The 144,179-nt window shown below is 36.8% G+C and overlaps 1 long non-coding RNA gene across 1 annotated transcript; it reads right to left on the minus strand.

Moving 5' to 3' along the window:
- Positions 1-19,173: 19,173 nt before the first annotated feature.
- Positions 19,174-87,783, minus strand: LOC127493013 (uncharacterized). Its single transcript, XR_007922898.2, has 5 exons — positions 87,620-87,783; positions 86,230-86,305; positions 85,722-85,878; positions 21,384-21,429; positions 19,174-19,940 (listed from the first exon to the last, which is right to left on the minus strand). It is a non-coding gene; the product is annotated as an uncharacterized lncRNA (long non-coding RNA).
- Between the last annotated feature and the right edge of the window lie 56,396 nt (positions 87,784-144,179).

Raw genomic sequence — 144,179 nt, forward strand, 5'->3', positions numbered from 1 at the left:
TGAGCAGTGGTGCTTTAGACATCAGATATTTCATGACCACACTGAGTATCAGGCCAATCCATGGGAATTATCAGTTTTCTGTAAAGAAAAGCTTGAAAAATGAAAAATATCATTGCTAAAATGTATCTTATTTTTTAAAAGAAACTAATAGCATAAAATTTATCATTTCAGGAAAGATACGTTAAGAATAAAAAGCAGGGGGAATTGAAAATCAACTGGAATAACTGGAGTGTCCAGGGATAACTTGGAGTATACCCCCATCGCCCAAATTTTAACCTAAATGCCATGTGTTATTCTATTAGAAATGCCCACATCCTATATTAGATCTTTGGTTTGAGACCTGGCTTCACTTCTGGTTCTAGCTTCCTTTTAATGTTCACCCTGGGAGGCAGCAATTGATGGCTCAAGTTATTGAGGCTCTGCCATCCACTTGGGAGACCCAGATTGAATTTCAGGCTCACAGTTTTGGCCTGGCCCAGTCAGTCCTGGCTGTTGCAGACCTATGGGGAGTGAATCGGTGGATGGACATCTCTTTCTGTCTGCCTCTCTGTATCTGTCTCTTTCTATTTGCCTTTCAAGTAAATAAGTCATGAAACTGTGTACCATCCCATATCTTATACACATATTCTTAATTTATTTCCCTTGCTCCTCTACCTATTGCTGTAAATATTTTCTTTGGCTCATTCAATTTGGACCAACTCTTATTTATTTATTTTTCTTTCTATTTGAGAGGCAGTGTGGTATAAGAATTAAAAGGATAATGCTCGATTCCAACTGCCTGATGTCATAGCTTGTCTCTACCATTAGTAATCATTAACAAAATTATTCATTTTTTCTTTTTAGTTTTTAAAAGTTTCATGTATTTTCATTTTATTTGAGAGGGGAGAGAGAGAGAGAGAGAGAGAGGAGAGAACTTCTGTCTTCTGGTTCACAACCCAAATGCCTTCAATAACTGGAGCTAGCCATGCAGCAATCAGGAGTGATGACCTCTATCTGAATATCCTACTTGGATGGCAGGGCCCCAAGTGTTTGAACACTTACCTGCTACCTACCATTGTGTGCATGGGTGGAAGCTGAAATTGGGAGAGAGCCTGGATTCAAACCCAAGCATTCAGATATGGGATGTGAATGTCCCTAGAGTCACCTTAACCATGGCACCAAATACACTTTTGTTAATCTTGCTGTACCTTAATTTTATAATCAATAGTTGAAAATAAGAGGTTTTTTTCCTGTGGGAAAGGTTTTTATTTTATTTTATTTTATTTTTACCTATAAACCTTTTATTTAATGTATCTAAACTTCATGCATTTCATAAATACAAATTTAGGAATGTACTGATTCTACTCACCCTACCCTCCCTCCCAACTTCATTGTGCTCCCACCCTTCTTCCTCCTCTCTCTCCTATTCCCATTCTTATTTTTTACTAAGATTTATTTTCAATTAACTTTATACACATAAGATTAACCCTACACTAACTGAAGCATTCAACAAATAGCATGAAAAATAAAATATTCCTCAACAGTCAAAACAAGGGTTGTTCAAAGTCATCTCATCTCATAGTGTCAATTTTACTTCTATAGATTACCTTTTAAGTACTCTATTACCACAGATCAGGGAGAACATACAATATTTGTCATTTTGGGACTGACTTATTTCATTAAGTATAATGATTTCTAATTGCATCCATTTTGTTGCAAATGACAGGATTTATTTTTTTCACCACTGTGTAGTATTCCATGGTGTACATATCCCATAATTTCTTTATTCAGTCTTCAGTTGATTGACATTTGGGTTAATTCTCTACCTTTGCTATTGTGAACTGAGTTGCAATAAACATGAGAGTACCAATAACTCTTTCATATGCTGATTTCATTTCCTTTGGGTAAATTCCCAGGAGTGGGCTGGCTAGATCATATGGCAGTTCTATATTCAGATTTCTGAAGTATCTCCATACTGTCTTCAACAGTGGCTGTACCACTTTACATTCCCATCAACAGAGGATTAGGGTACCTTTTTCCCCACATCCTTGCCAGCATTTTTTGTTTGTTGATTTCTGTATGAAAGTCATTCTAACTGGGGTGAGGTGAAACCTCTTTGTGGCTTTGCTTTGCATTTCTCTGATGGCTAGTGATCCTGAGAGGAAAATAAGAGATTTAAAAATTATCTATAGCAACGACTGCTTTGACATAGTGTTGGGCTCATGGTGAAACTCTCAAAATGCTCATTCTCATTGTTATTATTTATCTGCCAAAAAGTTTTCCAAGCAAGTCAATTGACTTGGCTTTGTGGTGTAAAAGAACTTCTTCTATAGATAGGAAAATTAAAATAATACTTGACAATAGGGAGCTTGCTAGCTTCAAAAATCTTCCTTGGTGACTGGCAACAAATGATTCTTAGACTTTGTTAGACTGAAAGAGGAATATGTTAAAGTGCGGTTAATCATGGTATCACTAAATAAACACCAGATCCTATTCCAAATAGGTTTGATGTAATATTTGAAGGTGAAAATATTCTGTGTTGAATAAATTTAGCTATAAAATAGTATTCTCTCTTCTTCAACTAAAGTAACTCTCTCATGGTTTTATCAGTCTCTGAAACATTGGTTAAGAAGATACAGATTTTAAAAACCTCTAAGATCTAAACTAGTTGTCAAAGGAATGAACTTAAAACAAAAGACCATGGCAATGGAAAAATGTCTGCATATTAAAGCCAAAACATACTTCCCAGTCTTTGCAGACTGAGATTCCAGCAGGATTAACCAACTAAAGTTCTAAGCATGTTTCATAGTCTGAAACTAGTTCAGGAATTCACATTTACAACCAGTGCCCTAGAATTAGATATCGCTTAATCTGACAATAAAGTTCAGTGGATAAATCATTTGTCGTTAGGATTACAGCCCTGTTAAGATAACACCTTGGGAAGGTGTATATGTTTCGCATAAAAGAGACTTTGGGTGACTATATAGTAGAAATTTAATAAGTCTGGCCAGAGAATGTCTGCTATGATTCATTTGCTAATTTGGTACATTAGCTCAAATTTGCCATTGAAGTAAGCAAAAATCCAGTTACTCAATTACCAAAGTATCCAGTTTTATGTTTCCAGGAGAAAAAAGGCAAGGGAAAAATGAAGGTGATTCTTAAGATGTGAGTCAAATATCTCCCAATATTTTGGAAAGGTGAGTCATCTCTTGGATGTATTGTTTTTGGTTACATCACTTAGTTTGGAAAAAAACAGTGATGACATAGCACAGAAGCACAATCTTCAAAGAAGAAAATCGAGTGAATGGGTTTCTCTCCTTCCTCTCTCTCTCTCTCTCTCTTCTTCCTCCCTCCCTCCTTACCTCCTTCTTCCTCTCCTCTTCCCCCTCTCCATTATGTATTTGTTGGTTAATTTCAGTTAGCCCAAGGATGAATATATTACATAGTATAAAGGAAATATAGGTTGAGAAATGATACTTGGATTGGAGTTGCATATCTACAAGATAAAGTGAGCTACAAGATGAGCAGTTCTCCAAATCTACACAACATGAAGGAGTAGCAAATTCAGATGCTGACCATCCTTCTGAGATGGGGCGGATCATCCTTCACTCTTTTCTTTACTTAAATAGCATACCATAGACTTTTTATATAGTTTTTAGATTTGATTTTCAAATTTATCATTTTCTCTGAAGTCAAAACTCTTATTTCTCAAATCTTTCATGGGTGGCTCCACTCAGATATTCCTCATAAATACTTGAAATTTTACATGTTAACTCAATTATTATTTCCCATTTGGTTCCCTTTAATCTGCATCTTCTTATTCTCAAGTATAGTTAACCTGTGTCACTATCTGCTCAATAGAGTAAGTCACAGTTTCTTTGCCTTCTTGGTCAAGCATAATGTTTGTTAGCAAAATAAAAACTAGGAATAATTCTAGAGTAAAGAAGATAATTTACTTAATTCTTGGTTTCTAATCATTGATTTTTTTTCATGGACTACCTACTAAGACTCTACCATAATAAAAAATTAAAATCCTTATAGTAGGCTGTAAGGTCAATCTGACCCATTATAACATAGATCTCAAATACCTCTGTTCTCATACTTGGCACCTCTCTAGACATGGACCTCTTAGCTGGGGACTGGTTCTAGTTCACCTTAAGGCTCCTGGATTAGGTTGCCTATAAATGACCCTGGGAATATAATTCCAAAGAAGGACAGATTCTAGATCACTTCAATATTGTTAGGCAAGCAAAACTGGCAGAGTGATAGCTAACCTTAGTAAAATCTTTTTAATCTCTTTGGAAATTCATTTTCCCACAAACATCAACTTGCTGATTTTATAAACCACAATAATTTATTTCTTTTTGTTTTTTAAAAGATTTATTTCAAAATGGAATTTGTAGGGAAGGGATGATATCCAGAGGGTGGAAACCATACAGGATAATAGCAAGGAGGTGAAGCCAGGAAGATAAAGAACAGCTGGAATAGACTAGTGGGAAGTAATTTACGGAGATTTAAAAATCTGAGTAGCATACTAAATTCTTCTGTTAGTTCTCCTTCTTCTTTTTTAGATTCATTTATTTATTTTAAAGGTAGAATGGAGAGAGAGAGAAAGAGAGAGAGAGAGAGAGAGAGAGAGAGAGAGATCTTGCATCCTCTGCTCTGCTTTCCCAGGCACATTAGCAGAGAGCTGGATTGGGAGTGGGGCACCCATGACTAGAACTGGCATGCATATGGGAATGCCTGAATCACAGGTGGCAGCTTTATCTCCTATGTCACAAAGTCAGCCCCAATTAATACTTCTTAAAGGAGGTACCCAAAGTCCCCTCCTTGTCATCCTGTAAATACTATTAGTTTGCAAATTCAATTTTTAGCTGAAGTGAGCCTACATATTTGAAAGTAGCAGTAAAATGCAAATTTGCTTAAAGTTTTCTATAATGAATTTTTAAAATTAATTTCAGGTTAGATTTTCTAGTGAAGTCAGATTACTACAAATAGGCAATAGTGACAGCAAAACCCTAAACAGTCTGACATTGGAAACTTGACATTGAAATTTGCTAGATCCAAGTTTTCAAAAAGTGTTTATTTATTTAATTTATTTATCTGATAAACAGCAAGAGAGCAAGCAGGAGAGATATCTTCCATCTGCTGCTGGTTCACATTCCTCACATCCCTAATGCACTTAATAGTCAGGGCTGGGCAAGACCAAAGCCAGAGCTAAGAACTCCATCCCAGCATCCCACATAAGTGGCAGGGACCAACATACTTGAACTGTCACAGCCTGACTTCCAATGTCCACACTAACAGGAAACTGGATTGGAAGTGGAGGTGATACCCAACCTCAGGCACTCTGATAAGCAATGCGGGTATCCCATATGGTGGCTTAACATGCTGTGCCACAATGCCTGCCCAGACCCAGATGTTTTTATGTCACTTACTCATGTGAATTTGATCAAGCTATTTCTTGGGCTACAGTGTCTTGATAGATAAGCTTGGAATTATAATTGAGTTTCCCTTGATGAAATGTTATATCAGTGAATGTACACTAGGTCACTATTAGCATATGTCAAGAATTACTTGGAGGTGTTTAAAACAGGCATCTGAACCCCATCCCCAGAGTTTCCATCTTGGATAAGGTCCACTAATTTACATTGCTAATCAATTTCCCAATGATACTCCTGCTGGTGATCTGGGACCACACCTTGAGAATACTTGGGTTAGAATATACTGCAGTAACAAACAACCCTAATTAATCACTTATTACAACTAAAGCTGATTTCCAGGGTATGGAGCGTGAACAATGCAGCCTAAGAGGGGACTTTGCTCATCTTGGTCAGCTTGGGACCCTGGTACATGGGAACTCCATGGCTACATATCCTACCATGGTCATCAGAGAGGGCAAAGAGAATATGTGAATCATGGGCTGGCTGTTAAAATTTCTGATTGCATGTGCACACCAAACATTAGCTATTAATAGTAAAGTTTTATGTAATTTCTCTTTCTGTTAATAGCACTGACTTGAGATAAGTAACTTTTCAAGAAGGATAGGCTATGTTCTGACACTCACTTGGATATTCATGGAAAGGGGGAGTCAGAATGACAGGAAGGAAACACTGTTTTCATCTTTGCACTGTTGTTGTAAAGTTAATTTTTTCTCCACTCTCCTTTCCACATATCATAGTGTGCTCACAAACGCTAATTCTGGAAATCTCTCCAGGCCTGAATTTTGTATTCCATGTTTTGAATTCTGCCTGTTCTGTTTCAATATAATGGTTAAAAATTATGGGGCCATGGCTCACTTTGTTAATCCTCTACCTGCAGTGTAGGCATCCCATATGGGCATCAGGTTCTAGTCCTGGTTGCTCCTTTTCCAGTCCAGCTCTCTGCTGTGGCCCAGGAAGGCAGTGGAGGATGGCCCAAGTGCTTGGGCCTCTGCACCCGCATGGGAGACCAGGAAGAAACACCTGGCTCCTGGCTTCGGATGGGTGCTGCGCCATCCGCAGCGGCCACTTGGGGAGTGAACCAATGGAAACAAGAACTAACTTTTTTTTTTTTTTTTTTTTTTTTTTGACAGGCAGAGTGGACAGTGAGAGAGAGAGAGAAAGATCTTCCTTTGCCGTTGGTTCACCCTCCAATGGCCGCCGCTGCGGCCGGCGCACCGCGCTGAGCCGATGGCAGGAGCCAGGAGCCAGGTGCTTTTCCTGGTCTCCCATGGGGTGCAGGGCCCAAGCACCTGGGCCATCCTCCACTGCACTCCGGGCCACAGCGGAGGGCTGGCCTGGAAGAGGGGTAACCGGGACAGAATCCGGCGCCCCGACCGGGACTAGAACCCGGAGTGCCGGTGCCGCTAGGCGGAGGATTAGCCTAGTGAGCCGCGGCGCCGGCCCGGAAACAAGAACTTTCTGTCTCTCTCTCTCTCACTGTCTGTAATTCTACCTGTCAAATAAAAAAAAAAAAACTTAAAAAAAATTTTCTATGGATTGTTTTAAGTATTTCATTTGTAACTTTAACCATAATCACTAACGCTCTCATCATTCCCATTTCATAGGTAAGAAACTGAGGTCCAGAAGCCATTTGCTTTAGTCTGATAATTGTTTTCCATCTGCTTCCTTGAACTTGATGCTTTGGACTTCCCCTTGTTTTGAGTTCATTCTTCACCTGACATGTGGACCTCATTTGCTGCAGTTTCATGCTCACATCAAGCACTTCTCTCCTTAATGGAAAGGAGGTTCAGAACAGAGGATCTAAATACTGGCCTCATATCTATGTTCATCTCAAAGGTATTAGAGAGCTCCAGGACATTACAAATGCTTTCACGTGCATACTTGCAACTCTTCAAAAAACAGTAACAGAGAAATTGTTTTCTCCCATTTTGGCTTTGTGCAGTCATTATTTCTCTGGAGAAGTTTTTGTGCTCAGTAAACTATAACAATAGCTTGGTTGGTTTTGCTTGTCTCCTTGGCCTTTATCTTAAATCTCACTGTAGAAAAACAGAAAATCACAGTATGAAAAAACCCAGGTTTTGGAATCAGATAAACCTGGAATCATGTCTCTGCTCTAGGCTTCAACTATCTGTGGGATTTGGAGGAGGAGACATGATTTTTTCTTGTGTAATTCTTGTTTGTACAGTGAGAACAACCTCAAAGAAACCTATTTCTTTTTTTTCTTTTTTTTAAAGATTATTTATTTCAAAGGCAGAGTTATAGAGAGGCAGAGGCAGACAGAAAGAGAGAGAGGTCTTCCATCCCCTGGTTCACTCCCCAGATGGCCGTAATGGCCGGGGCTATGCCAATCCAAAGCTAGGAGCCAGGAGCTTCTTCCAGGTCTCCCATGTGGGTACAGAGGCCAAAGGATTTGGGCCATCTTCCACTGCTTTCCCAGGACATGGCAGAGAGCTGGATCAGAAGTGGAGCAGCTAGGACTCGAACCAGTGCCCATATGGGATGCTGGGAATACAGGTGTGAATTCACCATCTACACCACAGCGCTGACCCCGATACCTTTTATTTAGAAAGTTGTTGATTTGAGGTGGAGTGAGAGGCCATTTGTCTGTTGTATCATTATTCCAAATACCTATAAGAGTAAGGTCTATGTGAGGCTGAAACCAGGAGCCAGGAATTCCTTCTGGGTCTTGCATATACATGGCAGAGGCCCAAGTATGTGAGCCATCATATACTTCCTCCCATGGTGTGCCTTAGCAGGAAACTGGAATGGAAGCAGAGGCAGAACTCAATCCTGGGTACACAGATATGGGATGCAGAGCTCCGAAGTAGTAACTTAACTTATTGCACCACAAGTTTCACCCCCAAACCTACTTTCAGACAAAGCATCTCACATTACTTTTCTGTGCTGCAAGAATCTACTAGAAAACCAAATAGGAGGAGGCTAGACTAGTAACAGTTTAAGCAACTGTAATTAATTAATGAGATAGTGGGTAATTCTTTACAATTTTTTCAGTAAATCTGTGCTGCCAAAAGATGAATTCTCAGTCTCCAGAGAATAGGATCTTTCTTTTGCAGCATGGCTGTTTTTCATCCATATTCAAACAGCCAAATTGACTAATTTCATAATTCTGGATTAGTCTTCACATTATTTGGTTGTTTATTTTTTAGTTTATAAATATATAAGTCATGAATTAGATGGACCATAACATTCTGTTAAGCATTACTATGAATAAAGTTGGCTAAAAGGCATGGTTCCTGCTGCTATGTAGGTTATATGTTAATTGAAACAAAGTCAATACTAGTAACAAATCTAGAAAAAATTCCAGATTATATTTCATACAGTACCAGGTTGTGTACATACATGTGATGGTGTATGATTGGGAATTTCTTGGCACTAGATTTGGGGAGAAATGTATGGCATAGATACTTTAGAAGGGATCTTGTATCATGTGATAGATGAATTCTGGGACTGTGTTTTACAGGGCATTGAAGGGGCAGATCCCTGTCATGTCACCACTCAGATCTATGTCTGGTAGGTCTTTATCTGAAAACTAGACTAATGTAAGGAGGAGTAGGTGATTTTCTGTTCCAGAAGCTGAATTCTCCAATGTTAAACAAAGTTTCTGAAAATACAGTGCTTTCTCAAGTTCATTCTCTGATATATTATTTGAGTAATCTTTCAAGAATACAAATCTTGTTGGGTCAATCATTGCTTGATATTTTCCTTGGCTTCTATTTTTTTAGAAGAATGACTCATATCGTTAATATTTCTTAAAGCCCCCTGAGATACCTGTTTGCCTCTACTTTGATGTCCTCACCTTTGTGCTACTGGGACAATCTAAACAGGAGCCACACTGGTCTACAGTTACTTCTTCCAGACCATGTTCACCCTAGCCTCACCCTTTGGCACTGTCTATATTTTTCCCTACACACCTGGCTGTCTGGCGCCTTACTTATTTCCATATTTCATCTACATTTCTTGTTTGAGTTATATAGTTTTGAGCAAATCACTTAAATTTTTGACTCTTTAGCTTCTTGTTAATAACATAGGGATTATTATACCACTTGTCTGGTTGTTGGGATTAAGGAAAATGATAAGCTTCAAATTCTCATCACAGTGTTGATATATAGTAATTAAACAAATATTATTATCATTGACAATATCATTGTTATTTATGAGAAAAATTTATAATTCTTAAGACAAAGTCAATCCTTCAGGTTATGGATTTCCATAACACTCTGAATGTTTTCTCTTCTGTGTGTGCTGTGATTTATAATTATACACTCTTGTCTGTCACATTTTCAGTCTCTCCCACTAGACTGTGAACTACAAGAAGAAAGAACTTTCATTCACTGCTTTATCTCAATTACCTATGGTATTTTATGTATACATTTACATGTGAAAAATTCTTTTTAAGTGAATGAATGAAATGTGGTTAATTTATGACTACTTGGTCAGAAAGGATGTATCTATTTTGAATTCATTTTCTACAAGCTATATCTTCATTAGACCCTCCAAAGGAAGCTTAAGATCTCAAAGTTTCTTCTTTACGTTCCATTTTGGTCATATTTAAAGAAAACACTTTTAGTTTTAAATAACTCCCTACAGGGTCACACACACAAAAAATACATGTATGCCTATTTTAGGACTTGGATTAGGGATTCCCCAGTTGCTGCTCTGTCTCATCAGTATTCTCTTTCCTTACTTTGTAAAGAATTCGTGGTTTTCTAATTCATGGATAATTAATTAGAATGCCAAATTTCACGGGTGAAATAAATACGTGTGAGTATCAGCATCAATTTGTAGTGACAGTAAATCAGTATGGATAAATTTCACAGACAAAATAATCATCCAGGACAACAATGAGTCTCATTAAAGATCAAAAAGTCTTATCCAAGTAAATTATGGGGATTCGGTTCAGGATGAGCATGTAAGGAATGAGCAAAAAGAATGATTAAAGAATGTGTCTCCCAAAACTTACTAAATCCAACTTTGGCCGGCGCCGTGGCTCACTAGGCTAATCCTCCACCTAGTGGTGCTGGCACACCGGGTTCTAGTCCTGGTCGGGGCTCCAGATTCTTTCCCAGTTGCCCCGCTTCCAGGCCAGCTCTCTGCTGTGGCCCGGGAAGGCAGTGGAGGATGGCCCAAGTGCTTGGGCCCTGCACCCCATGGGAGACCAGGAGAAGCACCTGGCTCCTGGCTTCAGATCAGCGTGGTGCACCGGCCACACCGCACCAGCCGTGATGGCCATTGGAGGGTGAACCAACGGCAAAAGGAAGACCTTTCTCTCTGTTTCTCTCTCTCACTATCCACTCTGCCTGTCAAAAAAAAAATGAAAAAAAAAATCCAATTTTATGTTTATATTCCTAAGGCAAATTTAAGTAATAATCTGAGCAGTGTACTTTGGTCAGTTTATTTTGAGACGCCTCAACGCCAGTAGTGATCATGCACTATTTATCATTAGAGAAAGACAATGTTTCAAGAGATATTTTTCAACTTGCCTCTAGACCACCTAGTGGTTCTTTCAAGCTGCTTTATTTCTTCATTCATAACCACTGTTTCAATTTCTTTGTTGAAAAAAAGTATATTATCTATATGGCATTAAGCACTTTGTTGAGTGTTAAGGTAAGTTACAAGAAATAGTACTTGCTTGCCCTTTAGGAACTTCACTTCTAACTAACAGACACCTGAGTAGAAAAATATTTAGGATTATTGAGGAAATATCCATAACCCAGACTCAGAGAACCAACAATGGTTTTGCAGAGGGTGTCCAGAGTTAAGTGAGAAGTACCAATGGGAGTTGTTCTAGTGAGGGTTATATGTGAAAAACATTTTAAATTGCTTTAATAAGAGAGGGTATCAAATTGTAAGCATCAGAAATAAAGAGAGTACATTGCACTCTGAACATTTCACATGAATTCTGAGGTAGGTGGAGGAAAGAGCTAAGGCTACATAATAAAGATCTTCTGTGTCTTCATCAGATTTTTGGACTTCATTCAAAAGGTTATTAAGGACCAATTAAGGGTTTTAATTGGGGAATCAATGAGTTATCTGCCACTTTGCTATATGATCTTGACAGCCAGCAATTATTCTCTCTTGTTCTGGAGTCTCTCTGATGTGTTTGTACTATAAGACCTGGTCTCTCTGCCCAAAGCTAAGCTGTGGTGAATGTTTAACCAGAATGAGATAATCAGCTGCATTCTTTTTCATATTTTATCTGAGGAACACCAATATATAGAGATGGAAATGTTAAGTTTGGAATTGTAGAATGATATATCTGTTCAGTAGATTTGGAAGCTGAAAAGGAAAAATGAAAGTTACCAATAAAAAAGCAGAGACCTAAGACACAGTGAGACTGCTTTCCTAAAGTTATTCCTATCCTCATTCATATATCTAGTCTTACTCCCTATCAAGACACAAATGCTTTCCTAGCTTGAGTCCTGTGGACATCAAACATTCTTGTCATAGTTTGTTTCCTAGATGCAGATCTTAAGATATGGACTCATAAGAAAATGATTTATTTTAGAACTGTTTCTAGGAAAATAAAGAGGTAGGAAAGTAACAGAAGTAAAGAAGTAGGTCCAGGATAGGACAGAGGGCACAATATCAAGCTAAGTCCAATGGAGGGTAATTTTGATGCAATGCCTCAAGAGAATTCTAGAGGCAGTATAGTTCACACTTTTGAACTTCTTGATTTCAGAGGCACTAGGAGATAAAATGTTTCTACCCTTGTCTCTGTCAGCCATTGATTAAGAATTGGCCCTGGGAAGACCTATATTCCAAGGGAATTCTATGTCTTTGTGTCAATAGCTGAGAGAAGATTCTAGTACTGTTAGTGTAGGGGTAGTTGTGCATATCTAAAGGATGCGACAGAAAATAGACACCATTGGCTACAGTCCAGTTCTTTAAGTAAATTTTCCTTTAGCATTTTCAGCTATCTGAAGTTCTTTTTATGTAAGTTGAAAATATTTAGAATATTACCATGAAGTGATCAGTTCTATTCTACAAGTATTCTGGATGCAGTATAGAGAATGAGTGGAAGGGGTATCAAGTCTGGAAGCAGACCAGTTAGGAAGCTGTTGAAATAATCTGTCGACTAGGCATTTATTAATTTAACAAAGATTTATTAAACATTTATTGGGAACCAGTTAATAAGGATATAGTAACTAAAACAAAACTGTTATTAGTCGTAGAAGACATTTTGTCTAAGGGAGGCAACAGGAAGCATTGACAAAATTGTAATTGGGAGTTGTCTTAGGTAGTTCATGTGTCTACTACAAACTGCCACAGACTAAGTGGCTTATAAACAGAAATTATTTTTCTTTTTAAACATTTTTTAATTTTTAAAAGTTTTAATTTTTAAACATTTAACTGATGTAAAAGTTGTAAACAATTACGGGGTATTATGTAAATCTTCTTACTTGTATATTTTGTGCAATTTCTGACATGGTAAATATTTTTATATCTTCAAGTGTTTAATGTTTCTTTATGGGGAAAATAGCCAACAATCCTATCTTCAATTTTTTATAAAGAAATACAGGATACATTAACATTATCTATAGATACCCTAATGTGCAACAGAAACCCAGAACTTATTCCAATCTAGTACCTGTCAATTAACTTTATTCTTTTTTTTTTTGAAGGTTTTTATTTAATGAATACAAATTTCATATGTATAGCCTTTAGGGATATAGTGTTTCTTCACCCCATTCCCTCCCTCCCACTCCCACTCCCATCTCACTGCCTACTCCCTCTCCCATACTATTTTTGATTGACTTTATATACAGAGGACCAACTCTATGGTAAGAGATTTCAACTATTTGCACCCACACAACACACAAAGTATAAAGTACAGTTTGAAAATAAGTTTTACTGTTAATTCTCAAAATACACCTCGTTAAGAACAGAGGTCCAACATGGGGAGCAAGTGCACAGTGACTCCTATTGTTGATTTAACGACTGACACTTTTATTTATGGCGTCAGTGATCACCTGAAGCTCTTGACAAGAGCTACCAAGGCTATGGAAACTTTTTGAGTGCACAAACTCTGTTGGTTTTTAGACAGGGCCATAATCAAAGTAGAAGTTCTCTCCTCCCTTCAGAGAAAAGTACATCCTTCTTTGATGGCCCCTTCTTTCAACTGGGGTCTCGCTCACAGAGATCTTTCATGCAGAACCCTTTTTGCCACTATGTCTTGGATTTCCATGCCTGAAATGCTCTCATGGTATTTTCAGTTAGATCCAAATGCCTTAGGGGCTGATTCTAAGGTCAGAGTGCTGTCTAGGGCATTTGTCAATCTATGAGTCTGCTGTGTGGATTGCTTCCCATGTTGGAACTTTCTCTCCTTTGTAATTCTATTGTTATTACCAGGCACTTTGTCTTATTTATGTGATCCCTTTGACTAATGGTCCTATCTATATGATCAATTCCATACTTAATATGATCACTTTATCAAATAATATGGGAGTAGTGCCACCCAACTAAATGGGATTTGGAGTCCCATGGCAAGTTTTTAGCTTCACCCTTAGGGGTAAGTCTGTGGGAATCTGTGCTGATCTGTACAACTCTTCTTCACTCTCTCATTCCCACTCTTATTTTTAATGGGGATCTATTTTCAATGGACTTATATGATTAATTCTATGTTAAGTAATGAGTTCAACCAATGGTATTAAGTAGAGAAAAATGAATAAAAATAAATAAATAAAATGAAATAGTAAACTGTTCCTCAACAGTCAAGACAAAGGCTATTCAAGTAATTGCTCTTCATAGTGTCAGTTTCACTTCTGCAGGTCTCCTTTTAGGTGCTCTGTTAGTTGTCAAAGATCAGGGAGAACGTATGGTATTTATTCCTTTGGGACTGGCTTATTTCACTAAGTATGATATTTTCCAGATTCATCCATTTGGCTGTGAATGACCGGATTTTGCTTTTTTTTTAATCGTTGTGTAGTATTCCATAGAGTACATATCCCATAATTTCTTTATCCAGTCTTCCGTTGATGGGCAGTTAGATTGATTCCATGTCTTGGCTATTGTGAATTGAGCTGCAATAAACATGGAGGTGCAAATTACTCTTTTATTTGCTGATTTCATTTCCTTTGGGTAAATTCCTAGGAGAGGGATGGCTGGGTCATATAGTAAGACTAGATTCAGATTTCTGAGGTATCTCTAAACTGTCTTACATAGTGGCTTTACGAGTTTGCATTCCCACCAACAATGGATTAGGGTATTTTTTTCCACACATCCTTGCCAGCATTTGTTGTTTTTTGATTTCTGTACGAAAGCCATTCTAACTGGGGTGAAGTGAAACAACATTGTAGTTTTGATTTGCATCTCCCTGATGGCTAGTGATCCTGAGAATTCTTTCATGTGTCTGTAGGCATTTGGATTTCCTTTTTTGAGAAATGTGTATTTAAGTCCATTTCTTGACTAGGTTGTTTGCTTTGGATTGTTAAATTTTTTGATCACTTTATATATTCTGGTTACTAATCCTTAATCAGTTGCATGGTTTGCAAGTAATTTCTCCCATTCTGTTGGTTGCATCTTTACTTTCATGAATGTTTCTTTTGCTATACGGAAGCTTCTCAATTTGATGTAATCTCACTTTTTAATCTTGGTTTTATTGCCTTTGCCTCTGGGGTCTTTTCCAAGAACTGTGTGTCTAGGCTGATGCCTTGCAGTGTTTCCCCAATGCTCTCTAGTAATTTAATGGTATTGGATCATAGATTTAGGTCTTTAATCCATTTTGAATGGACTTTTGTGTAAGGTGTAAGGTAGGGGTCTCGCTTCATATTTCTGCAGGTGGAAATCCAGTTTTCCCAGCAACGTTTGTTGAAGAGACTGTCATTGTTCCAGGGAATGTTTTAGCTCCTTGGTCGAATATAAGTTGGTTGTAAATGCTTGGATTGATTTTTTGTGTTTCTATTATGTTCCATTGGTCTATCTATCTGCTTTTGTACCAGTGCCAAGCTGTTTTGATTATAAATGCTTTGTAGTATGTCTTGAAATCTGGTATTGTTATGGATCTGGCTTTATTTTTGTTTTATAAGATTGCTTTAGCTATCTGAGGCCTCTTATGTTTCCAAATGAATTTCAGCATCATCATTTTTTCTAGATCTGAGAAGAATGTCTTGGGCATTTTGATTGGTATTGCATTGAATCTATAAATTATTTTCAAAATAATGGACATTTTGATGATATTGATTCTTCCGATCCATGAACATGGAAGTTTTTCCATTTTTTTATGTCTTCTTCCATTTCTTTCTTTAGAGTTTTATAATTCTCATCATAGAGATCTTTGGCTTCCTTGGTTAAATTTATTCCGAGGTATTTAATTTTTTTCTAGCTATTGTGAATGGGAATGATCTTAGAAGTTCTTTCTCAAGCATGGCAATGTCTGTGTATACAAAGGTTGTTGTTTTTTGGGTGTTGATTTTATATCTTGCTATTTTACTGAACTCTTTTATGAGTTCTGGTAGTCTCCTAGTGGAGTCTTTTGGTTCCCTTATATATATATATAATCATATCATCTGCAAATAAGGATAGTTTAACTTCATCCTTACTGATCTGAATCCCTTTGATTTCTTTTTTTGCCTAATGGCTCTGGCTAAAACTTCCAGGACTGTATTGAATAGCAATGGAGATACTGGGCATCCTTGTCTGGTTCCAGATCTCAGTGGGAATGCTTCCAGTTTTTCCCCATTCAATACGATGATGGCCATGGGTTTGTCATAAATTGCTTTAATTATATTGAGGAATGTTCCTTCTACACCAAATTTGCTTAGAGTTTTCATCATGAAAGGGTGTTGTATTTTATCAAATGCTTTCTCTGCATCAATTGAGATAATCATATGGTTTTTGTTCTTCAATTTGTTAATGTGATGTATCACATTGATTGATTTGTGAATGCTAAACCATCCCTGCATATCAATTATAAATCCCACTTGGTCTGAGTGAATGATATTCCTGATGTGTTGTTGAATTCAATTGGCCAGGATTTTATTGACATTTATAGGATTTTTGCATGTTCAGGGAAATCACTCTATAGTTTTCTTTCTCTGTTGCATCTTTTCCAGATTAGGTATTAAGGTGATGCTGGCTTCATAGAAGGAATTTTAAAGGATTTCTTCCCTTTCAATTGTTTTAAATAGCTTGAGAAGAATTGGAGTAAGTTTTTCTTTAAATGTTTGGTAGAAGTCAACAGTGAATCCATCTGGTCCTGGGCTTTTCTTAGTTGGGAGAGTGTTTATTACTGATTCAATTTCTGTCTCAGTTATGAGTCTGTTTAGGTTTTCTGTGTCTTCATAGCTCAATTTAGGTAGGTTGTGTGTGTCCAGGAATCTATCCATTCCCCAGTTGGTTGGCATACAGCTCTTTGTAGTAATTTCTGAGGATTCTTTTTATTTATGTGGTGTCTGTTGTTACATTTCCTTTTTAATCTCTAATTCTATTGATTTGCATCTTTTCTCTCCTTCTTTTTTTTTTTTTTGGTTAGTTGGACCAATGGTGTGTCAGTTTTGTTTATTTTTTCTTTTTTTTAAAGATTACTTATTTATTTATTTGAGAGGTAGAGTTACAGACAGTGAGAGGTAGAGACAGAGAGAAAGGTCTTCGTTCCACTGGTTCACTCCCAAATGGCCGTTATGGCCAGATCTGCACTGATCTGAAGCCAGGAGCCAGGTGCTTCTTCCTGGTCTCCCATGTGGGTACAGGGGCCCTTATGACTTGGGCCATCTTCTACTGCTTTCCCAGGCCACACACAGCAGAGGGCTGGATTGGAAGAGGAGCAGCTGGGACGCAAACCGGTGCCCAACTGGGATGCCAGCATCGCAGGTGGAGGATTAACCCACTGTACCATGGTGCTGGCCCTTGTTTATTTTTTCAGAAAACCTGCTGTTCACTTTGCTGATCTTTTGTAATTTTTTTGCTTCAATTTTGTTGCTTTATTCTCTAATTTTAAGCATTTCTTTCCTTCTACTGGTTTTGAATTTAATTTGCTGTTTTCTTTTTCTAGGTCCTTGAGATGCATAGATAGTTCATTTATTTGGTGCCTGTCCAGTTTCTTGATTTAGGCACTAATTGTATAAACTTTCTTCTTAACACTGCTTTTGCTGTATCCCGCAAATTTTGGTATATTGTATTGTCATCTTCATTTGTTTCCAGAAATCTTTTAATTTCTTCTATGATCCGCTTTTCATTTAGTAGCATGTTGCATATGATGTAAGGATTCTTTAGTTGCTGATTTCCAGCTTCATTGCATTGTGGTCTGAGAAGATGCGTGGTATTAATTTGATTGTTTTGAATTTGCTCAGACTTGCTTTATGGCTTAGCATGTGATCAATCCTAGATAAAGTTCCATGTACCAGAGAGAAATATATGTGCTCTTTGGCTGTTGAGTGGAAGATTCTGTAGATATCTGTTAGGTCTATTTTGTCTATAATGTCGATTAACTGTGTTGTTTCCTTACTGATTTTCCGTTTCATTGATATGTCCATTGCTGAGAGTGGAGTATTGAAGTCCCTCATTACTATTGTATTTGGATCTATATCTTCCTTTAAATCCTTTAACTTTCTTTTAAATAGCCAGGTGCCCAGTGGTTGGGTGCCTATACATTTATAATGGTCGCATCTTCCTATTGAATTGATTCTTTGATAATTACACAGTGTCCTTCTTTGTCTCTCTTGATGGTTTTTGTGTTAAAGTCCATTTTGTCTGATATTAAGATGGCCTCACCAACTCTTTTTTGGTTTCTGTTGGCATGGGATATCTTTTTCTATCCTTTCACTTTCAGTCTGTGAGCATCTTTGTTGGTAAAACGTATTTCTTATAGGCAGTAAATAGATGGGTTTTCTTTTTTAATCCATTCAGCCAGTCTGTGTCTTTTAATTGGGGAGCTGAGACCATTTACATTCAGTGTTACTATTGTTAAGTACCAACTTTGCCCTGCCATATTTCTGTAAGTAGTTCTGTTTATGTGCTTTAGATTTCATTAGTTCTTTCTCTGGGTAATTATCTGCTTTTCCAGTAATGTTCCTGTTTCTGTGTTTGTGTGTAGCACGTGTTTGAGCATGTTTCCTAGGGCTGGGTATGTGCTTACAAATTCTTTCAATTTCTGTTTGCTGTGGAAGATCCTTATTTCTCTTTTATTCATAAAATGAGAGTTTTGCAGGGTAGAGTAATCTAGGTTGACAGTTTTTTTCTCTTCGGACTTGGAGTTATGTCTTACCATTCTCTCCTTGCCTATGGGGTTTGTGATGAGAAGTCTGGGATGAGTTTAATCGGGTTTCCTCTGAATTTGAGTTGGTGTTTCTCTCGGGCACATTTTAGGATCTTTATGTATTACTGAGGAGAGCTTTGCCACTATGTGTCTAGGTAAGGCTCTTTTCTGGTCCTGTCTATTGGGAGTTCTGTGCACTTCCTGAACTTGGATGCCTCTATCTTTCTCCATCCAGAAGGGAGAAGTGCTCTGCTATTATTTCATTAAGAAGGCCTTTTAAAACTTTCTCTGTTTCGATGTCTTCTGGAATTTCCTAGGATCCATATGAGGGATCCTGTCAATTAAATTTAACCCGTCAATTCTTTCCACTTCCCTCAGCATCCCTTGTAATCACCATCATATTCTTAACTTCTATGAGATCACCCATTAATCTTTATTCCACAAATGACTGAGATTATGTGAAACTTATTTTTCCATGTGTTCTTCACAGTTCTGGAGGCTGGAAGTCCAGCATTAGGGTGTTCGCATGCTTGAATTCTTGTGAAGGCCCACTTGTGAGCTTCATACTGAGGACTTCTTCACATATCTTCAGAGAGAAGCAAGCTTTCTTGGGGCTCTTAGAAGGACACTAATCTCTGGGGCTGACATTGTGGTGCAGCAGATTAAGCCTCCATCTGTGACATTGGCATCCCATATTTGAGTGTTAATTGAAGTCCCAGCTGCTCCAAAGTTTATTATCAAAGTTTATTAGGAAAATTTATTATGTGCCTTTTTTATTTATTGAAATCTGTGTTTCCCAAACTTCATAATTTGATTTACTTCTCTAAGGGTTTGCTTTAGTCATGTATTACCTATATTACTTCCCTTCAATTACTTCCCATTATTCTTTTAATGTCTCCAACTAATAATGTCCATAAAAATCATAGATTTGGTGTGCTAACTATATTTTATAATACAAAACAAAATAAACACCTGTCATGTACCACCATTTTTCAAATACAAAAAATAAAATATACATTATAACTTGGGATATACTGAAACTTAAACCTCTAAGATTATTCTACTGGGGCCTTCTCTAAGTATGTCTATGTAATTACATAATTATTCTTTCAAAAGAAAAGGTAGATTTTACCAATGAAAGAAATGTATATAAGTCATAGGCCACTCTCTTCTTTGTCAAGACCATCAGTGATTCAGAACAAATGTAGCAACTCTGTTTTCTAGGAAATGGCTTACTGCTTTCTCAAGGATGAAAGTGGAGGACGTGAAGAGCTATTAGCATCCATAAATCATTGTTGTTGAGTCTGTGGAGGATAGCAGTTTTGTTATTGAACCATATTCCTTAGATTGTCAATTTCATAAAGGATAAAAGATTAAATAATAAGCTATTATTTTTTGCATTTTTTAACATTTATTTAATGAATATAAATTTCCAAAGTACAACTTATGGATTACAATGGCTTCTCCCCCCATTAACGTCCCTTCCACCTGCAACCCTCCCCTTTCCCAATCCCTCTCCCCTTCCATTCACATCAAGATTCATTTTCGATTCTCTTTATATACAGAAGATCAGTTTAGCATACATTAAGTAAAGATTTCAACAGTTTGCTCCCACACAGAAACATAAAGTGAAAAATATTGTTTGAGTACTAGTTCTAGCATTAAATCTCAATGTACAGCACACTAAGGACAGAGATCCTACATGAGGATTAAGTGCACAGTGACTCCTGTTGTTGACTTAACAAATTGACACTCTTGTTTATGGCATCAGTAATCACCCTAGGCTCTTGTCATGAGTTGCCAAGGCTATGGAAGCCCCCTGAGTTCACTGACTCTGATCATATTTAGACAAGTCCATGGTCAAAGTGGAAGTTCTGTCCTCCCTTCAGAGAAAGGTACCTCCTTCTGTGATGACCCATTCTTTCCACTGGGATCTCACCTGCGGATTTTTTTTTCCCCAGAGTGTCTTGGCTTTCCATGCCTGAAATACTCTCATGGGCATAATAAGCTATTCTTAAAATAAATAAAATTAAATAAAACTAATGGGATTGAAGAAAAAAGCTTATGGAAGTGTGAATATGCTGTAATAGAAAAGAACAAGATCTGGAATTTGGAATGAGAGAAGTAAAGCTCTTCACAAATGCTTGTGTGACTGAAGTAATGAAAGTGACTTTTTTTTAAAAGATTTTTTCTATTTATTTGAGAGGCAGAGTTATAGACAGAGAGAGAGGGAGAGACAGAGAGGAAGGTCTTCCATTCATTTGTTTGTTCCCCAAATGGCTGCAGTGGCCAGAGCTGGGCCAATCTGAAGCCAGGAGCAAGGAGCTTCTTCTGGATCTCCCACGTGGGTACAATGGCCCAAGCACTTGGGCCATCTCCTACTGTTTTCTCAAACCATTAGCAAGGAGCTGGATTGGGGGTGGAGCAGCTGGTACCCAAATGGGAGGCCAGCACCGCAGGTGGGGGCTTAATCTACTACTCCACAGTGCTGGCTCCAGAAAGTGACTTCTTAGGGAAGATATCTCTTGGTCTTAAATTAGGGGAAGGAGACCCTTGACATCTCTGAGATCAGAAAAGGTATGGTTTAAATATCTGCAGGGCTTCAGAAAAGCATTCTTCCAAATGGGATAAACAAAGGGGCACTCAAGGTGTTCCCTAGTACTATCTCCTAAGACTGTTTAGAGGAGCATACCATCAGCAAAACAAGACTCAACATCCAGTGTCAAGACCCTACACAATTTACTTACCATTCTGGGACTGGCATCCTATCCTCATCATCCAGCAAGATTCAATCTATTTTGGAACAAAATTAGAAAGTGTATTTAATAAACAAAAATATATCTGCACAAGTTATCCTGTGGTTCTACTGAAAGTCTCAATGCAATGTCAAACTGGGTGAAATAATCATGGACCTACTTCCAAATTACTTCAAGCTTGCTTTGTATTAATTTTTAGAACTGATTTATGTTATAGAACAATTTATTAGAAGCATAATTCTCACAGCCTCCCTCTACCCTACCCATGATTCCTTCTATATCCTCTTGATAAATATGATTAATTTGTCACAATTGATGAACCAGTACCGATATACTGTTATAACTGAAGTCCACAGTTAACATTAGGTTTCATCTTCTGTTTTACAGTTCTATGAATTTTGAAAATGTTATGTATCAAACATTGTAAATATCATTCAGAATTTTTCACCACCATAAAAATTCCCTGTGTTCTGCCTGTTCATATTGTTCCTCTCTGCCTAGATCCTGACCACCACTGAATTATTATTGTCTCCATAGTTTTACTTTTGCTAGAAGGTCATATAGTTCAAATTAGCAGTTAGCCTTTTCAGCTTGGCTTTTTCACTTAGCAACCTGCACTTGAGTTTCCTCCATGTCTTTTGTGGCTTGGTTATTTATTTATTTTTGTTTCTGAAAAATATTCCATTGAAAAGATATATCACAGTTCATTTGTTGGTTCACTAGGAAAGGACATGTGGTCGATTCAAACTTTTGGCAATTGTGAATACATTTGCTAGAAATATTCATGGACAAGTATTTTTGGACATAAGTTTCCAACTCATTTGCTTACCTAGGAATGTGATTGTTGGATCATATGTTAAAACTACGTTTAGCTTTGTAAGAAATGACAAACTGTCTTTTTTAAAGTGGCTGTACCATTTAAAATTTATCACTGTCTCATCTTGGCCTTTTATTTATTTCGCAGTGACCATGGTTCTCCACACAGCCAGAATCCCACCTTTACTCCCTTTCCAAAAGCACTTGTAGCTCTCACCAGTGAACATTCAGGGAGTATTTATTGTCCACAATTAACATTCACATAAAATTTTCATTCCATTTTGACAATTCTCTGATGAGGGTTTATTTCCCACAGCTTGATGAAACCAAGATATAGCTAAAATTCATACAGCTGGTCATTGGTAGAGATGGACTGGACATTTCTCAACCATTACAAGTCTCATCTGCAATAAGGAAGAATACCTATAACTAGCTGGACAATATTTGCCTTTTAAAACTTTTTTTTACTGTTCTTTAAGTAGAACAAGGAAGAAATGATTATCCTTTATGAATCTAGAGAAAAGTGATAAAAAGAATATGACCCATAAGGATTGTTTGCTCAGCTTCATTATGCACAGAAAAATGTTATAAAATGTTTAAACCATTTTCTATTTCATCTATAATAAAGACAGTTCATTCAACTAAATACAAGTAAATACTGAAATTAGAGTTAATATTTGAAATAGAATAAGATTAAGCCTCCTTCAGTACAAATCATGCATTATGTTTTCTTTAAATGGGTCCATATTCACATTCTATGATCCTTTCTCTTGTTTCCTTGGAATGTCCCCAAACCCACCCAGTGATTTCTGGCCATTGTGTAGATTTTTGAGTGCATTCAACATATTATTCTCAAGTGATGCATTATTTGGAAATGATGAACTGGTTTTCTTGCCTTTTCCTTCTCCTGCCATCCAAATATATTCCCTCGATATCAGTGAAGTACAAATTTATAAATGTCTCCGTCCAGCACCTATATTAGTTTTCGAAGACTTCCTTAACAAAATACAGCCAACCGGGTGCTCAAAATAACAGAAATGTATTATTTCACAATCAAGGAAGCCAGAAATCTGATATCAAGGTGGGAGAATCCTTTCTTGCCTCGTCCTAGCTTCCAGTAGTTTGTCATCAATCTTTGATCCTCCTTGGTTTATAGCTTCAGTACTCCAGTCTCTGCTTTTTTCATGGCTTTCTACTTGTAGCAGTGTTTTTTTAAAAAAAAAAAAAAAAAAACTCTGGGGCCAGCACTGTGATATAGTGTATAGTGGGTGAAGCCACTCCATGCAGTGCTGGCATCCCATATATGTGCCGGTTCAAGTCCCAGCTGTTCGACTTCTGATCCAGTTCTCTGCTGTGGCCTGGGAAAGTATCAGAAGATGGCCCAAGTCTTTGGGCCCCTGCAACTGAGTCCTGGCTTCAGATCAGCTCAGCTTCAGCTGTTGCAGTAATTTGGGGAGTGAACTTGAGGATATAAAACTTCTCTCTCTCTCTCTCTCTCTCTCCATGCCTCTGCATCTCTGTAATCTTTGTAAACCTTTCAAATAAATAAATGAGTCTTAAAAAAAGAAAATCTGTTGTACTCCTATTAAATTATGAACCCACACTACTCCAATATGACCTCATCTTAGCTAATTATGTCTGCAACAACCTTATTTCCAAATAAGGTTACATTCTGAGGTCCTGAAGATTAGAGCGTCACCTTAGCTTTTGGGGAAGGGGAGCACAGATAGTCTCTTTTTCTTTACTCTGAGAACAACACTTTTCTTCATATGGAACATTGTTCTTTACTTATTTACATTATCTAATTCTAGCACATGTGTCTAGCCTCAATATTGGTACCAAGTACTCAATACTCAGTCAAAAGTGGTTGGAACAGAGGTTCAATATCCATCACAATCCTTTCTTGGTATTAAAAATAGATTCAGAGAAAATATTTAGCTCTTTTGGTACTAAAAGGCATGTGAAATATCAGACATACTGCCAACAGTTTCAGACTCATGGGTGAAAGCTGTCTCAGAAAAAATCAACAAGCAGAGCATAGCAGACACAACAGACATGAGAGAATCCCTTTGGCTGCAAGTATTTTAAATTTTTGGCTTCAGTTAATTTTAGTAGTTGGGACCATAGCTGTGTCACAGCAGGTTAAGCCATGGCCTGCAGTGCTGGCATCCCATATAGGTGCCAGTTTGAGGCCTGGCTGGTCCACTTCCGATCCAGCTCCTTGCTAGTGTGCCTGAGAAAGCAGTGGAAGATGGCCCACATGGAAAACCTGGATGAAATTCCTGGCTCTTGGTTTGGCCTGGCCCAGTCCTGGTCATTACAGCCATCTGGGACATGAACCAACAAATGGAAAATCTCTCTCTCTCTCTCTCTCTCTCTCTCTCTCTCTCTGTTTGTCTCTTCTTCTCTCTGCAACTCTACCTTTCAAATAAATAAATAAATCTTTAACAAAAATAAATTTGAGGAGTTATATTTTATTTGCAAAACAAAACAAAGCAAAAGAACAACATAATAAAATTATCAAAGGATGTTTACCCTTCAGAGTTGGCCAGTTGCAATTATGAACATGATCTTCATGATGCAGAGCCAAGGAATTGTTTTAGAAAAAAATAAGTAAAAAAAAATAGTAGAACAAACTGGTCTTTCTATGACCTGATACCATCAAATTACTAGAAGAAAACATTGGAGAAACTCTGCAAGATATTGGCATAGGCAAATACTTCTTGGAAAAGGTCTCAGAAACACAGACAATGAAACAAAAATAGACAAATGGTTTTGCATCAAGCTAAGAAGCTTATGTACTACAAAAGAAACACTCAGCAAAGTGAAGAAGCAACCAACAGAATAGGAGAAAATATCTTCAAATTATGAAATTGAAAAAGGATTAATATACAGAATCTATAAAGAGTTCAAGAAACTCTACAACAAGACAAACAATCCAGTTAAAAAATGGGCAAAGGACTTGAACAGGCATTTTCCAAAAAAAGGAAATCCAAATGGCCAACAGACACATGAGAAAATGCTCAGGATCACTAGTCATCAGGGAAATGCAAAACAAAACCACAATGAGGTTTTATCTCATCCCAGTCAAAATTACTTTCATACAGAAATCAACAAACAATAAATGCTGGTGAGGATGTGGGGCAAAAGTTACCCTAATCCACCGTTGGTGGTGATGTAAACTGATACAGCCATTGTGGAAGACAGTATGGAGATACTTCAGAAATCTGAAAATACATCTACCTTATGAGCCAGCAATCCCACTCCTGGGAATTTACCCAAAGAAAATGGATTAAGTGTATTAAAGAGTTATTTGTATACCCCATGTTCATCGCGGCTCAATTCACAACAGGAGAACATTAGCTCTATTTACTCTGAAAGTAGAACAAAGTACAAAATTGGTATTGATGTCCCTTTTATGATTAAGAAGAACATTCTCAGTGACATGAGAAAAATTTTAGTCTTAATGAAAACTAAGCATGATGATTTAAAGATTAGAGGAAAAAGCCAAACTGAGAGGGGATTTAGATGAAATTAAAAGTACTTAGTTGAGATAAGCAATCCTAGAAAATAAATTTGTAGTTATTGAATTAAAGTCCCCACTAAAAAAAGAAAGGAGTGAGATAGGAGACAGATTTTAAAGGCTTTTTCAGGAAGTAGGCATTTGGCATAGTGGTTAAAATGTTAGTTGGGATACCTGTGTTCCATGTTGAAGTATCTGGGGATACAGTTCCATTCCCAAATCCAGTTTCCTCCTACTATGAACCCTGGGAAGCAGCAAATGCTGGCTCAAATTGTTAGTTCCCTGTCACCACCTTGGGAGACATAGATTGTGTTCTTTATTCTCATGTTCAGTCTGGCTCATCTGTCAAGTTGCAATCATTTGGAGGAATGCCAGAAGACAGGAGTCCTGTCTGTGTCTATCAATCTCTCTTTCACTATCTATCTTTCAAAGAAAAAAAAAGAAGAGAAAGGAAAGAGAAATGAAACAAAAATAATAGAGAGGATAATGAATATAGAAAACAGATACTAATTATCCAATTATTATTTTATTATTTTGAATAACTCATTTCTGAGATTGAAAAAAATAGAAGAGAAGCAAAATCAGTCTTTCTTTTTATTTGTGGGACAAGAAAACTCATGCAGAAAATAGTGCTATAAGAAAACCGGCAATCTTTTCAAAAAGGAAGATTGGAACAATGTGATCTAACTGAACTGAAGCTAAAACTTAAAATATACCATTTGATTAAGATAGCCTACATGCTCTCTGGTTTGTGTCTTCTCTGCAATTGTTATTTGCATGGAATTTAAAGATACTTCAAGAGACTTTAGTATATATAGAGACACTGGAATCCTTTCCATAAGCTATTTCAAGTATCTGTTGGCCAAAAACAGGCACAGCAGAGTTCAATGGGTATCTCACATGAACAACCATATTCTACAGCATTTACTGTGTATACCAGTTTCTTGTGGAGGTCACTACTATGTAATCATCTCAAGCTAGGCAGCCAGGAGTTATTATTTGTTCAGTACAGAAGTATCAGAGATGTATCAGGAGTCTCTGAATTTCATTGAAGCACATCTCTCTCTGTTTTAACATAATCTACTTTGTAAGATTTAGGATGTGGATTTCTGGCAGCAAGGCATAGTTAAGTTCCAGCTTTTATGGGATTAGCAATGTTCCAAATTCATGGCCTTGTGTTATAATAGATCCACAGCACTTTAAGGTAACAATTTTAGCTCAAAAGCATCAAGATCAAAATTTTGTTTTTATTTATTCACTCTTCTCCACATCTAAGTGATGGTTACTGGGATGACTTAAGCACTGTGAATAGAGTTCCAGCTCAGAGAAACATCTCTGTGACACAAATGAGCCATAGAGTTACTGGTTCAGCAAACCCAGAGGTAAACACAAGGGATGAATCATGGATATGCATAAACACACTAAAGAATTCTGGACATACTTGCAAGAAAGTAGTCTTGAAAAACTGTAATAATGATTGTGATAAAGCTTTGAGCTTGGTTCAAATAATATAACTGTGTTAATGCTAACAAGACCACATTTATAAATATTAAGCTAAATTTGCTCTTTTCATGTCATACAAAGTTAACAATAACAATGAAACATATTTGTAAAATCATCTATAAAAGTGTACCAGCCAAGAATTAGCTGTGGGAAACAGAAAATATTGCAACTATGCTAAAAAGAAAAGGGTTGATACAGGAATTACTTTTGGAATGTATCGGGTAGGCTCTAGGCTAGCCTTTTAGTAAAAAATTTCTGAATAACATCACTGACATGATCCACAGAATAAACTAGGACTGATGTCACAATCAGGAAGGGGAAGACTCAGTGAGTCACATCTGGAGTTTTCTAAACTTCAAGAATGCATTGCTGTAGCTGCATCTTGCAGATAAGAGCTTCCACAACTGCAGCTTAACACTCCTATGGCTGGTCACTCCATTCTGGAATTCTGTTTCAAGAAATGTATCTATTAGTAACTGTGTTGGTTCATAGCAACAGTCAAAACAGAAGGAAAATAACCTTCTTCTTAATTCCACCATCTTAATATAAGTGAATCTAATTGGTGAAATGTATCTCCTGTTTAGAAACATAGTTGCACAGTGGTTCAGCAACACAATTTGTAGCTTTCTAGCCTTAGCAGTGCAGTAAGGTACTATAGTACTAGAAGAGTGCTGTGGTAGTGTAGTAGGTTGTCAGTATCAGTCTACTATGTCTGCTACAGTAGGCTAAACTACTTAGCAAGAAAACAATGAAAGATATGTTTTTATTTATTTATTTATTTAAAAAGGCAGAGAGAGAGAGAGAGAGAAAGATCTTCCATCCACTGGTTCACTCTCAAAAAACTGCAACAGATGAGACTAGGTCAGGCCAAAGCCAGGATCTTGGAACTTTATCTGCATTTCCCACATGGCTAGCAGTGGCCCAAGCACTTGGACTGTCTTCCACTGCCATCTCAGGCATATTAGCAGGAAAGTAGAGCAGCCAGACTGGAATTGGCGCTCACGGGGGATACTGATGTTGCAGATGGTGTCTTAACCCCATGAGCCACAAGGCCAGCCCAGACTGAGTTTTGTAAAATAAAAATAAATAAAAAAATTTAAAATATGCTAGTAAACAATGGAAATTTCTTGACATAATTTTGAAAGGAGAATTAGCAATTTAAAATTTGTACTTAGATTTTTTTTTCCTTTTTGAAGACATTCCTGAATATATAAATGTTTGGGAAAGTTGTTTTAGCGTAACTTTCCATAGAAAAAAATAGCTTAAAAATTTAATTTAGCCAATTAAAAGATTAACTGAAGTAAAAACTTCAAGAAAGGAAACCTTGTTGTATTAGAATTTATGAGTTATTTATGGGTTATCTGTTATCTGTTGAGATCTCAGTTTCAAGTATTCATCTGCATCCTGTGTTGTCTGGTAAGCTCAGTAGGCCAGGGTAGAATTTGGTCCTCTATGCTTTTTTCTGCTATTTGTTTCCTGCTTCTAATCCCATGATAGTAGGAAAAGTGTTTCCTACTGTTTATCCCACAGTATAAAGGAAGATCTCTCAAAAACAAAAGGTTGGCATTCTCTGCTTATCCTTGCTATCAATGATTAAACTATTTAAAATTTGGCCTATTGGAGCCAGTGCTGTGGCACAGTAGGTTAATCCTCTGCCTGCAGTGCCAGCATCCCATATGGGCATCGGTTCTAGTCTCGGGTGCTCCTCTTCAGATCCAACTCTCTGCTATGGCCTAGGAAAACAGTAGAAGATGGCCCAAGTGCTTGGGCCCCTGCACCCATGTGGGGAGACCCAGAAGAAACTCTTGGCTTCTGGTTTTGGATCAGCCCTGCTCCGGCCATTGCAGCTATTTGGGGAGTGAACCAGCAGATAGAATACCTTTCTGTCTCTCCTTCTCACTGTATGTAACTCTCTTTCAAATAAATAAAACCTTAAAAAATAAATAAAATAAAATAAATAAAATAAAATAAAGTTGGCCTATTTAGGATACAGAGAGTTAGTTTCTATGGACAAAACCAAACTGCAACTAGAGAAGTCACTTTTAATTCTTAAGAATTTTAGTAATGTTTCTCTGGACCTTTAAAACTCTATTGAAAGAACTGAGTCTAGAGGGTTTTGTGGGCTGTATGTTAAATTAGAGAGAGAGAAATATCTATATCTATATCTATATCTATCACTCTCTCTGCCTTTCAAATAAATGATACTTTTTAAAAAACAGTAACATTTATTAAAAAAGTATGCAAACCATTTGTTTAGACCACATTGTTCCTTATTCTTACTTACATTGAAGTGACCTGGGTATTCAATTTTAAAAATATATACAAGAAATTCTAAAAGAATTTTTCAAACTGAAAGAAAGAAATGATAAAAAGCAACAAGAGGCCGGCGCCAAGGCTCACTAGGCTAATCCTCCTCCTGCGGTGCCGGCACCCGGGTTATAGTCCTGGTTGGGGCGCCGGATTCTGTCCCGGTTGCTCCTCTTCCAGTCCAGCTTTCTGCTGTGGCCCTGGGAAGGCAGTGGAGGATAGCCCAAGTGCTTGGGCCCTGCACCCGCATGGGAGACCAGGAGGAAGCACCTGGCTCCTGGCTTTGGATCAGCACAGTGAACCAACGGAAAAAGGAAGACCTTTCTCTCTGTCTCTCTCTCTCTCACTGTCTAACTCTGCCTGTCCAAAAAAAAAAAAAAAAAAAAAAAAAAAGCAACAAGAAACAAGAGAATATCAGGAGATAGAAAACTCAGTGGAAAGCATACTGTACAGATAAATTTAGAATGCTGTAATAATCATGGTGCATAAACCATTCAAATCTTTAGAATGAATACTAAAAAAACAATTTAAAATAATAACTACATCAATACCTTGTAATATAGGCATTATAGAAATACATAACATGGAACTCAAAATTACAAAATGTTAGAAGAAATGGGAGGAAGTGCAAAGTTTTTATTAGGAATTTTTCCCTTTTTCTTTTTTGTTTCTTTTTTGATATTTATAGTCAATGTTAAGTTGCTCTCATTTCAAAATAGATTGTTATAACCACAAGATGTTTCGTGGTAACCACAGCCAAAACTCTGTAATAAAGTTATCAGAAATAATAAATAATAAACTAAAACATGCTACCAGGAAAAAAATTACTTAACCACAGAAGAAAATTGTAAATAAGGGAAAAATAAAACAAAGTACAATAAGCATCAAAATAGCAGTATTAAGGTTTTACCTATCAATAATTCCCTTGAATGTAAGTGAATCAAATTCTGTAATAAAAGACAATGAGTGTCTAAATGAGTAAAAATCAAGACTTAACTATATTGCACTTACAAGCAATTCATTATACCTCTAAGGACATGCATAGACTGGATATGAAGGCATGGGATAAAATATTCCAGAAATTGGAATCCAAAAGAATATATGAGTAGTCACATGTACATTAGATAAAATAGGTTTTAAGACAAAATCAGAAAAATAAAAAAAGAAAAGTTGTTTTAAAATGATGTCTTGGCAAGAGGAAATAACATTTCCAAATATATGAGTATATGTATAGAGTATCAGAGCATTCAAATATGTAAACATTAGTAGACATAAAGATAGAGACTCTGATACAAAAATAGTGGGTCACTTTACCTATCCCCTTTCAGCAGTGGATAGGTAATCTAAGAAGATCAACAAAGAAGCAGTAGAATCAAAATATACCCTTGACTGATAGAACCTAACAGACACCTACTGATTATTCTACCCAATGTGTTCAGTATATAATCTTCCCAACAGCACATGAAACATTCTCCAGAATAAATCAGATAGCAGTTCACAAAACAAGTGTCAGCAATTTTAAAAATTGGAGCCAACATCGTGGTGTTGCAGGATAAGACACCATTTGCATGATTCTCATGCTACATCAGAGCACTTGTTTGAGTCCCAACTGCGTGGCTCCTGATCCAGATCCCTACTAATGTGCCTGGGAAGGAAGTGGAGGATGGTACAAGTGCCTGGGCCCCTCATATGGGAGACCCAGATGGAGTTTCTTGCTCCTGGCTTGGGTCTGTCCCAGACCTGGCTGTTGTGGACATTTAGTGAGTGAACATGGGAATGAAAGGCTCTCTCTCTCTCTCTCTCTCTCTCTCTGTTTCTCTCCCAAGCCCCGTTTCTCTTACAAAATAAAATAAATAAACGAGTCTTTAAAGATTGAGATAATGTAAAGTATCTTTTTCTAACCAAAATAAAATGAAACTGAAATCAACAACAAAAAAAACTTTGCAAACAATACAAATACATGAAGGTTAAACAATATACCCTTGAACAATTAACAGATTGAGAAAGAAAGTACAATGGAAACTTAAAAATATTTCTTTAAGCAAATGAAAATGGAAATGAAAACACAACACAGAAAAACCTATGGGTACAGGAAAAAGGGAAGATGAGAAAAGGTTGATTAGCAGGAACCAAGTGACAGTTAGATAAAAAATTCTGATGTTCAGTTGCACAATAGAGTGACCATAACTAACAATCATATCTCTTATACATAATTGTTTTGAAGCTAGAAGCAAAGATTTTGGATATTTTCACTTTAAAATGATGATAAATATGAGTATTTGAGGAAGTAGATATATTTACCCTAATTTGAATATTACACAATAAATACATGTATCAAGACATTACATAGTATCCATGAATATGTACACATATATGAATAAAATGTATTCTAGTTTGAATCTGAATGACACAGCCATGGTTCAGGTAGAAAAGTAGTGAATTCTGGTCTTTGAATACTTATTTTTATTATCAAATTTTTAATGTGAAATGAAAACCAAACAGGGATTTTCTGTGAAATCACAACACATAAAACCTGATAGATAACTACCCACACATGCACACATATCTATAATCCTATAGGGAATGAATTATATTAAAAATATTATTACTAAAATGATCAGTAGGACTTTAAGTTGCAGTTATATGTATATTATATGCTATATAATAAAACCATATATAATAAAAACATGTAAAATGGAGTCATAAAATTCCTTCATAAAGGTTAGCATAAAGTTGAACGCAGACTCTTTCACTTCTGTCACATTTTTATTGCAAGTAAACCTATACATAAATGGCAATGAACCTGATTAAAGAGCACCATAAAATATATCACAATCAATCTATGATGGGTACATATCAAGGAATCTAAGTTTATAATTTTGTCATTTTTGTGACTTTTTGACCTTCAGAAAGATATTTATACTCTCCAAGATTTAGTTCCCTCTTTTATCAAATGAAGATAATGAACCTACTTCATAGTGCTATTGTATAAAGAGAGCCCAGCTGAGTTTTCACACAGAGCCTGTCACATAGTAGGCACGTAATAGCATTCCTGCCCTACCCACAGAGTCCCCAGCTCCCTACTATAATGTATAGGGAGAACTTTCCAGGTGTTACTTGTAACCATTGAAGAGGAGTATTTTGTACTTTTAATGTGGTAAGGAGGACTCACTAGAGGCATTGGTGAGTATAGCCCTTGGGAAGCTCTTCCAGGTTTTGTTCTATATATTTCTATGCACTTGAATGATCTGCTGGTCATATCTATTTGAACAATCTTTTACATTCCATGTTTATTTATGTCCTAAAATTATTTGTCAAGGAAGATGTGAGGACAGGGTGATAGCATTACCATATGGTTTACGGTTAGCTATCTGGTTTAGTTGTTCCCAGGCTGTGTAATCTCTACAGCACATCACTGTGACCAGCAGTGATGTTTGGGTGCTGCAGAGCACAGCTGATGAGTATACTTCCTAAGCCTCCCTGTTGCTGAACTCAGCCAAAAAGCCGCACATGAGTCTAAACAGATGTTTCTCTTGTTTAGGCCAATGAAGTTTATAGAGTGCATGTTTATCTTTCCAATGAGAATGTGGAGAGTTCATTCAGTCTTGAGATCCAATCTTTCCGGAGATTGGACTGCCTAGTAAAGTTGGAACAGAAATTGAATAAGCACATAAAGTCTTTTGGGGGCTGTCAGAAAAGAGTCTTTTACTAGTTGGTAGAAAAAAAAAGACACATGAAAACTGATTTGTCTTGAAAGGGTTGATAGTTTAAAAGATAAAGTCTGGATAATGGTTTGCATTTTAATAAATTTATAGCATCTTCAGTGTAACTGGTACTTAGAAAATGCTCTCTGTATAAGTTTAATAGATATTAAATAAGCACAGAGTATCAAAATTTCATACACATATTTCACAATATAATAAAATTATTTATACCAGGAGAAAAATGTCAAGCAAGCAAAATTTTTTTTTAAAAAATACTAACATATGTATTTTAAAAGTTATAGTTACAGAAAAGAAGAGACAGGGAGAGAGACTGAAAGAGGTATCTTCCATCTGCTGGTTCACTCCCAGATGACTGCAACACCCAGCACTGACCCAGGTTGAAGCCATGAGGGTGGCAAAGACCCAAGCACCCAGGGCATCCTCCAATACCCTTCCCAGGTCATTGGCAGGGAGTGCATTAGAAGTGAAGGAGCCAGGATTCAACCAGCATCCCAGGCAGTAGCTCAACATGCCACACCGCAACACTGGCCCCAAAACAAAGATTTTTATATACCACTTATATGAGTCATCTCTCATTTAAAGTCAGACTTTAAATAGGAAAGGAAAACTCTGCTTGCACAGTTCAGGGTATGTTTTCCAACAGTTTAACAAGGAAGATATATATGAAAGTAATCTGCTTTAAGGCATTGCTATAAAACACACATAAGGTCTTCCAAACATTGATAGAAATGTGCATTATGAAAAAATACCCATGCATGAATTTTTTTGAAATTCAAAAACAGCACTTGGGCCATCCTCCACTGCCTTCCCGGGTCACAGCAGAGAGCTGGACTGGAAGAGGAGCAACCGGGACTAGAACCCAGTGCCCATATGGGATGCTGGCACTGCAGGTGGAGGATTAACCAAGTGAGCCATGGCACCGGCCCTGAACTGGTTAATTTAAAAAAAAGCATTCACAAATTTACATATGACCTCTGTCTTGAGCACCAAATATGAGTTAACCAGGAAAAGAATAGGGTAAAGGGATAGCATTCTGCTTGATACACAAAGGCATGGAGGCAGAAAGACAGCAAGGAGTCCTTTTGTTATTCAAGTATTTAGGATTTGGGACACTGGGAGCTAAGATTCAAGATTTTGGAAACAAAGAACATGATCAGCAGCTTGCACAATATTCATTGGTAAGGGAAGCCATTGGTGGTTTTCATATGAAAGTGAATGAGCAGGTCTATATTTTGGGAAATTCTCTCAAGTAGCAGTAGGAAGCCTGATATGAAGGGAAATTGAAAGAGATGAGAATAGCAGACAACAGTGATACAACTGAAGGTGCAATGTGAACTGAAGTCCTGAAGTGGAGATGACTAGGTGTCTAGAATCTCTGGGACTGATGACCACCTACAGGTGGGAAGTGAGAGAGAGGGAGAAAGTAGAGATGATTTCAAGTTGGTGACATTTTCCTTGTTTTCTCAGATATTTATCAATTAACAATTAACTAACCATTAAATAATTACTCAACCAGTTGTGGACTAACCTTTCCACAAATCTGGCCCTGTTGACTTTGAAGGCCAGAAAACTTGGTCTTCTGTGCTAGAGGGAATGTCTTGTTAGCTGTTGGCTGTTTAGTGCCACTCCTGGATATGCTCATTATATGCCAGTAGTGCCCCTTTAGCCCCAGCAGAGACAATCACAAATGTTCAGTGCCCCTTGTGGATAAAATTTCTCCTGTTAAGAACTTTAAGTTAAGATAATAATAAAAAGTTAACCTAGTAGTTAAGAACTATTAGGTCAATACAAATAATACAGATTTGTAATGGAGAGAGATGAATCTACTTTGAGAATCTGTAAATTTGTGGTGCATAAGGGACATCTGCTTGTAAGTGTCTGCTGTGCAGTTAGAAGTAGGACTCTAGAATTCATAAGAAATGAATACTTATAAGTGGGTTATAAATACAGATTTGTGCATACTAAGTGTACATGTGATAACGTAGATGCCGGTAAAGGCAAGACTCTGAAAAGTGTAAGGACAAGAGACTGAGAACAAGCCCCTGGGATTCACACCGTAAAAGACAGTCTAAGTTGAGGATGCTGAGCTCATCAGAGGCCCAGAAAGAAAGCCCGAGAGTCTTTGGCTTTTTCCTCTGTGCCTTTTTACAAGTGTATATTTGCGTAATCTTTCTACTTAACAATAAACTACAGAACTGAGATGGAGGGACAAACAGAGAAATGGTTTAGGGACTCAAGGCCAAGATTTAAGCTATTTGTAAAATTTGATAAATGGCTGTGCAGAAGAAAGGAAATCTCATAAGTAACTTAGTTACATTATCTTTGTAACAAAATATTTGATATCTTCACTCTAGAAAGATTACTAGAGAAAAGTTGCAAAGAATTTATCCTTAAATATTTAATAGTGTATTCTCACATTCTGGAGAGATTCTGTGTAATAGGACAAGTTACTACCTCAAATACATTCGATATTTTTAAACATTTTAAGGTAAATAATTGAAGAATAATGAAAATGTCCCAGAGAAATGAACTACTAGGTGAAGGATCCAAACAAAAATTTGTCTCAGAAACCAAGACCATTAACTGACTTCACAAAAATTAACCTTTAGATAACACTGTGGGTAAAAAGCCCCATTTCTCATTGCCTGAATGCAGCTTTTATTTTATTGTCCTTTTAAAATCACAGAAGTCATACATGAATATGTTATTGTTGTAAAAGATTCAAACCACACAGAAATATTTAGAAAAAAGCATGAATATCCCCCTTCTCCCATTTTTCATTCCCCACACTTTCCCCGCCTTTCCTCACAGGCTACAATTCTCGACTGTTTGGTGTTCAGTCACCGAGTCCCCTGTGCTAGACACCAAATGTGCACCAGTGAATGTGAAACATTGTTCTGCAACTCGGTTTTTCCCCTAGCCACATCTCAGAGGTATGAAAGAATCCTTAGCACCACATAGACAGAATAAGTTTTTATTTCAATTATGAGAGTGTGCGCTAATAAAATTGGTCAATTAATTGAATCAATCCAACATTTATCAGACAGAATGACAATGACTGATCATTCAGCTAGCTGACATAAAGTCTTGGAACCCATCTGCAGGGTGAATTCAATGACAAGCATGTTGAATTTTAAAGTCTCAGTAATAGCAGATTTGATAACAGCAGAGACAAAATACTGTCTCTCAAGTCATCCCAACAAGAGACTGTGAGGATGACAATGCTACCATGGTAAAAATAAACTCTTAACTACATATAAGACACATTTAGAAGTTACAGAGTGGAAATGCCTATGAAGAAAAGCTGAGTAGCAGGGTGAAGTAATCGTTTTTTTAATAGTCAAAAAATATTTAACTGGTTTTTTAATTCTTGTTATTTGTATGCCTTTCCATCACATGGAAAGGCCCAGAAATACTTCCTAATGAGGAATTAATTTGGCTGAGGGGGACTATGACCTTGACCTGAAAATGACTTTATTTCCTTTGTAATTCCAATTCAACCATTATGTGAGAGATGGTGCAAAGAAGAGTATCTACAAAAAGCCAACTCTTAAGTAATCCTATAGGGCTACTTTATCCAAGTATGTAACAATTAAGCCTTTATTTTTAATCATTGATTTTAATCTCCAATCTAAGATTTTCCTAACGACATTGCTCATCATCTTGCTACAAGTAGAGAATATTGTCTTGAAATCAGAGAAAATTGCTGTTGAACACAGAGAAATTCTTTCCGAAATTAGATTATCTCTATTTTATTCCTTACTATCATTTATTGGTAAATCCCATTGATAAATTTACTGTTTCTTTTAAATTTTTTTTAAAAATTCATTTAAGTTAAACAAGTTTCATGTATTTCATATATAAAGACTTAGAAACACAGTGATACTTCCTCCCATCCTCCCTCCAGCCCATGTCCCAACCCCTCTTTCTCTTCCCTTTCACATTGCCACTCTTAATTTTTCCAAAGATCTATTTTCAGTGTACTTAATGATCATATAGCTAACCCTAGTGCTTTTTTCTGAATAAATTCTCTCTCTGCTGTCGTTTTCATTTCATAGCTATAAGCAAACCTTTTATATAGGTCTTATTACTTACTTCCTTGGCCACTGACTTCCTCCTGCTCACTGAAATGAGCTGCAATCAGCAGCTTTCTGCATTTAGTGGTGAATACTGGCATCAACATATTAAGAGGAGGAGGATTGTGTAGGGATTAAAAAATCCTGGATCAAAGTGCCAGTTCCACTCACACTTTACAACATGTGCTTTTTGTCAGCTTGAGTATCTTCATCTGAAAAATGGAAGAGAAAACTGTCTGTATTACTTAAAAATTTGTTCCTTTTTTAAGGATAAGAAAAAGAGAAAGGTCCATGTAAGAAGCTGTTGGTAAACTATACATATCTACAAATGCAAATTAATTGTTAAAGTGCTAGGCAAATTAAGTGTTAAAGTGCTAGCCCAGGTACTCAGGAAATATTTGTAGATATAACTGGAGTAACCTCCACACTGTTTCCATAGTAGCTGTACTAATTTACATTCCCACCAATAGTGCATAAGAGTTCTTTCTACCCATCCTTAGCATTTGCTGCTTGTTGACTTTTTGATACTAGTTAATTTAACTGGGGTGAGGTAATATTTCATTGTGGTTTGATTTAGTGATGTTGATCATTTAGCTATATGCTTGTTAGCAATTTGTATGTCTTCTTTTTATCAAAAATATTTACTTCAGAGGCACATGTACATACACACAAATGGGGTTGGAGGAAAAAGAGAGAGAGAGAGCACATTGCCATTAACTGTTTCACTCTCCAAATGCCCACAGTATTTAGCCAGGATTGGGCCCAGCTAAAGCTGGGAGCTGACAACTTAATCCTGGCTTCCCCTGTGGATGACAGAGCTCTAACTACTTTGGCTATCCCTTCCTGCTTCCCAAGGTGCACATTAGTAGGAAGATGTAATCAAGAATGGAGCTGACTTGAACCCAGGCACCCAGATATGAGAAACAAGAGCATCCTACTGATAGGTTAGAAAGTTGATCAAACACCCAACCTTATGTATGTTTTATTGATAAATCTCTGTTCATATCATTTTCCTACTTCTAAATTGGGTTGATTTTTGCTGTTGAGTTTCTAGATATTAATCTCTTATCAAGTGAATAGTGTATAAATAATTTTGCTCATTTTAAAGGTTTTCTCTTCACTCTATGGGTTGTTTGTTTTGCAGTACATCGCTTCTTAGTTTGATGTATAACCATTTATCTAGTTTTACTTTTGTAGCCTCTGCTTTTGGGGTCTTATGTAAAAAATCTTTGCCTACGGCAGTGTCTTAAAGTGTCTCTTGGTGTTTGTTCCAGAAATCTCATAACTTTGGTTTTATGTTTAGGTCTGTGATTTTTTTTCAAAAGATTTTTTTTTTATTTATTTGAAAATCAGAGTTACAGGAAGAGAGGGACACACACAAACACATACACACACATGAACAGAGAGAGAGAAATCAGTCTTCCATCTACTGGCTCACTCCCCAAATGGACGCAACAGCCGGGGCAGTGTCAGGCTGAAGACAGGAGCCCAGAGCTTCTTCCATGTGAGTGTAGAGGCCCAAGCACTATGGTCATCCTCCACTGCTTTCCCAGGCACATTATCAGGATTGCACCTGCGGTGGCAAATCTCACTAACTCACAACAGTAGGTCCTGATTCTTTTTTTAAATTACTATTTTTAAATTTCCAAAATTTATTTGGGAGTCAGAGAGAAAGAGAGATAGCGCTCCCATCTGCTGGTTCACTCCCCAAATGTCCAAAATAGCTGAAGAAGCTAAAGCCAGTACCCAGGAGATCAATCCAAGTCTCCCCATGGGTGCTGGAAATTCATGAGTTGGGCCCTAACCACTGCCTCGCAGGATCCACCTTAGCATGAAGTTGGAATGAGGTGCTAGAGCTAACTATTAAAACTAGGAACTTCAAAATGGCCTAGCTGGCAATTTAACATTTAATATAAACTTCCTTCCCTTGACCCATTGGACTTGTTTTTTATATATATTAAGAGGTAGGGATCTCCAACAGTCTTATTACTGAGTATGTAATCAGAAGAAATGAAATGATCAAAATAAAGAGATGTTTTTTGCAGCATTATTTACAATAGCCAAGGCAGGGAATCAACCAAGATATCCAACTTCAGATGAGTAGATAAAGAAAATGTGTAATATTTACCCAATGGAATATTATAAAGTCACAAAGTGAGTGAAATCCTATCATTTGCTACAAAATGGATGAAATTGGAGAGTGTTGTGCTAAGAAAGCTAGACACAGAAAGACAAATTCCCTATGTTCTCCATAAAATGCATAAGCTAAAAGCAAAATTGATCTGAATATCAACTAATAGTTGCTAGAGGCTGGAAGGAGTGAGAAAGGAGATTGGTTACCAGGTATCAAAATATGATTAGATAGAAGGAATAAGTTATAGTGATTTATAGCAGTGGGGTGAGTCTAGTTCATGATAATCTATTTTATATTTTTATGAGAAAATAGAATAGAAGTGCTCTTAGACTCCAAATGTAATATAATGACTAAATATTCATTATCCTGATTTGATTAGAATATATTATATTGATTTATTGCAATTCTATACTGTACCCTATTAATATATACAGTTATTGTGTTGATAATTTTCTTAGAAGTTTCAGGAACTGGAACTAACCTCACTTGACCTTAGCACGTTGTATTAAGTTATCACACTGTATCCCATAAATATATATATTGAAGTAATAATAAGGAATTTTGAAATGCAAGTTGAATCAATAGCTGCCATTAATTGTTTGCTGCTACCTTGTGTTTCTCATGGTAAGGGAGATAGGGAAGGCATGAACTTCTTGATTGATAACCTTGTTCTCGCCCCAGATCCCCAATTTCAACCATTTCAGAGGTGAGTTGATACATGCTTATGATTCCTCAGTGGCCCTGTGTATAAATTTATCTGCCAGTCTAGGTAGAGCTGGTTGACTCATGGGGTAGACACCCTGCACTAAGCAGAACATGTCTATTGAGAACTTGATGTTTATCCTGCGGGGAGAGTGTATAAGCTCCAGGTTATTAAAGATCTGCTATAGAGAGAATTCTCTTGAAACAATGCTGCTAACAATCTTGGGTTTACCTTACTTCCATTTCTTCGGAACTTCCATTGTTAAATAGCTGCTAAGAATCTATGAGATAAATGAATACCTATTTCAGGATTGTATGATTTGTTTCTAATATTGCCTGGAACTCATTAAACATTCAAAAGAATTGGCTATTTTTATCATGAAATAATACTGAACAGTCTGTAGAATATGAGTGTTTAGTAATGCTAGTTATGATTATTTAGTCTCAACTTATATAGCATGATAAGAAATAAAATAGATAGTACATGAAGTTCCCTTCATATAGTGTCAAACATATAGTAAGAGCTTTATATGTATATACATATCATATGAATGATATCACAAGTGTTATTCTGTATATATTATTTTGTGGAAAGATTTCTTCAACTCATGTTTCAAATATTTCCACCTTAGTGCATTGAGAGTGACTTCATATTTAAAACCTTGAATTCTACTAATTAGTTTTCTCTTTATTAATAGATATTTAGGTTTTCAAAAACACTGCATCAAACCTCTTTATAACATTACTCCTTGGGCATGTATTTCTGTCTTTTTATTGAATAGAGATTTTTATTGCAGTGGCTGAGCTATAAGAAACATTTAACCACAAAATCGGCTCATCAAAGCAACTTTGTTCATTAACTATTATAAATGTCCTTTTATTCTCTTATCAACATGGCATGTCATGAAATTTTGAAATATGTATCAAAAAGTCGAGCTTTAATTTTCATTTCCCTGATTATTGTATTTTTTTTGTATATTTTAAGTACCATTTGTAGTTCTACATTGGTAAACTTCCTTTTTTTCTATTTGATTATTTAGTATCTGATTCAGAAAGTCTGTTTTCCTCCTGGTCATGATGGAAGATTCCCTTAGAAGGCTGAGGGATGTATGATTCCTTTTCTTGATCGACAGCTTCTGATTATAAGAGCATGACAATACATTCTTTTTGAATAATATTTCAATTTAGAATTATAATGAGTTCTTAATTATAAATTTTAAACAGTGTTATTTAAAATGTAATCAGCAGCATCAAGCTCACTGAGAAAGATTTAAATAAGTACATTGATTTTCATGTTTCTCAGGTGAGGGGTAAGCTCAAAAGTTTCTCCATACCACTTAATCGGACAGGTGAGGGGCAGGCTCAGATGTGTCCAAGTGACTGAGAAGTGCTAAACTGGATCATTCACAGGAGAAAAAAAAAAGTGATTCTAAAGCTATATTAAAATTATGATTACATTTATCTTTCTATATTACTTAGTAGAGTAAAAATGTAAAAAAATTACTTCTACATACAACTTGAATGAGTCTCGAAGGAACTGTAACAAATGGAAAAGAATCTTAAAATATATTCAAGATTCTGTTTATATAACATTCTTGAAATGACAAAATTAAAGATTGTGAAGAATGGAAAGAGGCTGGAAGCTTGGTGTGGTGGTGAAAGAGCACAGTAGAGAATCCTTATGTTGATGGAATTATTCTATATCTTGACTATGGTGTTAGATAAATCTATACATGGGATAAAATTACATAGATGTGAATACATTCACACATGCACACACACACATGCATGCAGGCAAAACATAAATAAGATTGGAGAAATCCAAACAAGATCAGAGGATTTCATTAATGTCAATGTTCTGGTTGTGACATTATTCTACACTTTTGCAAAATGTTTATTGGGAGAAATTTGATTAAAGATTACAACACTTTCTTTAGCACTTCTTATATACCAGAATTGAATTTATAATTATGTCAAAATAAAAAGTTTAATTAAACAGAAACAGCAACAATGAAAGTTTATTAGATTTAGTTGTCATGAATTCTGTCAAATATTGATAGGACACTGGGCAACTAGCTTGTGGTTATTTGCGCTTCAAATTTGGCAAAACGTTCCAGTTCTCTTAGTCATAAATTTAAAAAAGTGAAAATCAAATCATAAATATATTAAATCAAAGATGTTTAATTCCCATAAAATTAAGAACAAAATACTATTTTAAAGCATAGCTTAGCTTAAATTCTTCTTCAAACGGTGTATTTCCACTGTGTTGTATTAACTATACCTAGGTAATAGCAGTAGCAAAGCTGCAAAATGTAGAAGTACTTACTTAGGAAAAAATAGCATATTTTACAATTTTAGGATTGGGTCTAGTTTTATTTGAATGATGATCCCCTTTGGGAAAGTGAAAACAGGACTAGAAACACATTATATTACAATTTCTGCAGAGCAAATGCAAAAAGAAATATAGAAACTCCTTTATACAATATTATAAAATAGGCCTCCTCAATAATCCCAAATGCCTAAACATTTGCACTGTTAAGTAAAAATTTTAAAAGGAGTAGAGTTCATGGATCTTTGATAAGTCACTGCAATTTTCATGGTCTCACACAATTTCCCATTTAAATCCAGGCTATCAATATTGCTTCTGTTTCTCACCAGTGGTTGCATGGAGAAGGCTCTTATGTTATAACTATAGAACACTACTTATTTTGCCCACTTCCTGGAATCTTAATCTTCTGGACCCTATTGATTTTCATTTATTGCATGGCAGTTTAAGACACTGACTAAACATTTATTTCAGGCTTGGGTGGTATATTTTAACACAAACCTTTTGCTTTGTGATTTCTGGAGCAGCTAATAAAATACGAAGGATAAAAGAAGGATAGGATTCTTCGTGTTCTGCCTGCAATCTTTTTTAAAAATTATTTGACCGACTTGTTCATGGATTTACAGGCTTGGTTAAATTAATTTGCTATCTTCCTTCACCTGGGACTTAAAATTTACCAGAACTGTTAGTAGAATTTATCATAGAGAATCCTTTTTTTAAAAGATTTATTTATCTATTTGAAAGTCAGAGTTACACAGAGAGAGGAGAGGCAGAGAGAGAGAGAAAGGTCTTCCATCCGCTGGTTCAATCCCCAGATGGCAGCAATGGCTGGAGCTGTGCCGATCTGAAGCCAGGAGCCAGGAGCTTCTTCCAGGTCTCCCAAGTGGATGCAAGGGCCCAAGGACTTGGGCCATCTTCCACTGCTTTCCCAGTCTATAGCGGAGAGCTGGATCAGAAGAGGAGCAGCCAGGACTTGAACTGGTGCCCTTATAGGATGCTGGTGCTTCAGGCTAGGGTGTTAACTCGCTGCACCACAGCACCGGCCCCATCATATAGACTCCTTAAGCTATAATTATTACTTCTAAAAAAATTTGTGACTAAAAACTTTAAAATAAACTGCCTATACGTGTATCCAACATATGACTTTATAAATAATTTATTTTATGTATTTATAGTCATCTGTTGTTGTCCCCTAGAGTCTTGTGGGGTAGGGGCAGATAATTTCTTTAGAGATGAATATTTGGTGGACATAGCGTAGAATCTGGAAGAATTCATGAGCTGGTGGCTTTGTTTTTTAGATTAACTTCCTGTCTGTAGGATTTCATTCTCCAAAGTTTTTTGGAAGCACATTCATGTGATATGGTTTGAAGGAAGCTGCACTGCAGTAGTTACTCAAGCAATAAGAGAATCTTGTGTCCTAGATATTTGTGACCAATTCATTACTGTAAGTCTTAAAGTGTTTTCATTGTCTTTTGGGAATCTCTTCATTCTTCAGAAGCAGGAGGCTTCCTAACATAGGATTGAACTTCTTTTAGAACCATAGAGAGAGCAGCTTTCTTTTAGGATTTCTGTGTACTGAGTCATGACATACTGTGTTGCTGATGCCAGAAACCCACACTAACTCACTCCTCTTAAACAACCTCTCCAAAAAGGTCAATGAAGGGCTCCTGGAGCTATAATTTATGGTGCCGCATGCAGTGTTAAGAAAATGCTGGATCAAGTTCAGAAACAGGGGTCAAGTCATGACAATGAGAGTAAACAGTTTTAAATTGTTTTAGTTGCAGCTGACTACAAGGCTGCTGGGGAAGAATGCGTATCATGGAGAACTAACCAGTCATAACTAATTCAGGCTTCCTATATTTATTTATTGTTTTAGAAGGACACCAGTTTGATCACGTGGAGGAGACACTGATGTGTTTCCATATTCCTCCTAAAATGTTCAGTTACAAAAATTGAGAACGAGTTCCTTCTTGTTAGACATTTCCAAGGAGTGGTGAAACTCAATTATGTGACCTGATTAAAAGCACTATATGTTTTGGCCAAGATTTAAGTGGTTCTATGTTTAGTTTTAATGTTAGCCTGCTCTACTTGTGCTGTCACATAACAATGCCATAAGGTTCTCATTCTCTTGTCGCAAGATAATGCATTTTTTTGTACATCACTATGCCGAGTTCTTACTCATGGTTATCTGTTACCGTTTAGATTCTTCTCATTTTTACCTAATGTACTCTTTATGTTTCTTTACCAAAAGTAAGTAAGCTAAAAGGAAAAACAATAATTTCTCAAGTTGAATTCACCTAGGAAGAGGTTAAAAGTCCTGGGACGTTTTCTAGGTGATAGAAAATCTCAAGTATTTTGAAAAACTCCTACCTTACTAATCATTAAGTTAAAAAAAATAAACATAGCTATTAAACATTCTGTTTCTCCTCTCCACTTTGTAACAGGGCGAATTTCACTCTTAGTCCCAGAGGCTCTCTGTCCTACTTTCAGCTGAATTTTCACAGGCCTTTCCCTTATCTAAATCTCTCTATGAACCATTCCTCTATTTCTGTTACTTTATCTAATTTGGGAGATAAGTAGAGTCAAAAACAAACAAAAAGAGCTGCCAAAGATATAATAGAGGCTTTTTTCTCTCTCCTGAATGGAAGCATTCCTACTCATTAAAGTAGTCTAAATCAAAATGTGATGAGTCATCTGTCATTGTCATTTGTATGAGTGCCACACCTGTCATCCACCTTTTCAGGGAAGGTCACTCCCTGAGAATGATGACTCACTTTAAGGACTTTCTAGCTATCTGTTCTCATTTGTAGCACAGTAAAATTAATTCCACTTGGCACTTTCTTCAGCTTAGGTACTAGAAAAATCTCGAGACTTGAGCTCCCTCTGAGCAAGGATCTTCTCTTTTGAACTAAGCTGTCCTGAGTAATCCAGAACATGATGCTGATCCTAAGTCCCCTAGAAGGAGCCTTGAAATTCAAGATGTGTAAACCAAACCACTTTTGAATAGTTAGCAATAGTAAAGAAAACATCATCCATCATAATTTTTTCTCTGTCAAAAGAAAAGTTGAATTTATTGGACTGTTGTTGTCTAACAGAATTTCAATATCATGATAAATTTGTAGTTTTGTTTCTTTGAAAACAAAAGAACAAGATAACAATAGGTATATGTATTGCATGACCACTGCTGTTTTAAATGATTTAATTCATGATCATGTTTGACTCTCACCCAAAGAGATAGTGATGCTGTCAAGGAGAAACAGAAGTGTAAAGAGATCAAATAAAATTTTTCACTTATTTGAGACACACACACACACATATACACACACAGATAGAGACAGAAATAAAGAGGGTGGGGACACTCCCATCCCCTGGTTCATTCTGCAAATTCTTACAATGGCCAAGGCTGGGTCAAGGTTGCTGGCAGGGTTCAGAAATTCAATCTGCTTCTCCCATGTGGGTAGCAAGAACCCAGTTACTTGAGCTATCACTACTGCCACCCAGGATTTGCATTAGCAGATAGCTGGAATCAAGAAACAGAGCAAGAACTCCAACCCAGGCACTGAAGTATGGGATGTGGATATCTTAACTGTTAAGCCAAATATCTACTTCTGGGAGACTAAAAATTTATCCTTGTAAAGCTAGTAAGGACTTGGAGACTAACTTTGATCAAAGACTTTCCTTCTCTAAAACTCTATGTTTTTTTTCCACTTTGCTTTACCATCTCAGGAAAGAATAGTATAATTCTGAATCTGTTTAACAACATGTGAGATTATTTAGTTAGTGCAAGCCAATATTCTTCATTCTCTGAGGATGAGTTTATTAATTCAACAAATATTTACTGAGTGAGCATTATATACCAAGCGATTCTCATTTTTCCCCTAAGTTCTTAAAACATTTGTCAGTTTTAGTTAAATGGACATCTGTTTGAAAAGATAAGACTTATTTCCCAAGCAGAAATCAGATAGCGATTTTGTCTATACCACTCGTTGGAACACTGAACCTATCTGACATCTTTAATACATTCTGCATCATTTTTTCAGGCTTCAGTGTGAATCTAAAGTATACATCTCTTTCTAGAAGACTTTCTATAGACTAAATTTATTGACTGTCACAATAACTAAACCATAATTATAAAAATATTTAAAACTTAACAAAATACTTAGATTCCATAGTAGTTATGTTACAGCACATTTTACTGAATGTTTTGCAAACCTAAGTTCCTTTTTTCCATTTGATGTAATTAAACTCCCCTCGAATGTTTCCTGTAGGACCAACCATCTCTCTACAGATGTTTTCAGTCTCTGACATGAAAGTGATATTTTTAAGAATCTGATGAAGGATAGGTAAGGCTAATAAACAGAAAGAAGAGAAAGAAGGAAAATAGAATGCCCAAGGAAACAAAAAGACAGATGAGGATGAATGAAGAAGGGGAGTAAAGGTAGCAGTCCCAGCATATGGAACATGAGGAGCCGCTAACAAAAACCCTTTCCTTTGAAGTAGGCAGGCATATAGGTTAAAATCGATTAAGTTTGTGAGCTGGAAGACCACGCCTGTACCATGCCTCTGTGTAACCTCAGGTGCTCCTCCATGTGGCTGGTTCCTAGTGCTCCGTATGAACCCAAATTTACCTCTCTCTCTTACTAAAGCCCTCACTTTCCTATGCACCTTTCTCACTAAATAAAAGCTTAAAATGTACCATGCTGCCTCGTGTATCTGTGCCAGTATTTAGAATTCTTCTCTAAATATTAGGCAAGAACCCTCTTGGGCTTATTAATATAGGGGATTTAGTGATAAGCCCATGGTGAAATCGTATGGCACCCCAAATTCCGGTAGCATATGTGGCACCCCAGGTAGCACTTCTGGGGGAACTTTAAGGGACCGCATTTTTGTGTAAATTTTAGAGGGTCATGTCCAATTTCACCTTGACTCTGCTACAATGATCTTATGCACAGATGGACAAATGGAGGCTGATTAGTGGAAACCTTACTTTTCCTAAGCCCTTCCACTGTCCAGGTAAACAAGATATAACTCGTGTACTTGACTGGAGCTCTGATAGACCTTGCTCTCCTTGAGGGGCCCATGAGCCAGTCTAGAGGATAGGATAGGAAGAAACTAGAAGCAACTCTTTGCTGTTTGCAGATTTGACTATTTCTGTGCGTGTATTTATTCCCTCATTCACAATTGTTTATTCATTTAGGAAGATATTTACTAAAAATGAAAGGCAATGCCTCAGGCACTACAGGAAAATTAAAAAAAAAATCACACACAGGATCTGCTTAGACACTTCCATGCTAACTGCCTGAGTGTTCTACAAAACCCTCTACCTAAACAAATAGAAAACGAACTTAGCTTGCTCTTCTTGCCACCCTATCACTCCTAACCAAATCTGTTCTTTCTCTAGTATCTTGTACTTATGTTACTGGTAAAAACCATCCATATGTCATCTAAACTAATAATAGGGTGGTAGAAAAGGCTCACCCTACTTCTCTCATCAGTCAGGAAGTCTCTTCAAGTATGCTCCTCATTATATCTCCTATCTCCATCCCTTTCTCTTGGAATTCACTGAACGAGGCTCCGATCCAACTTCTTCTGTCCTTTTGTTCCCTTTCTTTTATGTATACTGCTCTGAATAGGGCTCCTAAAATACCAATTTTATCATGTCATTTTCTTGCTTAAAAATCCCCTAGTTACTCCTCATTGCCAATCAGGGAGTAAAGTCTCATAAAGTTTTGGAGAAATATCTTCCATTTATTTTATTTACGTATCTGTTTACTTGTCTATTCTTTGATCTTACATATTCTATTCTATGATTGTTTGCCTTGTGATTTGCTGTACTTTTCTTGAAACAGCTGTTAGAAGTCAAATTCTTAGGGCTTTATTTTATGAATAGTAGAAAGCCATTGGATTTATTTCAATAAGAGACAGATCAGAATATGATTTACAACGATGAATGCAGTTGCAATTTGAAAAATGAACTGAAGAAGGGGGCTAGAGACCAAAGACACTGGTAACAGTATGTGTATGATGTGACATGATGGGGTCTGAGTTTGGGTAGAATGGTTGGAAATGAAACGCAATGAAACAGCATGTGTAGGCCAGCGCCGTTTCTCACTTGGCTACTCCTCCACTTGCGGTGCAGGCACCCTGGGTTCTAGTCCTGGTTGGGAAGCCAGATTCAGTCCTGGTTGCTCCTCTTCCAGTCCAGCTCTCTGCTGTGGCCCTGGGAAGGCAGTGGAGGATGGCCCAAGTGCTTGGGCCCTGCACCCGCATGGGAGACCAGGAGGAAGCACCTGGCTCCTGGCTTCAGCGCACCGGCCGCAACACACCGGCCATAGTGCCCATTTTGGGGGGTGAACCAATGGAAAAAGGAAGACCTTTCTCTCTGCCCCTCTCTCTCACACTGTCTAAAAAAAAAAAAGAAGAAAAGAAAAAGAAAGAAACAGCATGTGTAAGATAAGATTGTATGTGAATTTTTCTGAGCTGTTCTGATTCATCTCATCAGGTTCATTTTTCACCATAGCACTCATAATGGACAATTGAAGGGACAGAAAGGGAAAAAAATCTTTTACATTTCGCTTAAAATTTAGTATATAGAGAAGTAAAAGTGAATATACAGAAAACTGCTCTATAAAGATAAAAAAAAACTTGTATATTTGTATTTCACATAGACATTGTATAATGAGTATTTTTGACATCATGTGGTCACTAGATATTTAAACCATTTCATTGATTAGATTTTACGGTATTAATTTTTTGGCAAGCTTTTTAGAACAATTTTAGAAATAAATAAAGTCTATGGTAAAATATTTTTCTTTCTACTTTGAAGTCCTGTTTTACTCTGAGCACTGTATGGGGCTTATGGAAATACATAAACAGGAGATAATCCTTATCCTCCAAGGAAATTACAAGCTTGCTGAGGGTTTATAGCAAGCAAAAGAAAAATCCAGAATTCAGTAGAAAAATTAGGCCCCAAACACTTTCCTCTTAAAGGTGGATAACTAAAGCATGAAAAAGGGATATTTAATTTGTTTTGATTAGTTTATTGGTTACCTACTAGAACTGGAGACCCCCAGACACTAAACAAAAAGAAAGTATTCATGGGAAATATTCAACATGCAAAACCTGCCTGCCAAGAAACCAAACAACCCACACGTAGCCAATAAAAGCGAAAACTCTTACTTCATACTCTGAATGCCTCCAGACTTAAACTGTGTCAGGGAAAGAACACTTCACAGCTGTAGAACTTTTTAGAGAAATTTTTCTGCCAGTCTTAAAACTCTGTAGCACAAGTTATTACCTAGAGACTCACACCCAGACTTCTTAAATAATGAAGAGAATGAACAGGAATGTTGTTATGTTAAATTTTTAGAGAGGAGAATGCTCTCTCAAGTAAATAACTACTTTATATTCCTTGCATTTTTAAAAGATCACTTTTAGAGCTATTGTCAAAGTTCATGCAGTCTAATTAGTAGTATTAGAATCCAAGAAATCGTACAACAGAACCCAAACAAATACAGATATTTTGTAACACTGGGTTTTGGAATCTTTAAATATCAGTCATTTAAAATAAGAATAACATAAAGTTCTCTGTTGCTATAAAATTGTGGATATAGAACATATTCCAATTATGCAGTCAAGTGAAAATTTGTCCAGAAATGTACTTTTTTCTTTTTTTCTGTTTCCTCATTCATAGTATAATCAAATTATCACCCATGAGGATAAGTCACTGATGTCATTTAATGTAATTAAACATTCACTTATTTGAGTTGGAGGTAAGATAGCAAGAGAGAGGTGGTGGTGGGGGTGGGGATGAGGTAGGAATCCCATTTCCTGGTTCACTTCCCAGATGTCTGTAATGGCTAGGACACAGTCAGTGCTGCATCTGGGAGCCAGATTCCATCTTCCATGTTCAAGGTAGGAAATCAGTTATTTGAACTATTATTGCTGCCTCCCAGTGTCTGCGATGGCAGAACACTGGAGTTGGTGACAGAGCCAGGAATCAAACCCAGTTACTCCAGTGGGGAACTTGTAGGCTAAATTCCAATTCCACTTAATGTAATTCTGACAGTATGTTTTATTCTGCTTCATTTTTTTTTTCCTCTTTTCACTTAGGAATGATCATTAAATATTTCTTACCTCTTGTAATGTTTAAAATGTTATCCTAGATAGACATAAGGAGAAACAAGAATGGATTAAAGAAGCACTTATTAAGAAATGCATTTCTGTAAAAACTAAATTTAGAAATGAGGCATAGTAATATTGAGATGGTCAAAATTAATTTTGTCCCTGCGTAAAATGATCTCAATGAAATGTTCCTTCAATTCCCTTGAGGATGGGCTGGACATAATTACTTGTATCCTACCAATAGAGTATAAAATAGGGTATGAAAGTTTACAGTGGACAAACCTAGCAGATACCACCTTAACCAAGCAATGAAGGTAGCATCATCATTAATTCATGCTGGTATCATGAGCTTCTTGATCTCTTTCCCTAAATTGATAGCCTTAGTCTAAACATTTGAAAAACATCACCCAAACCCAAGTTGAGGAACATTCTACAAAATACCTCACCATTGTTTCTCAAAACTAACAAAGTCATGAAAAAGAAGAAAAGACTTTAAAAAACCAACACAAATCAGAGGACACTGGGAGACCAGATGACTAAATGCAAGGTGGTGTTCAAAATACACATTAGTGGAAAAGCTAGTGGAATCTCAGTGAAGTCTGTGGTCTAGTTAACAGTAATGTACCATTGTTGTTCTTCATTTTTTTTTTTTTTTTTGACAGGCAGAGTGGACAGTGAGAGAGAGAGACATTGGTTCACCCCTCAATGGCCGCTGCAGCTGGTACACCGCACTGATCTGAAGCCAGGAGCCAGGAGCTTCTCCTGGTCTCCTATGCGGGTGCAGGGCCCAAGGACTTGGGCCATCGTCCTCTGCACTCCCGGGCCACAGCAGAGAGCTGGACTGGAAGAGGAGCAACCAGAACAGGACCGGCGCCCCAACAGGGACTAGAACCCGGGGTGCTGGTGCCACAGGCAGAGGATTAGCCTATTGAGCTGCGGCGCCGGCTGTTCCTAATTTTTGACAAACATATTTTGGTTATGCAAGATGTCAACTTTAGGGAATACTTAGAGTAAATGGAAACTCTCTTTACCTTTCTTTCAGTCTTTCTATAAATCTAAAATGATTCCCAAATAAAAAATGGATGAAACACACACACATCACAATCAGAACTTAACTATAATTTTAAAGGACAAAGATGTCCTGCTATACAATGGGTCCTTTCTCTTTGAAACACAACCTTTTCTCTTTTTTTAAGACTTATTTATTTATTTGAAAGGCTGAGTTACAGAGGGAGAAGGACAGAGACACCAGGAGAGACATCACAGAGGAGAGAGAGAGAGAGAGAGAGAGAGAGAGAGATGTCTTCCAACTGCAGGTTCATTCCCCAAATGTGCACAATAGTCTGGATTGGGCCAAACCCAACCCAGGAGCCTAGAACTCCATCTGGGCATCCAAATCTCCCATGTAGGTACAGAGGCCCAATCACTCAGGCTATTCTGTGTTGCTTTCATAGGCACATTAATTAGGAGCTGGATAGAAGTGAAGCAGTTGGGACTTGAACCAGTGCTCATATGGGTTGCCAGTATTAAGCAGCTTAACCCTCCATGCCACAACAAGGGTCCCAAAACACAGTCTTTTCTAAACTCTTGATATTTAAATCTTGGCTTGATATCTGAATACCTACAGGATTTTAGTTGAATTAGAAATTTAAGCTATTCAAATACGGCTTTAGCTTTACCTCTACATTGGCAGAAAAACAATGGTGTGTGATTCATGACAATAATGTTACTCAGCTTTTCTTTCAGTTGCTATTTATTGAATGCTAGTAGGGCATAAGGAACATTTTAAAACATTAAATTTATATGTAAAGAAATTGATGTCCAGAATAGGTATAATTAGATTTGTAAACAAAGTACAATCCTTGTGACTCCTGGGTTATAATTTTTTCAATCATACATTGGAGTCTACCAGACAACTCCCATAATTCCAGGGGCGTAGGAATTAATGAGTGAAGGAGTCATCATCATTCTCAGTGGAATTTGGAGAAGGCAGAAAAGGGACAATATTTGTTTCTATACTAGAAACTGACTAAATGGCCAGAGATTGTGAAAATTTTCCCATTGTGATTTGTGGTATTTTTCTGCTATAAACTTGAAAGAGATTTTGATTATCCTCTTTACAACTTCATGTGCTTTAATTGTTGGCATCATCAGAGCTGTAATTTGAGATCATAACAAAATTACTTATTTCTTTGCTAAGGTTGAGATGGTGGACAGATTCTGAAATGATTCCTGAATAATTTCCTTATGTGATTCTCAGGTAATTATTGTAGATTTGATTTAGTGACTCCATTCTAGAGAAAGAAGTACAGAAATGATCAATTGCCACTTCTTAGACCTTTTTAAAGTTTTAATTTTATGTGTTTATTTGAAAATCAGAAACACACACACAGAGACACATACACACACACACACACATACACACTGAGAGAGAGAGAGAGAGAGAGAGAAACACTTTAATTCATAGGTCGACTTAACTTACCAAATGTCTGTACCAGCTAGGGCAGGTCTAGATCAAAGCCAGAAGCAGGGAATTCAATCCAGTTCTCCCCAAAATATGAATAGGCCCCAATTACTTGAGCTGTTATCTCCCACAGTAAGTATTAACAGGAAGCTGAAATTGGGAATGGAACTTGGACTCAAATCCAGGAACTTCCAATACAGAATGTGGACACCCATGAAGTATCTTGACCACTGTGCCAAATGTCCACCACCCTAGATTGGATTTCAGAAGATTGTGATTTCCAACTTGGGAGTTCTTAGATTCTCTCATCCATTTGTGAATTGCTTATAGCTCAGAGGAAGCCAGCTCCAAGTCACAAAGCAGCCCTCTGGAAAGACCCACATCATATGGCAAGAGACCAAAGTTTACAAGAGTCATGTGAATGAGCTTGACAGTGGGTCCATCCCAGGTCCCTTCCACTCATTTCAGCTGTGATTGTACCTCTCGAGAAGCTTTGAGGTGCAGTCTTCTAGTCAAGCTCTACCTAAACGTGTATGACATGGTGAAACTGTGAGATAATAGATGTCTGATATTTTAAGGTACTAATTTTTGAGCAATTTGTTATGCAATGATAGATAACTAATAAAATTGATTGAAAAGGAATGGAATTTTAACTACTCATCTATGTTTATTTAATGCTAAAGATATTACTATAGCTGTCTATTATCTTTTTCTCTGAAGACTGATAAGAAGTGAGAACAAATCACTTATTCTCTTATTCAAAATCATCTTTCTGAGAGGTATGGCTTAATATTTTATTGATAATTAAAATATATTGGGGAACTCGTCCTCTCATTTGTTTTTGTTGTATTTAAGGCCATCTTTGGGACTACAGAATAAAGCCAAAAACAGAATTGAGCTTGGGTTTCATTCTGTGACTGTTAAAACATTTTAATGATATAAAAAATCTTTATACCAGGAAAAGTGTGGGGATTTTTTTTCAAGGAAAAATGTGGCAATTTACCTAACATATTAATTTCAGAATAGTGCAGGTCAACATATAGCAGTGTTTTAAGAGCACCACACTAATACCTTAATTGTCACATCAGTTCATGGAATGCTTTGAAAAGGGTCTACTCTTTTTTTGAATCTTGTATTATAATCTAATCATCTTTGTTTGTGGTTCAAATGTTTCAATATTGTTTTATTACCCATTATTTTACATTTATAATTGTGGTTTTAAGGCCTAATAAAACTTCTCACTACTACTATGTGCCATATTTCTCTCCATCTATGTATACACATAGCATATATAACACATACATACATTTGCGTGTGGTATGTATACAGGCACATACATACAATATGCATATTTAACTCTTTTATCACCCTTGTGATTGCAGCAAAATAAATTTACAAAGAAAGCAAGCTCAATTTTTTTATTTCTATAATTTTAATTCAGAGAATATATTGAAATCTTCTAGAAACTTTCTCAAAGAGTACATAGGCAGTGTAAAGAAGATGGATATGTTAGTTTAAACAAATTTTCCCAAGTGATTCTGCCATTCAATCTTTTTATTAATATAAGTAGAAGAGATTTCATGCATTTCCTAGATACAATTCTAAGAAGATAACCATACTTCCCTCCCATCCTCAATCCTCCCCTTTCTTCCTTCCTTTCTTTTTCCTTTAATTTTCACAATAGCATCATTTCAACTTGCTTTGTAATCACAGGCTTAATGCACCACTAACCATAATGTTCAGTAAATAAAACGTAGAAAAACCACTGTTCCACAGGAATATAGACAAGGGCTATAAATAATAAGTAAATATAGCATGTCAGTTTCATTCTTATACATTGTTTTTTTTGCACATAAAGATAACTACCACATATCAGAGAAAACATGATATTTGTCTTTCTGTTTCACCAAACATAATGGCTTTCAGTTGCATCCATTTTGTTGCAAAAGGCAGAATTTCATTCTTTTTTGTGGATGAGTCATATTCGATTGTGTATACATACAAATGCAATTCTCAGGCACTTTTTTGTTTCCCCTTTGAAATCAGAGATACTTGTGAATTTATTTTGTTGAGTTCAAAAACTATACCCCAGTAATTATGTTTGTGAAAATGTCGTGATGAGACATATTGAAGACATTAAACTTGGATCCTGTACTCAGGTGACTCACAAACCAAGGGAAGGGACAGAGAGAACGCAGCTAACTACAGCTTAGTGCTTTCTATACAGCATCACTCATCTTAGGGCCTAGAAGATAACTCCTGATAATTCTTTTGAAAAATGAAGTATGAATATTTTAGTCACTAGAATACCATAATTTTGTCATGTTTGTCTTTCATTTGCGGATGTTGACCATTGTTAATCTCAGTATGATTAACAGATACAAAATCAAAGAGGGTTTTTATAGTGACATCATGATTGTGGTGGAAACAAAAGACCAGAAGAACAAATATCCAGCATGTGATAAATGTTATCTATGCAGCCACTATAAGAAATAATTTTAGCAGAAATAAAAATATTACCTATGGCTGGGATCAGTATCACTGTGGAGTACCTATTGACAATGCAAACACAAGTGCAGAAAAGGCCCTGAAGGGGTAGAGATGAAAAAGCTGCTGATGGAATTGTTTTTTCTAGAAAACCAGAATAATTCACAGGTTCAAAGCCAGTTGTCCTGTCTGTGTAACATCATATGGCGTGTGGTGCATGCGTGCTGCAGAGGATCGCTTGCTGTGATCCTCATCCAGAGCGGCTGTTTTAATCTGGCAGTTTTTTTTTGTTTTCAGCTGTTCAAACAGAATACCAGAGGCTGGATCATTTATAAAGAAAAGAAATTTATTTGGCTTATTGTTCTGGAGGCTAGAGAGTCCAGGATCAAGTCAGCCACATCTGGTGAGGGTCTTGGTGTTCTACTATTCCATGGAAGAAGACAGAATGTTGAGAGAGACCAAGAGCTTGTACAGTTTCAAGCCCTATTGTAATTGATATTAATCCATTCATAAAGGGGAGCTCTCATGAGGTCCCATCTCCCAGCATTGGGGACAAAGTTCCAAAACACATGCTTTACAGGGGACACAATCAAACCATAGCAAAGATATGATCGGTCTCCTTAGATGTTTGTTTGGATGGAACAGGTCTGCTTGGGGCAAGTTGACTAAAGACAATATATCAATGAGAAGAGCATTGCTCATTATAAGGCTTCTAGGGACTCAAATGAATCCTCATTCATTTTATGAAGATACAAATGAGTGTGTGGGCCCAAACACCTCTTAATCATTTAGGCCTAGGCACAAAAAGACATCTGTTCTGTGAATAGAAAATACATACAGGTTTTGGAGAAATGCTTAGCTTAGAGCAAACAAGAGAAATACTTCACTGCTCTCCCAAAGCAGGTATAAAGAGTGCTGCTGAAGTTCCTGTCTTGTAACTTGGACCCCAGCACAACCCAATGGGCTTCTCTCCTTGAATACTTTGTCCCAGTTTCAGCTCTTCTGGCTCTAAGTATCTTTGTGGCCACACTCTGGCATGTACTTGATAAATCCTTTCTGTTATTTGCTGCACTTCACCTTGCCTTCTAGTTGTAATTGGTTTCCCAATTTCATTGGTTGCAAATTTCTCAACCACATATTTAAAAATAATAGGATATGTTTGAGGAGGATGGACATCATGTTCTCTATTCTCATTAGAGGATAAAAGAAATCCACCAGATAAAAATGCATTTTGTATAGTTGAGTTTATGATTTCCATAAGTCACTAAGTTTTTATGAAGAACAGTCATTTCTCATAACATATACAGTGAATATTTTTCCACATATAAACTAGAGAGATATAGGTAACTAAGATAGAGTGTGTTTTATAGAGATGTAATGGTATGGATATAATAATATCAAGCATAATTTAGCTGTAGTCACTTATGCATTATTTATGTGAGTAGGGAACATGAAGATAAAAATGTAAAAGCCATAGAGTAAGCCTTTTAACTCACAAACAGATGTGACAGTGTTTAATCTACAAGTAGCCTGGAAAGAGTGGATGAGTGTTTATCATATTCCTTCTAAAGTTCCAGCCTAAGTAGTAAAGGACTGTATAACCCTTCTACATTTTTGTCAGCAAAAATGATTTAATCTCTTGCTAGAATTCAGTCAGTTTGAGGGTGAAACAGAGCAGCTGTTAAGACCATATAACTTTGTTTACTCTGTGCTTGAGGATAGAAGAGAAAAAGAAGCCTGTACAATGTTGTAGAAAAGGTTTGGTGCTTGAAGCCTAGCTGCCATGAATATTTATGTTGACCAATGCACATTTAGTCATCTATTTACTATCTTATAGATTGATATATACAGAATTACTCATGCAAACTATTTTTAAAAACCCCTTTTGATTTCTACTTAAAGTTCCAGGAAGACTGATCAATAGCCCAAGATTGTTTAATAATCTCATGAAGGAAAAAAAGGAAAACCAAGTCATGCTGTGTTTGATAGCTTTCATAATGTACATTCCTATTTTCTCTGTCCTGTGAACTCTAATTTCCTTGGTTTCCTCAATTCGTGTAGTGTGCATGCTGAGAAGGAATTCCTTCGTTCTGGAACACACCATGGAAGCTCTCTCAAGGCAGTAAGCTGGGCCAAGCACAGGCCTCGCCTGTTTCATTTCGCCTTCTTAGGGATCATTGCTCTTCTCTGCTTAACGACAGCATCTTTGAAGCTACTGTTTCACATATTTTATGGTTTTTTGACTGATTCAGTGAAGAGGGCAAATCTAGTCCCTCTAATTGCATGTTAGTCAGAAGTGAGTCTGTTTTAATTAAACAATTGGATTTTCTTGGTTTGCACTAGTTCTAAGGCAGCTAACAGTATGACCCGTTTTTAATTTTATGTTTGAATGAGATAAATGTTGAGGACACTTTCTTTTTGTATAGGAAGGCAGTTGTTCCAATACCACTGGTTAAAAATACATTTCTTTTCCTATTGAATTTGTGATACTTTGATTGAAAATCAATTCAACATATTTATGTGGGTTTAGCTTTTTAATCATTACTCCATTCCATTGAACTATTTCTATTTATGAATTCAAGTATTCTTTAATTTATATTTTGTAATATGAAGTCTGGTATATATTTTATTAGATTTATTCTTAGAAATTTGAGGGTTTTGCTACTAAATTATTTTTTAATTTTTCAATTATTTGTTGTTAATATATAAAAGTACATTTCACTTATTTTAGTCAATTTCATATGATTTTTCTATACATAAAAATGTCATCAATCAATAATAATATTTAATTTCTTCCTGTGTCATGGTTTTACATTTGAATTATTTTTCTTGCACATAGGCAAGAATGGAAACATTTATTCCTATTTTAATTTTAATGGAAAATGACTTAAAATTTCACAATGATTACAATATGAACTGCAGGTTAGCTATGTTTACATTATATCTTATTAAAGACATTAATATCTTGTAGTCTTTTATGATACAGGAGTGTTAAATTTTGTCAATTACTTTTATGTATAAAAATAGTCATAAATATATTCTCTCTTATTTTTATCGTCTAATTATATTGATGCAATTTTGAATATTAGAACATTATTACACTCATAACATTTACCCTACTTGATCATGATGTGTTATTCCTTTTTTGGTTGCTAGATTTGATGTGCTAATATTCTGTACATATGTTTATGAGGAATATTTTATAATTTTGCCTATTTTTAGTATCAGGGTAATACTAAAATCTTAAAATAAATTGTTAAATATCCCTTTCTCTTTATTTTGTACAGGATTTGTGTAGGATTTATATTATATCTTTTTAAATATGTCATAAGATTCACCCATGACAACTTCTTAGTCAAGAATGTTCACTGTGGATAAGTTTCAAATTACAAATTTTTAAAAGATTTAGTTATTTATTTGAGAGTTGAGTTGCAGAAAAAGAGGGAGAGATGGAGACTTGTCTTTCATCTGCTGCTTCACTCCCCAAATAACTGCAAAGGCCAGGGCTGGGCCAGGATGAAGCCAAGAGCCAGGAGCTTCTTCTGGTTTTCCCATATGGGTGACAGGGCACCAAGCACTTGGGCCATCTTCTGCTGCTTTCCTAAGCCATTTGCAGAAAGCTGGAGTGGAAGTAGAAGGAACAGCTGGGACTTGAAATGGTGCCCATAGGAGATGCTCGTACTGCAGGCAGCAACAACCTGCTATACCACAATGCCAAACCTAAATTACAAATTTCACTTCCTTGTTAGATATAGATTTCTTTAGTTCTTTAAAATTTTCTTTATGTGTTAGGTCTAGTAGTTTGTGTCTTTAAATCAATTTTTAATTTTATATAAGATGTCAAATGACGGGATCTGTAAGTAATGATTTTTTTTTTTTTTTACTTTCTTGAGATAGGCAGTTGTGATGTTTCTTCTTTATAGCCAAGTCTAGAGATTAGTGTTTATTGATTTTTCAGTAGTAATTTCCAGCTCTTTAGCTTTGTGCATTTTCTCTTAATTGTATGTTTTTCAGTATTTATTTGCACAATGACAATTTGTTATTAGTAGAATGAATCCATAATATAGATAATCCACTTAAATTTCCATGACTAACATATATTTAGGTAGTAAATAGGGCTTTGATTAATGTAGTTCCTCAAATATAGTCATTGCATATGATTTTCAGTGAGTTCTTCTCTTCGTATTATTTCCTTTCTTTTACTTTGGGGTATAATTTGCTCTTCATATTTTAAAAGCATCTTTATTTTATTATTTGGAAGGCAGAGTAACAGAAAGAAGGGGAGAGAAAGTCGGGGTGGGGAGAAAGAGAAATCAGTCTTCTACTGGCTCAATTGCCAAATGTCCACAACAGCCAGGAGTGAGCCAGGAACTCCATGTGGGTCTTCCATGTGGAAGACAAGAACGCAAACACTGAGCCATCATCCACTGCCTCCAAAGTACATTAGCAAGAAGCTAGATTGGAAGTGCAGAGTAGCTGGGACTTCAATCAGCACTCTGACAAAGGAAGTGGATATCTCAAATGGAAGCATAACCAACTGCCCCACAATGCCCATCCCGCACATTATTTCTCTTCAGTAATGACTATTTAAAGCCATAAATTACTGTACCTCACACATTTGATATATTTTGTTTTCATTCTTCCAGTTCAAAATATTATTCTTTAATTGTAAACATTTCTCAGTTTTCTTAAGTTACTTTGAGTGTAGGTTATTAAATGTGTGTGGCTTAATTTTCAAATATTTTGAAAAATTTCCACATATAGGTAATTTATAATTTTAATGCTCATTTAATGCTTGTATGCCTAAAGAATTTCACTGTGTGTAATTTCATTTTTGAAACTTATTTTATAACCTAGCACACAATCAATGATCAATATTTACAGACACTTGAAAATGTGTATTTTTTGTAACAATTTACTATCAATTATTTCAAGTACATAGTTAGAATTGCTCAAATCTGCTATTAAATGCATGTGCATTTAGGATTGTTATGTCTTCTTTATGGGTTCTTTAATAACTTTGGAATATCCCTTTTTATGTTTATCTTAGCTTGTATGTGTCTTCATATTTTTTTTGCATGGAGTGAATGAATGAGGGAGGAGGGTAGGATGGAAAGTATCATTATGCTCTTAAGACTATGTATATAAAATCTATGAAATTTGTTCCATTATTATAAATAAAAAATAATATATATTACTAAAATTTAAAGAAAGATTTGTTCTTTACCTATAGTTTTCAGTATTTTGTACATGAAGCATCTAGGTTTGGACTTCCTTTTTATTCTGATTTGGTTTTGTTGGTCATCTGATATGTGTCAGAGATTATTTCTTAAATTTGGAAAGTCTTCATCTAATTTTTTTCTAATATTTCTTCTTCCCTATTCCTTCCTTTCTTATTCCTGGAACTATTATTACATGAATGCTAACTGTTTGTGATTGCCCTACAAATACCAAATGCTCTGAATATTTTATTTTATCATTTTATGTTCTAGTTTGGACATTTTCTGTTGTCGTGGCTTCAAATGAATTGATGTTTTCTGTCTGCCCAGTTGTTAAACCTATATATTGAATTCTTTTTAGTACAGATTTTACATTCCTATCATTCTCTTTTAGTTCTTTTCTAGTTCCGTTTCTCCACTAAAATTCCTCATCTCTTCACACAATGGTTGGTGTTTTCCACTGGATTCTGTATAATTTTAACTTTTTATTTATTTTGATTTAGTTGGGGATGGGAGAGAAGAGGGAAGAGGGGAGATAGAAGATAGATGAGAGAGCGAGAATCTCCTAACTGGGAGTTCACTACTCAAATGCCTGCAATAGCCATTGCTCAGCCAGGTCAAAGTAAGGAGCCAGGAAGTCAACTAGTAGCCCCGGGTGGATTTCAGGAATCCAGCTACTTGAACCATCATCTGCTGCCTCCAAGTTACAGGTTAGCAGGAAGCTAGAATCCGAAGCTGAGGCAAGACCTGAAGCCATGCTCTGGAATGTAGGTTGTGCTGTCCCAAGTGGCTTCTTAACCCCTGTGCCAAATGCTTGTCCTTCTTAGAATTCATTATTTGCATACTGATATGATTCCAGACATATCATTGTGTTTCACAGCAGAGTCCCCAGCTTTCTCAAGATGGGGATTTTGTTTCTGGGTTATAGTTCAGGCAGCAACTATGTCCAATGGCAGAATCATGGTCCTCAGAGACTCAACGTAAATGCCACGATTGCCATAGCAACAATGCAAGGGCAGGTAAAGAACTGAGTGAGGGGGCCAGCGTTGCGGTGTAGCAGCATAGTGGGTAAAGCCCACCACCTGCAGTGCCAGCATCCCATACCAGCCCTGGTTCCATTCCTAGCTACTCCACTTCCCATGCAGCCCCCTGCTAATTCTCCTGGGAAAAGCCATGCAGGAGGGTCCAGGTGCTTGGGTTCCTGTCATCCACATGGGAGATGCAGGTGAAGCTCCTGACTCCTGGCTACAGTCTGGCCCAGCTGACCTTTGTGGCCATTTAGGGAGTGAACAAGTGGATGGAAGATCCTTCTCTCTCTCTGTCTCTCCTCTCTGTGAGTAACTCTGACTTTCAAATAAATAAGTAAATCTTAAAAAAAAAAAAAACTGGTCAACAAGTTTTAAGAGGAAGAAAAATATGACTTACACAATTACAAAGAAACCAGTCAGATTCACAAGGCAATTTACGAGTATATAAGACTCAGATGTTGCCTAGTGTTCTAGGAGAGTATCTTCCTCTGGAAATGGGGAGATTCATGAAGCTAGCATTGCCAGGTTTTTTTTTTTTTTTCCAGTAAATGCCTTTTTTTTAAACATTTATTTATTTTAGTTGAAAGTCAGAATTACACACACAGAGAAGGAAAAGCAGTGAGAGAGAGAGAGAGATCTTCCATCTGCTGGTTCACTCCCCAACTGGCCACAACATCCTGAGCTGCACCGATCCAAAGCCAGGAGCCAAGAGCTTCTTCCATGTCTCCCAGGTGGGTGCAGGGGCCCAATGACTTAGGCCATCTTCTACTGCTTTCCCAAGCCATAGCAGAGAGTGGATAGGAAGTGGAGCAGCTGGGACTCCAACAGATGCCCATATGGGATGTGGGCATTGCAGGTGGTAGCTTTACCCGCTACACCACAGTGCCAGCCCCGAGGGTTTCCATGCTAGCATTGGGGTCCCACGGGTTAAGCTACCACCTGTGATCCCGATTAAGAACTGGTTGTTCCACTTCCAGTCTAGCTCCCTGCTAATGGGTGTAGGAAAACAGCAGAAGATGGATCAAATATTTGGGCCTCTTCTATCCATGTGAGAGACCTGGAGCTCCTGGACCTCTTGCTTTCCTCCTGGCCCAGCCCTGATCATTGAAGACATCCGGGGAGTGAACCAGTTGATGGAAGATCTTTTTCTTTCTGTCTCTCTCAGATGGAAGATCTTTGATCTCTCTCTTTCTGTAACTCTTTCAAATTAAATAAATACATATTCTAAAAAATCCATGCATTTTGGAACTAGGAATTTTTCTACACTTAGATAGAGGAAGTTATTTTGTCTATCTAATATAAATATTTCATTTTAATGCAATTAAAACATTTCCAAGCGTCTAATAATTCCAGTACTCTACTTGGCAATGGTGATACATAACTCAATAAGATAAAGTTTCTACTCTCCAAGGATCCCCCAAATTAATAGAAGAAATCATAAAAGAAGATAAACATTTATGACATGGCATCCAAGTCCCTTAATAATGATAGTCCTATAGTTGAAATAATTGCAACATACTATTTCAATTTAATGCCATCATTAATAGGTTAATGGGCTTATTATTTCAGAAATCATTTATTGAATACATATTATGTCTTTGTAAGATAGTATCTACATGATATTATTTCTTTAATCTGGATCTCCATTCTTGTAACAGCTTTTATACATCTCACTCCCCTTCAGAAAGAAAATATTTCAACCAGTTGATAAGGGCATTGCAATCTATTTGGAAATTTTTTCAGAGTAAATAATTATGTTGGCATGTAGGGAATTTATTCACAATCTTGTGAATTTGATTAATGTGAGCTAACACTCTTAGTTTCATTACTCCAGTTCAAAAAAATAACATTAAGTTGCCAAAGGAGCAAAACTGGAAACTAACTATTAAAGTATTCCCACCTCAGTGTTGTCACTATATGCATCCCAGCCCACATCAATCCACAAAACTCTGACTTAAACATTTCACATGCACTTTCATTTGTAGCGTTAGTCATTTCAAGTTTAATTTAATGTATTCAGTGAAATTGATTACTTGTAAAATAAAATTATTATATTATCTGATCTGATATGTATTGCCTTTTATCATAAAAAGTAAAAATTAATGACCTATGTTGAATTTTTTATTGTTAATTGATCATGGGAATTATATTTTAATTTCACAATGGATTTGCACTGGACAAGACTTAAGGTATGTTTTGAGGCATGTGAAAAGAGGTTTGAAATATAACACAAAAAGAGAAAGAAAAATATGGAAAAATATGAAGAAAAAAACTTATTCTGCTTTGCCCTGTTTCACACGCGTGTGCACACACACACACACACACACCCCTAATGAAATAGGTAGATTTCCCTTGGAAACAAAGGAAAAACACTCACATCCTATTGTGACTCAGGATAGAGGAACAAAATGAAATAGAAAATGTGCTTTATCTTTTGAATTACTAAAAAATATTGAACCTGAATAACCGATAAGAGAAGGAAGCTAGAATGACTGTCTTACGGTGCACTTCTTGTGATTTCAGAGCAATAGGAGAAGGTCAGTGCCCATCATTCTCACTGACTGCAAAGTAATAGAAGACTGCCTGTAGTTGTGAGATTACACGAACATATGGCTAATAACTTTAGAGGAAAAAATTAGATATTCTTTAGTTTTAGCAAGATAACTTTTATCAAAGGCAGTGAAGGAGTCAAGGGCAAATTTGAAAGCTAATTTGGCTTTTTATTTGGACAAATTAAGATTCAACATAATAAATATAAAGTATAAAATTATATATAATAGCAATTAGATTTTAATTGTGCTATAGATGTATTTTTTGAAACATTAGAAGATTTAAAAAAACATTTAAGAAGTATACTTTTTCTTATTGTTGTTGTTAAGAGATAAGTAACAAGGACATTTCTTCATCGTTTTAACATTCATTGCTATATTGAAACCGTGACTCAGGTGTCAGATTCAGCACTGAGCTAGAATTTAATTGACCTTCACATTTTTGAAGGCTGTAACAGCCCCAAAGATAATGTCCATGAGATTGGCTTTTGTAATTTTCTCAAAAATAGTGGAGCCTTTCTAAAAATTAATAATTAGACATATGGAGCTCTCCATGGAATAGTAAATAAGTTAAATAAACATTTTAAAGTAGAGTAGGTTACAAATGTTTACCTTTGAGAAGTCCACAGTCCAAGTGGAAAGCTAAGTCTAAACTCCAAATGAAAATCTAAAGGCACCTAACAAGTGGGTTTTTCCTTTCCCTTCCCAATTCCATTGAAGTGACAGAAAGTTGTTTCAGAAGAGGGGAAAAAAATGCATAATTGCTCTACAAAAAGGAAGTGATGTTATCAAGTACAATTGAAATTGAAATTGTGAATGATTTCTGGAGAATAGGATCTCATTGAAAGATAATTCATACTAGGAGAAACCATAGGGATTCCAGCATAGTTAAAGGAGATGCCTTTGATAAACTGGGAAAAGTCTCAAATTTAGTTAACAGGCCCTGAGGGCAGGGAGATTACGAAACCTGATTCAGGATGGTTATGGAAAACTGTCTGTAGGCTAACAGGATCAGTGTGATCCTCCATGCAACCCCCCAGTGGAGTGAATGAAGGCAATGGCATTCATTCCTGAGGTTAAGCCAGATAACTGCTGTCTAAAGAAACTTCGCAGACTGCATAGGATGGCCTCGCCTGTTTAGTGTGGTATCTGTCACCCTCAGCAGAAGCAGGGCTGACGTCCAAATACCTCAAAGCTCCACAACTGTGCAGAGGGAAATTAAAAAGAAAGATCTCTTAAACAGGGAGAAAATATGCTGACATACTCTATTCCCAGAGTAATATTTTGTTATTTTTCTATTTAGACAGCCTACTAGCTTACCCTCAGATTTCGCTTCCTAAAATGACACTTAAATTGACAAAGATTCTTTGCTTGGGTAAGCTTTAGTCAGTTTTCTGAACCTTCTCTTTCCTAGACCCTTCTTTGTCCTTCCTTGGAAGATCTGGTTTTAGCAAAGGACGCTGCTAAGTCAGTTTAACCAGAGCGCCTGACCCTAGATATCTGATCACCCTCAGTATCTGATCATGTTCCTCATCCTCTGTCATCTCTCAAGTGATGTTGATCACCCTGCTTATCTTCAGAGAGAATCCTGTTAGGTCAGTTTAGTCAGAATCCCCCTTACCCTTGATCTTTCCTCAGTGATTTCACATTTATTAACACCCACTCTGCTCCTTGGCTTAAATTCCCACTTGCCCCTGCAGTATTCAGAGTTGAGCCCAATCTCTCCAACTATAGGATCCTCTTGCAGTGGTTCTTGTACTTATTGTGATGGTCTCCCTTACCATAATTAAAGAAGTGTCATTGGGAGTGTGTATTTGGTGCAGTAGTTAAGACACTGCTTGGGACAGAAAGTGCCTAGGTTTGAAACCTGGCTCCAGTTTTGACTCTAGGTTCTTTTTAGTGCACACTCTAAGAGGCAGAAGAAGATGGCCTTGATTTCCTGCCAACCTCATGGGAGATCCTTATTGAGATACATGCTCCTGGATTCAGCCTCACCCAGACCCGCAGTTGCAAGCATTTAGGAAACGAATGAATAGATGGAAAATTTGACTCCTTCCTCTCCTCTCCCCTCCCCTCCTCTCCCCTCTGTTCCCTTCCCTATCCCCTCTCTTCCCCTCCTCTCCCCTGCCCTTCTCTTCCATTCCCTTTCCTTCCCTTCATCTACTTTTCAAATAATAAAAAAAATTTTTTAAAAAATAATTATCATTGAATAGTTTTATTTTCCTTTAACTCTACACAGAGCGGGAAGTAGTCCACTCATTCCAAGGGAGGACCTTTCGGGCAAACAGATCCAGATATATGCAGACTGCATGACAGTTAACTTAAGTCATCAGTATCTCTTTATTCATTATTGTTAATCAGCATCTGATTAGACATTATCAAAAACTTTAAGAAAACTGACAACCCAAGTTGAAAAGAAGAAGCTAAAGACATAGAACATATGATGCCACAAGAATCAAAAGTAAAAGAACTTAAGAAAACCTGAAAAATATTTTGATCACCTACTTGTAAAACTATGAGTACATAATAGATACATCTAAAAAAGAAATTTAAGAGAAGTAAAAGAAATTAGACTACTAATAAAATCAAAAAAGAATGTTTAGAACTAAAACTTATTTTCTAAAAATGTATGAAGGAATTCAATGGAAATGCCTATGTACCTTACCTATCATCTATTCTGAAAGATAATGTTGATAAACTACAGCACAGAATATAGCACAGAATAAGAAGATGGGAACTATGAAGAGAATAATGAGGAGTCATTAAAAGTCAAATCAGGAATCTTTCTAGGAGTTTTTGAAAAGGAATATGGGCAAACTTAAGGGGAATGTTTTCATGTTAAGGAAAAATATGACTTAACTGAAGAAATACATTGCAAGTCTTCAGACTGAAAGAGCCAACCAATTGGTGATATTCAAGAAGAACTCAAAGAGCGATGAGAATAGCAGGTTACTACAGGGTGCAAAATGCTGATTTAAGAAAAAGCAGTAGTGGGGCCAACATTGTGGCATAGTGGGTAAACCTGCTGCTTGTGACTTCAGCATCCTGTATGAGTACTGCTCTGTGTCCCAGCAGCTCCACTTCTGATCCACCTGCCTGTTAATGGCCTGGGAAAAGGAGCAGAAGATGGCCCAAGTCATTGGGCTCCTGCTCACTGAAAAACCCAATGGTAGCTCCTGGCTCCTGGCTTTGGTCTGGCTCAGCCCTGGCCATTGTGGTCATCTGTGGAGTGAACTAGTGGATGGAAGATTGAAGTAACACTTTGACAGTAGGGACTCCATCTTAGAGCACCTGAGACTCCATCTTGAGAAAGCACCCCCTACCGTGAGACTCTGGTCTGAAACTGTGTTCTGAAACTCAGACAGTAATAGTATTCAAACCATAACAGTACAGTGCATCCCACTTAGCAGAGCACAGAAACTCCCTAGCATTATCGCTCAAGCTTAAAACAGACTACACCTGGATTAATGTTAAGATTGTAATTTGTCTATTGTCAAGATTATAATTGATATTAGTTTCGCATAGGCCTTAGGTCAGCTTGACACTAGTAACCATGTATCCCCTCCACTCTGAGCCTAGCAGTTACGTATTCCCCCTCCTGTCCTTGAGGATTTTGCCAGTATAAACCCTGTTGCTTTGAGGTTTGGGATTGAGAGTTCTTTAGGGGATGAGCCCACTTCCCACCACCAGCAATAATGGACCATCAAATTTTAGCACTGTAAGGTGCTCCTCTGTTTACACTTGCTCAGGCACAACAAGATATCTTTTTTTTTTTTTTTTTTTTTTTTTTTGCCTCTCTGTCTCTCCCTCTCTCTCTGTAACTGACTTTCAAAATAAACAAATTAATTCATCTTAAAAAAAAAGCTATGGTCTCAGATTTTGAGGAATAAGAATTTGACCATAAGTGAGGAAGGATTTATAAGCAAAGTATTGCTACAAATAAGATAGGTATCCATATTATCATCGTATTAAAACCAATAGAGTTCTAGAGGCAAAAGAACTGCTGGCCCTTAGGGATTCAGGAAATACTTTGCTGAGTGGGTGCCATCTGTTCAATGTCTTGAAGGAAAAAATAAGAGTTTACCTTAAATGTCAGAAAATAAAAAATATATATATAGCATTCTGCTCATTTTAGATGACTTGGAATCTTCCCCTCTTGCTTTTTATGTGAATTTTCCTTTTCATTCATTCCCTATTCCTTATTTGTGGTATAATCTTTCTACAATAAGCAACTTCAAATTTCTTATAATATATAGATCTTATAACTTAAATAAGTAGAAAACATTTTCTTAGTTAAAATGTAAAAAGCATGTAAAGTTTTTATGTTTTAGCAAACTAAATAAAAATAACTGTGTGATTCCCAACCTTTTATATGGGAGAAGTTGTTCAGTCCTTTTCCAGGGACTGTTAAGTCCATAATGTTAATGATTTAATTACTTAAATGGTAGGATACTATCAGGGAGCAATGGGATCAACTGAAACTCTTCTACAAGGAATTTAATCTTCTCTAGATTAAGCATTCAATTGTAGGGCTTTCTATTTATGACCCAACAGAAGAGATAAATAACGAAGGGACATGTTGTGTAGGAAGTATTAAAAGAGACTGCCACATAGCTGTGGTAATTCTGGTAGCCTAATTTGTCATTTGAATGTTTTTGAGGAAAGGGAAAGCAAAGCGATGAAATCTCAAAACAATATGGTGTGCTTTTTTCATTTTCAAGGACCATGGATTTCCATAAATTACTTTCAGATAAAGATGTTTTAAATTGATGACACAAAGCAATGGAAAATTTATTATTGAGTCAGTTAACTGATGAGCAAGCTTTACTGAGTGCACTGTGAATGCAGAGCTCCTCATTGACTATTTTAGGAAAGACATTGTCTGTAGCAGTGCTGATGACTACCTTCGGGAATAAACTGGTGACATTTAGAGTTTCCAAAATAAAGCCAAGCCTGTTTCAACATTTTCTTGTTTCATGTTTTTCCAAATTCTTATTGTCACAATATTTAGAAATTAAGGCTTATATTTATATTTTGATAATTTTAATAATTCAGTTTATGTTTATGTTAGGAAAACATTAATTTTATACCACTACTTGTTCAGATACACATAAAATATGAATGAAATCGGGTATTTGGCAGTCCTATGCATCTAGTTAAATTGGGTTGGTTTTGTTAAAACTGACTTTCATGGGCTTTTATGTTGATGCTTAGAACCAGCTTGTGAGTATTCAGCGTTTGGAGGCAGAAGTACTATACGGTTTCAGCCTTTAGCCTTTAGAAGTAAGGAATATTTTTGAAACTAATAACATCAGCCTGACCATAAGGATATCTTGACATCTATTTTGGAAGCTGTTTTCTGTGTCTTTTGAAAAAGCAGCGAGGATTGAGGATTGATTGAGATGGCAATAAAAGATTTCCATAAGACATTTGACGTTGAGATAGAGACTTGTTTAAAGTCACTGAAGTGCTTGTAACCTAAATAGGAATTTAGAAAGCCTTTCAGTTTTATCTCTTAACAAGAGAAAATTGTTCACATCTAAATAAATCTTACCGTTCTCAGGTTGATAATGTATCTAGTCATTTGGACAGAAAACTCAATCCCTTCTGCTCAGAGCATTCAGGAACTGTGACCTGCAAAAGTGCTTCCTCCACCCGTGGGAGGTGCTCCTGTGACTTCTTCCCTTACATTCACTGTGCCTGTAGTTTGCCCTTCTATATCATGAGGCTGCCAACTTTGATGGTCTTAAAGCCTCTTCCAGCTCTAATGGTCAAACGATTTTTCAGCTCACTTTTTATTTTAGTTCTCCCCACATAATCCCAAATCTACCAGCATTTTAAAAACAGGTATACATTATTCATTAGTCAGTGTTAGCACAGTTGTCTAAACACCTCTATTTTTATTTTTGTCCCCATTATCTGATTTTTACTAGAACTTCAGGATAAGCAAGAACCTTGTGTTTTTGTTTGGCCCCAGTACCCAAGTCATTGTAATATGTGGTGTACCAAAAAACACCAAACCAAACCAAACCAAACCAAAGTGTGTGTGTGTGTGTGTGTGTGTGTGTTCATAGATAAATTGATGTTACAGTCATCAAGTTTAGAGACACACAACATGTGTGTGAATGTGATTGTGGAAGAGAACAGAAAGAAGACTGAAGAGAGAGGAGACACTTATTTTAAACTAAGATTTCCATTTGCTTAGACTCGATGTTTTATCCAAATATGCCAAAGTAAAGGGAGAAAAGCATAAATCTTCTACCTACTAACAAAGTCTGGATTTATGTCATTTGCTACTTTTCCAAAGAGTCTGAAAATTTCCAAGGGTAGAGCCATTAATCAGTGACTGGAGAGACAAATGGATTAAAGAAAGGGAAACCTGCTATGTAGCTTGGGTCTGAGTTCTGCCTACCATCTCTAAGAAAAATAATAATGCTGGCACAGACAATGTACGAAACTGAGACCATGTCCATTGATAAGTTCATGGAAGCAACAGACTGTAGATTTGCACGTCAGCATACAGTTATTTGGGAGAGTTTATGATTGTAGTACTTAAATTAGATTTTAACAGAAATCTTTGTTAAACACTGTGTTCAGAGGTGGATATCATATCTGTCAGACTAAAATTTGTATTCAAGGGCATTGAAACATCAGGAATAATTATTGTATTAGTTATATGAGGCTGTACCACTCCAATTTTGATGTGACATTTATCACCATTTTATTTAGTAAATATGACTATAATTGCATTAATAAGGCATTTGGTAAATAAGATAGTTATCATCCCATTTCAAGTCTAACTTAGATGACTTTTATTGATTATTGTCAGATGAGTGATTACTGTCAGTTGCTTCAAATTTTATCTTAGAGAACATGACATCTATAAAGAGTCTTCCTCCATCCTTCCCAACATGGTACCTTCTCCAGTATGAGTCAACTGCCAGTCATATGACAGGCATGTATCATTGCAGCACCTCCTATTTCCATCTATGTCAATGAGGTAATCTGTCGATGTATGAGCTTCTTGAGAGTACAGCATGATGTGTTCATTCAGTACAGATAATCTTTCCTTCTTCCAGGATATTCATCCAGAGGGTGTTAATACATGGCATACAAATGATAGCTTGAATAAATGGATAATTCCTTCCTGCTAACTCTAAAATAATCTAATTTGAAGTAATCCTTACACTAGATACTTCTGAAAATTAAACCTGGAATGCTTTATGCTTTTTCATTTCACACTATTTTGTTCATTCATATCTCCCTATAACTAGCTGAAAAACAGCAACACATAATCTATTTAAGATACAGTCATATTCCATTATCCTTTAAGTTCAGTAATTTCTGTACTCCTTAAGAACACCTACTTTGATGAGATACCCCAGCTCCCATCACTTACAGGCCAGGATCTGTTCTCCTCTTCTCCATCATCGCAAGAAAGGAATTTTTATATCTATTTCCTATAGCTTATGAACATCTCAATTACCAGGATACATTTTCAAAAGAAACCTACTCTGATTTTTTAAGCACTTTGTGCAATAGCAAATAGTAATAAAATCTTCAGAAAAACAAAGAATTAGTTACAATCACCATGTGCACATTTATTATCTGACCTACATTTTCTGATTCAGTTTATATTTCAACTATTACATCCTGTTCCATTAAGATTCTTATATTTAGGATAAATGCATTAGTTTACTCCTGGAATAAAATCACCATGTGATCCCTGGATAAACCAGTTTTGAAACCAATAGAGAAGAGAGGTAAAATCTAAGTTGCCAGATGTTTTTAGAAAGAAACAAATTGAATAAGAATATTCTCTAGATTCAGTTTCAAAGACAGAGGAAGGAGAGTGGGATAATCATCAACATTATGAGACAGTACACAATTGCCAGATTTCTCAAAACAAGTCAAATATTGATTGGAAAAAAATTGGAAAGGCAAAATTAAACTACTCTCAAATGTTTTAAGATATTCATGTGCTAAATTTTAATGCTAAGAACAGGTAGTTGCATTTAATGCTTGAAGCAGAGATCTTCTGGAATGTAGGATAGTGATTCTGAGAAATAATATTGGCTTTAGTTGAGGAGATTTTAATATTTTCACATTCTGTTTTCCTAGTCTATTCAATTAGCTTTTGCCACCACATTTTTTTTCCTGCTTTGCTGTCTTTCAGGTTTCCACTTCACATTAAAATGTGATAAGGTTTCAAGTGAGACTGAGACAAGATAGCCTATGTTGAGCTGTATTTGGCCCTTTGCTAAGTTGTAATAAATTATTCATAATTTTGACTTAAAAGGCTTCCAGCTAGACTATGAAAATAAAAACAAAATGTATGAATTATGTCATTACAGTTCTTTGTCATTTAGCCTATTTATGTTATTGAGATTTTTTAAAGATCATAATTCCATGAACCTAAATCCTCCCAGGCACTCACTGATTTAAAAAAAATGAAAATATGTGTAATGAAGTATGAGGACGATGGAGAAGTAAAGCCCGTATCTTTTTTTAATTGCTTCTGAATTTTAACCCAAAAATAAGGGACATGCATATCATAAAAAAAAGAAAAAGCTATCCCACAGGTTGATTCCTCAAGTACAATGAATACTTAATGGTGGGCTTCTCTCTCTTTTTAGTCTTTATTAATTTAGATGCTAATTCTACCCAATTTTTGATTTCATCATTTAGTATTGAAAGTATTGATTTTCATTAATATGCAGTAGCCAACTAGAACCAAAATCAAGAAATCAATTTGAATTATTGATATAGAAAAGTGTTGATTGATTTATTTTAAAATATTCATTTAGAAAATATTTATTTTTTTAAACATGAATCAGACATAGTTTTAGGTGATTCAGATATAAGTGAGTGAAAAAAATATTTCTGACATGGAGATTAGAGATGAGAGAGAGACATGCTGACTAAATAAAAAAATCAATAATGTAAACATCAAATTCTCTGGGAAAAAGGAGGTGCTGACTGTATCAAAGAATACACCTCTCCTATAACACTTAAACAGACACTTCAAGGAAGAAAGTTTCAAGCATGCAAAGACGTAGGTAAGAAGTATTATGCCATCTTACCCTGGCATTGGGTGTAGATATTTCCTCTTCCAATCCAGATCCCTGCTTATGCATAAATGGGAAAACAGAGGAAGATGGCTCAAGCACTTGTGCCCCTGTGCAAATGGGAAATCTGGATGAAGCTCCTCCTTCATGACTTTGGTCTGGCCCAGCCATTCATGTCCACATTTGTTTGTGTTAACTTTAAGATGCACTTCAGATATCCAGGAGACACTGGTGGACATTATTTTTATGTGAGTCTTAAGTTTATTGGAGAGATTTAGTCTTGAAATATATATCTGAATTGTTCATATTTTTTGTGGAAGCTATGTAGTTGAGTGATTTTATAAGAAAAGAAGAAGCCCTAGATCTAAGTACAATAGGACTCATGTATTTCATTATGATTATTTATTTTTAAATAAACAGATGAACATAAATATAAATATATATATGTGCTATATATATATATATACACACATACCTTATGGAATGGTTGAATCAACCTAATTTTCTTTTATTCAACAAAAAAAAAATTTCCAAAGTACAGCTTATGGATTGCAGTGGCTTCCCCCCCCCATAACTTCCCTCCCACCCACAACCCTCCCCTTTCCCACTCCCTCTCCCATTCCATTCACATCAAGATTCATTTTCAATTATCTTTATATACAGAAGATCAATTTAGTATATACTAAGTAAAGATTTCAACAGTTTGCACCCACACAGAAACACAAAGTGTAAAGTACTGTTTGAGTACTAGTTATAGCATTAGTTCACATCGCACAACACATTAAGTACAGAGATCCTACATGAGGAGTCAGTGCACAGTGACTCCTGTTGTGGACTTAACAATTTGACACTCTTGTTTATGGTGTCAGTAATCTCCCTAGGCTCTTGTCATGAGTTGCCAAGGCTATGGAAGCCTTTTGAGATTTAGACAAGGTCATAGTCAAAATGGAAGTTCTCTCCTCCCTTCAGAGAAAGGTACCTCCTTCTTTGATGATCCATTCTTTCCACTGGGATCTCACTCGCGGAGATCTTTCATTTAGGTCCTCTTGTTTTTTTTTTTTTTTTGGTGCCAGAGTGTCTTGGCTTTCCATGCCTAAAATACTCTCATGGACTCTTCAGCCAGATCCGAATGCCTTAAGGACTGATTCTGAGGCCAGAATGCTGTTTAGGGAATCTGCCATTCTATGAGTCTGCTGTGTATCCTGCTTCCGATGTTGGATCGTTCTCTACTTTTTAATTCTATCAGTTAGTATTAGCAGACACTAGTCTTGTTTATGTGATCCCTTTGACTCTTAGACCTATCATTCTGATCAATTGCAAACTGAAACTGATCACTTGGACTAGTGAGATGGCATTGGTACATGCAACCTTGATAGGATTCAATTGGAATCCCCTGGCACGTTTCTAACCCTACCATTTGGGGCAAGTCAGATTGAGCAAGTTCCAAACTGCACATCTTCTCTTTCTCTTATTCCCACGCTAATATTTAACAGGGATCACTTTTCAGTTAAATTTAAACACCTAAGAATATTTGTATGTTAGTTACAGAGTTCAATCAATAGTATTAAGTAGAACAAAAAAAATACTAAAAGGGATAAAGTATTAAGTTGTTCATCAGCATTCAGGACAAAGGCTGATCAATTCATGTTTCTCATAGTGTCCATTTCACTTAAACAGGTTTGCTTTTAATTGCTTGGTTAATTATACCAATTAGGGAGAACATATGATATTTGTCCCTTTTGGGACTGGCTTAATGCACTCAGCATAATGTTTTCCAGATTCTTTCATTTTTTTGCAAATGACCGGATTTCATTGTTTTTTTTACTGCTGTATAGTATTCTATAGGGTACATGTCCCATAATTCCTTTATCCAGTTTACTGTTGATTGGCATTTAGGTTGAGTCCAGGTCTTAGCTATTGTGAACTGAGCTGCAATAAACATTAATGTGCAGACAGCTTGTTTGTTTGCCAATTTAATTTCCTTTGGGTAAATTCCAAGTAGTGGGATGGCTGGGTTGTATGTTAGGGTTATATTCAGGTTTCTGAGGAATCTCCAAACTGACTTCCATAGTGGCTTGACCAGTTTGCATTCCCACCAACAGTGGATTAGTGTTCCTTTTTCCCCACATCCTCGCCAGCCTCTCTTGTTGGTAGATTTCTGAATGTGAGCCATTCTCACCAGGGTGAGGTGAAACCTCATTGTGGTTTTGATTTGCATTTCTCTGATTACTAGTGATCCTGAGCATATTTTCATGTGTCTGTTGGCCATTTGAATTTCCTCTTTTGAAAACTGTCTATTGAGGTCCTTCGCCCATCTCTTAAGTGGGTTGTTTGTGTAGTTGTTGTGGAGTTTCTTGATCTCTTTGTAGATTCTGGTTATTAATCCTTTATCGGTTGCATAGTTTCAAATATTTTTTCCCATTCTGTCGGGTGCTTCTTCACTTTCCTGACTGTTACTTTTGCAGTACAGAAACTTGTCAATTTGATGCAATCCCAAATGTTAATTTTGGCTTTGACAGCCTGTGCCTCTGGGGTCTTTTCCAAGAAGTCTTTGCCAGTGCCTATATCTTGCAGGGTTTCTCCAATGTTCTCTAATAATTTGATGGTATCAAGTTGTAAATTTAGATCTTTAATCCATGTTGAGTGAATTTTTGTGTAAGGTGTAAGGTAGGAGGCTTGGTTCATGCTTCTGTATGTGGAAATCCAGTTTTCCCAGCACCATTTATGGAATAGACTGTCCTTACTCCAGGGATTGGTTTTAGCTCCTTGATCAAATATAAGTTGGCTGTAGATGTTTGGATTGATTACTGGTGTTTCTATTCTGTTCTATCCGTCTGTTTCTGTACCAGTAACACACGTTGTTTTCATTACAACTGCCCTGCAGTATATCCTGAAATCTGATATTGTGATGCCTCTGGCTTTGTTTTTGTTGTACAAGATTGCTTTAGCTATTTGAGATCTCCTGTGTCTCCATATGAATTTCAGCATCATTTTCTCCAGATCTGAGAATAATGTATTTGGTATTTTGATTTGTATCGCATTCAATCTATAAATTGCTTTGGGGAGAGTGGACATTTTGATGATATTGATTCTTCCAATCCATGAGCATGGAAGATTTTTCCATTTTTTGGTATCCTCTTCTATTTCTTTCTTTAAGGTCTTTAATTCTCTTCGTAGAGATCGTTAATGTCTTTGATTAAGTTTATTGCAAGGTATCTGATTGTTTTTGTGGCTATTGTGAATGGGATTGATCTTAGAAGTTGTTTCTCAGCCATGGCATTGCCTCTGTATACAAAGGCTATTGATTTTTGTGCATTGATTTTATATCCTGCTACTTTGCTAAAATCTTCTATGAGTTCCAATAGTCTCTTAGTAGAGTTCTTTGGATCCTCTAAATAAAGAATCATATCATCTGCAAAAAGGAATAGTTTGAGTTCTTCCTTCCCAATTTGTATCCCTTTAATTTCTTTTCTTGCCTGATAGCTCTGGCTAGAACTTCCATAACTGTATTGAATAGCAGTGGTACCAGATCTCAGTGGAAATGTTCCCAACTTTTCCCCACTCAATAGGATGTTGGCTGTGGGTTTTTCATAAATTGCTCTGATGGTATTGAGTAATGTTCCTTCCATACCCAGTTTGCTTAGAGTTTTCATCATGAACGGGTGTTGTATTTTATCAAATGCTTTCTCGGCATCTATTGAGATAATCATATGGTTTTTCTTCTGCAGTCTGTTAATGTGGTGTATCACATTGATTGTTTTGTGCACAGTAAACCATCCCTGCATACCAGGGATAAATCCCACTTGGTCTGGGTGGATGATCTTTCTGATGTGTTGTTGCATCCTATTGTCCAGAATTTTATTAAGGATTTTTTCATCTCTGTTCTTCAGGGATATTGGTCTGTAATTCTCTTTCAATGCTGCATCTTTTTCCAGCTTAGGAATTAAGGTGATGCTGGCATCATAGAAAGAATTTGGGAGGATTCCCTCTTTTTCGATTTTTCAAAATAGTTTGAGAAGAATTGAAGTTAGTTCTTCTTTAAATGTCTGGTAGAATTCAGCAGTGAATCCATTTGGTCCTGGGCTTTTCTTTGTTGGGAGGGCCTTTATTACTGTTTGAATTTCTGTCTCAGTTATGGGTCTGTTTAGGTTTTCGATGTCTTCCTGGTTCAATTTAGGTAGGTTGCATGTGTCCAGGAATCTACCCATTTTTGATAGGTTTCCCTGTGTGCTGGCATACAAGTCCTTGTAGTAATTTCTGATGATTCTTTTTATTTCTGTGGTGTCTGTTGTTATGTTTCCTTTGTCATCTCTGATTTTATTGATTTGGGTCTTTTCTTTTTTTTTTTAGTCAGTTGGGCCAATGGTGTTTCAATTTTGTTTATTTTTTCAGAAAACCAGCTCTTTGTTTTGCTAATCTTTTGTAGCGTTTTTTTGTTTTTGATTCACTCCCGTTGATATTTCTCTGATTTTAGTTTTTCCCATCTCCTACTATTTTCGGGTCTGGTTTGCTGCAGTTTTTCTAGATTCTTGAGATGCATTGATAGCTCAATTGTTTGGTGCCTTTCCAATTTCTGATGTAGGCACCTATTGCTATATACTTTCCTCTTAACACTGCTTTTGCTGTATCCCATAATTTTTGATGTATTGTGTTGTTATCCTCATTTACTTCCAGAAAGTTTTTGATTCTCTTATGATTTCTTCTATGACCCAGTGTTCATTCAGGAGCATGTTGTTCAGTCTCCATGTGTTTACATATGCTCTAGGGATTCCTAAGTTGCTGATTTTCGACATCATTCCACTGTGGTCTGAGAAGCTGCATCGTACAATTCTAATTTTTTTTGAATTTGCTGAGACTTGCTTTATGTCCTAGTATGTGGTCAATCCCAGAGTAGGTTCCATGCACTGCTGAGAAGAATACAAATTCTTTAAATGTAGGATTGAAAGTTCTGTAGACATCTTTTAGATCCATTTGGTCTATGGTGTCATTTAAATCTACTGTTTCCTTGTTGATCTTCTGTCTGGTTGATCTGTCTATTTCTGAGAGTGGAGTATTGAAGTCCCCCAATACTATTGTATTGCAGTCTAAGTCTCCCTTTAAGTCCCTTAAAAAATCTTTTAAATAAACTGGTGCCCTGTAATTAAGTGCATATACATTGATAATCATTATATCTTCCTGTTGAATTGATCCCTTAATCATTATATAGTGCCCTTCTTTGTCTGTCTTAACAGTTTTTGTGTTAAAGTTTATTTTGTCTGATATTAATATGGATACACCACTCTTTTTTCATTTCTGTTGGCATGGAATATCTTTTTTCAACCTTTCACTTTCAGTCTGCATGCATCTTTGTTGGAAAGATGTGTTTCTTGTAAGCAGCAAATAGATGGGTTTTGTTCCTTAACCCAATCAGCCAGTCTGTTTCTTTTAGCTGGAGTGCTGAGGCCATTAACATTCAATGTGACAATTGATAAGTAGTAACTTTGCCCTGCCATTTTCCCAAAGATATTTCTAATATATGCTTTGAATTTCCTGTGATCTTTTACTGGGAGGTTTTCTTCCTTTAGCTTCTCTCATATTGATGGCCATGTTTCTGTGTGCAACACATCTTTAAGCATCTTTTGCAGGGCTGGATGAGTGGTGACAAATTCTTTCAATTTCTGTTTGCTATGAAAGGTCTTTATTTCACCTTCATTCACAAATGAGAGCTTTGTAGGATATAATATTCTGGGCTGGCAGTTTTTCTCTCTTAGTACCTGGGCTATGTCTCGCCATTCCCTTCTAGCCTGTAGTGTTTCTGATGAGAAGTCTGCTGTGAGTCTAATTGGAGATCCTCTGAGAGTAAGCTGACATTTCTCTATTGCACATTTTAGAATCTTTTCTTTATGTTTCACTGTGGTTTGATTACAGTGTGTCTTGGTGAGTATCTCTTTTGGTCACATTTATTAGGGGTTCTATGAGCTTCCACTACTTGGATGTCCCTTTCTTTCTCCAAACCCAGAAAGTTTTCTTCTAGTATCTCACTAAAAAGGCCTTCTAATCCTTTCTCTCTCTCTAAGCCTTCAGGAACTCCTAGAACCCAAATATTGTTTTTTTTTTTAATAGTATCCTGTAGATTCCCAAAAATACTTTTTAGATTTCTAATTTCCTATTCTTTTCTTTGATTTGACTGTATACTTTCCTGTGCTCTGTCTTCTAAGTCCAATATTCTCTCTTCTGCTTCACTGATTCTGTTTTTAAGGCTCTCTAATGCATTTGTCATTTGATATATTGAATTCTTCATTTCATTTTGATTTCTCTCACTATCAGTTTCATGTTCTGCTAGCCTCTTCATTTCATATTGATTCCTTCTTAAGATTTCATTTTCCCAAGAGAGATTTTCTATCCTGTCCAGTAAGTATTTCTGTAGTTCATGAATTTGCTTTTGAAAACTTCTAAATGTTCTTATCATAAATTTTTTGAAATCCGTGTCTTGCATTTCTTTAATTTCATTATCTTCATAATCTTGAACTGGGGTGTCTTGTTCATTTGGGGGCATCATAATGTCTTCCTTGTTCTTGTTTCCTCAGTTTCTGAGTTTGTTGCTTGGCATTGTGGAGATATTATTTGGTTTCTTCTTCTTTTCTTTTTCCTCTCTGTGTTGGTTTTTCTCATTATGCTATTACTCTAGATTAAGTGGACTTTCTGCTTTTGATGGATTCTTAGAGGTTTGTGATGGATGTGGCCAGAGAGCTCTGTTCACTTCTTCAGGGTTAAGTGTGTGGCAAAGGTAACACACCTAGGTTAGGTGTGGTAAATTTTCTCTCTCTCTCTCTCTCTCTCTTTTTTTTTTTTTTTTTTAATTCAGAAGGGAAGTAATTCTGCACAGCTGAGCAGAATTGAAGGCAGTGAGTGTCCGAGCTCTGGCTCCTATGGGTATAATATTCGTCTGCTTTGTCCCTCGGACCACACAAAGAATCTGTACAATCCTCAGTGTAAGGTCAAATTCCCCTGCAATCTCCGAGTTTGTGGTGTCTCAGGAACTCTGTGAGTTCTCTCACACACCCTCAGTTTTTTTCTTTCACAGTCTCAGTTCATTAGCTCCACACATTCACTAGGTCTTAACCTCCTGTTATTTCTCCCCACCAGAGTCAGGTTTTTCTGCTTGGCTGAGGGCGGGTGCAGCCCAGAGGTGGCGCAGCTTTTATCTATGTCCAAAATGACACCTTCTCTTTGTCTTGCTCACCTTTGTAAGGTGAGTGGAGAGAGAATCATGTCCATTCCAGTCCCTTTTATTTTTTTTTCTCTCCTCCAGTTAGCCACAGGGCTTCAAGCCTCATTCCCTCTAGACTCTTCCTGCCGCTTCCCCACCAGTGTCTCAGGCTACTGCAGTTTTGCCTCACCTCCCTTTCCAGTGCTAGTATGTAGACTTGGTGGCTGGGGTCCTGAGCTGTGGGTGCCTGTGCCCTCCTCGTAGGTCCACTGTGTCCCACTAGTTCTGGAAGAGTTTCCTCTGCAGTTTTTTTCCTAACTCTTCCCTGAAGCTACAGGATCTCCACTTTTATTAAACTGTCTTTTCCCAGACTATCAGTGTGCTCCCTCCCTGTTCTGCCATCTTGGAGGAAGCCCCGAATCAAGCTAATTAACATATTATCTCACATACTTATCATTTCTTTGTTGTGAGAAAACAAAATCTACTCTCAGCTTCAGGTATACAATGTAATATTATAGTCATCATAATGTATAATAGATTTTTTGGACATTTGCCACTTGTCTGACCAAAGGTTTGTATCTTTTTACCATCATTTTACCACTTCTAACAGAGTCCCTGTTCACCACCATTCCACTCTTAGTTTATTAGAGGTTGACATTTTTTAGGTTCCATATATAAATGAGATCATGTGGTTTGTGTCTTTCTGTTCCTGGCTTATTTCACGTAACATGATGTCTTCCAGTTTCATTCATGTTGTTGCAAAATTTTCATTTTAAAAATATAGAAGTATATTCCATTGCTTATATACCATATTTTCTTTACCATTCATCCATTAGTTTGAAGTATCCAACAGACACTTCTATTGAGCCTATTTCTTGACTATTTTGAATCTTGACTACAATAAACATAGAAGAGCAGATGTCTTTTCCAGATTTATTTCTTTTCTTTTGGAAATCCAGCATTGGGATTGATGAATCAAAAGGTAGTTCTATTACATGCTGTTTTGCAGTATGACTGTACACATTTACATGCCCACTAACACTGTGCAAAGTTTCCCTTTTTAAGCAAAAAGGGTGTTTTTTTTTGCACACTGACCATTCTCACTAATATTTGTCATCTTACATCTTTCTGATATTAGCCATTCTAACAGATGTGAGGTAATATCACATTATGGTTTCAATTTGAATTTCCCTGATGAATAGTGGTTTTGAACATTTTCTCATATACCTATTAGTCATTTGTGTATCTTTAGTAAAAAATATCTATTTGGATCCTCTGCCCATTTTATATCTAAGTTTTTCTTTTTCATTCTTTCTTTTATTGTTACTGAGTTGCTTGAGTTCCTTATTTATTTCAAATATCAATCCCTTATCCAATGTATGGCTTGTAAATATTTTCTCCTATTCTGTAAGTCATCACATTACTCTGTTGATAGTTTCCTTTGCTATGCTATGTAGATATTTTTGGTTTGATGTAGTCTCATTTTTCTACATTTTTTTTGTTGCTTGTGCCTTTACGGTCACATTAAAAAAAATCATTGCCCAATGTCTGGAGATTTCCCCCTAGTTGTTCTAGTAGTTGTTTTAGAATTTCTGGTCTTATGTTTATGTGAGCTTCTGCATTTTCAGGCTGAGTCAAGGAATATAAACTGGAAAAGACTTACGAGTGGACAATGATATAGGAGAGTTAAAGAAGGAAGGAATAGTTCATGACATGGAATGATATGCATTATATTGTTAGAAAAAAAGGAGGGGTGTCTTTGGACATGAACCCAAGAAGCAGTTTGTAATCCCAATAAGAACAGTTGAGTTTCAGTGGCCTGATTAGGACAGAAGAAAGAGTGAATGGGAAGTAAGGAAATAGAGACAAAAAAAATGTATAAAGAATAGTTTCTATGAATGGAAACACTTGTTGGAAATATTAATCATTTTAAATATGAGGTAGAAAAGATTAATTTATACCCATGGAATGATGCAGAAGAAAAGGAAAGATTGATGCTTCCATTAAGAGAAGAGATACTGGAAGAATAAGGTTCTTGATAAAGTGAAAGATGCAAATGAAAGATTTATGTATTCTTTGATTAAAAAAATAATCCTTTTTTCTTTCCTTTATTCTGAATAATTTGTGTGGAATTTTGTTTATTTGTTTTGTTTTAGTGTAAAGATTCTCCTCTTTTTATCTCTAAAGAATGTACCTTTTGCAGGATGGTCCATGAATAAATGCTGAATAAGCAAATATACTTTAGTGTAAGCATATAAATTATTATATATCAAAGGCATATCAGGAAAACAACAAACTAGTTTGTCCTCTGTTACTAACACACAGCATTTAAGAAAAAATAATTTTGTGACCCAAATGTGTAGGTGTTTTTTTTTTGCACACTGACCACTTCTCTGACAGCAGATAAGTACTTAAAATTAGATGTAATTCTCACGTTATCTACCTGGAGTTAGAGTCAGATCTGACAGCTTCAGGGTTTAGTCCCATAGAATTGTCCCTCATTTCACATTCAGTCACAACTCTGTGTCCTTAGTGCTCCTAATAAACAGGCCACATGTTGGAGATTCCCATAATCCCCTTCTGACTTTTATCATTTAATAGAGTGACCCACAGGACCGAGGGAAATGCTTTTCTTGTTACTGACAGTTTGTTTATAACAATGGAAATTCTAAGGGACAGAAATGAATAGCTTTACGAGTAGCTACAAAAACTGAGATTTAGAAGCTCTCAAGTGCGGAAGTCTCTGTCCCCAAAGGATTGGGTTGGCATGTAGATGTGATAGCAATTCAGAAGCTCTCTGGAGTTCAATTTGGCGAGGAAGGGTAGATAATAGTAATGAATATGACATGTGGCAAGACAATGGACTTATTTAAGAAATGTGTGTAGAGAGATTATGCTCTCTTTATGAAACAGAGAATGACATTTTAAGAATTTTAGACAAGACTAATTTGACTTATAGTACTAACATTTTTCAATATAAATTAATAATATTGCAATCTGATAGTGGAGAAATTAGTAAATACGTAGAAGATAATAATGATTAACATAATCTTATAAAATTATTGAAATTTTACTCAAGTGTAACAACATCTGGGGAACAAAAGACATTTTCAGGTTGAGAGAATCTCATTGCAAAGTTAAGCAGCCGGGAGAAAGCAACATGTGTTGTGAACAGTGGACAGTCTGACAAGCGAGTAACCATGGGGTCATTCAAGACTAGAAATGTGGATTTGACTATTAGTGTGAAAAATTTTCAATTCATGACCTAAGAATTTTAATATATTGCTGTGAAATCAGAGCAAAGAATTCTGTATTTGTTTTTGTGTTTTTTTTTTAACTTTTATTTAGTAAATATAAATTTCCAAAGTACAGCTTATGGATTACAATGGCTTTACCCCCCATAACTTCCCTTCCACTCACAACCCTCCCATATCCCACTCCCTCTCCCATTCCATTCACATCAAGATTCATTTTCAATTATCTTTATATACAGAAGATCAGTTTAGCATATATTAAGTAAAGATTTCAATAGTTTGCACCCACATAGAAACACAAAGTGTAAAGTACTGTTTGAGTACTAGTTATAGCATTATTTCACATTGTACAACACATTAAGGACAGAGATCCTACATGAGGAGTCAGTGCACAGTGACTCCTGTTGTGGACTTAACAATTTGACACTCTTGTTTATGGCGAGAGTAATCTCCTTAGGCTCTTGTCATGAGTTGCCAAGGTTATGGAAGCCTTTTGATTTCGCTAACACTCATCTTATTTAGACAAGGTCATAGTCAAAATGGAAGTTCTCTCCTCCCTTCAGAGAAAGGTACCTCCTTCTTTGATGATCCATTCTTTCCACTGGGATCTCACTCACAGAGATCTTTCATTTAGGTCCTCTTGTTTTTTGTTTTTTTTTTTTTTGTTTTTTTTTTTTTTGTGCCAGAGTGTCTTGGCTTTCCATGCCTAAAATACTCTCATGGGCTTTTTAGCCAGATCCCAATGCCTTAAAGGCTGATTCTGAGGCCAGAGTGCTGTTTAGGGCATCTGCCATTCTATGAGTCTGCTGTGTATCCCGCTTCCGATGTTGGATCGTTCTCTCCTTTTTAATTCTATCAGTTAGTATTAGCAGACACTAGTCTTGTTTATGTGATCCCTTTGACACTTAATCCTATTATTCTGATCAATTATGAACTGAAACTGATCACTTCTTGTAGTGAGATGGCATTGGTACATGCAAACTTGATGGGATTGTATTGGAATCCCCTGGCACGTTTCTAACTCTACCATTTCTGGCAAGTCTGATTGAGCATGTGCCGAACTATACATCTCCTTCCTCTCTTATTCCCACTTTTATATATAATAGGGATCACTTTTCAATTAAATGACAACTCCTCTAGACTTGGAAATTGTATGGATATTGAATTTGACTTCAAAGGGTACCCACTGGGAGGAATGATAAGTAACTGTGAGTGTTTCACTTGAAATCCTTGTGAAGAAGTTCAGAATAGCAAAATGTAGCATGCTTTAGATACTTGGGTTGTTAAGAGATAGGTACAAGTATGTATTTCTTTTTCTTAGACTTTTAACCTTTGCCTTTAAGGTTTATAAGATTGCTTTGTAACTTATAAGATTGCTTTATAGCTTAATGTGATTTATGCAGCTTTTCTAAACAACTCTCAAAATCTTTTCCTTTTAAAAGCTTTTTAGAAATCACTAAAGATATAGTTTTCTACCTGACTTTCATATTCTGTAGATCTTTAAGCCAATTCAATATGAAAAACATCCTCTAAGGTTTTGTGTTTTAGAATGCTTAATATATTGAGATGGATGTGGTATAGAAAGCTTGTTAAGACTTCCTTTTGTGAAAATTCAGATCTGAGCCATTGACTTAATAGTGAAAAAGGAATGGAATATTTGGTGAAATAAGAAAAGAAAGAAAATAAATGTTTCCGGGCCTGTGACCAGGAGAGAAAGGTAAAACATTGCTCTGAAATTTTGAATTTGATTGACTGTACCAGTTGAGTGATAGAGAAAGGACAGTTCAGGACGCATTGAAGTTATAACATAATGGTAAGTTTCCTTCCAAACTTACTGGACTTCCTGCATTGGCTGAACATTGAGTGTCAGGATTTAGTAAGCTGATGACAACATGGTGAGAGCGCAGGGCTGGAGATCATGAATTTGGAGACATTGGTATAACGGTGATAGATGAAGCCATAGAAGTATTGCCTTTTGAGGAAATTGTACAACTGTGGAAAGTAAAAATAGCGATAAATAAAAAAAAATCAGTGTTCAATGGTATTCCCTTCCTTTCCTTTATAGTCCTGAAAATTGACATCATATGAGAAACTGGTTGTTTAACAGGCGGAATTGATAAGATGAATGGGTGGAGTCTGTGGCAGAGACCAGAGATTTTGGCAAGTAAGTACCTACTCATATTAAAAATACTGATTGCAAATGTGAATCCTGGAAACAAACATAGGGTAAAAGTACTTATCTTAAAAGAAATTTATTGGAGATAATCATAATATGGGTGACTTTCTGAATATAGTAACTTGTAGTTGAGGCTATGAGATGTATTTAGGTATAAAATTACTCACATATTAGGAAATAGATTCCATTTTCTTCAAGAATACTAATAGGTTCTGCAAATGGGAGTTGGGAGGAGCTGAACAGCTGGAAAGCAGATGGGATTAACACAGAGTGAATAGAAAATTCATTACTAAAGAGAAATATTTAATCTTACATGTTTTCTATTTGATTTGGTGGCTTTATAGTGGAATTTGAGGTCTTATTTGGCAGCTGAATGGACTTGGGTTTTGCAATAAAATTTATAGGTGGTATAATGTGCTTTTGTAGAGAATGATAGAGTGTCTGTTATCATAACATCTCTTCATAAGAACTTCTGTTACCAAATTTTGCAAACACAAAAATTAGTAACAGATGCTAAAGCATTTAAATGTGACCTATCTATATATGTATATCTATTATCTCTATCTCTATTTCTATTTTTATATCTATCTCTATCTTTATCTCTATCTATATGTTGTAGAGACAGAGAGAAAGAGAGACATAGAGAGATCACAACTGCTGGCTCACTGTCCAAGTGCCTGCAATGGCCAGAGCTTGGAGCCAGAAGTCAAGGAGCGTGGAACCCACCAGGGTCTCCTGTGTAGGTGGTAGAAACTAGACTACTTGAACCACCACTTTCAGCCTCCCAAATTGTGTATTAGTAGGAAACCAGAATTGGAAACAGAGTAAGGACTGAAACCTAGACACTCAGTTATAGATTGTGGATATCATTCCCTGTTTATCTTGTGTAAAATAATCCCTATCACCTTCTATTTAGTCTGTCAACCTTTTTCTCCATACCACTTATCTACCTAGTGTATTTCATATCACACTTCTTTATTTGTTCATCACCTATTTATTGGCTTAGGTCTTATGGTTATAAAGGTCAGTCTATAGCTTCTTACTCACTATAGTGCTCATTTGCCGTTGTACCTGATACAAAGTAGAGTTCAATAAATACTTTTTTTAATTTTTCTTTTTATTTTTATTTAATGAGCATAAATTTCCAAAGTACAGCTTATGGATTACAATAGCTTCCTCCCCCCCATAATTTCCCTCCCACCCACAACACTCCCCTCTCCCACTCCCTCTCCCCTTCCATTCACATCAAGATTAATTTTCAATTATCTTTATATACAGAAGATCCATTTAGTGTATATTAAGTAAAGATTTCCACATTTTGCTCCCACACAGAAACACAAAGTGTAAAATACTATTTAAGTACTAGTTATAGCATTAATTAAACACCTAAGAGTAATTGTGTATTAATTACAGAGTTCAACCAATAGTTTTAAATAGAATATAAAATGCAACTTTGTATTGTTGTGGCTTCCCCCCCAACCTCCCTCCCTCCTGTGGCCCTCCCCTCTCCCACTCCCTCTCCAGTCCTGCCCTTCATCATGTTTCATTTTCATTTACCTTCATATACTGAAGATCAACTTAGTATATACTAAGCAGAGATTTCAACAGGCTGCACTCACACAACCGGACCAGGTATAGGGTATTGTTCGACTAGTAGTGTTGTTTTTGAGTTTCATAGTTAAACACATTAAGGACAGAGATCCTATGTGGGGAGCATGAACCCAGTGACTCCCATTGTTGATTTAACAATTGGCACTCTTATATATGATGTCAGCAATCACCCGAGATTCTTGCTATGAGCTGTCTAGGCTATGGAAGCCCCTTGAGTTCGATAACTCTGAATTTGTTTAGTCAAGGCCATATCACAGTGGAGGTTCCTTCCTCCCTTCAGAGAAAGGCGCCTCTTTCCTTGATGGCCTGATCCTTCTGCTGGGGTCTTTTTTACCAGGATCTTTCATTTAGATTGATTTTTGCCACTGTGTCATGGCTTTCCATGCCTGTGACTCTCATGGACCTTTTAGTCAGATCCGAATGTCACAAGGGTTGATTCTGAGGCAGGAGTGCTGTTTTGGGCGTTTGCCATTCTATGAGTCTGCTGTGTCCTGCTTCCCCGGCAGGATCATTCTCTCCCTTTTGATTCTATCCTTCATTATTTGCTTACACTGGTCTTATTTGTGTAATCTCTTCGACACTTACCCTATCTTTTTGATCGGTTGTGTATTTATACTTATCAATTTACCAAGTGTGCTGGCATTGGTACCTGCCTCTTTGGTAAGGTTGAGTTGAAATCCCCTGGCACATTTCTAGTTCCACCATTGGAGGTAGGTCTGAGTGAGTATGTGCCAACCTATATATCTCCTCCCTCTCTTATTCCCACTCCTATGTTTCACAGAGATCAATTTTCTGTTAATTTTTAAACGCTTAAGAATGGTTGGGTATTGATTGCAGAGTTCAACCAGTGGTCTTGTGTAGAGCAAACCGAGCAACAACAACAACAACAACAACCACAAAAATACTAAAGGAACAAAATAGTAAGTTGTTCCTCAACAGTCTAGACAAGGGCTGCTCATGTCATTCTTTCTCATAGTGTCCATTTCACTTCAATGGGTATCATTTTAGGTGCTTGTTCAGTTGCCATTGATCAGGGGGAACATGTGATATTTGTCCCTTTTGGACTAGCTTATTTCACTCAGCATGATATTTTCCAGCTTCCTCTATTTTGTTGTAAATGCCTGGATTTCATTGTTTTTTACTGCTGTATAGTATTCGATAGAGTACATATCCCATAGTTTCTTTATCCAGTCATCCGTTGATGGACATTTAGGTTGCTTCCATGTCTTAGCTATTGTGAATTGAGCTGCAGCAAATATTGAGGTGCAAATGGCTCTTTTTTTCTCCCCTTTAATTCCAATTGGGTAAATTCCAAGGAGTGGGGTGGTTGGGTCCTGTGGTAGTGCTACATTCAGGTTTCTGAGGATTCTCCAGGCTGTCTTCCATAGTGGCCTTACCAGTTTGCATTCCCACCAACAGTGGATTAGTGTCCCTTTTTCTCCACATCCTTGCCAGCATCTGTTGTTGGTTGATTTCTGTATGTAAGCCAATCTAACCGGAGTGAGGTAGAATCTCATTGTGGTTTTGATCTGCATTTCCCTGATGGCTAGGGATCCTGAGCATTTTTTCATGTGTCTTTTGGCCATTTGGATTTCCTCTTTTGAAAAATGTCTGTTAAGGTCCTTGGCCCATCTTTTTATTGGGTTGTTTGTTTTGATTCTGTGGTGTTTTTTGATCATTGTGTAGATTCTAGTTGTTAATCCTTTATCTGCTGTGTGGTTTGTGAATAACGTCTCCCATTCTGTTGGTTGCCTCTTCGCTTTCCTGACTGTTTCCTTTGCTGATAAGAAACTCTTCAATTTAAGGTAATCTCATTTGTTTATTTTATCTTTGATTACCCGTGCCTGTGGGGTCATCTCCAGGAATTCTTCGCCTATTCCGATATCCTGAAGGGTTTCCCCTATGCTCTCAATTAGTTTCATGGTGTCGTGGCACATCTCTAGTTCTTTGATCCATGTTGAGTGGATTTTTGTATAAGGTGTAAGGTAGGGGTTTTGCTTCATTTGTCCATTCATGTGGACATCCAGTTTTCCTAGCACCATTTGTTGAAGAGGCTGTCCTTGTTCCAGGGGTTGGTTTTAGTTCCTTTGTCGAATATGAGTTGGTTATAGATGTTTGGATTGATCTCTGGTGTTTCTATTCTGTTCCATTGGTCTATCCATCTGTTTTTGTACCAGTACCAGGCTGTTTTGATTATTACTGCCCTGTAGTATGCCTTGAAGTCTGGAATTGTGATGCCTTCGGCCTTGTTTTTGTTGTAGAGGATTGCTTTAGCTATTCTTGGTCTCCTGTTTCTCCATATGAATTTCAGCATCGTTTTTTCTAGGTCTTTGAAGAATGACTTTGGTATTTTGATTGGTATTGCATTGAACTTGTAAATTGCTTTTGGGAGAATGGACATTTTGATGATATTGATTCTTCTAATCCATGATCATGGCAGGTTTTTCCATTTTTTTGTGTCGTCTTCTATTTCTTTCTTTAGTGTTTTGTAATTTTCATCATAGAGGTCTTTGACCTCCTTGGTTAAATTTATTCCAAGTTACTTTATTGTTTTTGTGGCTATCATGAATGGGATTGATCTTAGTAGTTCTTCCTTGGCCCTGGCATTTTCTGTGTATACAAAGGCTGTTGATTTCTGAGCGTTGACTTTGTATCCTGCTACTTTACCAAACTCTTCTATGAGTTCCAGCAGTCTCTTATAGGAGTTTGTCGGGTACCCTATATATAGTATCATGTCATCTGCAAATAGGGATAGTTTAACTTCCTCCTTTCCCATTTGTATCCCTTTAATTTCTTTTTCTTGCCTGATGGCTCTGGCTAACACATCTAGGACTATATTGAATAGCAATGGTGAGAGTGGGCATCCCTGTCTGGTGCCAGTTTTCAATGGAAATGCCTCCAACTTTCCCCCATTCAATATGATGCTGGCCTTTGGTTTATCATAGACTGCCTTAATTGTGTTGAGGAATGTTCCTTCTAACCCCAATTTGCTTACGGTTTTCATCATGAAAGGGTGTTGTAATTTGTCAAATGCTTTCTCTACATCTATTGAGATAACCATATGATTTTTGTTTCTCAATTTATTAATGTGATGTATTACATTGATTGACTTTCGAATATTGAACCATCCCTGCATACCAGGGACAAATCCCACTTGGTCCGGGTGAATGATCTTTCTGATGTGTAGTTGGATTTGGTTTGCCAGAATTTTGTTGAGTATTTTTGCATCTATGTTCATCAGGGAGATAGGTCTGTAGTTTTCTTTCTCTGTTGTGTCTTTTCCGGGCTTAGGAATTAAAGTGATATTGGCTTCATAGAAAGAATTTGGAAGGATTCCCTCTCTTTCAATTGTTTTGAATAATTTGAGAAGAACGGGGGTTAGTTGTTCTCTAAATATCTGGTAAAATTCGGCAGTGAAGCCATCCGGTCCTGGGCTCTTCTTTTTTGGTAGTGCGTTTATTACTGATTCAATTTCTTCCATGGTTATGAGTCTGTTTAGATTTTCTATATCTTCACGGCTCAGTTTAGGAAGGTTGTATTTGTCCAGGAATCTATCCATTTCTTCCAGGTTCCCCAATTTGTTAGCATACATCTCTTTGTAGTAGTTTCTGATGATTACTTTTATTTCTGTTGTGTCTCTTGTTACATTTCCATTACTATCTTTGATTTTTACAGATTTGGGTCTTCTCTCTCCTTTTTTGGTTAGTTGGGCCAATGGTGTGTCAATTTTGTTTATTTTTTCAAAGAGCCAGCCCCTGGTTTTGTTGATCTTTTGTATTTTTTTTTCAATTCTGTTTATTTCTTCTCTGATCTTTAGTATTTCTTTCCTCCTTTTGGATTTGGGCTTGATTTGCTGCTGTTTTTCTAAATCCTTGAGGTGCATGGAGAGTTCATTTGTTTGGTTCCTTTCCAGATTCTTGATGTAGGCACTAATTGCTATAAACTTTCCTCTTAGCATTGCTTTTGCTGTGTCCCACAGGTTTTGATAGGTTGTTATCATTTTCATTTGTTTCTAGAAATCTTTTGATTTTTCTTTTAATTTCTTTGATGACCCGCTATTCATTTATGATCATGTTGTCCATTCTCCAAATATTTGAATATGGTGTAGAGATTCTTGGGTTGTTGATTTCGAGTTTCACTGCGCTGTGGTCTGAGAAGTTGCATGGTAAAGTTGCAATTTTTTTGAATTTGTTGAGGCTCCCTTTATGGCCTATCTTATGGTGAATCCTAGAGAATGTTCCATGTACTGGGGAGAAATACGTGAACTCTGTGTCTGTGGGGTGGAAGGTTTTGAAGATATCTATTAGGTCTATTTGGTCTATGGTGTCAATTGTTGAATTTCTGTCTGGTTGATCTGTCCATTGGTGAGAGTGGGGTGTTGAAGTCCCCTGTTACTATTGTATTTGAGTCTATATCTCCCTTTAAATCCTTTAGTAATTCTTTCAGGTAGCCATGCGCCCTGTAGTTAGGTGTGTATACATTTATAATAGTAATGTCTTCCTGTTGGATCGATCCTTTAATCATTATATAGTGCCCTTCTCTGTCTCTTTTAATAGTTTTTATGTTAAAGTCTATTTTGTCTGATATTAGGATGGCCACACCAGCTCTTTTTTGATTTCCATTAGCTTGGAGTATCTTTTTCCATCCTTTCACTTTCAGTCTGCATGCATCTTTGCTGATAAGGTGTGTCTCCTGAAGGCAGAATATAGATGGATTATCTTTTTTGATCCAATCAGCTAGTCTGTGTCTCTTTGTAGTGGAATTAAGACCATTCACATTCAATGTGATTACTGTTAAGTACTGTCTTTTCCCCTTCATGTTTCCTGAAACGAGCTGTTTATGTATTTTGATAAACTTTGTGTGTTACTCTACATTCACTTTTTTTTGTAGTGAAGTTCTTGTTTTTGTATTTCTGTGTGCAGCATATCTTTGTGCAAGTGTTGTAGGGTTGGATGCATGGATACAAATTTTTTCAGTTTCTGTTTGTTGTGGAAGATCTTTATTTCCCCTTCATTCATAAATGATAGCTTTGCAGGGCATAGTATTCTAGGTTGGCATTGTTTGTCTTTTTAAACTTGAAATATATCATGCCATTGTCTCCTTGACTGTAGTGTTTGCAATGAGAAGTCTGGGGTGAGTCTGATTGACTTACCCCTGAATGTGATTTGTCGCTTTCCTCTGGCACATTTTAGGAATTGTTCTTTGTGTGTCACTGAGCTGATTGTTGCCACAATGTGTTGTGGTGAATTTCACTTCTGGTCTACTCTGTTCGGAGTCCTAGCTATCTGTTGTATTTGTGTGTTGTTATCCAGCTGCCTTTGTTTGAAGTTTTCTGATATTATTTTGTTGAAGACACCTTCCCATCCATTCTCTCTTTCCACCCCTTCAGGGACTCCTATTATCTGAACATTACACCGTTTGATTGAATCTTGTAGGTCTCTGACCGTATTTTTTAATTTCTTCTTCCTGCATTTGAACTGACTGCATTATTTCTGGAAGTTTGTCATATTCAGTCTTTATTTCATCTGTTCAATTTCTGAGGGATTCCATGGTGTTTTTTATATGGTCAATTGAGTTTTTCAGTTCTAGTATTTCATTCTGGCTTCTCTTTAGGATCTCTAATCCTTGGGCTTGTTTTTCATTCAGCTCTTGACACTGTTTCTCATTATTTCTAAGTATTCTGATTATTAATTTTCTGAATTCTTTTTCTGGCATGGTTTCAACTTCTTCTTCTTCAGCCTCTGCTATGGTTGGTTTAGCCTGCTCCATTGGCAAGTTTATATGTTCTTCTATATTCTTATTGTGGTTTTTTGTTTTGTTGTTTGGCATTCCGTCTGGGTGGTTTTTCAGGTTGATTTCCCTCTGCTATAGGCTACTGTGAGTCTGTACCAATATCCAGTGTAAGCAGGCTGCTCTACACAGCCCAAACGTAAACAAACAGGATGGCTGCTCTCTGCCCACTGCAGCTCTGATTTCAAATTTTTTTTCTTTTTTTTTCTTCTTGTAACTTGAGTAGACGGGCATCAGGGCTTTGAGCTGCACTACCTCGATGCCCGCCCCTGCGCAAGAAGTGTCCTGTAGCTCCACTCCACCTTTGGGCTCCACCTCCGAAGGTTAGTGTGGAGGCAAAGACAGTTCTCCTTTACGCCTGAATGTAAACAGACAAAATGGCTGATTCCTGCCCACTCAGCTCTGAGGAGGCGCCAAGAGATACTGGCTTACTCAGTCTCTCAATTAGTATCCCTGAATTGTGCACTCTTTCCGCAGACGCCACTCACTCTGTTCCGTTTTCTATTTTCTCCCCCACTCAGTCATGTGTGTCTCAGTGTCCGTCCAAGGGTGGGTAGGGGGAGGGGCGGTGGTGGCTGTTGCCGCGGTGCTGGGTGAGCACCCTGTCTCACCTCAGCTTCCAGCCCTGGTGCGTACACACTCCTGCTGATGTCCTGCTCCTCAGGCGTCCGCGTCCTCCTCGCGGGTCCACCCTATCTCCCCAATTTCGGGAAGAGCTTCTCGTTCTGCAAAACTACAAATTCTCACCCCTCTTTGAACCTTCCCTTACTGGACCTTCAGTGTGCTCCCTCCCTATTCCGCCATCTTCCTAGGTCACAATCCTCAATAAATACTTGATAACTGAATGACTTATTGAAGGAATAAGAGATGCTGTGTTCCCCTTGTGCTACATGTGCCTCCCTCCTTTCTCATTCACTTGGTATATGTATGTATGATAATAGCTCTAGCACATGCAATAGTGCCTGACACATCGTTGACATTGAGCATTTGTTGAATTTGTGAACATGTTAACTCACTCATCCTTCAAATATCATGTGTGCTTATTCTATATGCAACACATTATTTTAGGTCCTAAATATATGAGGAATTACAGACTAAAGGCTGTGATAGCTTTCTGTTAGGGGGTGCACCAGGGGCTTGAAAAAAGGGAGAAGAGTCATCTAAATAGGCAGTGGGAAAGAAAGGTGTGTGGAGGGAGATGAGGGTAAGGAGTGGCTTCTTTAGACAGGATTTCAGAATCACTGACTTCATAAATACCCACTAATATGTATTCAATTTAGTTGAATACATATTATTTTTTAGCAATTGAGGAATTTTTAAAGCTATGATTTCTCCAATGTGGATGATGGATGACATGGTCTAAAGCTGATGCGGTGGACAAAATTGGAGAGTTTTCTAAAAATAAACACTTCTGTCCCCACCTCACATCTGAGATTGTTACACAGAAAGCATGTATTTCAGTAAAGCATCAAAGATGATTTGATTGAACACCCTCCCCTACCTGTCATCTGTAGGAGGAATCCATCCTACTGTAATGAATTGTGCCTTCCAAGATGGTGATTTAATATCTTGACAGGATCCTACAAGCCATAAGCATATATGATTAATTTTTATATTTTGCTTTAAGGAGATATTTTAAGTGTGTTTATTTATTTATTATTATTTTCCTAAGATTCATTTTTATTCATTTGAAAGGCATAGTTGCAGAGAGAGAGGGAGAAACAGAAAATCTTCCATCCTCTGGTTCACTCCTCAAATGGCCACAGCGGCCAGGGAAGTGCCAGGCCAAAGCCAGGAGCCAGGAACTTCTTCTGGATCTCCCAAGGGGTGGTAGGGAGCCAGGCACTTGGGCAATCTTCTGCTGCTTTCCCAGGCTCATTAGCAGGGAACAGGATTGGAAGTGGAGCAGCCTGGTCTCAAACCAGCACTCATATGTGATGCAGGCATCACAGGCAGTGGCTTACCTCTCTGTGTCACAACACCAGCCCCAATTACTCTTCTTTGTTTAATGGGGTTCATATAATCTTAGAACTTAATGTTACTTCACTTAGAATAAAATTGACATAAGGCATTTTTCAAGGGCAAGTTAGTAAACATTTGTTGAGGGACATGATAGTATATACAAGAAGGATTTAAAGCCTAAAGTTTCTTACAGAAGCAAATATAACTGTGCGATGTGTAGAGTTGCTTGCTTACATATGTACATATGTCTAAGGTCCATCCGTAACTAGGAAACAGATATCTGGTTGAAAAAGCTCTTCAGCTTTTTATAGTTTACTAAACTTATGAGTTCTATTTTCATTCAAGGTCCTTAGCTAATGTTTATTGAACCTTACATTGTGATAGCATACTTATATTTATTCTTTTCCCCTAAGATGCATTTCTGTTGTTATTATTCAGAAACCTTATTAACATTCCAAGAATCCTTAATTAGTGGCAATTGAATATTTTGTTGATCAATAATGACTATTTCTGTCCACATTCAAGTATTCAGACTAAAAATATCAGAGAAATATATTTTCATAATGAAAATTAAAAACAGGGTCCTTCATCTTTTTTAAAAAAGATTTATTTTTTTATTTGAGAGGCAGGTTACAGACAGAGTGAGAGGGACAGAGAGAGAGGTCTTCCTTCTGCTGGCTCACAACCCAGATGGCTGTAACGGCCGGGACTGGGTTGATCTGAAGCCAGGAGCCAAGAGTTTCTTCTGGTTCTTCCACATGGGTGCAGGGGCCCAAGCACTTGAGCCATCTTCTCTTGCTTTCCTAGGCCATGGCAGAGAGCTGGATAGGAAGAGGAGCAGCCAGGACAGGAACTGACACCAAATGTGATGCTGGTACTGCAGGCGAAGGCTTAGCCCACTATGCCACAGTGCCTGCCTCTCCTTAGTCTCTCTAACAACTGGAAGAGAAGGAAGTTCCCTTAAAATTGTAACACGAAACTTCTAGGCATAAAATTTTTGAGACAGTTATACCTATTGCTTTTAAGATAATTATTTTCTGTGTCTAAATTAAAATTTTCTTTCCATAGAATGTAAAAATGCTGAAGTTTTACCTGTTTTTCAATACCTGTACCTCAACAGAAATCTGTAGGCTAAACCTTTTTTTTTTTTAGCTCCTGATGGTGATTGTTATCTTAACCAGATAATTTAATAACTTTTAAAGTAAAACAGTCTTATTTTATCCCTGTTCCTTTTAAAATCAAAAACACAATGATTTAAAAGCATTCTTTTCATCTCTTCCAGTTTCACTCCACTTCACTTTACCTTGTCTACAATCCCATCCTTTGTCTCCTGCCCATGCCAGTCCTGCCTTCCTAGAGGAGTCTAGTATGGGTGTTGGTGGGTGTGTGGGTGTGCCTAGGTGTAGGGTGAAGTTAGAGTTTAAATCGAGGGAGTGTGGGGGTGAATGTTTTGATCTCACCACAGAACTCCTCTTCCATTTCTAGATGATCTGTTGTAATAGGGACAAGAGATTGCCACAGTTTCTTTTAATCTTTCTTAATTATCTCTTTTTATATAATACCCTAGATCTGGAAATGACTTATTTAACCTTTTGAAGCCATAGAAATCAAATTTTAGAGTGTGCCATTTATCATTTTTCTCTTGACAATTCTTTCTTCTTTTCAAATTCTTTACTTCATGTTCTTTACTTCGATGACTGAGCGTGGTCTTTATGCCATATCAAGAGTCATCATGTTTTCTGAGCTATTTGATTTTGTACTATCCTCAATTCTGTCTTTAATTGAAAGTAGTCTTTTGCAAAAGAATTTTGGTTTTCCTTGGAAAATTCTAACTGTTACAGAGGGTATTATGCAAGAACCTGTAGAAATTATTAACAACAGCACATCAGATTTTAAGTATCACTGCAAGGATGCCGTTTTTCTTAGAAAACGCCTTTAAATACTGTGTTTGATCTAGGGTGTCAAAGCATTTGTGTCTGGGGAGACATTGAGAAAGTGACTTGCTTATTTCTGAATGCATATTATTAGAAGCTTATGCTGAAAGTGTGATGCAAACTTTCTCTGGCCAGGAAACTGTGTTTAGGCTGCCATGCCGCCTCTAACTTACGTCACTATTGGATTCAAATCATATTGGTTTGGCATGGGCTAAGTGACCTTATTTTAAAATATTCACATCCAGTCTTATCTACTGGGTCATTGTGTTCCTAGCCACATGCAAATGCATTCCTTATTAATTGTATAATTTTCTTTAATAACAATTTTGATTCACAAATGCATTCATGAATATTGCTCACCCTTTCCCAGAACAACCAGAGAATGGAATTAGCTAAATTTCCTTCTCTAATTAATTCTTGGGGCTGTGGCTCTTATCTCACCAGAGCAGGACTTCTGGGACTTGGGAGGAAGTCTCTTCCATGCATTCATAGACTTGCTGTTTTTTAGTAACATACCAGACAAAATTCTCTGCATTGGTGGAACATCTACTTTGAGAGGAGAAGCAGGGCATATTTCTATAAAAAGGGATTGGAATTAGTGCTAATTAGTGAAACGTTATGATGGTGGGTAACAGACACTGAGTAAGGAATTAATTTCAAAAGCAATAAGGAGTAATTATAATTTCATGATAGGCTTGCAGTGGATTAAGGATTATTTCATTGGAGTAAGAGACATGGGTGGTCGAGAAAGTAAGGAAGACATCTGGACCAAAGATCTATGATGAAATAGAGGTGGGGAAAGCAAGGTGGGGAAGTGATTGAGTTGGATATAAAGTGGAATTTCTAGGGGAGGGATGATGACCAAAGGGTGCAAACTGTGAAGATTAATAGAAAGGAGGTGAAGCCAGGAAGATAAAGAACAGCTGGAACAGACTAACCGGATATAATCTGTGGATATTTTAAAATCTGAATAGCACACTTAAGGCTTCTGTTGGTTCTTTTTTCTTAAGATTTATTTATTAATTTGAAAGGAAGAGTTATGGGGTGGGGGAGGGAGAGAGAGAGAGTCTTCCATCTACTGGTTCACTCCCCAAACCCAAATGACCACAGCCTCCAGGGCTGGGTCAGGCCAAAGCCAGGAGTCAGGAGCTTCTTCTGGGTCTTCCATGGAAATGCGGGTTCAAGGACTTGGGCCATCCTCCGTTGCTTTTCCAGGAGTGTTAGCAGGGAGCTGGATTGGAAGTGGAGCAGCCGGGACTCTCACTGGCACTCTCACCGGCACCCATATGGGATATGGGTGTTGCTGGCCATGGCTTAACCTGCTTGCTGCACCACATCTTGGCCCCTTCTGTTGGTTTTTGAGTATACAGTGGCATGATCAAATACATGTTTGATAGAGACGAATTTCACCCCTGGGTTCAATGAAAGTGGAGAGAGATCTTATTGTTTTTTTTTTTTTTTAATTTTTATTTTACTTATGAGAAGGAGGCAGGAACTCTATCCATGTGTGCAGCAAGAATCCAATTACTTGAACCATCTCCTGTTGCCTTACAGGGCCTGCATTAACAGGAAGTTGAGTCAGAAGCCAGAGCTAGGTAGGAATGGAACCCTAGGCATTTTGATATTAGTTGCAAATATCTTGACTGCAATGATAAATGACTACCCCTAAGAGAAAGGGATAGATTTTAGAAGCAGGGAAACTCATTATGGGAATATTTACTTTCATTCCAAAAACACTTTAATTGTGAATACATGGTGGGAAAGATTTAAAGATACACTTGGAAAATTTACACATGATCACAACTAATAGTTCAGAAAATCTAAGCAGAAAGTCACCCTGTAGTTCAGTTGGTATATAAACTGAAATTCAATGGAAGTGACACCTGTTTCAGTATGTGTTGTAATTTTAGGTATTTAGTTGCTTTTTTTTTTTGAAGTAAAATATTAAATGATGTAAAATTTTTACAGAGTTCCAAGTCAATTGAGGAGAAGAAATCATCAGAATCTTATTATTGCCCGTCTTCCAATGATGATTTTCCTTTACTTACTAGTTTTTGTTTTTGTTTTGTATTTACATGGTTTCTATTTTGGACATTTAATGAACTACTGACACACAACACTTACAACTGTCTTATTTCATGTGTCTGTATATATGTAAATATATGATTATTCCTGTAAATATATTCTGTACTTTTTTTACTTAAATATACTCTATAGTGCTCTCCTTGTAGATATGGAAATATTCCTTATTCCTCTTTATAGCTGCACAGCATTGCTCAGGATGGTGATACAGTAGCTTATTCAAGCAGTTTCCTATTGATGAATCTTTAATTAATATCATAATTAATAGCCTGACTTATAGGATATTTGATCCCCAAGTAAAATGATAATACATAGATAATTTACCTAATTTTTTTCAAATTCCTCTCCATAAGAATGTTTTTATTTTGCATTGTTATAAAAATGACCAAGAGAGTTTGTTTTCTTAGAACTGCCTCTAGCGGTGGACTTAGTGGTGAAGTGAGTTAAGCTGCTGCTTGGGGTCCCTGCATCCCATATTGTAGAGTTGGGGTTTCAGTCCTGACTACTCCTATGCATTTTTGGGGGCAATAAGAATGGCCCAAGTGTGTGGACTCCTGTCGTTGAAGTGGAGTTCCAAGTTCCTACTTTGGATGTGGCCCTGTCCTGGCTGTTGTAGGCATTTGGGAAGTGAAAAACAGCAGATGGAATATTCTCTCTCTGTCATTTTGCCTTTCAATTAAATAAAAATAAATACAATCAATATTTTAAAAATAAAAAAATTTCTTCTACACAATGTTTTGGTAGTGTTTTATATTTTTAAAATCATGATTAAAAATGATATTTCAATACAGTTTAAGTTGCTTTTCTATAATTTTGAGTGAAGTAGGCATTTTTCATGTTTAAGAATCATTTGTACTTGTGCATTAATCATATCTGAATATAATTACTTCATTTTTCTATTGGTCTTTCCATTGTCAATTTTAGGAATTCTTCATTCATGGATGTTAGCCCTTTTAACATTTACAGGTTGTAAAGTTATTTGATCATAATTCTTCTAGTACTTATATATTCCAAATTTGAATTCAGATTTCTGATTCACTTGGAATTCATACTGGTTTTGGCTTGAGCATAAATCTAATTTGATTTTTACATAATTTCTCATGTTTTACTATACCAGTTATTAGGCCTATAGCTTCCTTCACAGATTTAGGTGCTGCTTTCATTGATTTCCAGGCATATTAGCAGGAACCCTAATCAGAAGCAGTAGTGGGACCGATCCCAGGCACTCAAATGGGATGCACGCATCACAAGTAGCACCTTAATCTCCTGTACAAAAATACCTGCCCATTTGTCTGGGAGAGAAAAGTAGGAAGTGCAATTCTCTAGAAAAGTAAGAGAAAGAAAATAAAGAGATAAAGGCTAGAATGACCTTAGCATTTTCTTAATGTTATCTGTTTTAATGTGCATTTTTGATAGATATTATTCTAGATTCAGCTTCTTTATTTTTACCCTTTTACTTTTTTAGAGAATTGTACTGCCTTCTTTCCTCTTCTAGTCAAGGGTCTAATATCTCTCCTTTTCATTTGTTTTTTTAAAGAACTGTTTATTTGAAAGGCAGGCAGAGAGAGAGAGTGAGCATGAGGGAGAGATCTTCCATCTGCTGGTTCACACCCCAAATGGCCACAATGGCTGGAACTGGGTCAGGACAAAGCCAGGAGCCAGGAACTCCATCTGGGCCTCCACGTGGGTGTCAGGGCTTCACATACTTCAGTTGTCTGTCTCTGCTTTCCCAGGCACATTAACAGGGAGCTGGATTGGAAGCAGAGCAGCTGGGACTGGAAATAGCACTCTGATGCGGAATGCAGGTGTTGTAAGTGGCAGCCTAACTTGCTATGCTATCGTCTGCTTTTTATTTAAAAAATAATTTTAGATTTGTTTTTGCTTACTTTGACTAAAGATGATCTTTTATATTATTTATAGATTCACATTTTGTGTGTATGGGTGACTTGACACGAGGTCAATGTCAAGACTTTTAGGTGTGTACTTATGGTGTAGTTTCTTTGGTTGGTGCCCATATTTTTTATATATTTGTAAGAACTGCCTTAGTGATTAATACATTAGGTCTCCTATAATTTTTTGTCCTTTGGTTTGCCTTGGATTAAGATAAGTGTGATGTTAGTCACCTTTCTGGAGTACTTAGCATTTTCTGTATATTTTTAACCTTTTGTGTATCTTTATTTTAGAAGTAATTTTCGTATCCATCACAGATTTGGATTTTGCTTTATAGCCAATCTGATCATCTTTACCTTTTATTCGATGAGTTATGTCAATGTACATTTGTTATTACTAACATTTTATTTTTATCTTATATCATAAAGTTTATGTACAGTTTTGTGTGAGTACTTATTAATTCACATATAGATGTATGTGTTTTTTTGTCATGTACTTTTTTGTTCTTTCATTTTGATATATCTTTTGTTATTTAACAAGCTTTTTTGTTTAAATTGCTTTTAAATGAATATTTTTACTACTATAAAAATAGCTATCATCTTTTGGTTTTCTTTAGAAATTTAATTTCTTTTCCAATCTGTCACTTTCCCCATGCATCTAATTCAAACTGATATATTTTATTTCTGAAGAAAACATAAGAGATACTAAATGAGTTTACCTTATGCTGTTACTACTATCAAATCTATGCTATATGATCAGAATATATTATATTTACAGATTATTTTTAAATCTTGATCATTAGTATTTTTTTTTTTTACATACAAATGTGTTTAATGCTCTCCACCAGACCTCTTGCCAAAACATCTTGATTTTTTTGAGGAGTTTTTCTCTTGGGTAAATATGCTGTTAAATCATCTTCAGATATCCGGTGCTGTTGTTGAGAGGTCTAATGCCTTCCTCATCTGTTTGCTCTTGTTAACAACTGGAGGCAAAATGGTTTCATCTCCCATCCCACTTCAAATTCTGCAGAATGATCTGAAAACTTCTCAGTGTTGGCAGTTCTGAGGTAATATTCCAAAATACAGTGCATTTCTTCTCAACACGTAGATACTGTCCTCTCCTCTTGCCTTTTAAAATATACGTCATGAAATATATCAATCTGTTCTTTAATGAAAGTCTTCTGAGTTACGGATTTTGGCATTTCTTCTACTCTCTTGCTTTGTTTTTCCATTTTGAGAGTTCCTCTTATATGTTGTGTTGACTATTTTTGCATAACTTCTGTATTTATCATTTTTAACATTTTCTTATTTTAATATGCATTTGTGACAGATATTGTTCTAGTCTCTACTTCCTTATTTTCTTTCTTTACTTTTCTGGAGGATTGTACTTATTTGTCTTTATTTCTAAAATTGTTTATTTTTTCATTTTTTCTTCTTTCTGCTTTGAAATTGTTTTTAAAGTCATACTCTTCTTGCCAGTTCTGAAAAACATTATTGCTTTGTTGTGTGTCCTTTATTTTTCACTTGTACTACAGTCTGATGTTACATTTTTCATGTGTCTGTGGCTATATTTTTCTGGTGTGCCTCTATTACCTGTTGGTATATTATTTTGTACATTTAAAACTCTTTTATTCATAATACCACAGTATACTTTTTATGTTTTCCTTTTCTCTTATATTTTAAATATATTATTTGTTTTCTGGGCTTTTAAGAGAGTTTTCTCTATAAGGGATGAAGTTTATGGTTAAGTCTGATAGCTTTGTTGTCACTATTTGAAGACTTGTCACTATAAAGTCTTCAAATCTTCAAACAGAGTTATCTGAGATCAAGAAGAAATGACTCACTTATGCAATCTCACATCAGATAAAGAATTTGGCAAATACCAAGCTACAGCATAACTGGAGACACATAAATGGTTGATTTGAAACATGTCCTAAATATTTTTATAATATTTCCATAAAAATGAAGCAGAAAAATATATTAAACCAATATATATATTTTATAAATAAAAATCCTTTTAATAACTTATGATAGTAAGGAAAGCAATTTTCAAAGGTATTTAAATAAAATTTCTAGCAATTTATAATTTTGATAAGCATGAGGTCTCTATTTGAGACACACATGAATTAACAATGTCTGGATACTGTCATACAATTTTGAATTAAGTAAAAACGGTTTTCCTTCTGATATAGAATAATAGACCGATGCTGCAGGTTAAAAATTTTGAGGAATGAATGAAAACTAGTGAGCATTATAATAATATCAATGAAATGAACAGTGAAATCAATATAACATATCAATGATTTTTGTTACTTTGAGTTATTTGTATGCTGTTGTAATGTTATTTTGAATGTACATCATTTGGGTTAATAATAACTGCATTTTTGCAATTCATATTTTGTAATTGTGTGTGCTTATATTAAATCATTTATTCACAAATGTGCAAAAGTAATTATAGAAACTATTTTTAAAAATGAAGCTTGCTGTTAAAGTAAAACAAATATACTCTTAAGTACTTAGTTCCTGTATGTTAAAAGCACAAATGATAAAAATCCCTTTTTTCCATTGGAATTGTGGAAATTACTTATTAATTTCTTTCTCTGCTGATTTAATGACTTTGATAATTTTAACAGAACATAACACTAAACTGAGGACATATTTGATGCAGCAGAGCTAGTAGGTGGATAAATTCTATTTTCCAGTATTGTCTTTAAAGAAAGATCCTGGAATGTTGGCTTTTCTAACAAGTTTTGAATAATTGACAAACTGTCAACATCATTAAACAATGAGTCTCAAGTGACAGTTGTCTCATATGTACCAATGATTTTAACATTAATATTTATTAAGTCAAATATATTTTCCTAAATTGTGCAGAAAAAATGTAATAGATAAGCCTAAAATTCATATATTAAATGATATTCTGTTTTCTCATTTTATTTTTAAATTATATTTTGTCACTCCCCCTCTTCATGGAGGAACGACACTAAACCCTGCCTAGGCTTCATATCCGAGTCACGGCACCAATATGTCGCTCCCCGTCTTCGTGGAGGAACGACACAGGACCCTGCGCTGTTCTTTCGTCTGCTCGGCCCTCCCCGGGTTTGCTGCTGGTTCTTCCCGGGTTGGCTACCGTCCCTTCCACCTCCGTGGAAGGGCGGTTCCCCCGCCACATTCCCCACTTCCGCAGGGGAGCGGCACACCGCCGGCCGGCTCTCTCGGGGGCTGCACAGGTGTTCCCCTTAGATGTTCCTGGTGCATGCCGTCTCTCTCCTCCTTTATAGTCCTCTTCCACCAATCCCAACTCTGCTACCCACACGCCGAGTACGCTGCTCTCCTCCAATCAGGAGCAGGTCCCACAGTTTATTGGTTGAACTGGAGGCAGCTGTGTAGAAGCTGTTTCCCTTCTCAGCGCCATATTGTGGGAAAGCAGATGCATAGAATAAGTCTTAATTCCAGTAACTTAGTCTAGTCCGAGTTGCTCCCAGTTGCTCCCCACAATATTTCTTAAAATTTAACAATTTTTAGCATTTTCCATAATTATTTCATTTCTATATATTATATACATACACATATTCTGTTTTTATCTATTCAATGAAAAATATGCTTATGTTGTGTTTTAATGATAAAATATTCTTGTAATAATTTTTATTGATGTGTGAGATATTTAAGATAACTTCAATACAAAAATGTAATTGAAATTAAAGGTAACATATATTGTTTTGAAATCTAACTTCCTGAAATTCAATGTTCTGGTACTGATAAGCAAATTTAACATGAACATTCAAACTCAGTCTGGTTATCTTCTCAGATTAGGATAATCACACAGTGAGAGTCACACTAACCAAATGTTCTTCAAAGGAAGAAAATATCATGTTAGACAATTTCTAGAAGACCCTCCTAGTTTATTGTAGTCCAATTAGTTGATGAACTTTAAAGATGTTTTTCTTCCACTATAGTTCTGAATAAACAAACATTTTCTTCACATTGTTTTGTTGGCATGCTTTAAGTGCCATTTTAAGAACTATTATTCTGTCTAATTCTGAATATATTGCTTGAAGTTTAAACCTTCTTACAAATAATTACTTAAGAGATATAAAGCCATTCAATACAGTATAATCTTTGTATTAAGTAATTTCTAAAATGTAATTCAGTAAAAGTAAAAACTGTACATGGGGTAGATTTATATTTATATTTATATATAATATATACTATATATTATATATTTATATTTACATATATTTATTTATATTTATAATAGAAAATTTATCTTCTATTATAGTTCTGTGAGTAGACTGGGTTGGGATGCATAGTTCTTGTTTAGAATCTCCTACACTGATACAGTGAGATGTCAGAGCTTCACTAAACTGGAGATTTGCCAGGGCTGGATGTGCAAGGTGGCCCATGTCTGGCAATTGATGCTAGTTATTGCTTGGATCATCTGCACATGAACTTCTTATATGGCTTGGGATACCCATAGAATGGTTGCTGGGTTCTGTGAGAAAAATATCCCAAATGTGAACATTCCAAGAGATCCATCTTCAATAACATTTATATGTATTCCAATCAAATTTCATAGTTTTGTATGCTATGAAGAGTAATGAAGAGAATCAATGTTATCGAAGATGGAAAATCCAAAATTTGGGGTTAGGTTTATGAGCTGTTGTCCATGTGAATAGTACATGTACCTAAGAAATGACAGCAACTAGGATTGAAATAAGACAGTGACCCAGTTGAAGATTTACAGATCTTTTAAACTCTAAGATATTTTAACCATTAAACTAATCCAAAATATTCCAAACACATAATTTCAGCTAATATACAATCTTCTTCCTACCTTTCTTAATAATTGCTCTCTGGCCTTAGCAAAGATCAAATACTGTGACCAGCTCCTTTATTTTTATGGTATCTTTTCATTTCTTTTACAAACCAGCTTAGATTCTATGAATCAACTCTTCAATTACTTTTTGACAAAACCTTTAACATCCCAGATACCATTTTCTGCATCAAGGCAACTAGCTGCTTTTCCATTAAGGATGAAAATCACACAACAATATTATACCCTTCAAAAATGTATTTTATGGACATAAGCTGGATTTTACTTCCATAGAGTCAGTTGTTTCACCTCTTTGGTAAGTTTCCTCACACTATTCCCATAATAACTATTTCAAACCTTTGTCCACATCAACAAAATAGCCATCTGATTCATATTTCATAACTTTTAGAAAATGATTTTATCTCATGACACAATAATAACAGGGCATCCTACCTCCCTCAATCTCACATCATATTTATAACCACATGAGTCATCTTTTTCTTTTGCTTCAGAATAAAATGGAAATCTTGTTCTAGTCAAGAAAATCCCTATCTTGATGAAAATGTTTGCCTTCTCCTCTATATGCTACATCTTTCTTGCTATTTTTTTCCTATTTAATTGCTCTTTTATTATTGACTAAGCTGTTATACTATTTCTCACTATCCCTTTTCTTTATTCTCTTACTGGATACTACATGTAACCATAAGTTTAATAATCATCTGTTCATATACAGCTGTGTAATCTTCCTGTAGCCTGAATCTCTCTTCATATTTCAACTTATATTTGAATTTTTTTGGACATTTGCACTTTAATGTCACTGGCACCTTCAAATAGCCTAAGGATAACCTATGCTATTTCCAACCTTCTTTTCGAATATATTTATTAGTTTTATTTCCACTTATCAATGATTAACATTATCCTCTAATAAGTAGCCCAGTGAGAAACTTTCATTCTAGATCCCTTAATACGTCATCAAATCCCCAAACCAATAAACAACCAAGTGCCAATATTTATGATTCATTAATATATTTCAAATTTGTTGCCTGCTTCTCAAACTCACTATCAGTTCATTCTTTCACATCTCCATCTTTAGTTGCAATCAGATATTTCATACATTTCCTGTTTCCATTATTGCTAACCTTTGTTTTATTTTCCACCTGGTTACTAGAACATCTTATGGGTTAATCATAGCATCATCTCCTTTGCCTATAGGTTAGAATCCAAGCTACTTGGAGTCTCATAGCTGATCCCTCTTGTTGAAATCTTCCTTTTCATTTCATATAATCTTTCACAATATCCTTTTAGCAGCTTGTACTCTGACCCAAAAAATTCTCTAGAATGCTGAAAGTTTTTCCTAAAAATCTTTTTGTGTGCTGGTCCCTCTGATTTGAATGACTATCTTTCTCTGCTCTTACACTCAAGTGAATATGTACTATTTAGACTCAGTTTAAAGCCTCTCTCTTTTTTGATGGTTTTGATGTTACTTCCTCTGTCTTCTTGCTCTATTCTTTTGTTATATCAGTAAGCCTGTACATGTTTCACCAGTACAATAATTATATAAGTGCACCGATTTTGTTTTATTTTCTAGTATCCCAAATTGATACACCATATAATTATTGATTAAATGATACTTACGTGGCCTGGAGGGATGAAATTTTTAAAATGCATTATTTGAATAAAGTAAGAGAAAAAAGAGGCTAGCACATTTTCACTTCTGGAAAAATTCCTCTTAATACTTTTTCCTTTCCTGCCTCCCTCCCTCCCAGCCACCCTCCCTCCTTCCCTCCCATCTTTCTCTTTATCTCACCCTCTTTCTTTCATCAGTTCCTAACAGATGTCACCTCGGCTCGTGTAGAGCCTCACAGTCTTTAGTATTTAAATAGAGATTGGATATTAAAATCTGATAAAATTCTGTCATTTGCAAAAACACAAACAAGGATGAACTTGGAGGACATCATGTTAAGTCAGATAAACCAAGAACAGAAAAATAAACGCTGCGTGATCTCAAACTAATATGTGGAATCTAAAAAGGATATCTCACAGGAATGAGAGTAGATAGAATAGCAGCAAATATAAAATGGGGAGAGTAGGATGCAGAGGGTGAAATATTGGCTGCATGTATTCAGTTCTGATTAGATAGGAGAAATAAGTTCTGCTGTATTTGTGTATGCTATACATAACATATTATGTATTTTAAAATCTAGAGGAAAAGATTTTGGAAGATTTAATTATAAATAAATGATAAATATTAGAGAAGACAGATATGCAACTTATGACTTGAACATTACGTAATATATACATGTCTTAAAATATAACATGGTACCACATAAATATATACAATTTTTATGTGTCAGAAGTAAATATCTGCAAATTATTAAGCTTAAATTTAGAAATTGGCTTCATAAATATCAGATTTTTAGTGTTGTGAATTTCAATTTTTATTGTATTTAAATTTTTTAACATTATTTGGCACAACATTTGTTTCTCCCTAATTTTTCAAATCTCAAGAAAGAAAGTGTTACATTTTCTTCTACAAAACCCATCTATTTGCTGCTTACAAGAAACACGTCTTTCCAACAAAGATGCATGCAGACTGAAAGTGAAAGGCTGGAAAAAGATATACCATGCCAACAGAAATGAAAAAAGAGCAGGCGTAGCCATCTTAATATCGGACAACATAAACTTTAACACAAAAACTGTTAAGACAGACAAAAAGGGGCACTATGTAATGATTAAGGGATCAATTCAACAGGAAGATATAGCAATTATCAATGTATATGCACCTCATTACATGGCACTGGTTTATTTAAAGATTTGTTAAGGGATTTAAGAGAGACATAGACTCCAATACAATAGTACTCGGGGACTTCAATACTCCACTCTCAGAAATAGGCAGATCCACAGGACAGAAGATCAACAAAGATACAGTAGATTTAAATGACACTATAGCCCAAATGGATCTAACAGATATATACAGAACTTTTCATCCTACACAGAAAGCATTTACATTCTTCTCAGCAGTACATGGAACCTTCTCTAGGATTGACCACATACTAGGCCATAAAGCAAGTCTCAGCAAATTCAAAAGAATTAGAATCATACCATGCAGCTTCTCAGACCATAAAGGAATGAAGTTGGAAAATAGCAATTCAGGAATCCCTAGAGCATATGCAAGCACATGGAGACTGAACAACATGCTCCGAATGAACAATGGGTCATAGAAGAAATCAAAAATTTTCTGGAAGTAAATGAGGATAACAGCACAACATACCAAAACTTATGGGATACAGCAAAAGCAGTGTTAAGAGGAAAGTTTATATCAATAGGTGCCTATATCAAGAATTTGGAAAGGCACCAAATAAATGAGCTTTCAATTCATCTCAAAGATCTAGAAAATCTGCAGCAAATCAGACCCAAATCTAGTAGGAGAAAACAAATAATTAAAATCAAAGAAGAAATAAACAGGATTGAATCCAAAAAAAATTACAAAACATCAGCAAAACGAGGAGCTGTTTTTGGAAAAAATAAACAAAATTGACACCCCATTGGCACAACTACCTAAAAAAAGAAGAGAGAAGAGCCAAATCAATAAAATCAGAGATGACAAAGGAAACATAACAACAGACACCACAGAAATAAAAAGAATCATCATCAATTACTACAAGGACTTGTATGCCAGCAAACAGGGAAACCTATCAGAAATGGGTAGATTCCTGGACACATGCAACCTACCTAAATTGAACAAGGAAGACATTGAAAACCTAAACAGACCCATAACTGAGACAGAAATTGAAACAGTAATAAAGGCCCTCCCAACAAAGAAAAGCCCAGGACCAGATGGATTCACTGCTGAATTCTACCAGACATTTAAAGAAGAACTAACTCCAATTCTTCTCAAACTATTCAGAACAATCGAAAAAGAGGGAATCCTCCCAAATTCTTTCTATGAAGCCAGCATCACCTTAATTCCTAAGCCAGGAAAAGATGCAGCACTGAAAGAGAATTACAGACCAATATCCCTGATGAACATAGATGCAAAAATCCTCAATAAAATTCTCGCCAATAGAATGCAACAACACATCAGAAAGATCATCCACCCAGACCAAGTGGGATTTATCCCTGGTATACAGGGATGGTTCAATGTTCGAAAAACAATCAATGTGATATACCACGTTAACAGACTGCAGAAGAAAAACCATATGATTATCTCAATAAATGCAGAGAAAGCGTTTGATAAAATACAACACCCGTTCATGATGAAAACTCTAAGCAAACTGGGTATGGAAGGAACATTACTCAATACAATCAGAGCAATTTATGAAAAAAACATGGCCAACATCCTATTGAAGGGGGAAAGTTTGAAGCATTTCCACTGACATCTGGTACCAGACAGGGATGCCCATTCTCACCACTGCTATTCAATATAGTTCTGGAAGTTCTAGCCAGAGCTATTAGGCAAGAAAAGAAATTAAAGGGATACAAATTGGGAAGGAAGAACTCAAACTATCCCTATCTGCAGATGATATGATTCTTTATTTAGAGGATCCAAAGAACTCTACTAAGAGACTAGTGGAACTCATAGAAGAGTTTGGCAAAGTAGCAGGAGATAAAATCAATGCACAAAAATCGATATCCTTTGTATACACAGGCAATGCTACTGCTGAGGAAGAACTTCTAAGATCAATCCCAATCAAAATAGCTACAAAAACAATCAAATACCTTGGAACAAACTTAACCAAGGATGTTAAAATCTCTACAATGAGAATTACAAAATCTTAAAGAAAGAAATAGAAGAGAATACCAAAAAATGGAAAAATCTTCCATGCTCATGGATTGGAAGAATCAATATCATCAAAATGTCCATTCTCCCAAAAGGAATTTATAGATTAATACAACAGCAATCAAAATACCGAAGACCTTCTTCTCAGATCTGGAAAAAATGATGCTGAGATTCATAGGGAGACACAGGAGATCTCGAATAGCTAAAGCAATCTTGTACAACAAAAACAAAGCCAGAGGCATCACAATACCAGATTTCAGGACATACTACAGGGCAGTTGTAATCAAAACAGCATGGTACTGGTACAGAAACAGATGGATAGACCAATGGAACAGAATTGAAACTCCAGAAATGAATCCAAGCATTTACAGCCAACTCATATTTGATCAAGGATCCAAAACCAATCCCTGGAGTAAGGACAGTCTATTAAATTAATGGTGCAGGGAAAATTGGATTTCCACATGCAGAATCATGAAACAAGACCCCTACCTTTCACCTTACAAAAATATCCAATCAACATGGATTAAAGTTCTAAATTTACAACTGTCACCATGAAATTATTAGAGAACATTGGAGATACCCTGCAAGATATAGGTACCGGCAAAGACTTCTTGGAAAAGACCCCAGAGGCACAGGCAGTCAAAGCCAAAGTTAGCATTTGGGATTGCATCAAATTGAGAAGTTTCTGTACTGCAAAAGAAACAGTCAGGAAAGTGAAGAGAATGGGAAAAAATATTGGCAAACTATACAACAGATAAAGGGTTGATAACCAGAATCTACAAAGAAATCAAGAAACTCCACAACATCAAAGCAAACAACCCACTTAAGAGATGGGCGAAGGACCTCAATAGACAGTTTTTAAAAGAGGAAATCCAAAGGGCCAACAGACACATGAAAAAACGTTCAAGATCACTAGCAATCAGGGAAATGCAAATCAAAACCACAATGAGGTTTCACCTCACCCTGGTTAGAATGGCTCACATGCAGAAATCTACCAACAAGAGAGGCTGGCGAGGATGTGGGGAAAAAGGGACACTAACCCACTGTTGGTGGGAATGCAAACTGGTCAAGCCACTATGGAAGTCAGTTTGGAGATTCCTCAGAAACCTGAATATAACCCTACCATTCAATCCAGCCATCCCACTCCTTGGAATTTACCCAAAGGAAATTAAATTGGCCTACAAAAAAGCTGTCTGCACCTTAATGTTTATTGCAGCTCAATTCACAATAGCTAAGACCTGGAACCAACCCAAATGCCCATCAACGGTAGACTGGATAAAGAAATTATGGGACATTTACTCTATAGAATACTATACAGCAGTAAAAAAAATGAAATCTGGTCATTTGCAACAAAATGGAGGAATCTGGATAACATTATGCTGAGTGAATTAAGCCAGTCCCAAAGGGACAAATATCATATGTTCTCCCTGATCGGTGATGACTAACTGAGCCCCAAAGGGGAAACCTGTTGAAGTGAAATGCACACTATGAGAAACAGTGACTTGATCAGCTCTTGTCCTGACTGTTGATGTACAATGTAATACTTTATCACTTTTAGTATTTTTTTTGTTCTAGTACTATTGGTTGAACTCTGTAATTAACACACAATTATTCTTAGGTGTTTAAATTTTAACTGAAAAGTGAACTCTGTTAAATATAAGAGTGGGAATAAGAGAAGGAGGAGATGTGTAATTTGGGACATGCTCATTTGGACTTGCCCTAAATGGTGGAGTTAGAAATGTGCCAGGGCATTCCAATAGAATCCCATCAAGGTAGCATGTACCAATGCCATCTCAGTAGTTCAAGTGATCAATTTCAGTTCACAATTGATCACACTGATAGGTCCAAAAGTCAAAGGAATCACACAAACAAGACTAGTGTCTGCTAATACTAACTGATAGAATTAAAAAGGGAGAGAACGATCCAACATGGGAAGCGGGATACACAGCAGACTCATAGAATGGCAGATGTCGTAAATAGGACTCTGGCCTCAGAATCAGCCCTTAAGGCAGTCGGATCTGGCTGAAGAGCCCATGAGAGTATTTTAGGCATGGAAAGACAAGACACTCTGGAAAAAAAAAAAAAAAGACCTAAATGAAAGATTTCTGTGAGTGAGATCCCAGTTAAAAGAACGAGGCCATCAAAGAAGTAGGTACCTTTCTCTGAAAGGAGGAGAGAACTTCCACTTTGACTATGACCCTTTCAGTATAAGATCGAAGTCGGCGAACTCAAAAGGCTTCCATAACCTTGGCAACTCATGACTAGAGCCTAGGGAGATTACTGACCCCATAAGCAAGAGTGTCAAATTATTAATTCAACAACAGGAGTCACTGTGTACTTATTCCTCATGTGGGATCTGTCCTTAATGTGTTGTCCAATGTGAAGTAATGCTATAACTAGTACTGAAACAGTATTTTACACTTTGTGTTTCTGTGTGGGTGCAAACTGATGAAATCTTTACTTAATATATACTAAATTGATCTTCTGTATATAAAGATAATTGAAAATGAATCGATGTGAATGGAATGGGAGAGGGAATGGGAGATGGGAGGGGTGCGGGTAGGAGGGAAATTATGGGGGGGAAGCCATTGTAATCCATAAACTGTGCTTTGGAAATTTATATTTACTAAATGAAAGTTAACTAAAAATAAATGAACATCAGGAGTCACTGCACCTGCTCCCCACGTAGGATCTCTGTCCTTAATGCGTTTTACTGTGAGAGTTAATGAAAAAACTACTAGTCAAACAGTAAAAAAAAAAAGTTATATCTGAGGGCTGGAATTTTGGCATATTTAGTAAAGACCCAGTCTGAGGTGCCAGCCTCCCATATGGTGTCTGATTCGAGTCTTGGCTGCGCCACTTCCAATCCAGCTTTCTGCTGTGGCCTGGGAAAGTAGTGGAAGATAGCCCAAGTCCTTGGGCCCCTTTACCCATCTGTGGGACCCAGAAGAACTCCTGGCTCCTGGCTCTGGATCGGCATAGCTCCAACCATTGTGGCCAACTGGGGAGTGAACCAGTGGAAGGAAGACTTCTCTCTCTCTCTCTGCCTTTCCTCTCTCTGTGTAACTCCAACTTTCAAATAAATAAATAAATCTTAAAAAAAAGTTATACCTGCTTCTTTTTTTCCAAAGCACAGCAAGTTTCTATTTCAAAATAATATACTAATATTGTGATTCTGTTAGTTAGTCTTGGTCCTATAAAGTCAATAATAAAAATAAGACATCTTATAATACCTGTTTAAACCACGCAGTGTCACTGATAGAGTAGCACATGTCCAAAGCTGCTCAGACTTAAGGAATGGTACAGAGAATTAAAAAAAAGAAAAAAAGAAAAAAAAAAAAAAAAAAAAAAACAACTGTCTAAACCAGAAATGCTACTCTAAGAAATAGGAAGTAGTTTAAGTAAAGATCGTATTAAGGGAAAAATAAGAAGAGAAATAGTGAACAAAGCCAACGAACTTGATCAGTAGGAAGTAGTTATGTCCTGGCTATTAGGCAGCCACCTCCATTATCTCTCTAGTTCTTTCTTTTTCGGTTGATACTTTGTACTCTAGACTTTTCCATGGAATAACATTTCTAAATTTGTTTTTCTCTGTTTACTTGTTTATTTCTCTGTTTTCTCAGTAAAGACAGTGGAGTATACAAAGTCTGAGGGGATTTGGCATGCTTGTATTGAACACTTTCAGAATGAAGACGATCCACAAGAATCTTCAGTTGTGACCTCTACAGAGAAAAAGAATGAAAAGTAGCCAAATCTCCACAGGAGAGATGTGTTGGACTGTTATCCAGGGTCAGCCCCATCTGGTTTATATGAAGTAAGCAGATTTTTCTCTCTAAGAATTCAAAAAAATTGATTCTAGTAGGGACTGTTTTCCTGACAGATCTTCAAATAAAAGAAACAAATAAACAACAACAACAATAAAAGGCATTTAGGTTTACTCCACCTTTTCACTGTGTTAAAAGTGTATGTGAAATATAAAGTTACTAATAATATATTTGTAATAATTTTGAATTTTTCAGAGGTTTTCACTGACAAAAATTAAAAGACAAAACCTCCTAGTTGGTAAACTCCAGAAATCCCTTAATCTGGGGACTCATAAAATAGAAATGACAAAATATCTACTTCATACAATTGTTTTGATTATTAAGATAAAATTTATGAAAATTCCTTGGATCCTCTCAGATTTTACACAGCTGCCAAATGTTATTGTTTGACAGTATCCCATTTGGAATTAAAAATATCCTTAATCTTGATCTATGCATTTTAGTCATTATAATTCTTCTTTACTCTTCAACTTATTTGTACATTTTCTGAAGACAGAATTTTATAGGAAAAGAATATCTGTACTCATTATTTTCTTAGTCATATTTTTGCACTTGGGCTTTGGAATAAGCTAGACTTTAGTTTGCTTTTGGTCTAGTTTGAGTTCCAGGCCCACAGAATCCAATTCACATACCATTCTATATGTGACTCCTCCCCCTGAGGTCTTGAAATTTTTTAATTTGTAAAGTGAAAATAATATGATATTAGAGTCCAAAAGATGGGTTGCATGTGACTCATGGATGAAATGGTTTTGAAGACTGGTATAGTACCTATCAAATGAGCTCCATTGTCCCCATTTGCATCATTTCTCATTTATCCATTCAAAACAATCATCCTGATGACTTCTTTGGAGTTATAACTCTATCTCTATTACCATAATATTCTGAGTTCTTTTTCATAAAGATTTATTTATATATTTATTTGAAAGAGTTACAGCAAGAAACAGAGAGAGAGAGAAATCTTAAATCTGCTGACTCACCCACCAGATGGCTGCAATGCCCAGGGCTGAACCATCCAAAGCCAGGAATCAGAAGCTTCATTCAAGTAGGGGTAGCAGGGGTCTGCACACTTGGGCCATCTGCCATTACTTTTCCCAGGCCATTGACAGGAGATGGATCGGAGATGGAGCAGCTGGGATATGAAATGGCATCATGTGGGATGCTTGCCTTGTAGGCCACACTCTTACCTGCTATACTACAACTCCAGCCCCTCTTCTGCATTCTTGAGTCATTTATTTTCTGTCACATCTATCTGGGAAATTTACAACCCTAGATAAATCTAACTGGGGGTGGGGTACCTTATGTTTCCCATATTGAGCCTTATACTTACCAGTAGAAGTATGCAATAAACCACATTTCCCCTAGGAAAGTTGCTATCTCAGTTTCGATGTGGTTTCACCAGCAGTCAAACTTTCCTTTGCTTTTTTTTATTTGACAGGTAGAGTTATAGACGGTGAGAGAGAGAGACAGAGAGAAAGGTCTTCCTTCCGTTGGTTCATCCTCAAATGGCCACTAAGCCTGGTGCTGCACTGATCCGAAGCCAGGAGCCAGGTGACTCTTCCTGGTCTCCCATGAGGGTGCAGAAGCCCAAGTGCTTGGGCCATCCTCCACTGCCCTCCCAGGCCACAGTAGAGAGTGGGACTGGAAGAGGAGCAACCAGGACTAGAACCTAGAGCACATAGAGGATGCTGGCGCCGTAGGTGGAGGATTAGCTAAGTGAGCCATGGCGCTGGCCCTTTCCTTTGCTTTTTCACATTTTTTTCTTTATTAATATAAAGGGAACAGAGTTCACATATTTCATAGATGTGATTCAAAGACAATAACAATACTTTCTGGCCTTCCTCTCTACATCCTATTCCTTTTCTTCTTTTTTGCTTTTAATTCTCTGTGATTACATATTTTTAATTTCAATCACAGGCTTAATGCTCCTCCAAGTAAATGTAGAAAGGCCAGAGTTCCACAGGAATATAGATAGGCATTATAAAAATAATCAAATCACAAAATGTCAATTTTGCTCATATACATTGAGGGTTTTTGTTGTACTTATGTGTTAGCTAACACAAATCAGAGAATCAGGAAACATATTTGTCTTTTTAGTTCTGGTTTATTTCACTAGCATAATGGTCTCCAGAGGCATTCATTTTGTTGCAAAAGATGGGAATTCATTATTTTAATGGCTGAGTAATATTTCATCTCATATATATATATATATACACACACACATACACACAAACACAGTCACACCCAGGAGTGGGATGATAGGCCATATGGCAGATCTATTTTCAAATTTTTGAGGAAGACAGGAATGCTGTCTTCCGTAATGATTGCACTAGTTTATATTCCCACCAACAGTGCATTAGGGTACATTTTTCTCCACATCTGAGCCAGCATTTATTATTTTTTGATTTTTGAATGATAGCCACTCTGACTTGTGAAATCTTATTGTTTTTTAATTTCATTTTCCTGCTGCCTAGTGATCCTGAACATTTCTTTATATGGCTATTGATCATTTTTCATCCTTTCAAAAAACGCCTGTTCATTTTTTTTGCCCATTTCTTAACAGGATTGCTTGTTTGTTGATGAGATTCTTGCTCTCCTTATATACTCAGGATATTATTCCTTTTATATTTTGCAAATGTTTTGTCAGTTGCCTCTTAAATTTGCTGAGTGTTTCCTTTGCTGTGCAGAAGTTTCTTAGATTGATGTCATGCCATTTGTCCGTTTTTTTCTTTTATTGCCTATGCTACTGGGGTCTCATCCAAGAAGTCTTCTCCTATGTTGGCATCTTGCAGTGTTTTCCCTATCTTTTCCTCTAGTAATTTTATGATATCTGGTTGTAGATTTAGATCCTCGATGTATTGTTGATTTTGGTATAAGGTGTAATGTGGAGTCTTATTTCATACTTCTGAATGTGGGGATCCCATTTTTCAAATATCATTTGTTAAAGAGACTGTCATTTTTCCAGGGAGTGATTTTAGCTTATTTATCAAAGACTAGTTAGTTGTCAGTGTATGGATTAATTTCTGAGGATTCTAATCCATCTCATTGGTCCACATATTTATTCTTGTGTGAATACTGGACTGTTTTGATTATAGCTATCCTGTAATATGTCTTGAACTGTGGTATGGTATTGTGATGCCTCCAGCTTTGTTTTTTATTATTTAAGATTACTTTAGCTTTTTGGGGTCTGTTGTGTTGCTATATGAATTTCAGGATTTCTTTTTAGGTCTGTAAATGATGTCCTTGCTATTTTGATTAGAATACCACTGAAATTGTAAATTTATTTGGGTACTGTGGACATTTTGATGATATTAATTCTTCCAATCTGAGAACATGAAAGATTTTTCCACTTTTTTTCATGTGTCTTCTGTTTCTTTCCTTAATATTTTATAATTTTCATTGTAGATAGCTTTCTCATATTTGGTTAAGATTATTAGAAGTTACTTAAAATTTTTGAAGCTTTTATGAATGGGGCTACTCTTTTTTTTTTTTTAAAGATTTATTTATTTATTTGAAGGAGTTACACATACACACACAGAGAGAGAGAGATCTTCCACTTGCTGGTTCACTACTTAGGCCATCTTCTGCTTTCTCAGGCCATTGCAAAGAGCTGGATCAGAGTGGAGCAGCCTGGACTAGAACTGCTGCCTACATGGGATATCAGCACTGTAGGCAGCAGCCCTACCCAATATGCCACAGTACTGGCCCCGGGACTACTCTTAAACATTCTTTTCCAGCCATGGAATTTGTGTATACAAAGGCTGTTGATTCTTGTGTATTGATTAATTTTGTAACCCACAATTTTTCCAAACTCTTATAGTTTCAATGTTCTCTTAGTGGAGTCTTTTTGTTCTCTTATGTAAAGGATCATGCTGGTTCCAATCAAGAATAACATAGAGAGGCCCTTTCCAAGTTGCATCCCATTGATTTCTTTGTCTTGCCTAATGGCTCTGACTAAAATTTCCAAGATTACATTGAATAGTAATGGTCATAGTGTGATAGTGACTTTCCCAATTTTAACAAAAATGCTTCCAATTTTTCTCCATTCAATATGATGCTGGCTGTCAGTTTGTCATATATTCCCTTGAATATGCTGAGGCATGTTCTATTCATTCAATTTGCTTAAGGTTTATATCATTAAATCATGTTGTATTTTATAAAATGCTTTCTCTGCATCTATGGAGATACACATATTGCTTTTATTCTTCAACTTATTGATTTGTATATGTTAAACCATCGTTCATTCCTGAGATAAATACCATTTGGTCCATGTTGATGAATTTTTAATATTATTTCATTTGATTAGCCAGTGCTTTGTTGAAGATTTTTGCACCTATGTTTATTAGGCATTGTGGTCTATAGTTCTCTTTCTTGTATCTTCTTCTGGCTTTGGAATGAAGGTGATGCTGGCCTCATAGAAGGAGTTTGGGAAGATCTTCTCCCTTTGAATTATTTAGTATAGTTTAAGAAGAACTGTATAATTACTTCTTTAAAAGTAGGAAATAATTCAGCAGTGTGGCCATCTGGTCCTAGGATTTTCTTTTTTGAGAGTCTTTATTATTGATGCCATCTCTGTCTTGATTATTTGCCTATTTAGGTTCTCTACATCTTTTCTGAAGAGGCGAACCTCTAAGATTGCCTCATCAGCTTCCTCTCCCATTTCCGTAGAAGCAACTTCACACTTTTATTAGCTGCTATAAATGTTCTCCTCCCTTAAGTCATGCCTGACCTCAAGAAATACAGAAACCATCTGGTGAAAATTTCTTTAACTTCTCCTATTTACCCTGCATCCAGTCTTTGCCTTTCTTCTTTTTCTCCTCTTTTTACATGACACTTCCTTTTACTGTCTAAAACATTTCTCCCAGTTTTGGATCCTGAATACCTCTTGACCAATGAAATCAAGAGATGAAAAATGTCTTGTTAAAAAGTGATTTAATTGAAAAGTAATAATTTCATGTATGTATATGGAGTGCCATGTGACATTTTTATACATGCATACACAATGGAATGAACAAATCAAGCTAATAAATATATCCAAAATTTGACATAGTTAACATTTCTTTGGGTGAGCACATTTAGAACCCAACTTTGAAACATACAATACTTTGAAACATGCATCACTGTTAACTATAGTCACTTTTCTGTGCAATGGATCACTTGAACATATTCCTCTATTTCAATAAAACTTTCTACTCCATGACCAATAATTCTTTCTCTCTTTCTCCTTCCAGACCCATTGAGCCATCATTGTGCTCTCTAATTCTATGATCTTGACATTTTTAGAGTCCACATTTAAGAGTGACCATGCAGTATTTTTCTTTCTATGCCTGCTTTGTTTCATTAAGCATATTGTTATTTACTGATGTCATAAATGAAAGAATTTAATTTTTTAAGAAGGCTAAATAGTATTACACTTTGTATGCATACCATATTTCCTACATTCATTCATTCATCTATTGATGCATGTTTCCTTTATTTAGATATCTTGTCTAACTTTGAATAATATTGCAATGAACATGGGAGTGCAGATATTGCTTCAACATATTGACCCCCATTCCTTTAGATATATACCCAGAAGTGGGATTGCTAGATCATATGATAATTTCATTTCCATAATGTTTTCTAAAATGACTGTACTAATTTTCATTTCCAACAGTGTACATCCTCCAACACATTATTTTTCATCTTTTTGATAATAATTATTCTAAGAGATATAAGATGGTATATCATTGTGATATTAATTTATATTTCCTCAATGATTTGTGATGTTGAGCATTTTTAAAAAGATTTATTTATTTATCTAAAAGGCAGAGAGAGAGAGAGAAAGAGAGAGACAAAGACAGAGAAATCCTCCATCTGCTGGTTCACCCCAAATTCCTACAACAGCTGGGCCTGGATCAGGTCAAAGCCAGAAGCCAGGGATCCCATCCTGATCTTCCACATGAGTGGCAGGGGACAAAATACTTGGGCCATCTCCTACTGCTCTTCCACACACATTAGCAGGAATCTGTGTTGCAATATGAGTGTCCAGGACTTGGGCTGGAGCTCTAGTAAGCGATGCTGACATCTTGGGGGGGAAGTTTTAGCCTTCTGTCCCACATTGTTGACACTGGACATCATTTTCGTGTGTCTGTTGAATACTCATATATCTTCTTCTAAAAATGTGTCTTTGACCCACTACTCATTTTAAATTGGCTGTTTTCTTGCCTTGAGTTATTTGTGTTAAGAGATTAGCTTCTTATCAAATGTATGATTTGCAAATATTTTCTCATTATTCATGAGTTCCATTCACTCTTGTATCATTTTCAATTTTGTGCAGAATCTTTTTGGTTTGAAACAATTCCATTTGTCTATTTTTGCTTTTGTTGCCTGTGCTTTTGGTGTCATATGCAGAAATCATTGCCCAGATCAATGTCATATGGTTTTTATCTCATATATTTTCTATTAGTTTTATATTTTCAGGTCTTGCATTTGCATTTTAAATAATTCTGTGTTGGTTCCTGTATACAGGGTGAGATAAGGATTCAACATTATTATTCTGTATATACAGTTTTCCCCACATAATTTATTGAAGACTATACTTTATTTCTTTCCTTTTTTTTGAAAGCAAGATATATTTAAAAGCAAGATTTATTTAAGTCAGAAACCTCCTGGCAGAGTGACCAGGGAGAGGGCTCCAAGAGAGACAAAACCCCAAAGGGGCTGATGGCACTGGGGTTTTTAAGCACACAATTTTGGGGGAAAAACTATCAATTAGTACAAGGTGGGGATAAACCTATCAAAAGACCTGAATTGTAATCTTTTTACCCTGTCAGGTTTGCTCATAATATAACAAAAGTGCAATCAGAAGGTGGGATACCTAATTTGTTTTACAGTAAACTGGGAGCTCAGAAAGGTGGAGTCACCACTCCCTTGTTATTCTCATTATAAGATTGGAAGCTCCCAAGCATGAAGACTATACTTTCACCACTGTGTGTTCTCACATTTGTTAAAAATTAATTGGCTATATATGTGAGGATTTAATTCCAGGTTTTCTCTCTTCTGGTAAATGTGCATTTTATCCCAGTATCATGATGTTTTGATTACTATGGCCTTGTACTATCTCTTAAATCAGGCATTGTGATGATTTTAGTTTTCTTATTTTTACTCCATTTGAATTTTAGAATTTTTTTTTATTTCTATGAATAATAACCTCAGAATTTTGTCAGGAATTGCATTGAATCTCAGTAAAATACTAGCCAACCATATTCAAAAGAATATTAAAAGAATCATTTGGTAAGATCTAATGATATTTATCCCTAGAGGGCAAGAATAGTTCTACACACACAAAACAATTAATACCCTTCACTACAGTAACAGGATGAAAGGAAAAAAAAAAAACATATGTAGACCTCAATAGAAGCAGGAAAAAATTTTGACAAAATTTAATATGTTTTAAGTATGAAAACTCAGCAAAATGAGTACCGAAAGTCTGTTCCTCAGTACAACAGAGGCCATACATGACAAGCTTCCAGCTAACATCAGCCACAAAGGAGTAAAGTTGAAGGCTTTCCCTCTGAGTTCAGGGATAAGACAGGAATGCCCACTGTCACCACTCATTCAGTAGTGCTAGAAGTCCTGCCAGAGCAAGAAGGCAAGAGAAGCAAATAAGGACACCAAAAAGAAAAGAATAAATGAAAGCATCTGTTTGCTGGTGATCTAATCTTACGTACAGGAAACCCTAAGGATTTCACCAGAATACTATCAGAATTGACAAATTTAATAAAGCTTAGGTTCACAATATCAGGATAAAAATCAATTGTATTTGTATACACTAATGAAGATTTATGTGACAAGGGGTTTAGGAAAACAATTTCATTTGCAATAGCAAAAAATAAAATGAAGTACCTCTGAATAAATTTAACCATGGAGCTAAAAGATGTGTATACTGAAAACTGTAGAACAATGATGAAAGGCATTAAATATGACATGAATAACTGGAAAGATGCCTCATGTTTATGGATCAGAGAGTTAATATCGTTAAAATGTCCCTACAGCCTAAAGCAATCTATAGATAACATTTTTCTTGATACCTTATTTTGTCTCTATTTATTTTTTTGGAAATACTTTCTATTATCTTTTTTTTAAATTTACTTATTTATTTGAAAGTCAGAGTTACAGAGAAAAGGAGAGGCAGAGAGAGAGAGAGAGAGAGAGAGAGATCTTCCATTTGCTGGTTCACTCCCCAATTGACCACAATGGCTGGAGCTGTGTTAATTCGAAGCCAGGAGCCTCCTCCCAGTCTCCCACAGGGGCACAGGGGCCCAAGTATTTGATCCATCTTCTGCTGCTTTCCTAGGCCATAGCAGAGAACTGGATTGGAAGTGTGGCAGCTGGGTCTCAAAGGTGGCGCCCATATGGAATGACAGCATTGCAGGAGGCAGCTTTATCCACTAAATCACAGCACTGGCCACATTATTATCTTTTTTTTATTATTTAATAAATGTGAATTTACAAAGTGCAACTTTTGTATTGTTGTGGCTCCCCACCCCCACAACCTCCCTCCCTCCCGCAGCCCTCCCCTCTCCCACTCCCTCTCCCATCCCGCCCTTCATCGAGTTTCATTTTCAATTACCTTCATATACAGAAGATCAACTTAGTATATACTAAGCAAGGATTTCAACAGGCAGCCCTCACACAAATGCACAAGGTATAGGGTATTGTTTGACTAGTCATGTTTTTAAGTTTCATAGTAAAACACATTAAGGACAGAGGTCCTATGTGGGGAGCCTGTACCCAGTGACTCCTGCTATTGATTTAACAATTGGCACTCTTATTTATGGCATCAGCAATCACCCGAGGCTCTTGCCATGAGCTGTCTAGGCTATGGAAGCTCCTTGAGTTCACCAACTCTGAACTTGTTTAGTCAAGGCCGTATCACAGTGGAGGTTCCTTCCTCCCTTCGGAGAATGGTGCCTCCCTCCTTGATGGCCTGATCCTGCTGCTGGGGTCTTGTTCACCAGGATCTTTCATTTAGATTGTTTTTGCCACTGGGTCGTGGCTTTCCATGCCTGTGAGACTCTCATGGGCATTTTAGCCAGATCTGAATGTCCCAAGGGTTGATTCCGAGGCCAGAGTGCTGTTTTGGGCATTTGCCATTCTATGAGTCTGCTGTGTGTCCTGCTTCCCCTGCAGGATCATTCTCTCCCTTTTAATTCTATCCTTCATTATTTGCTTACACTGGTCTTGTTTATAAAATCTCTTCGACACTTACCCTATCTTTTTTTTTTTAAACTTTTATTTAATGCATATAAATTTCCAAAGTACGACTTATGGATTACAATGGCTTCCCCCCCATACCGTCCCTCCCACCCACAACCCTCCCCTTTCCCACTCCCTCTCCCCTTCCATTCACATCAAGATTCATTTTCGATTATCTTAATATACAGAAGATCAGCTTAGTATACATCAAGTATGGATTTTAACAGTTTGCTCCCACACAGAAACATAAAGTGAAAAATAATAGATGATTTTTTTTAAATGATGATGAAATCAGAGCAGACCTATTGTCATGTTTAATCCCAGTGAGAGTCAAGTTGGGAATTGATAATTTCTTTTTTTTTTTTTTTTTTTTTTTTTTTTTTTTTTTTTTACAGAGGATCAGTTTAGTATGCATTAAGTAAGGATTTCAACAGTTTGCACCCCCATAGAAACACAAAGTGAAATATATTGTTTGAGTACTCGTTATAGCATTAAATCTCAATGTACAGCACATTAAGGATAGAGATCCCACATGAGGAATAAGTGCACAGTGACTCCTGTTGTTGACTTTACCAATTGACACTCCTGTCTATGGCATCAGTAATCTCCCTATGCTCCAGTCATGAGTTTCCAAGGCTATGGAAGCCCTCTGAGTTCTCCGACTCTTATCTTGTTTAGACAAGGTCATAGTCAAAGTGGAGGTTCTCTCCTCCCTTCAGAGAAAGGTACCTCCTTCTTCGATGACCTGTTCTTTCCACTGGGATCTCACTCGCAGAGATCTTTTGCCGGAGTGTCTTGGCTTTCCATGCCTGAAATACTCTCATGAGCTTTTCAGCCAGCTCCAAATGCCTTTAGGGCTGATTCTGAGGCCAGAGTGCTATTTAGGACATCTGCCATTCTATGAGTCTGCTGAGTATCTCACTTCCCATGTTGGATCACTCTCCCCTTTATTTACTCCATCGGTTAGCGTTAGCAGGTACTAGACTTGTCTATGTGCTCCCTTTGACTCCCAGTCCCTCCACCATGACCAACTGTGAACTGAAACTGATCACCTGGAACAGTGAGATGGCATTGGTACATGCCACCTCGATGGGATTGAATTGGAATCCCCTGGTATGCTTCCAACTCCACCACTTGGGGCAAGTCAGCCTGAGCATGTCCCAAATTATACATCTCTTCCCTCTCCCATTCCCACCACCATGTTCAACAGGGATCACATTTCAGTTAATTTTCAACACTTAAGAATAACTGTGCATCAATTACAGATCTAAACCAGTCATATTAAGTAGAACAGATAAAAAAACTACCAAGAGGGATAATGTATTAAGTTGTTCATTAACAGTCAGGGCTATGCTGATCAAGGCACCGTTTCCCATAGTGTCCACCTCACTCCAACAGGTTTCCCTCTTGGTGTTCAGTCAGTCGTCACCGATCAGGGAGAACATATGGTATTTGTCCCTTTGGGACTGGCTTATTTCACTCAGCATGATATCTTTTTTGTTTGGTTGTGTACTTATACTTATCACTTTACCAAGTGCGCTGGCATTGGTACATGCCTCCTTGATAAGATTGAGTTGAAATCCCCTGGCACATTTCTAGTCCCACCATTGGAGGTAAGTCCGAGTGAGCCTGTGCCAACCTATATATCTCCTCCCTCTCTTATTCCCACTCCTATGTTTCACAGAGATCACTTTTCTGTTAATTTTTAAACACCTAAGAATGGTTATGTATTGATTACAGAGTTCAACTAGTGGTATTAAGTAGAACAAACCGAGCAGCAACAACAAAATATTAAAAGGAATAAAATAGTAAGTTGTTCCTTAACAGTCTAGACAAGGGCTGATCAAGTCATTGTCTCTCATAGTGTCCATTTCACTTCAATGGGTATCATTTTAGGTGCTCGTTCAGTTGCCATCGATCAGGGAGAACATGTGATATTTGTCCCTTTTGGACTGGCTTATTTCACTCAGCATGATATTTTCCAGCTTCCTCCATTTTGTTGTAAATGCCCGGATTTCATTGTTTTTTTTTTTTTTTTTTTTTTTTTTTCTGCTGTATAGTGTTCCATAGAGTACATATCCCATAGTTTCTTTATCCAGTCCTCCGTTAATGGACATTTAGGTTGCTTCCATGTCTTAGCTGTTGTGAATTGAGTTGCAACAAATATTGAGGTGCAAATGGCTCTTTTTTTCTCCCCTTTAATTCCATTTGGGTAAATTCCAAGGAGTGGGGTGGCTGGGTCCTGTGGAGTGCTACATTCAGGTTTCTGAGGACTCTCCAAACTGACTTCCATAGCGGCTTGACCAGTTTGCATTCCTACCAACAGTGGATTAGTGTCCCTTTTTCCCCACATCCTCGCCAGCATCTGTTGTTGGTTGATTTCTGTATGTAAGCCAATCTAACTGGAGTGAGGTGAAATCTCATTGTGGCTTTGATCTGCATTTCCCTGATGGCTATCTTTATATTACATAATTGTTCCTTTTTAAGTAGTTCTGCTTTTGTGGCAATTCCTTCTTGCATGCTTCCTGAGCTTCTCTTCTTTATTATATCTCTTTTTTATCCTGATGTTCATATATTATTCACTTTTCATCTACATGTATCTGTTTCGCACCCACTCCCTACAACTCACCATAGTCCCCTTCACACACTTGACTTCAACTCCAAGAGAGGAAATATACAATCATATTCTATAAATCTTTTCCTGCCTCCTGGACATGTCTCTTTACTATATCACATTCAACATATTTCTGCTTAACAGTGTAATTCCCACTTTGAAAAGCAAAGTAAACTTAAAAAGTCTGTCATTTATCATGCCCCATTTAACCTCAGATGGTAGCCAAAGCTGAAACCTAATCATAACCCTTTCTCCCTCTCTGCCCACCCATCCTCCATTACCTGTTTAGTCTCTAGGGATCAAATTTCTCTACATCCTTCTAATCTTTACCTTACTTTTCCTCATTTTAGCTTCCGAATCAATCCCCTAGCATTTCTCTCCTTTGATTAGTAAAACATCCTCTATAGTTTTTCCCACTTATCTTTATCTCAGTAGCAATAGTGATATTTTGTTGGTCTGATTATGTCACTCTAATGCTTAAAATATTTTTATGGTTTCCCATCCACTTTGAAGCACATCCAAAATTAAGATATCATGCAAGCCCATTTTAGATTCTTTTTGCTCAAGAGCTTCATTTATTTTATGCTAACACATGAAATGTGTACCAAGTATCTACTAAATGCCATCTCATTCTAACCATTGGCGATCCAGTTGTAAAAAATTAAAAACTATATTTCTGATCCTCTGGGTTTTATATGCTCTTCTTACTTTAATCCTAATCTATTGGCTCCACCTATGCAGAGTTAGGATCATTTCTATAATGGACTATGTTGCCTGTCCTAGTTCAGAGACACCTTTGCAGAGTATCTTCTTCTAGTGAGAGAGGGTATCTTCAACATCTTTTCATTTGATTGGCTACAGGTCAATTATTATCATAATCTATTTTCTATCACATATAGTAAATGGATCTTTTATACTCATCTAAGTTCTATTTTATTAAAATTTTAGACAAAATAATAGATTTCTTAGGGGTCACAATAAATGAATAGGGATTTTTATAATACTTAATATATATTTGTAATAGTTCCCCTATTTTATACTGTTCAGCATAATCCTCAGATTTAAAAGTATCACTTTCTCTTAGAGATACAGGATAGATTTTGTGTCTCTAAACATGAAGGTAATTGAAGACTAATGGCCTTTGTGTCTGCAAGCTTTCAGAACAGAGTTCAAGGCCAGCGCCGCGGCTCAATAGGCTAATCCTCCACCTGCAGCGCTGGCACACCCGATTCTAGTCCCGATCTGGGCGCCGGATTCTGTCCTGGTTGCCCTTCTTCCAGGCCAGCTCTCTGCTGTGGCCAGGGAGTGCAGTGGAGGATGGCCCAAGTGCTTGGGCCCTGCACCCGCATGGGAGACAAGGAGAAGCACCTGGCTCCTGCTTTCGGATCAGTGCGGTGTGCCGGCTGCAGTGTGCCAGCCATGGCGGCCATTGGAGGGTGAACCAATGGCAAAAGGAAGACCTTTCTCTCTGTCTCTCTCTCTCACTGTCCACTCTGCCTGTCAGAAAAAAAAAAAAAAAGAATAGAGTTCTGTGTAGTTTAGTCCTCTTGGTAAAGACTGAAAAAGCAGGAATATGGATCATTGGCCTATTTCGATGTACAGAATATTTTTTAACATAGTCTTACTATCATAGCACTATAATAAATGTAAATTAAAAGGGTAAAATGATTTTAAGAAATTTTTAGAAGTTATCAACAAGTTATTATTCAAGAGATGAGGAATTGTGTTGAGAGTACTTGGGGTTAGACAGTATAATTTCTAAGTTTTCATCATTGACACACTTCTGTCTATTTAACTGAAAGACAGTTCTATTTCTAAAATTATTGTATTGCTTATACTATGTCACATGTTATCATTAAAGTTTAATAATACAAAGCCTTATTTTTTAAAGTAGAGAATAAACACTTGGATAATTTAGATAATTCTTCATTGTAACAATTTGAACTTATTCATTTTAACAGATCATTAAAATGACAATAAATAAAAGTATGCCAATAAACTCATTAAATCCCTGTCAAGAAAATGGCATTGACTGCTTAAAACTGCTTACTATAATGAAAAATTTTCTTCTCACATTTGCAAGTTTTCAAATGAAATGATTTTTCAAATTACTTTTATGCCATATTTTAATGGAAACTGCTTATAATGATGTACTTTCAAAATGACTTTTCCATTATATAAATAGTTATAAATAATGGGCATAGAGAGGAAAGTGAAAAATTGAAAAACACTCAGCTGTTTTAAAGATTGCTTATTTCTTAGTATATCTCAAAATAGGTACTTTAGACATGCGTAGCATAGTATTTCATGAATGATTGGCAAAAAGTTACTATTTACTACAGCAGTGGGAAGTGTAAAAGGAAAAGCAGTTTTTCACTGTGTAAATTCCTTGGAATAACAGCTATAAACTGTTTCTCATTGCAATGAGCCTACCAGAGGCTGCATTTGGCCTGGAGCTGAGGAAGCTCTTCCCCACTGGCTGCTCTGCATTCGGTGGTACGGACAGCTAGCTAGTTTGCTTGCTGATCAGCAGTACAAATTATACGGTGTCTAGCTGAAAACTTCAGGGGAGATCTGTACTAAGGGTTTAAGAGAATTGTGTGATTAATCATTGGAAACATGGTTCCTGTTTGAAGTATTTTCCATTTATGTTGTGAAGCCATTAATGCTCAATGCATTTCACCAACATATAGTTTTTCCAAAGTGTTTCTTACCTATTAACTTGTTTTATCTCCTCAACAACCTGAAGAGGTAGGTGAGGAGGAGGTGGTCATGGAAATGAGATAATGTATGTGAGAGTGATTTATAAACTGTAAAACCATGCAAATGATGCCATTAAGATTCTTGTTTTATGGAAGAGAACATGGAGACCAGAGACACTACAAGATCTCCGGATCACAAAACATTGGGATGATGGGAACGCTGCTCAATTGACTTGCACTTAAAACATTTTTTTATCAGCTTTTTAATCCACCATTCACTGATGAAGCTATACACAGTCAATATAAGAAAAGAATTAGTTTTATAGATGACCAAATAAAGGACTAATGTGCTTTTAGAAATCTATTCAGAGATGTGGTTAGCTATTAAAAGAATATATACTCACTTTTTAAAAAAGTATTTTTGGACTAGTATCTGCCTAAAAATCATGGAGTGCAAGATGCCCCCAGCACCGTGGTTAAAGTTATGTTAAGAAATAGCATGACAATGCAGCCAGGTCTGGATCATTGATTTAGAGGGGAAGGTTCTACATTTCATTAGTAAAGTCTGGTTCACCTTCTGTTCATTTATCTGATTTCATGTCACTTCTGTGTTAAAAGTCCATTAATCATTCTCTCTTCCTTAGTTTCAAAGCGACTGCTTACTATAATGGATTAATTGAAATCATGGAAAAGAATTGGACTGCAGCCTTTTTTCCTTCTTTTAAAGCTTAAAACCTTCCATTCCTGCATGTTCTCCTCTCTTGACAGGCAGTTGAGAGAACACTTAACAAGGAAGAAAAAGAGAATTATTGTTTCAAATCTTTCCTGTGTTTTTATGTCACTTACTTAACTTTGATTTTCTGTGTTCTCTACTTGGCCTCAGTAAAGAAAACAGAATTGGGAGGGTACATTGGAAGAACACAGTGACTGTGGGTAGTAACTATGCAGTAGTAACAAGGTAGCACTTAGTGTTTACAGAGCACTTACTTTTCATGTCTCCACAGGTCCTTTTAAGAACTTTGCACACAGTCTCTTGTAGAGAGGGTAAGTAATCACACCAGAGTTACACAGTGCTTATTGCTGGTGCCAGAACCTAACTCCACGTTTGCCTAACCCCAAAGCTGTTAACCATTAGGCTATTTCCTGTTCTGGCTCAATTGAAAATCAAGATGTTCAGGGAAGAAGCGGGCATTATGGTTCAGCAGGTTAAGCCACCACTTAGGATGCACACATTCTGTATGGGAGTGTCAGTTCAACTCTTACCTTCTCCAATTTCTTTTCTTTCTTTTTTTTTTTTTTTGACAGGCAGAGTGGACAGTGAGAGAGAGAGACAGAGAGAAAGGTCTTCCTTTGCCATTGGTTCACCCTCCAATGGCCGCCGCGGCCAGCGCACTGCGGCTGGCGCACCGTGCCTATCCAAAGGCAGGAGCCAGGTACTTCTCCTGGTCTCCCATGGGGTGCAGGGCCCAAGCACTTGGGCCATCCTCCACTGCACTCCCTGGCCACAGCAGAGAGCTGGCCTGGAAGAGGGGCAACCAGGACAGAATCCGGCTCCCCAACCAGGACTAGAACCCGGTGTGCTGGCGCCGCAAGGCGAAAGATTAGCCTACTGAGCTGCGGCGCTGTCCTTCCTTCTCCAATTTCAATCCAACTTCTTTTTAATGCACCTAGGTTGTGGCAGGTGATGGCTCAAGTATTTGGGTACCTGCCACCCATGTAGGAAACCTGGTCAAGTTCCTTGCTCCTGGCTTCAGTCAGTCACAGCCCTACCTTTTGCAGGCATTTGAGGGAGTGACCCAGTGAATGGAAGATCTCTCTATCGCTATCTCCCTCTCTCTATCAGAAACTATCTATGTAATGTGGGTCCCAGTGATTAGAAATTCAAATTCATTTCTTATGATTTATTTTAATAGCCAAGATTTACTTAGTAAAACAAATAAACAGAAGACAAGAAACTGCATGAGTAGGTCTTTCCATAAAGAAATGAGAGAAATCAAGTCAGAGTGAAGGCAAATATTAACTACTAAGGTGCTGTGATAGATGCAATTCTTCAGTGTTTACCTGTGCTGAAGAACCAGAAATGCCATTGTGTACTGATTGTATGTTTTTTTCTAGCAAGTTATGTATGACCTCTGAGCTTTAGTTTTCTCACATTCATAAATTGGGACTAATACTCCTAATAGAACAGTATTTCATGAAAATTAAACACATACAGATTTGTAATGTCTAGTCTAGTTTTTAAATGTAGTAGTCACTTAGTAAATACCAATTTTCATTCTTCTCCTGATACCTCCACATTCTGCTACTCTCATAAAGGCAAGTATTGAGTACAATTACTGGGCCTTTGGGTAGTGGGAATCAAGAGTCTAAGATCAAGCAAACCTGACCAAGAGGTTAGGCGAGGAAACGCACCTGACGAAGGACTAGCTGAAAGTCAGTCAGAAAACTGGATGTTTCAAACCAGTCTTGATTTGAGCACACCGAATTCCCCCTTTAGGTCATTAGAGTAATATAATTAAATCTATGCAGCCAAGAAAAAACATGAGTCACGCATTTAGTAATTAAGGTAGTGAAGTACTGAGACAAGAATTAAGAACTCAGAAAACTGCAAGATGACAAGCCATGGCAAGGAACCTGGGCAGTCCTGGGTTATAGATTTGGAGTACCAGCCACGAGGAGGTCCTGGGATGAAGGTCAAATTGCCACTTATCAGGAATCATTGCACACCCTTTCTCTAAGGGCTATTGAATTCCAGAGAATATTTAAATGACCATCCTTCACTGTACAGGGAGCAGAGAATTAAACAACTAAGATTATAGGATTTTCTGATGGAGAAATGCTGACTATGTTATAGTCTAGGATAACAATGGTCATAAACTGGCCTGAGGAGGTTCTGTACTTTCTTGAATTACTGAGCAAGAAACTCCAAACCTTTTGACCTCAGACATCCTTGCCAGAATGAATACAAAGCTATTTGGGATTATTGTCCTATCATTGTCCATTAGAATGACAAAGTAAATCCCACTTGAAGCTTTATGCTTGTTTAGTTACTATGATTGCCTAGACAGTTTAAGTCTACTTTTATAGAACCTAAGATAGCTACTTAAGAAATGAAACTTATTCTACCAATTTAAAGAATGAGAAATTAGGTCACACAGAGGTTAAGTTTTCCCTACGTTGTTCCTAAATCATTCCTAGATCATCCAACCAAATATTTGCAAATAATTTGAATGCAAGCAATCTAGCTTCAGGCATACCCACTTAACTATTATACAGTGTTTCAACTCTGGGAAACAAAGAAAAACAGCTATTCTTCCCTCCTTTTGTTTTTCTATTTCCTTTTTATTTACTTCATAATTCTCATGGATGTCCTCTTTGTTCATTTTCTGTATGTTGCTATTACCATCTACTTTTCACAAAAGCATAGCATATTTTATTTAATTTTTAACTTTTCCTAAAAAGATAATTTTCAGATATAAAATGTATATTAGCTACACTATACATTTTAATATATAAAAAGAAGTGACACATTTTGACAAAAGTGATATATTATGTTAGAATCTGTCCTGCAATATACTTATTTATTTATTTATTTATTTTTATTTTTTGACAGGCAGAGTGGACAGTGAGAGAGAGAGACAGAGAGAAAGGTCTTCCTTTGCCGTTGGTTCACCCTCCAATGGCTGCCGCGGCCGGCGCCGCGCTGATCCGATGGCAGGAGCCAGGTACTTCTCCTGGTCTCCCATGGGGTGCAGGGCCCAAGCACTTGGGCCATCCTCCACTGCATTCCCTGGCCACAGCAGAGAGCTGGCCTGGAAGAGGGGCAACCGGGACAGAATCCGGCGCCCTGACCAGGACTAGAATCCGGTGTGCCGGCGCCGCTAGGCTGAGGATTAGCCTAGTGAGCCGCTGCGCCGGCCGCAATATACTTTTATATTAAACCAATAAAATACAGATATAATAGAGCTTAATTATAAATTTAAGATGAAGTATCAAGAATTCAAGAAATAAGCAATCACTCAGTCTTAAGACAGAGGGACCCAGGAATACCCTGATGGCGACTAGAGCAGCTCACAGTCCTGTGATCTATAGAACTGTCGACAACCCTCCTGGCTCTTGCTTAGGATGTTGGCACAAGTCACATATGGTCGCGAACTATGACCAGGTCAAAGAGTGAGAGGGGCAATTATACTGTCTCTCAACAATGTAAACTATGACATCACTGTAAAGGAGAAAACAGCTGGTCAATAGCTAGATAGAAAAAAAAAAAAACAGAATCAAGACTGTTAAAAATGGTAACTAACAGAGCGATGAGGCTAATGTAATTTTAATAACATATTAAAACGTATCTGTACATTAAATCTTGTGACCTATTCTGCATTGACTTAAAGAGGATTTCTTTAGCTCTGTAAGGTTAATTTTCCAACCTGGATTTACAAACAAACACATTCATCATCTCACGAAAATGTTGCTGGTTGGATACATTTCAAGAAGACCTCAATGGCCAGTGCCATGGCTCACTAGGCTAATCCTCCCCCTGTGGCGCTGGCACCCCTTGTTCTAGTCCCAGTTGGGGTGCCGGATTCTGTCCTGGTTGCTCCTCTTTCAGTCTACCTCCCTGCTGTGGCCCGGGAAGGCAGTGGAGGATGGCCCAAGTGCTTGGGCCCTGCACCTGCATGGGAGACCAGGAGGAAGCACCTGGCTCCTGACTTCGGATCAGTGCAGCGCGCTGGCCGTAGTGGCCATTTGGGGGGTGGACCAATGAAAGGAAGACCTTTTTCTCTGTATCTCTCTCTCTCTCACTGTTTAACTCTGCCTGTCCAAAAAAAAAAAAAAAAAAAAAAAAGACCTCAAATTCTCTGCCAATTATGAAAAAATTATAAATCAATATGAACTTTACAATTTTGTGTCCTAGCGTTGTCAGATATGAAAGTTAAACTGAATTCTAGATAATTTTCATTCTCTAAAAGTCATGGTAACAAGCTTGTCAATATCCCTCATTTCTCCTTTTTAGGTCCAAAGCATGATTACAACATGGTTATTGGAGCAAAATAAATTTTCAACATTTGATTTTTTTAGAATTGACTTTTTAATGTATGCACATGCTAGTAAAGATGTAGGTTCTCTTCAGAATAATTCAGTGGCATAGTCCTTATAATTTATGACACTTTACCTCTATGAATTGGAGATCTCTATATGAATAGAATTAGAATGTGATTTCTGAAAGAAGACAAGTCTATCAAACTTGTTTCTGAATTCAAGAATCTAAGAGCACATTTCAGAGACATAAACACATGCTTTTATCTAGATAAAGTCTTTCTTTGAAGAGTCTTAGAATTTTATAAGCCAAAACATTATACTGAAATTACAGGATATTAAAGAGTCTGGTGACAAACTTCTATTTATATCTCTAATAGTATGTATTCATAGGATGAGTCTTGACAGATCCAGTTTTGAGTGTAAAGTATACTAACTGTCTAATAAAATTTCTACAACGTTAAATATGAGTTAGAATGTTTGGAGACTTATAGAAATTAAGGATTAGTCAAATTATTAATCAAACTATGGTGGAATTTCCTTCTGTGCCATGGGAAGCATAAAATGTACTGGATAAAAAATTTGAACTCTAGAAGCAGGAAAACCATGACTTAAAGCCATTTTTGCCATTTGTCCTTTTTATGACTCTCTTTCTTCATCTACAAAATAGAAATTATATTCTCCAAGTCACATGAACATTTGTGAAAGCAGGTAACTGTCGTGGCATATGGAAAGTTCCCAACGAATGATGAATGTAGATCATAGACATAAAATATTGAATAAGAAAATAAAGAGTTAATGGTAGAAAAAGTGAAAAAAGAAATAATTAAGGTTATTTTTAAAGCACAAAATAGGTTGTTAGTCCTAAAGTTCAAATTTCAGATAAAGTGTTTATCATTATTCTTTTTGATCTTTAAAATTTTATTCTCTTGAAACTGCTTTTGGGCAAAATACATGAACTGGAAACAATTGCTAAAATATGTAAAACCTGAAACAGAAATGTGCTTTCAGCCCTTGTAATGTCCGCAAACTGAGTAACTAAAATGATAGTCCTCATAGCCAAGGTGAATCAGTAAATTATAATTTGGTAAATTGTATATAAACACCATTTGGAGGACATTATCAATCAGAGATCTAGCAGATATAAGGGAAATTTAAATTGCAGTACATGATAGGCATTTGTGTCTAACCTTTGATTTTCCATTTAGCAGAATGCATTTTTAGAAATCTGCATGATAACACGGCTTTGCATCTGGAGAGCCGGAGGCCATCAGGGCCAGCTTCTGGGGATGGATAACTCTGTCAGAAGAGTGGCAGCCCTCCCTCAGTGGAAGAGAAGGGCTGTAAGGAGAGAATTCTTACACTTTTTACACCTGAATAGCTTTGAACAATTTCCTGGCTGGGTGCTCACAATAAGGAAACATCATGAATCAGCAGAGTGAAGAGGAGCGCTTTGATGGCACCAGCCTGGGTGCTGGGCTTCACTTGATTGCCCAGGGGTCTTTGGCTTTCCTTCTCATCTGAGTGGTTTTCTGTCTTGCTTTACTTGACCTTTTACTTCAGAAAAACTTTGAGAGAGAAGCCAAATATATAAAGCAATAATATATGTCCACAAGTTTTTGAAATACAGTGCATGTATAGGGGTATGTGTGTGTGTGTGTGTGTGTGTGTGTGTGGTGTGCCACTAGTACCATCTACTTACCTACCCATCCTCCATAGCATGAATCCATCCTTGCGACAGCTCTTTTCCTACAAATCCTAAAGTTTCTTACCATCAGAGCTAGCAATATTTAGGGACAAGTTTCCAAAACCCTGCATCAAATGACCTTCATTATTCTTCTGAGCATTTTTATTGACCTTTTTGAAGAATTTAGATGAGCAGCTTACAAAATAAAGAAAAAAAAACCATAAATATCTATTTGCATATTTAAAAATTCAACTTAAAATGTTTACTATAAAAAGGAAATATCCTTTTATATCATGTTAGCCAAAATGATGACACATCTGGAGATGCAGATGCCTCCTTCATTGCTAAAGGGGAGGGGGGTAAACTCCTCTAACATTTCTGGCACACACTTGATAATACACATGAAAAGATTTTAAGGTGCATTTACCGCTGGAAGACAAAATTCCTCCCTGAGTAATATGACTCAAAGAAATAGATGAGAAAAATAAAGATGCGCTATGGAGCTTATCAGAATTCATTATAAGAAGAATGGAAAATACTTAGTTATATTGTGACTTTATTATAAAATATAAGTATCTATGTGAAACATATCATTAAAAAGTATTTTATGAACTTAGAAAATTTGATGAAGTTTCAAAAAAGTGTAAGGAGTATGGGCATTCCTGGTTGCTGCTGAGTGCTGTTGAGAAACAAAATAATCAATGAAAAACAGGTGATTAATCAGTAATTTAGTGAGATATGTGAAAAACAGAGGTCTCAAGCAGCATATAAAGAGACACACACCCAGACTTTCCAGCTGGAAGGCAAATAGGTGAAGATAAAGGCACAACAGCCTCAGATGGATGCTTAATCCTGACAATACTGCCATTGTCAAGATCTTGATTGCAAAGTTGCTTGACTCTGAGGCATCAGACAGGACACCTGAGTCAATGTACTTGACAAATCTTGACTCATCAGAGTGCCCTAGACACAGAGCCCGTAGAAGTTGCCTCGCGCTCCTCCACTGTATCACAAGACAATCTATACCCTTTCAGGATCGACTCCCTCTTTCCCTACTGGTCATCAGAAATATAACAGAGGTCAAGTCACAACATTGCCCTGCCTGACTATTGCTTGGAAACAAAGATGCTACATAACCAGCCAGTATGTAATAGGAACCCAGACAGATGTATGAGACTGAATGCTGAGGGTGTTGAATCTGGGTGCCTAAGTAGAACATGATATTAGATGACAGAAAGTTCAATATAGGAGCACTATCTCATGATATAAGATTTATTACCCTGTTGAGCACCTTAAGAAGCAGTGATCATATGCCATAATTCCTGGAAGCTTGAAAAAAAAAGTCAAAAATCTAATGAAGATATTAGAACTTCTGTGGCAGGCCATGGAGCAAATGATCAAAAGGTTCAGAGAAGTGATCAGATTAGTAGAGGTGCACCATGTAAGGCTGAAAAACCTCAGATCACTGTGGGAGAACCTGGATGGAACTCCACCTAGCAAGATGGTAAGAGATCTTTTAATGAGAGGGCGTCAGTACTTTTGAGTAACTCAGTGTTGATTGTCCTTTATGGACTAGGGGTCACATAGGAGATGATGGTACAGTAGGGTGTTTCCTGATAGCATTGGGGATGAGTTCCAGAATAAGAAGGGACAGGTGGCAATATATTTAAACAACATAAGCAATTTAGGTGTAATGATCATAACTTGATAGGTAGCCTGTGAGACCTACCCTACAGAACAATGGAGATACTAAAGAATATGTTATTACTAAGGACCAGATAAAGTGCAAGTGGGGAAGCCAAGAATAGTATTGCTCAACTTATAAAAGTTTTACAACAAAAAGAAATCAGAAATTTTGGAAAATAATCTCAAGTAAAATGTCATGATCTGTTATACAATTTTTAGACTTCACATTAATTTTTTTTTTGCCAGGCAGAGTTAGACAGTGAGAGAGAGAGAGAGAGAGAGAGAGAGTTATAGACAGTGAGAGAGAGAGAGAAAGGTCTTCCTTCCGTTGGTTCATTCCCCTAATGGCCTTTACTGATGGTGCCACACCGATTCGAAGCCAAGAGCCAGGTGCTTCTCCTGGTCTCCCATGTGGGTGCAGGGACCCAAGCACTTGGGCCATCCTCCACTGCCTTCCTGGGCCATGGCAGAGAGCTGCCCTGGAAGAGGGCAACCGGGACTAGTACCCGGCGCCCCAACCAGGACTAGAACCTGGGGTGCCAGAGCCTCAGGCAGAGGATTAGCCAAGTGAGCCATGGTGCCAGCCCACATTAATTTTATATCCTAAATCATTTACTGAAGAAAAGTTTATATACTCATGAGGAAGTTTCTATGTTGCAATGCCATGACAGGTATAATAGTATCTATGAAGCGACACAAGAAGCATACTCAATATTTTGAGGACTGCTAGAAATGAAATGGAGCTTAGGTTGAGGTTGGTGCTCTAACACCCAAAATAAAACAACAAGACTACTTCTGTTAAGGAAGGAAACACATGTAAATTAGATTAAAAAGTGGAATCCTGGTCCAGATTCAGCTCTCTGTATCCAGACATCCATGGGTTAATTATTTCTCTAGCCCAGAAATATACAATTGAAATGGACAGAATGCCTGTCTTAATTCCTTATCCTGAAAAGCTAACACAATAGTGAAGACCAAATGGAACATGGCGTGAGCTTGCGACATTGGAATGTCTGAGTCCCTTTCCATCTCCCACCCTCAGTCTCAGCTATGACATAAATAAAGTACAATTCATCCTAGGATTGACAAAGAATATCATTCTCAAAAACTTAAAGTATTATGGTAGGGTGATCTCCAGAATATATTTGATTAATTTACTGGTATTGTCCTTATAAACGGAGTCATCCTAGCAGATGAAAGCAATTTACCACAAATTGAGGTAAACAATAGCCCAAGTGCAACTATGGCATTTGATGTAGTAGCTCCTTTGAACCAGGACAACAGAGCCTTATATACAGTGATCTGGTAAATCCTTCATTGTTTTTCCACAGCAAGGAGGAATGGAAGCTATTTGAATTGGTGTGGCACAAGATACGTCTTTATTCTGTTTATCCAGGGCTATCCTAACTCTCCTACTCTGTAATAAGACAGTCTGAAAAGCCCCTGGACCATTGGTGTGATAGATGGCTTGGCTGTTTTTTAAGTGTTCTGTAAAGATAAACTTTGAAAAATCATAGAACAGGAGTGTGGGAATTGAGGCATGTGGATGCATATTACTCATATCTTCTTACTTGCATTATGATAGTTAGAGGTTTTGAGGGCTTGCTGACAACTTCAGAGGTCTAATTCCAAGAGGGCTAATAGGCTTTACAAGTGTACCTTCCAAATGTAAATCAGCTGTGGTTTACCCTCACCAAAATTCACATTAAAATTCATTCCCAATATGGCACTGTTTGGAGGTGGGGCCTTGTAAGTGATTATGTCATGAGAGTACCACCTTCATGAGTGGATTAATGTCTTTTGTAAATGATTGGGTTAGGAAGTGGTTAATATACCTGCCTCCCACATCAGAGTGTCTGGGTTTTCTTTCTTTCTTTTTTTTAACTTTTATTTAATGAATATAAATTTCCAAAGTACAGCTTATGGATTACAATGGCTTCCCCCCCATAACGTCCCTCCCACCCGCAACCCTTCCCTTTCCCACTCCCTCTCCCCTTCCATTCACATCATGATTCATTTTCGATTCTCTTTATATACAGAAGATCAGTTTAGCATACATTAAGTAAAGATTTCAACAGTTGGCTCCCACACAGAAACATAAAGTGAAAAATATTGTTTGAGTACTAGTTATAGCATTAAATCTCAATGTACAGCACACTAAGGACAAAGAACCTACATGAGGAGTAAGTGCACAGTGACTCCTGTTGTTGACTTAACAAATTGACACTCTTGTTTATGGCATCAGTAATCACCCTAGGCTCTTGTCATGAGCTGCCAAGGCTATGGAAGCCCCCTGAGTTCACCGACTCTGATCATATTTAGACAAGGCCATGGTCAAAGTGGAAGTTCTCTCCTCCCTTCAGAGAAAGGTACCTCCTTCTTTGATGACCCATTCTTTCCACTGGGATCTCACCCGTGGAGATCTTTCATTTAGGTTTTTTTTTTTTTTTTTTCCCCAGAGTGTCTTGGCTTTCCATGCCTGAAATATTCTCATGGGCTTTTCAGCCGGATCCGCATGCCTTAAGGGCTGATTCTGAATGGCAGAGTTAGAGAGAGAGAGAGAGATTGATCTTCTATCTGCTGGCTCACTCCCTGGACGGCTGATGGCCACAATGGCTGGAGCTGTGTCAATCTGAAGTCAAGAGCCAAGAGCTTCTTCCAGGTCTCCCACAGGATTACAGGTGCCCAAGGACTTGGGCCATCTTCTGCTGCTTCCCCAAGCCATAGCAGAGAGCTGGATTGGAAGTTGAGCAGCCGGGACTCGAACCAGCACCATATGGGATGCCAGCATTGCATGAGGCAGCTTACTCACTACCACAGTGCCAGTCCCTGGTTTTGATTTCTGGCTCTAGTTCCTGATTCCAACTCCCTTTCCATGAATATCTATTGTGCAGCAATGATAACTCAAGTAATTAGGTTCCTGCCACACAAGGTGGGGACTGGATTAAGTTTCCATTCCTGTTTCTGACTCTGGTTGGTTCCAGTGGCACCCAAGCTGTTGGGGGCATTTGGGAGTAGAACAGCATTTGGGCTCTCTGTCCGCCTCTCTCTTGTCCACTCTCTGGCTCTCAAATAAATTTAAAAGGCTTTTTTTTTTAAAAAAGACTGAGTTATTTCATATGGGAATGGGTTGGTTATACCCAGAGTAGACTGTCATAAAGCACACCAGCTCCTTTGTCACCCCTCTTGCTTCCATTCTCACCATGTGATCACTTTCACATGATGTTATTATCATGCTCTGACTTCCAGAACTCTGAGCCAAAATTAACCAAGTCAGAGCTTTACTTCAATTACCCCCTTTATGATGATTTCACATTCCTGCTTCTGAGCCTCTCTTCCTTTGCCCTAATTCTTTTAGGTCCAAGCACTTGACAATTAGATCCAGCTCCTACAATCAAAAGCCTACTGAAATCCTTCGAAAGAATCAATTCTCATTCTCAGCCAACTGTTCTTTAACATGAGAACTGTAACAATACTCTCAAGGATGGTTTTCCTCTCTCCCTCTACTTGCTGATGGAGCCCAGTATACCTTAGTGTGCCCTGTATAACTTTGTGTGCTTACCTCCCACCACCACCATGGTGTGGCATCATCTCTTCTCTTGGAATGTGTGAATTTAACATCTTTTCAGTGGCAATTGCTTAATATTCTATTGGTCTTATCATATCTGAATAATAAGAGCTGTGTTTTAAAACAGTATTATTGAATGACTATTTGTGTATTCCTAAAATTTCTATGCTGAAATCCTTACCCACAATGTGATGGTGTTAGAAGATGAGGTCTGTGGTAAATGACTAAGTTGTGAGGTGAAACTTTTATCAATGGAATCAATTCCCTTATAAAAGAAAACCTGAAGATCTTCCTTACTCACTCCACATGAGGACCTAGCAAGAAGGTGGTCATCTATGAACCAGGAAACATACACCAAATCTGATGACACCTTGATTTTGGACTTGCCAATCTCCAAAATTGTAAGCAATAAATTTCTGTTTATAATTAGAGTATTTTGTTAAAGGGACCTAACTTGATTGAGACAAATGAGTTAGACGTAGGGGAATTGGCATGAAGTGAGAAGACCTCTGTATCACATACTTACAAAAGAACAACCCTCTCCCAATCCCTGGCTAAATAAATAAGTAGGCAGGAAATAAATAAGGAGGAAGAATGACTCAACTATCAGATGATGCTTAGCTGACATCATCTTTGTTCAACTCAGTGCTGGCTCAATGAGATTGTAGATGCATTGACCATAATGGTAGGCTTGTCTGAACCATCCAAGACTGCTAGCTACCATTCTGCTGAACATTCAAGCTGCTAGTAATAAGGGTCTTTGCTGAGCCTCTGTTATACTACTAGCCTTTGATGAAACCACCCTGAAAGAAGATGAGATTCAATAAAACTGGAATCTATACATAGGCTAGATATGGATTTCCTTTCATTTCCTTAAGGCCTCTGTCAATATCACCCTTTAAAAGCTTACCTGTTATTTGGACCACCTATAATTTACATTGCTTAATATCACCACATGTCAAGAGAACTTCTTTATAATAAAGGAGGTGTAGGCATAAATGAATAACCACAGGATTTTCTGGTATTATCCCGTACCATACTTACTAAAAACTTCTGATATTCTATAAAGTGTTAGACTCTTTATGAATATATATTTAAGGTGACAGCTTAAAGATAATATATTGGAAGAATAAAGTCCTGTTCTCCAAAAAGCAGTATATATCCTAAGTCACCACCATATTTGAATGTGTCCTAGTTGGTAAATGCATAAGTCTGACCATCAAGAATGAAGTTTCACTTCCAATCATTTCAAGTGATTTTTTTGGTGTGTGTGTGGGGTGGAATTTGTGCTTCTGTGAGGCTCAGCGTCCATAGAGTGATATTTCCACCAGCAAACAAAGTGAGAATCTCATTCAATATAAAGATATAGTTGCTACATCAGCAGGTTAGATTCAAAGGGATAAACAAGCCAGAAAAAATTTGTCATTTTCTCATTGGTATTTGACCCTGATCATCAGTGGTAAGCTTGGCTCTAAGATTATTCAATATCAGATTTCTTCTCTGCCTAATTTTGACAGTAAATAGGCAGTGAGACAGCATAAAAAAGGGCATGCTGAAAACTGGACTTAGATTCTTTAGGGATGAGGGTCTGGTCACCCAACTAGATCCACAGAGACGCTAACCAGGGGTGAGGAGACTTTGAAAAGGTAGTAGAGAAAGAAGAATTGAATACCAAATGTGATTTTCAATCCAGTTTCAATGGCAGGGATTACAGTTCATTCTACTAACTATCTTTCATTTATTATTTTTTTGTTTTTGTTTTAAATTTTATTAATATAAATGGAACACATTTCATTTATTTAATTGATACAGTTCTAAGATGATAAGCATACTTTCCTCCTTCCCCTTCTCCTAGCCAGAAGCTTAGAATAACTGCCTCCAAGCATGGTCAGCTTAGCCTGTAAGGCAAATCAACCCGAGCAGCCTGAGCAGAAGCTGTCCTGGACACACTGGTATAAACCACAGCTTAGCACTAACATACTCTAGCTAATCCATACAGAGTGCTGCTTGTCCCTAGATGAGTGCATCTCTGGTAAATGCCTTCAATTGAAGGGTCTGCCTTTCACTAGGTTAAGTTCCCTATTTGAGGGCAGCCTATAAATAAGAACTTGTCAATGTGAGGCACAGTGGCCTATTCTCTTTTCTAATTTGGGGAAAATGTTAAGAGTTAGTCCAACTCCCAATGTAGATGATTTTAGTTTTATGATTCCTTACCCTTTTGATGCCAATAAAGTTACATATCAATTATTTTCAGCCTGGCCATCCCACAAACTTGTTGTCATTGTAAGCTTCAGTTGTTCCAACACTGAATACATAATTTTTTTTGTTCTCTGAGTATAGTAAATATGCCATATCCATGTGGAACTTTCATTAACCTGCTCCATGATAGCTGATGTTTGCCTTCATTCATATCCTTCAATTTTCCGATTTAATGACACCTTTTCTTCTTTTCTTAATGATAATTTTCAGGAATTTGGCTTGGTCCTGGGCTTTTTTTGGAAGGGATTTGTTGTTGTTTGTTGTGTTGTTACTGATTCAATATCACTACTTGCTATTCATCTGATTAGGTGTTTCATGTAGTCATCATTCAATCTGGAGAAGGTGTGTGTGTCCAAGAATTTGTCTTCTGCCAACATGACAGTTTGACTTCTGACTTTTTAATCTGAGTGATGTTTATTTCTTTCTCTTAACTACTTGTTCTGGCTATGCCTTCCAGTACTATGTTGAATGTCTGGTCCATGACTTGTTCTGGATCCTAGAGAGATAGCCTACAGTTTTGCCCCATTCATATGATGACAGTGAATTTATTGCCATGTAATTGCTTGGAATAATTTTTTAAACAATTGTATGTTTGTGGTGTTGGTCAAATCTCCAGTTTCATCTCAGAGTCTAGGTATTTGA

The sequence above is a fragment of the Oryctolagus cuniculus genome, chromosome 5 (genome assembly GCF_964237555.1).
Source record: "Oryctolagus cuniculus chromosome 5, mOryCun1.1, whole genome shotgun sequence".
Taxonomy (NCBI): Eukaryota; Metazoa; Chordata; class Mammalia; order Lagomorpha; family Leporidae; genus Oryctolagus; species Oryctolagus cuniculus.